The following is a 112763-nucleotide window of genomic DNA, read 5'->3' on the forward strand; positions in this document are numbered from 1 at the left end:
ACAAATATGCTCTTGTGTGGAGCAGAGGCTCCTGCATCCCATACCAGGGATCCCTCTGCTCCAGCTGGGCTGCACTATTGCATGAGGCAGCAGAGGGTAGCATGGATGAGAGGCCACAGCTGGAGCCAGGAAAGATCAGGGATATGATAAAGTGAGGTCTCCACGATAGGTAATTGGAGTGGTGTAATTGGAGTGGTAGGTGTCATAAGTGGGATGGGCTGGGGAAGCAGAAGTGATGGCTTCAACAGCTCGTGCTGTTCAGGAACGGGATAGGGAAACTTCATTTCCAAGAACTACTAGGTGTTCCAACTCTAAAGCTGTCCTGGGTCCAAGCGTGGTGGTGGAGCACCTATTAGCCAGCACTCACCAGCAGGGACATGGTGCAAATACCTTGTAGCTATTTTGTGTAGACAACTGGATACATGCTCAATAGATAATCTGATTAATGATGGTTCCTCCTAACATAGGCATGGACAAACAATGCTTATTTTCCTCTTATAATCAATGTTTTACCAAGCAGAGGCATATTTAGCCTGGTTTTCATGTCTATTTCCCATAAACTCAAGTTTGCATAGGCAGGTTTGTTAGTCACAAGCCAGACCTATTTGTTTTCCTGTGTAGCAACTCTATGAATTACCCCATCGCAGTGGAGGAAGGAGGGTGGAATTGTTTCCACCCATTTCCAGAGACAGGTGATTTATGATGAAGGGCCTTGACAGGTTGTTCAGTTAATCCCTGGATTGGCTTTTATCCCAAATGAAGATGTAGTTTACTGACATACCTTGCCGTGGAATACTTTAATGAGCTGTACATTAGCCATGCTGATCTTATCCATGTCCTTCAAGCCTTTTATTTAAAGTATTCCCAGGACTCGTCTACACCACAACATCAACTTGTGAGTTGGCTCTAGCTCTCTCCATCTAAACACAACTTTGCACTGAAGCAGGAAGGAGTGCACAACCTCAGATTTGTAGACCAGAAGGAGCATTAACTAAAGCCTGAGCTGCTCCAACTGCCAACCTGAGCTCCCTGCACTTAGTCCCTATTTCCCACAGAAGCCAAGCACTGGAACAGGGCTTGCCACATGTGGAAATTTTAAGTCTTGTCCATAAGCCTGTGCTTTGGCATCTTTTTGTGCTTACATGGGTGGCTCCTATGGATCTTCTCCCTTTGTTTAAGGCAGGCAGTTGATAATTTCCAACATCTGCTCGCCCATTGTTTTGGTCTGGCATCTTCAGGCTCAACTTGTTTGGCACTTGATGGCCTCAGGCAGATGAGATGTGGGGCCAACCTTTTGAAAGCAGAATTCTGTTTACACACATGGTTCAAGTGTTGTGACATAAGTGACATATGAAAATGCAATTAACAGAATTAATGTGCGTGTTCAGTCTACAGATATGTTTTGTAAGAAATAAGGTTTGTAGAAGCCTTTTTTGAATGCTAGGCACTAATTTAAAATCATAGTATCAAAATCACAACATACAAGCTCTTTGGCCTTGGGAAAGAGAGCTAATTCTTTCTGGTTTCCTTTTCTGAGTCCAAATAAACCCTTGCACTGTTGGAGCATGCTTTTTAGTTGACAGCTTTGGGGAAATGGGCACACTTAACTTGAGATATCCTTGAAAAGCAGATGTTCCTTGCTATGACATTTAGACTGCTCCTGGGGCTGAACTTGTGCTTGTGCATCAATTCTCGTTAGAAATAGTTGCAAGAAGGTGCGGGTATGTGAAGAATGTGAGAGCATGTTGTGCATTTAGCGGTCATTGCTGGCAAGGGACATTCAGTATACTGTGGGCTGGCAATACCTGGGGTTCTGCTGTTCATTTTTGTGTTAAACATGTGCCGGTAAACTGTGAATTCTACCAGATAAAACAACTTACTCCTTTTGGGAGCCAGAAAATGTTGTGATCAGGATATGTTCCAGCAGAAGAGATGGTATTTTATTTTTTGACACAGACAATTTGTTTCTTAGTTGCAGTTTAAATACAATAAATATTTATTTTCTGAGCTTTCTTGCTCTGATTATCTCCGTGTAATATTTTGCTTGATATTCAGTTAAGCAGACAGAACGTTATTGTTGGTTCATATATTTCAGTAATATAGCTTTATATATTGCAGCTTCTGTTCTCAAATAGGTTTTAGAAGTAAAGAACATCTTTTTTTGTGTGGTGTCTTTGACCCTCAAAAAGATATATATACAGAGGAATGGTGGTTGGAAAATACTTTACAAGTGAAAAAAGCGAACAAGTTTTCTTATTCATATTGTACTGACAGAAACAACCAGCAGAACATTCTTCTTATGTTAGTGGTTTAACTTAAATAACTCTCAAATTTGAAAAGCTTTATGTTGATAATTTTGATTAAGCAAGTAGTAAACTTGCTAGTAAACTTCCACAAATGTACAGCTTAGAGGAGGAAGGAGGTGGAAACACAGCCTGTGAACCAAAGTTCAGAAAAAGAAGGACTAGTGGCAAATGAGCTGACACAATTTAATCTGTTGCTGATTTAGGCTGACTTTTCCAGTCTTGTGTCATTACACAGGTACCCCATCATTTGAGGAAATAACATTTTTGTTAGCCTGACATAAGCAAGCTGAATCAGTTATGGCCGGGTTGTCTTGTTTTTACTGGACGGAACACTATTTCCATAGGACTCCTCAATCTCCTTCATATCTTCTGGGGTTCAAACTGACACCTGAATGCTTTGAGAAGGGCAGTTTCTGTGTGCTGAGTGTGAACTAAACAGAGACTTTGTCAGTTTGTGCAAAAGTTCATCGGAAGATCCTAAACCATAAGCTACACATTTATCTTATAGGAGGTACGGAGCAGGAGAAGGAAAACTATTTGATAAACAGAGAGAGTAATAGGAAGTGGAAGAAATAGTAAGCATAGCCAAAAAATTCTTCCTTTAAAAAAAAAACAAAACACAAAATCCTCAAAACACAACAAAGTCATTACATGCTTAAAAACATGGAATTGCTATTTAAGTTGGCTTTCTAGTTTTGTTTCCTTTTTTGTTTCCTTTTTGGTTTTTAAGTCTCTCTAGATATATTTGTGTATGTATGTGTGTAGATCTATCTCATGTCTCTTTTCTGGTGTGCAGTAGAAGTTTCACTTTTTTTTTTCTGTGCTTTTATACAGAGGATTTTGTAAACATTTTATTTTCCTCATTAGGTATCTCAATGTTCAGAAGACCTATGTTTCATGGAACTCAATACCTTACTTCTGTCTTTCTAAGCTGAAGAACTATTTAAGGTAACATATGGAGGGTGACTGAAGCATGGTTTAGGCTGGCTCTGCGCAGACCTTTATCCAGAGCCCTGCCAGTACAGCTCATTCATGACCCCAGTACGTTTGAGTTTGTGTTCATCCATGTGTAAGGAAGGCAGATGACTATAGTCTGCAGGAATCCCCCTACATATATTTTTTCTCTCTGATCTAGGACAGAGTTTCTTACTTCTGGGCATCTCTTACCTTTGGGTTATTTGCTGCAGTGCCCAATATGATGTGTTGTTTCTTAGAGGAAAATGCACTTGTATAATGACATAGACCTGGCATAGAGATAACCAGATTAAGTTGTCCTCAACAAACCAGTTTGTCTGTTTCAAGCCTACAATATCTTATTCTAGTATCTTCTTTACACAGTACCTTTTTGTCTCATTTAGGTTGGAAAAGACCTCTAAGATCAAGTCCAACCATTATATAACTGTCATATAACTTCAAGAAACTTAGGTCCCCATGTCTTTCAATGTCTTTCAATGTGTGGCAGGAATATGTGCACTTGCAGCCCAGAAAGCCAACTGCATCCTGGGCTGCATCAAAAGAAGTGTGGCCAGCAAGTCAAGGGAGGTGACATATGTCCTAGCCTTGTTTTCCCCAGTGCTGGCTCCTGCTGTTCCCCACTGGGTCTCCACATGGACCCCAGACCTGACTTATCACCTCAAATTACCTAAGGCTGTTGGTCCTGGAGAAGAGCTTTGCTTCTACTGGAGTTGTCCTCAGCTCCTTGCTGGTCCCTGACTATGGAGGGACTCCACTCTTCTTTCCTGCTCCCTGATGTTTCCTGTCAGCACAGACATTCTGTTTCTCAAGTGTATGAAAGTTACAAATGAAAATGAACATTATTCCATTTCCTACTAGGAAGAGGATTGACAAGACATAAGTAACTTCCTGCTCCACAGACTGGTGTAGTTGTTTATGTTTTTTAATTACTATATATGCTAGACATTTTGAAGTGCTTATTTACATAACATTTCTTTGTTTTTCTTCTCTTGCGATTGAACACAAGTGTTAGCAGATGCAGATACAGAATGGTAGGCTAGACAGTCTGTTTTGTATAAAAATGATATGCTTGGGATGGTTCTGAAATGATACACTTGGGACTGCCATATTCAGTAGAGTCATGTGCAAAGCCTGTAAATAAAAACAAAAAGAACACAGCTAAGAGATTTTTTTCTGTCAGATGCTTAATTTATTTTGTCAATGACCACCAATACATTTATGTAAGAACAGCACTTTGATATCAACATTACTGGGAAAAGCAAATAAGAGTGCTGAAAATTCTATAATGTCCATATATTGCTGAAATGGAAATCCTCTGTTTTGGGTAATCTATTTATGGGATAATTGCCCTGTTAATGTCATGGTCCTGGAGAGAAGAGGGGTCCAAGAAAGCTGATTGATTTTTTAAGGATCACCTTCTCCATGTAGTCCACCCCCACATGCAGCCAAGCAGACATGATCCTTCCCCTCCGCTCAGCACTGGGGAGGCCACACCTGGAGCACCGTGTCCCCTCTGGGCTCCTCCATATGAAAGAGACATGGACATACTGGAGAGAGCCCATGAATATGGTAAAGGGATTGGAGCTTTTGTCATAAGAGGTGAGGCCGAGCAAAATGGGATTATTCAGCCTCAAGAAGGAAAAACTTGGGGCTAGGGGGGATCTTCTTGGTGTGTGTAAATACCTGTTTTGGGGGCAAAGACGGAGGCAGATCCTTCTCAATGATACTCAGGGAAAGCACAAGAGGCTATGGGCACAGGCTGGAATACAGGGAATTTCCTTTAAACAAGAAAGCCAGAATCTCCTTTTGGATGTCTTTATTGACTCATTTGTTTTATCTGACATATTTTATGAGCAGATTTCCCTAATTAAATGGATTTAGAGTCTGTATACCATGTACACCAATAAAAAGAGGTGGTAACACCTCAAATATAGTTAAAAATGTTTATGTAGTTGCTAAAGGATCCTAGACCCTGCTGGTCCACAAGAACACCTGGTTCCTTAGTACCCCTGTGTAAGACAGTCCAATATTGCTACTGTAGACCTTGTTTATGTACAGCTCCTACTTCCACTTGGTCTATGTATGTTTCTCTACACAGTTTGGTTGAGACTGGGTCCCTATCTTTTTTGAGCAGCTGGAAAAAAGCCAGTTTCAGAGAGTAATGTAGTCCATGGATGTATAATGTGGTAAGTGTCAAGGAGCATCAGAGAGATGATACATGGCACTAGAGAGATAGCTATTTAAATATTGTGTAGCTGGGACTTTTGCAATTTCATGTTGCTGACAGAATTCATGAAAAGGTATGTATGAGAGAGAGAGAGATATTTTTTAGACACTCTCTTTCCAGTAAAAGACAAGAGAAAAGCAGTTCACTGAAGTTTCTTGGAGAAAGCACTGAAACGTGGTTTATGGCCTTTAGAAACCCAAATGTGGAGAAAGATATCCTAATGAAAGATTAATTAGCATAGTAGATAACATAATAATAAGTTTTGGCATTTGGTAGATGGAACCTAGATGCATTCAGGACAAAATATGAAATTACCAGTGCCTGAAATGGTGTATGCATTTCTTCATCACTTGTTTCCTTCACCCAAAACCCTGGAAAAAAATGCAAAAATCACTTGGCACAGTCCAGCCGTGTCAACATGAGCACGAAATGTGGTGCAACAGGAGCAAAGCAGCAGAGCCCGCCCGTGGCAGAGCAGCTGATGTCCATGCTGCCTGTGCTCTGGGGCCTTACTCAACTAGCTTTAGCATGGTGCTATGGACTCCATGCCCATGAGCAGCTGCAGTCAGTCAGATGCACTCCTGGATCATGTGCTTCCACCTCCTTTCCTGAGAAAGGAATTTATTTTGCATTTCTGAGCCACTCCACGGTGTGAACCCAAGTGAAGTTAAGTGGGGCCTATCAGCAGCTTCACAAGTGCCCTCCTCCTTTGTGCTAAAAATCTGTTCTGCAGGAAATCCTTTGCCTGGTATACTCCAATATAAACTGAAGCATCAGGAAACAGTAGTTGCTTTTATGTAAAATAAAAGTACCTCTGGTAATTTATAAAATATAATATATATATGAAAGTTAATCCTCCCCCACATTACACTCTTAAAATAACCCAAACAATACCCATGAGACACAGGAAGATTATGACAATGCAGAATGTGCAACACTGTGGGACTTTGACATATGGGTTGATGATTTACAGGTCTAATAGACTGATGCAGCACATGGCCAAACCAAAACCAGTTGCGGTAACAACTGCCATCCGGAGGCACCTAGACAGACTTGAGAGGTGGACCTGTGTGAACCTCATGAAGTTCAACAAGGCCAAGTGCAAGCTGGGTTGAGGCAATCCCAAGCATGAATACAGGCTGAGCAGGGCATGGATTGAGAGCAGCCTTGGCGAGAAGAGTTTGGGGGTGTTGGTGGATGAGAGGCTGGACATGAGCTGGCAACGTGTGCTTGCAGCCCAGAAAGCCAACTGTGTCCTTGGCTGCACCAAAACGAGAGTGGCCAGCAGGTCGAGGGAGGTGATTCTGATCCTCTTCCCCACTCTGGTGAGACCTCACCTGGAGCATTGCATCCAGCTCTGGGGTCCCCAGCATAAGGATATGGACCTCTTCAAGTAGGTCCAGAGGAGGGCCATGAAGATGATCAGGTGGCTGGAGCACCCTTCCTGTGAAGACAGGCTGAGAGAGCTGGGGTCGCTTAGCTTAGAGAAGGCTCTGGGAAGACCTTACAGCAGTTTTCCAATATTGGAAGGGGGTCTGCAGGATAGCTGGAGAGGAACTTTTCACAAGGGCATGTAGTGATAGGACAAGGGGTAATGGCTTTAAACTGAAAGACTGTAGGTTTGATCAGATATGAGGAAGAAATTCTTTATTGTGAGGGTGGTGAGACACTGGAACAGGTTGCCCAGTGAAGTGGATTCCCCATTCCTGCAAATGCTCAAGGCTAGGTTGGATGGCGCTTTGAGCAACCTGGTCTAGTGGAAGGTGCCCCTGCCCATGTCAGGGGGATTGGAACGAGATGATCTTTAAGGTCTCTTGCAACCCAAACCATTCAATGATTCTGTGACAACTATCAGGGGCTGCTGACATGGTCCCAGCTGCACCAAGATGCCCCTCAAACCCACAGCCCCTCACAAACAAAGTTTAGCAGAGATAAGCAGATGACTCCCCAAATTGCAACAAGACCCATGTCCTCTTCCAACACTTTCATACTGAAACATATGTCCTTTTAGGATATTTATACGGGATGCAGATGTCCTTTCGGAAGCCGTAAGAAAACCCTCCCTTTGCAAGCTGTCACCTCAGACCTGTAAGGTGTTAAGCGAAGCACCCTGCAGTCCAACGCTCCCCTCAGCTCCCTGTGCATCCGTGTCATTCGTGCCCGCACAGCACTCCACTTCCCCGGCCTCCCCGCCGTTTCGTGTGCCCTCCTGTGGGCAGCGGCAAGGCCAGGGGCAGGGCCGGGAACAAGGCAGGGGCGGGGGCAAGGGCGTGCGGGCGGCGCGGGGCAGGCAGGGCCCCAGCGCCCGCCGGGCGGCGCGGCGGGCGGAGGAGGCGGAGGGGGAGGAGGAGGAGGAGGAGGAGGCGGGCTCGGCAACGCACACGCCGCTCCCGCCGTGCTCGGCTTAAATAAGGCGGCGCCGGGGCAAGCCGCGTACAGCCGTGGTCGCCGCTGCCGCCGGAGGTGAGCGGGGTTCGGGGGCGCCGCTGCCGGCGGGGCCCGGGGCTGCGGACCCGACCCTACTGAGGGGCCGTGGGCTGTCGGGGACGCGCCGCCGAGAGAGGCGGGCTGGGCCTGCCGGGGCCGCCGCCGCGGGGCCGGGGTGGCCTGCGCGGCCGCTGTCACCCGCGGGGCCGGGCGGTCCCGTCCTGTCCCGCCGCCGATCCCCGCAGGCTGCCGCTTTCCTTCCCGTCCCGCAGTGGAATCAGCGTCCCGCGGAGCCAGCTCGGCTTCCCCTCGCACAAAAGCCTTCAGGAGACCGCAGCCAGCCGCCTCTGGCCTCCCCCCGGCGCTGCGGCAGCTCGGGCTGGCCGGGCATTGTTCGGGCCGGCGCTGCCCCGCGCCCGGCACGGCCCGGCCTGGCGAGGGAACGGCTCGGGCGGGCCGAGCAGCAGGTAGTGGGGCTGACCCGGGGCTCGGGTCTGGTCAGCTGCCGGACCTTGCCTTCAGTGAGGTTGTTTTTTTGGGCACGAATGCAGCATGTACTTGAAGCAGCTTCTTTCTTTTTTTCTTCTTTTTAAGCAGTTTAGGGCGCGTATGGAAACGCAGCGCGAGGCAAAGTGGCCTAAAATGGAAGGTTGAGTGGCTTTGACTTTGCAGACCTCCTCTGCTGTTAGGTAGGACTTGCAGTGCTACAGCGCAGGGATTTAGCCTGGTTACACGACGCTTTTGTTCTAGGATGCATACGTTTCTTTTTCCTGTTGAACAGGAATTGCAACACTTGAAGCCTTCTGAATTTCTAAAGGGCATGTCTGTGAGCTGTCTGGGGTATTATGGGCACACTCTTGGACTAAGTAATCCATCTAAACATATGCTTCACTTGGGTTAATGTCTGAGATATGATGGTCAGGTCCTGTGATAGGAAAGAGTGACTTCTAAAGCAACTGCTATCGATACCCCATGGTTCTCTGTCTGTACCCAGAACTGTTCCATGTTAGCAGATTTCCTTTTTCATCCACGTTGCTTTACAGGGAATCATGCCGTCTCCTAAGCCTGCTCAGGAGTGTTTATGTTTGCCTTTCTGCTTTGGAACGTGCTCTCAAACTCACAAGCTGAGATTTCTCAGCTCAAGGATTTGGATCAGACTTCTTGGATCAAGAAATCCTGAGTTTAAGAGGGCATCGAGGTTACTGAGAAATACCTTTCTTTTTCTTCTGCAACAATAGCAGTATTAATAATGCAAAAAGTGATACACAAAGTTCCTCATGGAACTGTTTGCTGTTACTCCTTGACTTTTTAAAGTTTAAGGATATGTGTCTTGCTTGTATTGGGATATGAAAATATTTGAAGGATGGCTGACGGGAAAAACCTAAAGCTTGTCATTACAAGTAATTGTTGTGTGTAGTGTACTCAATTCAAGGTCTTGAGCAAACGGCCTTAGCCTAGTCTGAGGACTGCATGACTATAATGAATTTACAAAGGCAGCTTCTAAATTTGATAGATGTTGTTTTACAACTACAAATTGGCCAACATGAGGTTTGAAGTAAGTCTTCCTTCTTGAGGAGGAAACCCCCAAATAGCCTTTTGATTCAAGGACAAGTACAAGGTTGGTATCTGAGCCCAACGGATCGCTTGAGCTATCAGTGGAAAAACAGCCAGCAATTTGAAATAGAAGGAAAGACAACTTTGAAATAGTTATCTGGCTAAGTGACTCTTATTTTTTCTCAAGCAAAGTCTGTGTGGCTGGTTATCCTATTTCATCACTCCACTAGAAGTGAATACTGCATGGGATTTTCTGGAGGAGACAGAGGTGAGTTATACCTTCCCTGTCCTGTGTGTGTTGCTCTCCAGTGGGGAAGAATAAACAGTTTCTTCTCTCTCTCTTTTTCCCCTCCAAGAAAACAACACTTTGGCTAATGTGAGCAACAGAAGGTAATAGTAGGTTTCTGTACTTTCTTTTGTTTTTCTAGACCTTAGTAATATGGCTGATTGAATTGGGTAGACTCAACTAGACTAATGGCATGAAGTTTTTTGAATGTGCAGCAGAGGCAGAGAGATATTTTGGCCCAAGGAATACATTGGGTTTCTGGTGGTCTGATGAATAGACTGCCTGCCATATCCTGCTTCCCTTCTGTGCTAAATTACAAGTTCAGATACGTTAAATATTTTACTCTGGTAAATACAACCAGTGGTAACTGCACAGAAATCCTTGCAATTAAGAGGGACAAATGTTTGTTCATTGGCAAATGGTTTTGCATGGGAGTTTAAGTGCTGTATGGCTCAGGGAAGCCTTGCTGTACAGCATTGACCTTTACAGGCTGTAGAGGGGACCCTGGCTGCAGATGGGGGGCTTGCATTTCTGCAGATCCTACCTGACTCCTCAAACAAGGACACTTGATAATAACATAAGGCTTCTGCTCTCTTTCTGCCTTTCATGTTGGGAGTTATTCATCTACATAGGGTAAAATATGGTTCTCTGCTCATGGCAGGGAGCTGGGAACTAAATAATCCAACCCAAACCATTCTGTGACAGTAAAAATCTTCTTTTTGGTTATGATTTGAATCTTAGAATTACTGGTGGTTTGTTGACTGAAAACAGCTTGCATGGTTTTATAGAGATGTAGAGGAAAAATGGTTTTTACTTTTGTAGTTGGACTATTTAAGGGGTATAGCAGAACACTGTAATGTCCTGTTTCCAGCAGAGAACTTTTGCCTTTTTTGTGTGAATTACTGTTTTTGAACCCAGAACTTTTAAGCTTTAGTTTGGTACTGCTTGTGGCATATTTTAAAAACTTGGCCTCTGCAGTTGGATTGCAATAATAGGCTGATAAGGTTGAATTGATTTCCTAGGAAAGCTAGAAGAAAATGCTTACTATCACTGACTCAGAGGAAATGCAGGCATACCTTAATACCCGAGGTCAAAAGGTTACTTGGTTTGTTATACTCCTTGTGCTGCTGGTGTTGGGAGGTCACTCAGTGAACCAATTGCTTTTCATAAATTATTGATCTGTCCAGTCTCATAGAGTTAAGGGATATGTTTTTTAAAACAACCTTCTGAATGTAAACACTATCTAGTGTGATGCAATGGGGCTTAGTGTGCCTGACCCAGGTTGTCTTCTGCAAGACTTCAGGTGTCATAAGTATGACTAAGAAACATTCTCATGGAGTCTTAGGTGAGTACTTGAAGCATGTGTTAACTTGATGTTGCATACTGGGTTTTCTGAGTAGTAGCTTTTTCCTGGGAGGAGTAGAATGAATAAGTTGGTATGATCTACTCAAGCTGTTACGGCACAAGAAAGCTGCTGGCTTGTAGCAATTTGCTTCTGTAGGGTGGTTTTCATCTCTACTGTATTTGGATTGATGTTACATTAACAGAGCAGTACCATGATGTAATTGCAAATCAGAGTTGTAGGGATGTAATTCTGATGGGTAGCAGTTTAGGTTGCAAAATAAGTGTTCGTAAGCATCTTCTCTGGTTTTTGAAGGTGAGAAACCAGTAAGACTGTATAGTGACATTGTGTGTGTATGGGCATGGATTAAAAGTAACTTAAATCAATCACTGCCTGAAAGGTTTTAGTGGCGAGTATTGGTTTTCCTTAATGCACAGGGTTACCAAGTGCTGCTGGAGAACAAAAGGCATTGAGCAGGTTCTTGTCATGTGATTCTGCTCCTGAACTTGAATAAACTCCAGTGACCTCACTAGTGTGCACTCAGATTACTTGTTGGACATCACTAAGATGCAAGATTCCAGGTGATGTTCCACTTGATTGCAAGAGGATTGCAGTCAAACGTCTGAAGACAGGGCTGTGACTTTCCTTTTAGATAGGAACAGAGCGTTGAGACATCACTATCAGATGCAGTGCTCTGTAAAGGTTGCAGCAGGAGTCTTAACTTCAGTGGCAGCTTATGAAGTAAATCATTGTGGCCCAACTGATGGGTCTGAATCCAGCTTCTAGGGTGTTTCACTGCAGATCCGCCTTGTCCCAAATGCAGAAACAGAAGCTGAACTTGCAGAGGCACCTGAACCCCACTGCATGAATGCCCTCTGGTTGCTTAGAGCCAGACTGAGGGGGGAGTGAGATGGGGGGGGGATGAATGTTAAGGACCTGATGGTTCTTCTCTGAGCATGGGATGTGTTCCTTACTGATAGCTTTTTAGTTCTTCCCTTTTTACTCCTGCAGGAAAGGAAGTTTGTCAGTTACTGCTTTAAAAGGAGGGTTTATAGCTCTGATGCTTGGCTCGGTGAACTTGGTAATTCTGGATGAGATATTTGGTGGGTTTTCTGTTGTTTTTTTTAGTTGGGGAGGGGGCAGGGAATGAGGTATATGTGGAGGAGGAGGGCAGAGTAGGGGATCAGGCAGTTCAATAGTTCTTGGTTTATTCAGGAAAGTCTTCTGTGGCTGAGGAGAGACTGTCACATCATGCATGATATGAGAGGCTGCACCAGAGGAGGCCTCTTGCTGTCCTATTCTTGTTATACAGGACTTAAACTGGGGTTTCTCCTTCACATCTCAAATACTGAAGCTCCTTTGCTGTATCTCGAGGGTGACTGTGATTTGCTTGCTGGCTGCAGTTTCTCAAAGTCACAGGTGTTTGCAAGACCTCAGTCAAGTTACTGCCTTGACTGCAGGGCAGAGGCAGAAAATCCTTGGAGGACTTGCATGCAGTGTTTGGAGTTGCATGGCTTAATGTGTATTATTGCAACAGTCCATCACTTTCCCTGGCTGTGCTGTCATGTTTCCATCTGGGAGGTAATGGTTGTCTTGTCATCGAGTTGATCTAGTTGAGACCTAGCATCACAACTAACCCAGGAAAATGGTGTTTGCCAGATCACCTCCCTAGTGACGCCATCAGATGACTGCCTGGCCAGCATGGAGGGGGTTATGGGAGCATTTATCTAGGACAGGTTGGACTGACTCAAATTTAAGCTGACTGTAAATGCACTCTGATATTAGGATTATGTATTCTATTCAGACAAAAGGATTTCTCTGGTTAATAGCAAAGCTATTTGTTGTACCCTTTTTGATATGTAATAAAGGAGCTAGAGCATGATTCTGCACTTGCTCTTTCAAAGGTTGAGTGGAGAAAGGCTTAAATAAAACAGATCTATGGGAGCTGTGCAGTGTAACCTGTAAGAGTAAGAAAACAACAAACTGCAATGACAGTATCTGCCAGGACAACACAAAGGTATATGGGTGGCTGGCTCCCTGTTCCAGCAGGTCATAGTAAAAACATCCTAGTGCCATACTGCTCACAATAAGAGGTAGGCAAATTGTCTTGTAGCTTTCTCCTGCCTGCAAGAGGCTGTAGAAATAACACAGCCTCTTCTACACGATGTGGTGGTGGACCTGCCTTTATGGCAGGCGATTGCAGTGCTCTGGGCTGTTCATCTAAATAGAAGAATAGAAAGGAAGAGAGGCCATTGGTCCTTGGGGTTGTTTTCTTTGCTATACAGAAGCTGACGGCTGCTCCTGTTCTCTTCCGTTGCACTCGAACGATGTCTGGCTATGGATAGACAATAGGCAGGCTGCTGCCCACTGTAAATAGACCATTGTATGCCGAGAGTAGGAGCAGCAAAGAACGGCACAGTCGTGCCAACTTGGGTGGTTGCCTTGAGATACTGGCTCTGCTGTAAAGAATGAGTCTTGGGTGCTGCAGGGTGTGCGTGTGTGAGCAGAGAGAGCTGGCATTGTCTGAGCCTTACATATCAATTCAGTCACAGAGTTCTGTGAGTTCAGAGGGATGCCTTCTTGGGCTGGATTTTGGGAACTGTTTCTGTGGAGGTGGTCAGGAGAGGTAGCTATCTCTGAAGTAGTTTTGCCTTGTTATCAAAACCACTTTCCCATATCTGTCTGATCGTGTTTCTGAGACCAAGGTCTCCTGGTTGCATTGAGGAAAAAAGTGCTTTTGAGCTCAATTCTGCGGGGTTTGGGTTTGTTTTTGTTTTGTTTTTTGGTGTTTTTTTTTTCTACATGTAGCAACCTGAGTATCACAGACTGGTACTTTTCATTTGGATCTTCTTCCTTTGGTCTTCAGCTGTGTCTCAAACTGGGGCAGAGCTTCTGAGTCCACCTTGTGGTCCAGATCCTGTCTGGTGAGAAGCAATTGCAGGACCTGAATTTGTGAAGAGAACATGGCTTTTTTGCTTGTCTTGAGTGAGCAAATTTAGTGGGTCCTTCCTTGAGGACAAGGACTGAAATCCAGATCCACACTCCACTGTGATCTTTGTATCTCAATCTTAAGGCTCTAAACCACTCTCCTTGGTCATGGTGAAAACCCAGGATGTCTGGTGTGGTTGGAGTATGAGCCAAGTAAATACTGAGATGGCTGAAAGAAGGCTGGGAGGCACTGAAGTATCCTTTCTTGATGCGCCATATTTAGATGCATATGTTAAGAATGTGAATTTATTCTCCCTGTTCCATCTAGCTTTGCCTTAAATACAGAAAACAAGAGCTGATGTGATTTAACAGCTAGTGTTAAAGCCAGGAATTGCTTAGTCTTGCAGAAAACTCTGCCCTCACCTTGTTTTTGTGCTGATGAGGCAGAAGGTATAATAAAATACATTTTACTGCTTATGTTTATATTGACTATATTATTATGTACCAGATAACCTGTGGTATAACTGCTCAAGAAGGATTTTTATCACAGCCCTACAGCTGCTTTACAAACAGCTGGTCAAGGAAATGAAAAGCAGTGGTGTGCATCCCTTCTCTTCACCTAGGCTGAAATCTTAGCAGCTCCTTGACTACAGTGGGACTCTTGCATGAATGAAATGATGATGTTTACTTCAGCTCTTGTTAGCTGTAATGGCACCACAGCCTTTTAAAGGAGTAATTAGAATTGCATTGCATTCCTAAATCATAATGTATGTGCAGGACATTTCATGACTAATGCAGATAGGAAAGCAGTTTTAAAAGTTCAACATGTTCATTGTGGAGCTTGAATAAGAAAAAGCTACACTTGCTTTTAGCCCTTACACACATCAGAGACCCCTTTTTTTCCAGTTTCATGACGTGGTGTCTATGATATATGCAAAACTTAACTTGTAAGTGGAAACTTCATTGTTGCTGTGATTTTTTTTTTTTTGGTCTTACTGTTCGTCTGTGTATATTAAAACTTAAGTAGTAGTTTCATGTGTGCAATACTAATGAACATTATTTGATGCATAAAAAGCAACAGCATGATATGCGAACTATTAAGCCAGTAACTGATTTTTTTTTTAATAAAAATTTAATACCAAGGGAAGATGAAGAACTTGTTAATATATTCAGGTTTTTTTCTACCTTCCATCACTACAACCTGATGTGTTGTGGATTTTGAGTACAGTCTGCTGTGTATCACAGTGCAAATAGCCAAAAGGCATTTCTGTAGTGGCCCTGCACTGCATATCTAGGTGATGCAGTCCCGTGCTGTACAGCTATGCCAGGAAAGAAAAGGGAGGGCAGGGGAGAGGGCAGTGTCTGCAGGCTGGGGAACACTCCATGGGTCCAGGACTGTTCCAGAGGTGGAACTTGACTCCATCCTGACACTGCCCCCATCCATGACCTTACTTCAGCCTGTCCTGTTAACATTGTGAAACCATGGGCCCTTTGAACTAATTTTATGCTTTTCTGCTGTCTCTAGCAAATCCTTGTCCAAATACTGGTTAGACTTTATGTGAACTAGACTGCTCTTCTCTTGCCTGGTTGAAAAACTGATTGCAGCAGTAAAGATTTCAAGGTTGGACTGTAAACTAGAGGTTTTCCTGTAGAATTATGAAATCTTAACCTGATATGGTTGGTTTTAAAACTAATAAACATATAATTTTACCTATTTGGATTTCGGAGCCTCCTATGCTGCCATCCTGAAGCAGTGCATTGATACACAGTATGTTGTAGCTGTTTAAACACATCTTCTGACATTCTTTAGGGCCCCTTTGTTTAATTTTATAGGAAATTGCTAGGACCTAAATTGCCTAAGTAAATACATCTCTGGTCTTCAAGCAAGCAGGGAAGCGCTGCTCGCTGACAGTGGTCATTGCCAGCCGTCCGTGGGAGCGAGGGCCCTGATCCCCGGTGCCAGCCGCGCTGCCACCCGCGCGAGTCCGTCCGGCGGTGGGGTGAGCGGCTGCGGCTGCCATTGGCCCCGGGCGGGCCTCCTGCTTACCTCTCACCTAGTGGGCACGGGCTGGTGGGTTTGGCATGTGACAAACGTCCCGGGAGACCTTGGCTATAGAGGAGAGCACCAGCTGAGCTGACTGCAGTCCCTTTTTTTTCCCTGCAGCTGGTTCTTGCTGTGGAATATCCGTGTCAGTGAGTGCTGGCAGGGAGCAGCCTCTTGCAGCTCTTCCTTCTGTGTGAACGTGACAAATTAAATGTGCTTCCTGTGCTTGATTATATTGCCGTGTGCTGCTGCCTTGGGCCTCATTTGATGCTGCTTTAGTCTGCCTCATGACCAGAGATAAATTGCTGGCATGGTGCTGGGAGAAATAGGAAACTTGCTAGTAGCATAGGGGAGCTACGGGAGGATATTGGCTTTGAAGGCAGCTTGCTGTGCTGACCTTTCTGTGTGTGACTGAAGGGAGAGTAGGAAAGAGTTTATTTTACTGGACTTAAATGAGGAAAAATCCTGCTCCTGCTATGCTACTGTAGGATTAGGATGCTCTCTGTTATATGCAGGCAAGATAACCTATGTCCATGCCCTTCCTCTCCCAGACTTCCCTGTTTGACACTTAACTGTTTAAATAATCTTACAGTACAGCTGCTCTACAAATAACTATTTTACGTTTGTGAAATGCTCTCCTTTACCAAAACTTTTGGGGTTGGTTTAATTTTAATGCAGTCTCTGTTAAAAACAATATTAAAACCCTGAAGAAATTCCCTCCTTTCATCCCCACCTGTTTTTCTAGCGTATGAACCAATAATTGCTTGCTTACTTAGTTGCAGCACAGAAGTCTAAAGATACTGCCTGTCTACTAGCAGATCGAGTTATTTTGGTAGTGGGAAGCCAGTAGGAAAAAGCATTTATTGTGCTCATACAGCAACAGGGAATCAGATGGGGATTTCAGATTTTTTTTCTTTTTGTGCGACTTTCTTTTATACCAACAGATTCCAGCATTGGAACAACTGCACTGAACTGCAATGCAAGCACATGAGTTGTTTAGATACCTACGAATGCCAGAACTTGGGGATGTCAGACAGTATGTGCGCACCCTTCCGACAAATACGCTGATGGGCTTCGGTGCTTTTGCTGCTCTCACGACCTACTGGTATGCAACAAGACCAAAAGCACTAAAACCACCATGTGATTTAGCAATGCAGTCTGTGGAAGTAGAGGTAAGTGTCACTTGATGGATGCTGTAGTTCACTGAAATTTGAAGCTTAGATGCAGCATTGAGAGAGACTAAACAGTTGATTTACATAAGTGTTTCTAAACTTATAGTGTGTGGGCAATACATTTCTGAAATATGGCTTGAACTCATTATTTTGACTTTCTGAATTTGAAAACCAGCTTGAGGGTTGAGGTCATAGTGGCAATAACTAGCATGGGAGAAAAAGACTGCTGAGACAACTAAGCTTCTGATCTGACCAGTAGCAGGTAACTTGTTCATGTTAGAATTAGCACAGTGTAGTTTTCAATTCCTTACCATGTGAGTAGGTGATGACCTATTAAATTAGGTCTGGGGGTCAGAGTATGTATGCTGGTATATACTGATTATGCTAATACTTTACTGTTATTTTTAGTGTATAATAGCTGACATGTGAGACTTTTATATTGGGTTACAAGCATGAAGAGGGTACTAATTATCCTCACATGATCTGTGGAGAGAAATATTAGTCTGCCAAGAGATCTCAGCCACAGAGTAAATTGAAACTAAACCAACCACCCGCTAAACTCTGCATGTACCAGCTTAGCTTTTGTCTTACGGTTTTCAGAGGTAGACAGTTGCTGTTAGGTGGTGGCTTTTTAAAAGTGAAGTTAAACACACAGTCTGACTGGGAGAAACTGTTGCTTTATAAGCAAATATAGACAACTTTTTACAAAGCTGAGGTTTCTTGAGCAGTGGTTATATTGATTCCCCTTGTTCACTACAGCATCAAGACTACTTTTTCTTTCAAGAGTACTTCTGTGTTTCTTCAGGGTAGACAAAGTGTCTTCTCCTTTTGAAGGAAGGAGACAGCTTTGAAAGGTTCTGATCTTCAAGGGAGATACAAAATATAGGATTGAAAAGCTGACAGCTTTTTGAAGTAGTCTTTATTGTCAGAAACTATAGATTTTTTTTTATATATATATACTTTCAACTGTAGTTTCTCTTTACAGCACATTCTTCTGCGTGAATAGGCAGCCTCTAGTTGTCCTACATCAAATGCAATTAACATGACTCTTGTGCTTAAGAGTAGATGTGGCTACAACCTGAGGTAAACAAATGTGGTGGAGCAGTTTGAAATTTACAGTAGGTCAACTTCATGAACTTCAGCAAAGCAAACTCCTGTCATAGCCTCAAATTGGGCACTGTTTTTGATGTTTCATGATACTGACATGGAGGAGTGACACATTACTTGGGCCTTCCATTCAGAAGTTTAGTAAGTACCATTTATTCCCTAATCTTCTCAGTAAGCATACAGTAAGCTTACTGACACAACAGTCATGCTACTATAGCAAGTAATGATCTGCCTCTAGAAATACACAAAGTACAAAAATATGCTCTGGCAATGTGATAACTGCCAAAATTCCTCTTTTCAAGCAACATATGTAGAGTAAGGATCTAGATATTAGATCTTACTTCTCTTGGTGACCTTTTCCAATCCTGACAGCAGCCACTTAGACAGTGGGCTGAATTGTCTTGTAAAGCAGCATGTCTTTATTGCTGGAATAAACTAGCAGTAAAAAGTTTCCACTGTGCAGGGCCTTACTAGTCAGTATAGACCTCAGCAGATTTTGGGAGGGCACTGCATTTTAAGATGATAAAACAGTGGCTCTTAACTGTCCATAAACCCGGTGACAAATATGTATTTGTTTGAGACTCTTTACAGCAGTCTTAGTTCACTGCCTTTATCTCTTCAAGCTAAATTACTTGTCACTGCTGGATTCTGAGATTGAAATCATTGTTTGGTGGTATGAAACTTCACTAAGCTACTTAGTGCATCATTGATCCATATTATACTAATTAACATTGGCTCTCTGATCAGAGCAAGATGGGTATAACAGCATTATTTTTCATTGCCTGTTTAGAAAATACATTTTACTAAGAAGACCGAATAGTAATAAAACTTAAATGGAAAACAGCTGGTGTGTTAGCAGGTGATAAGAGTTCAAACTTGGAGAACGTATTGAAATGAACAAGATCTATCCAGTTTTGTTCACTTTAAGAGCTGCGTCTGAAGTATTAATAATTTGTAAACTGTACCAAACTGATCAAATGAGAACCTATGTTTTGAAGCAAGTTTCAAGTGTCTGTTGGAATTGGTAACAAGACTGTAATACAGTGCTTGGGATTCAGTTTCTCACTACATTTTGCTTGGAGTTCAACTTCACATACTTAATTTTTTTCTTATGTATGTGTTAAGATGTCACTTCCACAGGAAAAAAAATAATCAAATACTGCTCTCAAATTGTCTTCACATCATTTTTTTTCTACCTAAGCAATATAGTGTTAGAAGGACTGTTAGTTAGCACACTAAACAATGTGCTCCAAAAAAGACATGACACAAGGCAATGCCTCTCCTCTACCATTTTAATATCTAATCTACCTGTTCACTGATAATAACAATTTTGAACTAGAAAAAAAACTTCTATGTAATTCTTACTTGTGATTTATTTCCTTGGCCTCTAACAAAGTTAAGTGAAGTCATTAACTGGAGAAGGGTTTCTACATGTTCTGATAACAAATCTTCCATATAGGAGGAAAAAGATCCTATTTACTGCTGTTCCAGGTCACTTCACATCTCTGGAAAGCTTTGATTTGGTAGGCCAGCACCCTGTGACCCATTTGATCCCTCACTGGATAAGCATAGAGGTTGCACACTTAGTTGAACGTGGTTACAAAGAGGTGGCAGGGACACCTTCCACTAGACTTGGTTGCTCAGAGCCCCATTCAGCCTGGCCTTTAACACTTCCAGAGATGGAGCATCCACATCTGGGTCTGTCTGCTTGTAGATTGCTTGCTCTTTCCACTGGTGACGGACAGCTGAACATCTTTGGCTATTGACTTAGAGTGCAAGTGTATGGCTGTCAAATGTATTAAACCTTGTATAAACTTCTATTTGTTATGCTAAAGCATGTAGTAGAATAGAATAGAAATAAATATTAGAATGTCAGTATTTTCTAGTAGAGTAAGAGTTTGGATTTGTGACTGGCTTTTTTGTTCCCTTAAGACATTCAAATATGGAGAGAGATATTCAACTCACGAAAGCTTTTAAGCCTTCTTACATTCTTCTGATACATTACCAGAATTCTAGCATGCCTTGTCTTTCAAGAATCACTTGATTAGATGTGTGCTCGTCTTCCTGTGAAGTGATCATTAGTGCATGCTCACCTAGGGATTAGCATGCCTGAAGTTATATGGTTGTTTTGAAAACCCTGGTTTATACTACTTGCTGCTCAGAATATGCATGTTGGTGATCTAAGCACCACTTGCTAGTATCACTTCCCTCTCAGGTAAAGGGAAATTCAGTCTCTTTCCTTTGAGCCATGGTGGAGCCCACAGTGTGTTTTGACATTACTGCAAATCCTAAACAGTGTGTCATCCTGTGTCAATGAGAAGCAAACCTGTGGCTTGAACAAAAGCAGCTATTTTATATGACCTGAGTAGGAGCTGATAGAGTAATATATACTTCTGTTCTAGACTAAATCTGTTTCCTTCAGCTGCTGCTATTCTGAACCAATGCCAAGGTTTTACTTCATGTCCAGCACTTGATGTCTAATGGGTTAATTTCCTGCAACAATATGAGCTGCTGCGATGGCTGCTCTACACAAGTTAACTAGAAACTCTCCTTGCATTAATCAGAATTTATTGCCTGGTTTCTTAAGAACACTTTGTTAAAACTGGCCACCCTTTTGGACCAATCTGTTAGATCCCATTCAGATAACTTGTGTGAAGTCAGCCATGTATTCCAGTCCTGATGTTCAGATGTTTGGTGGTTGTAACTACCAGTGATTCTTAGACAAGTTTGCTGCAAACAGAACTTGATATTGCACAAATATTCTAGATAAGGACCATTTGGACAAGCTCTTAAAATAGTAGTTCTTGCTACTCTCAAGCAAAATGTAGACCAATTCTGTTTTCTAGTAGATAAGTTAATTTAAACCTTGCCTTACATTCCTAGTTTGACCTTCAGCGTATCTGGGAGTATTTTGCTGCATCAATAACATTGAACTCCTTATGGTCTTCACACAAAGAAGTGCGTGTTTTTCAGCAAAATTCTAGGACTGTTGAAAATCCAGTTAATTCTACCTTACTATGAGAAAAAGAACAAAGTAAGCAAAACTTTAAAAGGTTATATTTCCCTTTACTGAAAACTCCTAAGAACTGATGGGATCTCTTCAATAGTAGTCTGTTATAGTTTCTCTTTTTTTCAGGACAGTGCTATCAGTCCTATGTCTAAGCAATGTGCTATCTGATAACTCTCATCCTCACAATTGGTTAGTGACCCAGGCCCTGCAAAAACTGCTTTTGTGGTGCTGCGTAATAGGGCTTGTAAACAAAACAGTACTAGCTCACATGAAGAGAAAGAAATACTTCTTGACTGTTGCTAAGGATTGGCTTACGATATTGTATTTCACCTGATGCAGAAATTACAGCACCTCAAACATGGTACGTGTGATACACTGCACTTCTTGATGTCACCTGTGGCTGTGGCAACAAACTACTTAGTGATCTTCCTCAGTTTAGCTCCAGAGGTGGCAAAACTGGGAAAATCTAGAAGCTGACCTCGGTTATCCAATATCTGAGAAATCAGTGCAAAAGTCTTCCTTTTCTTTCCAGGCAGAGGCATGTATTAGTGATCTGTTAATTTCCTCTAGAGCAGATGTTGGTCTGAGAGCAAGTGTACTCTTGAATTTCTAATGTTACAAATTTTTAGAGGTGAGCCGCTCATTAACTTGTTCTGGGTCATGTTCACATGTACGTTTCGGCTCGCTGTCAAAGGAGTGGCAAGCACTGCATTACGCATAGTGTTTTGCTAGAACAAGTTGGACTTGTTTTAGTGTAAAAATATTTTTTTCCTCTCTCTGTGCCTTTAATGTGCTAGCTCATTTCTGTGGACATGGGCAATATGATGTCTTCTGCAGATAAAACTGTGTTTATGTAGCTTCTACATACAGATGATGTCTGGCCATCCAGGATACTTCAAAAACAGGAAGAGAAACCAATGGCCATGAAGAACCTATGACTGCATATGAACAGGTTTTTGATGTTGTGGATGATAGACAATCTAGACACAGATTTAGTTAGCCCAGGACTAGACTTCATGAAAGAGCCAGATATTGACTACAACCACTGATGAGAGAGAAAAATCTTATGAAGTGTTTACTCAAGACCCTCTGTTTAACCAGCTGGGCTCTTTTGATAAGAACTTGCTTGTAGGTGTCTGTCATCATAACAGGGCTAATAACTGTGGCCCAACAGTAATTGCATAGCTGCAATTTGTGAAACTTGATTGCTATAGATTGCTATAAAATGAGATTATTTAATCAGTCACTCTAAAAAAGTGTTAAAACTGAACTGTTAAATTCTTGTATTGACTTCCAATTATAGCCTATGTGAATATTCACCTGCTGAAAAATTATGTTAATTCTCAAGGTAGTATATTGTCTTGACTGCATTTAAATAGATCAGGAGGAAACTCTTTTTGTAAGATGGAACTTGAATTGGATTAAAGGGCTCTATTTTTATCTGGAACAGAATATTTTACTTATGAGAACACTTGTTTAAGGTGTTGGTGACCACCGTTAAAATCGTTTAGGTTTTGAAACCACAGATTCAAATGTGATTATGTTCTGTAATCTTAATTAGAAAAGGAGATCAGGATTGCAGCATTAATGTTCTGTGTAGAGAACTCTGAGGCTGGAGTGATTTTTTTAGAAAGCTTGATGAAATTAATTATGCTATATACTGCACTAATAGAGTAAAACATTTCTTAAGAAAAACTGTCTGACAAAATGCCCTTTGACAATCTTTAGTATTCTCCTATGTTCTGTCCTATCATAGGTAGCTGAGGAATAAGATGTTGCCTGACAGGTGTTTGGTAATGCAGGGAGCAGTCTGACTCTTGAAACAGTGTCCTGGGAAACCTTGCATATCTCTCAAGTTCTCTCAAGAATATGCCAAGGCTCATAAAAATACTTCATCCATTAAGTTTTGTTATTCCTTGAAGAAATTCCTGTTCATTTATAACCAACAAGTGTGTCTAACCTTTCTAATTGATTTTGTTAGGGCGGTGAACGTGCTCGAAGATCCGCTCTTCTTAATAGTGATGAACTGCTGGTTTACTACTATGATGATGTGAGAACAGCTTATGATATTTTCCAGAGGGGTTTACAAGTATCAAGTAAGTTTAAAATTAAAGATAATATTTTCAGTATGTCAGGAACTAGGTATTTGAACTCTTTTGAAATGCAGTTGGGGATAGGGGATCTCTACCTAGCAATACGAAAAAATGTTTTGGATGTGAGGTTTTTTTTGAAGGCAAATTTAACTGACCTCTTGTGAAGAAGAGTTGTGAAGAAGAGTTGTGTGAATAAAGTCTGTGCTGTGTTCTTAGTCTAAATGAACATGTATGTCTCTGTCCTTTCCCAGCATCCCTCCCTACACCCCTGAAAAAAACCCACGTTTGTTATCTGAAGGTGTCTGCAGAGAATGTAGAGGCTTAACACAGAGAGCGGTGTCAGGACAGAGGAGTTGGGGTTAAATTTTGAGTAACTTTTTTGATTTTATTTATTTATTTAGTTGTTGGTTTTTTGTTTGTTTTTTTTTTTTTTTTAGATAATGGTCCATGTCTAGGTTTTAGAAAACCAAACCAGCCATATGAGTGGATCTCCTATAAAGAGGTGAGTGGTCTCTAACTTAGTGTTAGACCTGCTTTTGCTTGCTGAGACCTTTGATACAACATCCAGTAATGTGATATAACAAATATGAATTATTTATAAATGTTTTAAAGTAGTAGCAGAATATTGCAGAAAGGTTCTAGTTCCTATTACAGTGGCTTAGAGGAACAACTTCAGATATGTGCAAGGGAGAGAAAAGAGCATCTCCTGCACTTGGTTTAGTACAGTTTTATTTCAGAATTTTTTGGGTTATCTTGGCAGTCTTAAGCATCTCTATGCTGAATTGTTTAGAACTTGGACACTGCCTCTGAAGGCCTGCAGCTTTGAAGTAGTGTTCAGAAGCTCAGACTGCTACCACTTTAGGTGCTTGCTTTCAAGAGGCTCACTTTACATTAGAAGTCCTGTCTACAGGTGTTGATTGGGCTTCTTGACAACTTGTCTCCATAGTGCTGAATGATGGTTGTATAGAGTGTTAACAGACACACTTCTAACTAGCAGCATTCTGCTTCACAATCCCTGAAAATATCTGTATGTAAGTCCCCATTAACAGCTGTGTGTTTTTAGGTTGTTCCAGTTTAATCCGTTTGTCTTCAAATTTGTGTAAACCTTGCCTATTGCATACTGTTAAGGTCATTAAACACCTGTATGTAGCAGACCTCACTTTTTGCCAAGGTGACTTTGCTGGGAACTTAGGTACAACCTCTCTTCTATTAAAGCTTTTCTGTTTGAGTCATGTGACTTAGCATATGACTTGAATTCATGTTATGTGGAAAGTATTTAGAAAATTGCCTTCCCAAGCTTTGTTTATAGAACTAAATGGGTTTTGCCTCCTTGTTCTCCTGCTTTTTGAAGGGAGAAATGCTATCCCCATAGACAGTGAATGAAGCAGAAGGATGGCATATGTAGTGCTTGTGTTTGAGCAAAAATAAAATGTTGAATCATTCCAGGGTCACTTCTTGCGTTTAACACAGACACAACACCGTTTTCTGTGTATGTGGCTTAACTTTTTAACACTTTCAAGTCTTGACTGGATTAAGTGTCTCTTCTGCTGCATATTGAGTGCAAGTGTAGTAACTATAATCAGTGCAGTGTTTAGGTTGTCAGAGTCACAGAGGACATTCAAAATAGCCTAGAAAACTTCTGTCTCATTCATACCAATCTTTGGTCTTTTTTTGCAAGGCATAGTAAAATAATGTTGAGAGGATTTTGCAATTATAAGCTTGCTCTTATATTTTTTTGTCTTCTCTTTTTTTTTTTTTTACCCCTCCAGGTTTCAGACAGAGCTGAGTGTGTGGGCTCTGCGTTACTCCACCGAGGCTTCAAACCATCTCACATTCAGTATATAGGAATCTTTTCACAAAACAGACCTGAGGTAATTTAATTGACAGTGTTTACATTTGTGGTCTAGCTGTTATTGAAATGGCCCACTCCTGTATCTCTTGGCAGTGTACTGAACTTCCCTACTGAGAGCCCCTTTGGTGTTGGAAAAAGGCTAAAGGCTGTCATTGTAGACCTACAAGCCATAGGCATGGCATCTTCAGCTGATAACCAAAACTGGTAATTGGCACAGCTGTTAGTGTTTTATATTCTTGTGGGTTTTTTGCTCCCAGAGCTAAATGCAGAAGGCTGGAGAGCAGGAAGAGAAGCAGGGAATCCAGAAGAACTTAATTATCTTCTATTTCCTGGTTATAGGCTTGTTTAATAGGAAGCAAATGTAGTACTTAATGAATGTAAACACTACTTGCTTTCTCTTAAAAAGTGACATTAGAGTACGAGATAATTGAAAGTGGTTGGAAGTCACAAGGAGGTGTTTAAACCCTTCAAAACACAAAGAAACACTTAGTGATTAAATATTTGGACAAATAGAACATGGCTAAAGGTGATAATTCTGTCTCTGCCAGAGGCTCTGGGCATAAAGATTCTGGGAGGAACAAGTGCTGATGAAGGCAAAAATGAAAATTAATTTAATAAAAAGGGGTGGAAAGGCTGAAAGTGACATAATTAAAGAAGAAACCCTGAAACAACTACAGGGATAGTCAGATTGATTAGCTGGTGACTATCCATTTTAACCTAAAGTGGTTCTAGATTGCTGTTTCTAAAAAATATTATTAAATACTTAGTATGTATACTCTAGACCTGTTTATTAAATCTGTTTAATAGGACTGTTTTCTATAACCTATGTTTATGTGCTTAATAGCTTGAGTTAGTACTTGCTGCGTTAAGCTTTCAATCTAAACCTGTATTAAGACAGGAGACTGGTTCTTCTGTTTTGTCAAAAGGATGTTGTCCCTCTTCATTAAACACTGCCAGCTGGATGCCATTATCAAGGGCCATCTACAATGCTAACAGGGTTAGAAGCTCTGTCAGTGTCTTGGTCTCTTGCTGTCACTGAAAAGCAAGTGACTTTGGCTTCGTTCTTCCTCTCCCAGCCTACAGCACAAGAAAACCCCTAAGTCTAGTCTTTTACAGATGAAAAAAAAATAGTTTTCCCAGACTCCTAAGCCTTCAGTAGTTTGCCACTCAGATTTTCTTGCTGGAATTTTGATTCTAACAACTACCATTTTATTTCTGTGATCAAAAAGGCTGGAATATATACAACTAGGAAGCTGTTAAATTACATGGTGTTAGAGACTCTACAGTTCAGTCTCCTGTGCATATAACATAATTAACTGGAAGTGAAAAAGGGAGACAGATGTTTGTGTTGTGCCTGTTTGAACTGTTTCTCTATAGATCTTTGGGTGTAAAGTCTTTGACTGCTGGGTAACTGGATTTTCTGAAGGAGAGCACAGAAATGTGGTTTGCTCTTGGACCACAGAGACAAAATGTGCTTGAGTTGCATTGCTTTGAGTTGGGTCAGGAATGAGCTGAAAAGGCTTGTTTAAACCAGCAATTTTAAATCTGGGATTTTCCCTTCTGAAAAATACTGGATGGGTGTTGTGACATCCTGAACATAATCACTAATCCAGACAGGAGATTATGTGAAGGTTTTTTTTCTGTGAGATGATTCACATTTGTCAGTTCAGGGAACAACTCTTGGGGAAAACCCCTGATAGGGAAAATTCCAGCATCTTAATTGCTTAAATATTCACTGAAAAAGAAAATAAATATAAATAAAATAAAAATATTACTTTCTCTTTGAGTTATTAAGAAAGTCATCTCTTCTGGTAGTAAGTTTTGTTTTGGATTGAGAAAACACAATAATTCTTTCCCATAGCTCCTTATTATTTGGGGTTTTTTCTTTCTTCCTTTCACAGATAAAAACTGAGTAGGTCTTCAAAGTCAATAAATGATACAAATTGACACTTATTTTATAGAAAGACTTGTCCAAATAAGCTCTGTACTATTAGCTTCCTTGTTAGAATTTAAATAGGAATCATTCATGGGAGTCTGTTACAATAAGCAAAACAGTGACTTGCATCTCTTCTTTTTGTGTAGTGGGTCATCATTGAACAGGGATGCTATGCATTCTCCATGGTGGTGGTACCACTCTATGATACACTGGGAGCTGAAGCAATCACTTACATTGTGAACAAAGGTAGGACATTTTCAGTAGTTCAGCAAGTCAATATATGATGACAGAGCTGACTGAGGGCAGAATTATAGCCTTCTGCAGAAAAGTCTTCTATTATGAAGTACTGAAGTGTGTACGAATCTAGTCTAAACTTGTCACATTGATAATGTAGTTCTCTTCCATCAGCTGACTTGTCATTGGTTTTCTGTGACAAACCTGACAAGGCCAAACTTCTGCTAACCAGTGTGGAAAAGGGAGAAACTCCAATACTCAACACCATTGTTATCATGGAGTCTTTTGGTGCGGATCTTGTGGAACGTGGCAAAAAGTGTGGCGTGGAAATCTTCAGCATGAGAGAAATAGAGGTAAGGATGCTTAACCTCATTTACTGCTTTCATCCTATTGTAATGGATTAGTTTCAAAATACTTAGCTGTCTCTTGGATTGACATTTACACAAAAATATAAAAAATAATAGAAAGAAAACAACTTGGTAATAGTACTTCCCAGTGCTTAAAGTATAAAAGTGGATATGCCAAGATGACAGAATGAAAGCTTATTAACGTAGTCCAGACTCAACATTAGATCTGAGTGTTAAGGCTTGCCCATGTGAAGCACAACATGATAATTATATACCATGACTAATACTTCAGAAATAGTTACTTTAAAAAGAGCTTGTGTAGGTTTTAGTCTTGTGAAAAATGGCATTTTCCCCTGTACACTGAATCTACAAGATATTTCCAGGGGGAGAAGGAAAATGTCAGTAAACTTTTTACAGAATGAGGTTATGATGTAGGAGAATGAGATTTCCAGGTTTTGGAAGTAGAAACCATTTTGCTTAACCACCTAATGTCCAAGTCTTACTTTTGCTTGTAGTTATTTTGACTGCTTAGATCTTATGCAAATGTATTTCATAACTTCACTCATTATTTGGAGAATGCTCTCCCAGGATCAAATTGCATAAATTACTGTGGGATTATGAAACTGAATTTAGTCTGGTTTCAGCTGGAGTTCTGGTAAAGGCTTGGTTCATCAGGCCTTGAATATCTCCAGATAAGTGTGCTTGTCTTGTGCAGGTGTCAGTAACTTGTTGAAATGCCTCATTTCACTGAACTTGTTTTCATAGCAGTTAAGACAGCTATGTTAACAGGGCCACCTTCTGGTAAAGATACAAAAAACGTCTACTTGCTAAAAGTTGATTGACTATATTGTAGCTAAGTAGCCTCAGCAAGGCAGCCAGGCTGAAACGGGGTTAAAAACATCATGCAGAGTAAGTGACATAGACCTTACTGGCCAAAGGTTTGGGTTAGACTTGGAAAAGGATTGGCCCGACTGTAAGTTGTTACACTAAAATCAGCATCTTTCTGTGAGTTTAACTGCAGCTTTTGACAGAGGAAGATGCTTTCCACTGGATCTTTCAGCTACATAAAACCAAAACTGGAGGTGAATGTTATTTTCACATTAGAAGTTTATATGCTTAATTAGTGACTTTCAGGAGTACTTTGTAGCTCTTACTGCATTAATCCAAAACATCATGTTGTAAGTAACAGGTGCTCCAAGAGCCTTTTGTTTAAATATCTGAAGATAAGTTAGAGGCGAAAGTTAATATTTCTAACAGTGCTTCACTGAACAGGAATAAGTTTTTATCTATCACTTTTTTTTAAGGGATAGAGACTTGCTTTCTCCAGGAAGGTAACTATGAACTGTTTAGGAGCTTAGGTTGCAATAGAATTACTATTTCTAGCTTGAACTACTTGTTTTCTGGATTTCTGTCTTGAGCTTATTGCTCAGCTGTCTTTTGGTTATGTGACCACTTCCTCTGTGTATCCCCCAGATACCATCAGCTTGGTTTTTAATGCCCAGTATCTGTATGTATCCTGTGGCTACTTATTGCTTAGTAGCTAGGATGGTGGAGTTCTGTTCTAGGAGACCAAAAGAAGTGTCTGGAAATCTTAGCTGTATATTTAGTTAATTACCAGATCTTACTCAAAGCAGGTTGTAGGGAGGTACTGAGCTTACCCTGGTACTTGAAATGCAGATGATGCTTTGAGCAGACAACTGCTTGTCATAATGGCAAGTCTTTGCATAATGCACCCTTTCAAAAAGGCAAGCCCGCAGGTATGGGAATGTTAACTGTTTCCAGACATTCCTTGTCTTAAACTTCTTGGGGTGATCGGAGAGGTACATCATACTAAAGGATTTCTAGGGCTAGTAAAGGAATGCATGGTACTGTTGTTGAGTACTTGGAATGTAAAGGTAATGGTGAAGTTGATGTCTGTCCTCAAAGGGTGCTTTCAAAGCTATACTTAACAAAAGGTCAACTTTAACTTGCATAAGTCCTTAAGCTACTATTGTCTTAAATAGGCGTAACAGTAATGTCTTGATTTGAAACTTTAAAGCTCATAGATACTGAAGGTCAGCTTGCAAATATTTCTTCTTAATTATTGTATTCTTTGATAAAAGGATCGTTTTTGTGTCCTTTCTCTTCTGAGTAAAGACCTCTGACTTAATGCTCAGGCCTAAGTGAGTAAGGAGGGAGATGGAAGAGGTTCTGCATGAGAGATTCCTGTACCTCCACTCCTGTATAAAAGGATTACAAACCACCAATGACCCCTTCCATGGGGAAAGTGTCTTCCTTCTCACAAGCAGTGATAGTGTGAGGTGCTTACTGAGATGGATATTGCTTCATCTATTCAACAATTGTCAGTGGCACATCTTCTGCATGAAGTATAGGATTGATTGTTTGTCTTGTCATAACGCTGCTAAACCTTGAGCATCCCCTTGAGCACGACCTCTGGTATGCTAGCTGGAAAAAACCTTTGTGAGTTTTAGTTAAGTTATCCTTTTTGTATTTGTAGAACATAGTAGTTATTACATACGTTTTTAAAATGTCTTTTAAAGTCTTTGTTACTCTTATAGTAATCATAGGATGGTTTGGGTTGGAAGGAACCTTAAAGATCATATAGTTGCAACCCTTTGGCCATGGGTAGGGATGCCACCCATTAGGATCAGGTTGCTAAACAAGTTAAAATGCCATAACAGACAGTCTAAATAGCGAAGTATTATGGTGTTTGTAATGTTTGATATATTTAAAGCAAGAAAGTTACATGTATGTGTCTAAACTCTTTCCCTTTTCTCTTCTTTCTGTAGGAGCTGGGAAGAGCACACAGGCAAAAACCTATGGTAAGTATGAAATTAGTTCAAGTGACAATCTGAAGCTGGTGAGCATTCTTTAGATCAAACTAGCAAATCTCCCTATCTCCCGTAGCTCAAAAGTAACACTAGTATCTTTATTTTGTCCAGAAAAATATTTTTGCTTGTTATCTTAACCATACTAATACTTTCTTAACTCTCATAGCCTCCGAAACCAGAAGATCTAGCAGTCATCTGTTTCACCAGTGGAACGACAGGTACACCTCATTACATTATGCAGAATTTATTGTCCTGTATGTGCAAAATTAATTCAGAAGCCCTCCTACTTTTTTTTCCAAGACTTTCCCCTACTGCTACATCTTTTTGGCAAGTAGTAGCTGGGGAAGTGTTATGGTAAGGCTCCCGCTGATATCTTTCTTTCCTCCCTACCCCCCCCAAACAATATGGGATTGCAGTATTGGGGGTGGAGGTGTTACATTTTTGGTCTTGGAAATAAGTTAAGTATTGAACCTGTATTTGCATAGTAATAAGGGCTATGCATCAGACCTCAGACAATATATCAATTCTTCCATAGTCTTTTTTGTACTGTATTAGCAAAGTTGTTCCATACCTCTAAGCAGCCTTGCTGTAAGACCAAAACAAAGACTGTCAAGATGTCGCTTGCTTGACATTTGTGAGTTAATACCCAACACTGGCACAGAGCAAAAGGAAAGAGTACAATGACAAGCTATGCTTTTAAATTTCCATGAGAACAGAAATTAGTCTGGGTTTGATTGCAGCGTCTTCACAGAACAGTTGAATTTTGAATGAGAAGCTTATCCAAGAAACACAACAATTTCTTAAGGATTTACTCTCCTTAAAAAATTTTAGGCCTTCAGGACAAACTTACTACTTAACTGTTGCCAGCTGTTGTTGAAAGTGTTAGTAAGTTTTCAGCCTTCGTTTAGTTGATACATAAGAAATGTATTAATATCAAAGAATGCTATCAGATTAGTTTTACCACTGCTTAACTTAAAGGATCTAAATTTCACTGTTGAATCCTCACATCCTTCTTCCTTAGGAAACCCTAAAGGAGCTATGATCACTCATCAAAACATAGTCAGCAATGCTTCAGCTTTTGTGAAAACTACAGAGGTAAGCTACAAAGATTAACATTGTACACTTGCATGAAGGGAAATAATCTCATGAGTAAAACAAACATTAAAATCTCATTAACTTTGGTTTTAAGTTTTTAGTAAGAGACAAGCGAAAATGTAACTTGACAGCTCTCTGTCCCCACTAGTCAGAAGTCAATGTTTACTGGTTTCTTCTGTCACTGCCAAGAAACTGACAGGTTTACAATTTGTTCTGATCTAAGCAAAATGCTACAGAGATCCTAATGTTGGATGGACATTACATTGTGCCGTGGGCGTATAATGTTTTTCATTAGTGCAAGCTCTGTTAGAAGGTGTGTGTAGAACCTAACCTTTTTCCCCTGAGGATGGGAGAAGCTATCGTATTTTAAACCCTCGAAATATTTAAAGCCTTTGCATAAAGGACCAAGGAGCATGACGTTGTATTTTTACTTGATACAGTGTTAACTTACAGCTTACAATAGGCGACTAAAGTTCATCTGTAGGCTAGTTAAGAAGATGGTTCTAACACATGCAGATGCAATTAAAAGTACACTTGTACTTTTTTTGCCAAGTACTATGCAAATAGAATTGTCTTTAAGCAACTGGTCTCACAATTAGCTCAAGTAAGGCACTCCTGATAGCAACCTTAGTGTAAATTGTTCAAGGAAGCTTACTGATCTAAGATGAAAGTGTTTTTTTTTAACCCCAAAGGCATACTCTTTTAACCCTTTTTGTTTCCCCTCTCTCCCAATGTGTGTAATGGAACTTTCTGTGGCTTCTATCAGAATTTATTTCTATTCATAGTCCTATGAATAGTAAGTTATAATAATCTGGTCACTGTAATCAACTCTAAAAGACTATAATTTCTGCAGTGTGTCTTTACTCATGCTAGAAGTCATTGCTGCAGTCTTCCTGATGAAAGACAAAGCAGCTTCATTACAAACAAAACTAAAGCGAGGGCTGTGCTCTGGAGTTTAGATGCTAGATTTCACTGTTGTGTTTCTTAGGCAAAATAGAGAATCAATGAGAATTAAACTTTTATTAACACTTTCAGAAAACATTTATGCCTTCCTCTGATGATGTTCTGATATCATTCCTGCCCCTGGCTCATATGTTTGAGAGGATTGTTGAGGTAAGCATCTGTTGTACTGAATTACTGACAAGCTTGCTTGTCTTACAGAATGCACGTCTCTTGGATCCAGGTGATACATGGTCTTGCTTCTTGACTCTTGCACATGTATATGAAAGCTTGAAATAAGGTTCAGGAAAACAGAGTCCCATATCCAGTGAGCACTCAACCATTGGTTTTCATGCTAAAATATAAGCATTAACCTTACAGTTAGGGTTAATAAGAAACTGGTTTACTAGAACATGAGACAATCCCTTAGCACATGTACAGTGCGTAGAAGTTCCTTCCAGTATAATCAGTGCACTGTTGAAAATCTATGCCATTCCTTAGTCTGCAAACTTCAAAAATTTGTTTTATAGTGTGGCATCCTGTTTGCTTACACAAAACTAATTTTAGGTTGATTAAACTTACCATTGCTTCCAAAAAATTTCTGTAAGGAGGAAGGAGGTTTGCTTCTGTGGAATTCTCTTCCAGGAAACAGAAGTGGCTTTTAATGCCCCTTAAGTGACAAACTTTGAAGTTCTCTTGGATCACTTGTTTTATTGTACAGAAAAATCTGGGGCTTAATTTTTGGGAATGAGGGAACTTAGGTTGTCTTAATACTGGCAGTCTTGAGGACCTCTGAGCCCATAGTTGAGTGCTATATGTTACTGAAAGGATGCAATTCCCTCAAACTACTCATATACTGCAGAGGCACTGGTATTTAATTACTGCACTTATTGAAGTTGAATTAACATATCTTCCTCAGGTGAGATTGCAAATACATGTGTTCAGGGTTTATGTAGGGAAATAAACAACATCTGTGCAAATGTGAAAAGTCACATTTGCCAGAAATTGTCCTGTGATTTCTGTTAGGAATCTTAAACTTTCTGCCAAGGGTGGTGTGTATGTATACGTACAAAAATGTATATATGAGTGTGTCATATGTTATGAAGATTGGGAATTAGAGCATAACTGAGGTGTACAGGCACTCCTAGGCTTTCAGCACTCCTTCTCCTGGTAACATTGGTAGCAGTCATCTTCAATGTCTGTTTTACTCCCCTGTCTTGCACCAGAAGATACAAGCTCTGTAGGTAGCAGCTCTGCTCTTGATTATACAGTAGAAACAGGATGGGAACTTTCTTTTAATTTTATCCTTTAGAATAAAAGTGTTTGGATTGCAGAATTCCTGTGCTGTTTGAGGCCTGTACAAAGTAGGTGATTTCTTGTATGTTTATATGAGGACGTGAAGTAAGAACACTTTTGGTAGAAAGCAGGAAAGATTTGTTACTGTTTGGGGTAGATATGAACACAGGCTCTGTGAGAAGCAATCTTTAGAGTCCTGTTGTAAAGTTGATGTTTGCCGTTTTTTGACTTCATAAGGAAGTTAGAGGGTCAATGAACTTGACATGACAAATATGTTTGCACCTAGTAAAGCCAGTTGCTGCTTAGTCCATCTGGACTGATACATTTGCTGCTTTTAGCAGATGGTGGCAAAACACGGGTGAAGGGGAAAAGTGACACTTTAGCGTGTCTCATGCAGAAAATGAGAGAATGGATGGCAGGAAATGAGGGAGTAGGTGTTATGGAGGAAGTTGGAGAAATAAAAACAGGTAGGTATAAATCCGAGGAAAGAAGAGATGTTAAAAAGAATAAGTTAAAACCAAAAAAAAAATAGAAGAAAGAAAGGGGGAGCGGGGTGAGGGGTGAAGCTTCTAGACTCTTAACAGAGAGTATAGAACACAACAGGATTAAGTCTGCCTTCCTTTGTGTAGGTCTGAAGCGATGCAGAAATAAACAGTGGCTCTGCTAGAATCTAGAATCTTTTAAAGAGCATCTTGATCACCTAACAAATCCTGTGACATGAGAAGGAAAATTGGAGTTCAGAGAATGGGAATGAAGTAGCATAAGGCAGAAATCTCCACTGGACTAGTAAATAGCTTGTGCTGAGTTTAAATGCATAATTTCTTAGTATATATCAGGGAACATGTGGAAGTTTAGTATTTTTAAATAAGATTATTAAATATTTAAAATGGAGAAGTTCTGCTTTTCAGTCTTTTGCTACCTCTTGAGTCACTGACATTGTCTTATTTGACCAACTGCCTTTTTTGCATAGGGGCTTTTGTGCTCAGCTTGAAAGTCTTTGGCTTGTGTAGTCTGAGAATGCTGCAGAACTAGTCCAGAAGCTGAGAGGATTTAAGGTGGATTCTGCACAGTCCACACTGCATAGGATATGTCATACATATACAGCTAGAACACATTGTACTTCCTGTGTTTTCAGAGTGTTTGTTTACTTTTTTCTAACAGTGTGTGGTTCTGTGCCATGGAGCTCGGATAGGATTCTTTCAAGGGGATATCAGACTACTTATGGATGACCTAAAAACACTGCAGCCAACTGTATTTCCTGTAGTACCAAGACTGTTGAACAGAATGTTTGACAAGGTAAGTCTACAGGCATATGTCTAGACCTGTGCAGGGTTTTTAAGAGACTTCATGAAGTTTGTGCTGCCAGGGTAGGAGTAACTGGCTGTACTCTGGAATATTAAATGGAAATTTGTGTTTCTCTTCCTAAAAGAGAGCTGAAAGTGCAGGGAGTAGTACTGGTTGTATTACAACACTTTCAGGCAGCAAATACTAGTGTTCAAAAGTCTGACTAGGGAACTTGGTTTTCTCTGTCTTGATAAATGACTTACTGTTTTGCTCTGAGCAAGTTATTTAAGTCTCGTCTACAACATGAAAATGAGGCTTGGCATCTGCATGCCACACTTTTAGCATCTGACTCATGGAGTGGAATTTGCAAAGCAAGGTCAGGTATTTGCCTGTGTTGCATGGACACATACAAGTTTCCTACACAGCAGCCAGTGTGTTCTAGCTGGGAGAACTGTAAACCAGCCAGTTGGGAGTGCTGGAGAGAGGTGTGTCAGTAGCTCCACTCTCCTGTGTGTGCTGCTTGCCTGCTCAGGGTCATCTGAGATGGGAATTTGGAAGCAGATTCTTTCTTGAACTTCAGATTTTAAGTTGTCCTTTTGCATTTGGACAACTGACTCTTCATAGGATACAGGCAGAGGATTTAAAGGATGTTAAGTCCTCTGACTGCTAAAGAAATGGCAGAGCTGTCTATGCTGTCTTAGCCAGGACATTTCTCTGCTTATGAGACTAGAGGAACAGCAAGTAACACAAGGTTCTGTTTGACCTCATGACCAAAATTCATTGGAGGGGAGGAAATCCTGAGACCAGCCTTTAGTGCTTCAAATGCAATGCCTCATACTGCACACAAATTCTGTACTGGAATTTGAGAAGCAGAGACAAAGCTTAGGACTTTCTTCTCATGATGTCCTCTTGGTTGTGAAGTCTGGTGCCCTGAGGCTTTCAGACTGCTACAGCACTGTTTCACCCTCATCCAGCCTCGCAGTAACCTGGCATATGAAGTGAACAAGTTGGGGAACTCTGGTGGGGGGGCATAATGCTGAAGAGTGACTGGGTTTTCCTTTTTCCAAATGAATATACTAATGTGTGGTTTGCTGTTCAGTCTGCTCTGTGGCTTCCTGAGAACAACTAGAAGGAGCCTTTGACAAGTGATCTAAAGTGCAAGTTTGTGAATGCAAGACAGATCTCCATTTGTTGTTTCTGAGGTTACCTGCATCTCCTCAGAACACCACGCGTTACTTTACGTATTATGATAGGGCGCTTTTCAGAAAGCGCCTCAACATTGATTATACTCAATTTGAATTTTGATGATACTAGAATAGAAAAGTAAGCCATCCATTTTCATTCATACATTTTAATGAAGAAATTATACATTGAAACAGCATCACACAGTTTGGATATCAAGAATTAGTTAAGTGCTTATTTCAACTCTTGAACTGAGGTAGAGGTTAAAATAAAAATACTCAAGTATTTCTTCCTAGAATTAAGATGCCTACCAATAAAGGTTGTTTTAATTTCCTTGGTTTTCACTGTTAAGAGTCTCTATGCATGCATCTGTAAGAAAAAGGGAATAGCAGGTAGTCTGCCAGGCTTCTAACCATAGTTCATCTTTCTTAATAGATTTTTGGACAGGCAGATACTTCATTAAAGCGGTGGCTGCTGGATTTTGCTTCCAAGAGGAAAGAAGCAGAACTCAGAAGTGGTATAGTTAGAAATAACAGTTTCTGGGATAAAGTCATCTTCCGCAAAATACAGGTATGCTTGAAAGCTTCTGAGTTGAAGTTTGCAGTTACTGAATTTCATATGAGTGTTTATAATCTGGTATGGCTTTCATCACTGATTAAAGTCTACGTGGCTACTCAGAATAAAAATCAGAGCTGTCTTTATTTTCAACCTCATTTTTTCAATTCCCTTAGTTCTCATAGTATCAGCTAACTGTATTAAGGAAGTTACTCTAAAACAGTCTGGTGCTTCTTTCTTACCACTTTGAAAGCAAACGCATTCCTCCTGAAGGAGGAATGCTGAATATGACACAGTGCCACCTGTAGCCCCTACTGTCTCCTCCCTGTTGGTTACTAGTAAGGTTACTAGTAAGGATGCCTGCTGTTATATCTGACACTCACTTGCTATGGCCTTAACCTTGGTTGTACAACATGCTCCTGGCTGCTTTTTATAGCATTCAGGATGTATGAGAAGCTGATAGAAGGCAGTTAAAAATAAAGCCATCACTGTAAGGCCATGGCTTAAGCTCTTCAAACTTTTGGCAGAGTCTGCATTGCAGTGACACCACAGCATAGTCTGTATTGATACTGTTTGTTTGAGATATCATGTCTTCCAGCCATTAATGAGACTAAAAACACCGCAAGAAAGACAGCTTGCAATAGTAGACTAAACTTTATTCTTTAACACTTGTGGGTGGCACTGTAGGTGAACAGTGGCTGAGGGTGGAATAGAAGGCGACTCTGGAAATATCTCTAAAATGCTTTTGGTGTCCACAGTATCTTGTGTCTGTTGTAGGCAAGTTTGGGAGGAAAAGTAAGGCTGATGGTTACAGGAGCAGCACCTGTATCTGCAAGTGTACTGACCTTCCTGAGAACAGCTCTTGGTTGTCAGGTGAGTTGCTTGGCCTTAATCCTAAAACATAAAGATTTTAATGCCTGGTTCCAGCTTTGATGTTAGAGCATTTTCAGTAGTCTGATTATATGGATAACTCTCTGATATTCTTGGAGATTGCACAAGTTCATACTCTTTTTCTGAGTTTCTCTCAGTCCCCTGAAATTTCTGCATTCATCCCAAAGTCTTTTAAATGAACCTGTCTTAAAGGGAAGATTTTTTTTTTTCTGATGGGCTGCTGTAAACAATAAATTACACATCTGGATTAAATTTCTGTAGTTTGCATTGCTTACAGAAGTATTTGCAGCTTTAGACAATCTAATAATCCATGTGATGTTATTGTTAGTGTTGTTTCTTTGAAGATGAGGTTGGGGTGAATCAGTTTGCACACATTGCATTTATCTTCAAAGCCTCTTCAGAGTATGTTTTGGAGGTGAAACCTGAATAACAATGGCACAGAATGGAACAAATGTGTTGAAATAAATGTCAAGGATAGAAAACAAAAATACTGTAAAATGTCAGGCTTCTGTAACTTCAACTTTTCAGTGGTGTGCTGGTGTAGCAATGCATTTTGCATAGAAAAACCTGTCTTGTATATAATAATCACAGAGCTGTGATGGGGTGTAGGGATTCCATTCCTGGCTGTCTTGGACAAACCTGTCTTTAAATGATGTGAAGGAAGTCACTGCTAGTGCTATGGTTCTTTATTTCTTTTTCTTGCTTCCTCTGGTGCTTTCTGTTTTAATCAAAACAGGTGTCATAAGCTATGTGAAATTGAGGGAGACTTTGAGTAAATATTGGAACTGAAGGTGGAATATAAGCACTTAAAATTATGTATTGTGATGAAACTAATATTCTTTTTAGAAGATGCTGGGAATCTTGTTACACTCAAATTTAAACAACTAGAAAAAAGAAACAAAATATTAATTTCATTTTAATGAAGAAACTGTATGTTTAATGATTTAGATAATATTTTGTTTCCACATTCTAGTTCTATGAAGGTTATGGACAGACTGAATGCACAGCTGGATGCTCCCTGTCATTGCCTGGCGACTGGACAGCAGGTATGATGTTTAATAGTCTGCCTATCTGTTAAATTTCAGGGTGCTGAAATTTTTCAGAGGTCCCTGATATTATTTAATCTTCAGTAACACCTATCATGAAGGAGAAGATTGGTTTTCTTCAAATGAAATAAAAAGTTTTGAAGGCATCCCTTGAAGTTTCTACTCCTAAATAGCTATGAATGTTCTGGAAAATGAATGTGCTGGAAATCTAAATGGCAATTTTTGGTGTTGGAATGAAGAGTCTGCACTTCTGTCAGCTGTTACATCTCTACCTCCCTAACTGAAATAATATTGATAATTGAAACTATAATGAGACTTCTGCTGCTTAAATATGTATGTAGAGTGAGGATCCTGATTATAAGAAAAAGCAGGCCCAAGTAGATGGTTCAGCTTGTAACATTCTAGGGATATCTGGATATTTAATGTTTCAGTGCCAGCAATCTTAAGCTACCAGAAATGAGTTTTCTATCTTTCTTCAGTGTGAAACCAGCTTATTTTTTAAAGAATCTGGCTAAAAAGCAGTTCAGACTGTGGAGGTGTTACTCTATTTAATAGGTCATGTTGGAGCACCAATGCCATGCAATATCATCAAGCTTGTTGATGTACAAGAAATGAATTACTTGGCTTCCAAAGGAGAGGGTGAGGTAAGTAATTTCAGAAGGTCAATATGAGCCTCTTGTGAAATCTTGGAAAATGTTTTTTGTTACTGAAATAACAACTAAGTTTAGTAAAAGTGCTAAACATGGCCTGTTACCTAAAATCTAAGATGCCTGTGTGCAATACCAGTTAATGATTCACAGAAGTGAAACAGGAAATAGTATATTGGAGGGGAGAAGAAGCAGCTTACATAGTGTCATGGTTTGACACAGCCCAAAATCCAATTCTAATTCCTAGCCCCCCTCCCACATCTCAACCCCATGTGAGATGGGTTTTCCAGACAAAAACACGAGACTCAATATGGGGGAAAGGAATATATTACAGGACTATACAAATAAATAAATACTATAATACACTGCATACAATCTTAACTCTATATCTATCTCTACCATGACAATAATATTTACAATGGGCCAAATCTCTTCTCCCTCCAAATAAAAGTCCAGGAGAGAAGAAGAAGAAAAGACCCCTTCCAGTCTCTGAGCAGCAGGTCTCTCTAGGCAGCAGGCTCTCTTCTTCTCTTCCAGGCAGCAGTAGTAGTTGCTGGCTCTCTGCCAGCACACATGAGGGGTCTCCAAGCCCCTCGGCCCTCCGTCCTCAAAACGGGGGTCTTTCCGTGGACTGCTTGACCCCAGACACGGTTGCGCCACCACGGTCATATCACGAAGCACCGGGGTCTTCGTGACGGTCTGGTATCCTCAGGGGAAATCAAGCCCCTTCACAGAGCTTCCATGCTCTGACTCAAAGATGGCTGCCAGCTTCTCTGAAGCTGCAGCAAGGGGGGGGGGAAGCCCAAGGTCACCCCCTCCACACACACATTCCTTTGGCTGTCCTGGCTTTAGCTCTCAGGACGCCGGAGCTTCTTAGCTCCTCTCAGCAGTGCATACTGCACTTTAGGACTCCTCTTAGTCCACCACCCCCTCGTCTTTCTCGGAGGGGTCTCTAGTGAGTTTGGAGGTTTTGGTTTGTCCAGTTCTTACCCCGCAAAACTCTGTTCCTGCTGCTGGCTCGGTTCTACTCCTGCTGCTGCTTATTCCTTCTCCTCAGACATCTCTGTGTCTTCCATGCAGCATACCGGCATCTGCTGCTTCTCTAGTTCTTATCAGTTGGCTCTTTGCCACTGCTCTTCGGACGCTGCTGTGTCTACTGCTGCTCCGTCTGCTCCCAGCGTCTCCCAAGGCTGCCTACAGGGAGAAATTCTCCCAGCTCTTAGCCACAGGCACTCAGCCCAGTTCTGAGTCCCTGCAGCCCCCCAACCGGGGGCTGGGGGGGCAGAGCCCCCTAAGGGGCCGGAGCCCCAGCTCCTCGTGGCTCACCACAACATGGCCACCTCTTCTTCTAACAACAAGTACCACTGCTTCTTTTCTGGTCTCCAGAGATATGTTTATATTTTGCAGGAGCACTGATTGGGTCAAGCCCCAAGGGTCACCACCCCCTGGGGGTTACCACTTTCCTAATTTCAGGGGGAAAACCTGGCTCAAAGCACTACACATAGTAATGTGTTATCCCACATTATGTATGATTGTGTGACCACCATACTGTCTTCCAGCTGTGTAGGATAGCTGAGAAGGTAGAAGTAGCCATCTCATACTGCATTTATGCTTCAGCAGAATGCTAGCAGAGAACTTCCCTGCCATGCTACTGCCAAGTGCTGGAGAGCAGCTGATGCATGTAGCTGGTTACCTAGCATTTGATGTGTGAGATGAGGTAATGTAAAGTGGCTGCAACACTTCTAAGAGAAATGGAGATAAAATGCCATGAAGGCTGCTGATGATTTGTGATGAGTGCCTGCACATTTTTCTGCATTTTTTTTATGCAGCCTGCACAAATTGAACATGTTTTACAAATTGCACTTTCAGGACTCAGCTTTGTACGTAATGCTATAGACTGTTGTTTAAAATATTTTCTCCAAGTAAAATAAATACAGATCAAACTTTGTGTATATACTTTGAACAGATGTCTGTGTAGTAATTTACTTTCCCCAAGCTGTGAAAGCAAATTAACTGTGATGTCTTTCATATGCTTTTGAGAAGCTGTGAGGGCAGCTAGGGAGTGAGAAATTAGTAAGTTAAAATTGACTGCTTTGTGACTACAAACAATTTATAATCTTTGTTTTGGTTGTAGTTTGTCTGAGACTAGAGACAGAAATACTCAAGGATTTTGTTGAGCTTGGTAGTGAAAAACTGTTTGCAAGTGCAGAGCAATGTCAAAATTCTTTACTGTCTTTGCATATCACCTCATATTTAGTCTTCATCAGCAACTTTTACTTCACTTTAGGTATGCTTCTAAAGCCTGGTCTGCTAGAGGAATTGAGTATAAATTCTTATAATAAGAAACAGTTAAGTCGTATTTTTTTGGTTTTGTTTTTTTTTTTTTTTAATTCTTAAAAATATTTTACTTGCACTTGCTGTAAAAGTTTGCTGCATTAGGAGTTACTTTGGACCAGGATAAAAATGGTAGCCCCTTAATATATTAGGTACTGTCTTAGTCCTGAAAGACAAACTTCCTCAGTGTGAACTATCCTGAATATAAAAAAGTGTTGCAACTTGTTTCACAAAACTTGAAGCCCATGGCTATGGAATTAGCTCTCCTTATCCATTTGCCTAAAATAAGTCTTCCAGCTGAAAAGCAAACGATAGGGAGGATTAAATACTCCTAGTCTTCCTTTCTGAGAGTAAGCTTTCTATATTCTCTGCTCTGTCAGCCTTGCTTTCACTTTTGTCAGTTATCCATGTTTGAGAAGGATAAATTTGTGAATAGTTATATGATCATATGAAAATGAGGTCTTAGTGCCAGTTAGCAGGATACAGATAAATGGTTTGCTGTCTCTACTGGGAAAAGCTGTTGCCTACTGCCTTCCTGGGGTGGTAGGAGCCATGAAAAATTAAACATTGGATTGGTCAGTCTTTGGACTTGACTGGGATATTGGTTTGGTTCCAAGTTTGGTACTGTCTCTACAAGGTCATCAGAACCCTCATTAACACTCTGATCTCCCTCCTGTTGACATCTCATGTTGATTGTACTGCAGTTGACCAGCATGATGTGGTAAGCACTGAAATACTTAGGATGAGTTTTTCAAGAATTGGTTGCTGAACTACATTAGTAATTTCTTCTAGTTTGAGAATCTGTATTAGTGCCTGAAGACTTTTTAGCCAGTTCCTTGCCCATTTTACAATTGTACTAATGCCCTAGAATAATAGTTGGCCTAGCATAGGCCTTAATTGATATTTATTCTTCATTTGTGCTTAACTTAAAACTGCATTTTCTATCCCATATCTTCTAGATTTCATTCTACAGTTCTGATACTATTGCCCAGACCAGACCCTTCTTACTGTCTCCTATCATCATGTGTGCCAAGTCACTCCCATGCTAGGATGATGGTTTGAATCCTTTGTTGCTTCTGAGGAATATTTTGTAGAGCTTTTGAGGTTTTTGGACTCCTGATTCCTCAACAGTTGTGTGCAGTGGGCACTTTAAGTTTTGCTTCAATCTTGTTAATCTTGCCTATCTCTGTGTTCTCATTCTTAGGGAAGGTTTTCTATAGTCCTGCCATTCCTTAAATAGTGAGAGTTGTATACTGTGTCCCCCCTCTCCCCACCAAAGAAAACTTACAACCTTGGGTGTTATATATGCAAAGAAAATACTTAAATCTGGGAGTGTCTCTGGATGCTTCAGGCTCTATTCCATGTTCCTGAATAATTGTTTTATTTTTATGTTCTCTTAGTGAGACATATTCTTTTGTTTCAATTTAGTGTGTAAGGTCTGACCTAATTGTGGCAACCTCTTCACCTATAAACTTTTAATCATGTTGGTCCTTTTCTCATATCTTATAAGCACATTTTTTAATCCTAACAATTCCCATGCATCCAGTTATATTCAGAGAAGTTGTTCTTGGTTTTCTGCTTGGTACACACATACAAACTTCAATTTAATGAAATTGCTGGGTTTCTTTATAGAAAAGTCTTGAGTGCTCTAAGTCCTTAGCTGTTAAGTGGTTTACTTTTGGACAACAAATGTCATTTGCTTCATATACAGCTCGTTTTTCTTTTGTTTTCCCACTAGTTTTAGCAAAAAATGCACAAAAAAGCTGAAATGAACATGTTGCCAGGCTGAGGGGTAGTATTTCTGGATCCAGCAGAATTTCTTCACATAAATAAAAACATTTTTCTTCTGATGAATTGAGATTTTTCAAACAGCAGGTAGGAACACTGCTGCTAGACTGTAAGAGAACAGTTGCTTCCAATGACTTAGTATACTTCATAGTAATGGAAAATGTTAGGTCTCCAAAACCCATGAGTAGAGATCTGCACAAACACATGAACTTCATCTTGTCTTTTTAGTGGGGGTTTTTGAGAACCATTGGAGAAAGCATTTGTTGCAAATAGTGATTATTAACTTTGCTTCATACATTAACAAACTGCTATTTTCAGGTATGTGTAAAAGGGCCAATTGTGTTCCGTGGCTATTTGAAAGATCCAGAAAAAACAGCAGAAGCTCTGGACAAAGATGGTTGGCTTCATACGGGAGATATTGGGAAGTGGCTGCCAGTAAGTTAACTTACATAGCTGAAATGGTACTTCTGTAGCTATTACCAGTAATTTAACAAATAAAATGGAAAACATTTGGTATTGAACAGAGTGAATTAGGTGAAAGATAAGTAATTTGAGGAGGAGGATAGTTACTGTTGTAGCTAAATCTGTATGCCTGGGGCTAAAAAAGTATTGGCAGTATCAGTCCTGAGGCTTTCCCTAGTTTAGATTAGATGGATGTGTAACCTGTTCCCTTCTACCATTAGTTTGACAGTATTCTGGCTCTAGCGCAGTTTTACTGAGCATGCTTAAGCTGCATAGATTGCTTTTCCACTTGAAGTGCCTCTTCTGAGTGAAAGTTATTTCTGTCAACAGAATGGTACGTTGAAAATCATTGACCGAAAAAAACACATATTTAAACTAGCCCAGGGAGAGTACATAGCACCAGAGAAAATAGAGAATGTGTATCTGAGATGTGAAGCACTTGCACAGGTGTTTGTTCATGGAGAGAGCTTGCAGGTAAGCATTTTTCAGGTAATTTACTACAAAAGGAGATTGCAGAAAAGTTTTTCTTCCTCCCCCCCACCCCAAGCTTTGTGACTGAAATCTTAAATTTTTATCTTAAGTTTTTATCATTATACATTTTGGTTCTGAATGGATTTCAGCAGTTACATAGCATGTTTCTGTATTTAGTTTCAGACCAGGTAGGAGAGCTGAAGTAATTTAATTGGGTATTAATGACTGTGTATAAATTTGCTCAGAGTATGCAGGGGGGAAAAAAATACAAAAAAACCAGGTTCTTTCAAGTGTAAATAGAAGTGTGGGTCTTAAGAGTAATTCTCTTAAGTGCAAGCTTCTGAACTGCAGTCCTGTGTTCAGGTAGCAGAAAGCTGCTGACTGTACAGCAGGATCAGAAACTCGCCAAAACCTGACTAGTAAGAAATGTGTAGGAACTAAAGTGTTGGCATAAAGAAAAAAAGCTTGAAAAAAATTCCTTTTTAGGCCTTCTTAGTAGCTATTGTGGTACCTGATCCTGATTCTCTCCACAAATGGGCCAAGAAAAAGGGAATTGAAGGCTCCTATCAAGAGCTATGCAAAAACAAGGTGAGACATATCTAACTAAACAGCTGTTCTGCATAAACTTTTTCAAGTTGATGCTTATACAAGCATGAAGCTATACAACGTATTCCTGTATCCACAGGATGTCAAAAAATACATTCTGGAAGACATGGTGAGAGTTGGGAAAGAATCTGGTTTGAAGTCATTTGAACAGGTAAGACACTTGTGAGAACCAAACACCTAATTCTTTAAACTTCTCAACACCAATATAATCTGATTCTCCAGAAACTGCTTTTAATTTGCATCTGGAAAACTTTTAAAGTGATGGGCTTTATGATATCTGGGCAAATTTTTAAAAGCCTTTCCTATTTCAAGGAATGCAGTTTGGCTAGTAACTTCTTATTTTCCAGGTGAAAGACATTGTCCTGCACTCTGAAATGTTTTCTATTGAGAATGGCCTGTTGACACCAACACTGAAGGCGAAGAGACCAGAACTGCGAAAATACTTCCAGTCACAGATAGATGAACTCTATGCTAATGCCAAAATGTAACTGCAAATGGAATGAGGAAAGTGACACACATATGATGTCTACTGTTGGTCTTCATATCTGTATTTTGACTACAGCAAACATAGGGAAGGAAACTGTGCAATCATTAACTTGTACAAAAATGGGTACTTGCCATAGGAACATTGAAGAAATGGAACACTGCCTTACTGTCAAGTTGTGTTGCATACTGTTTTTATGGTGACCTACAATTTCCAAAAAGAGCCTTAACTATAAATGGTAACTATAATGTAAGTTATTTAATATTTCCTTGGCCAAAAACGGGACTCGCCTTCACCAAGGAGCTAAGGTTTTATTGCCAGCATGTTTGCTGTCTGCAGTGTGTTTTGCAGTTGTCAATTCCACAAAGGATTTGGCAGCTATGAAAATGCCTCTAAGTATCTTGCATCTTCAGAAAAATGACTTAGTCTGTTCAAAAAAAACCCATCACCCAACCACCAAAAAAACCCAAGCCCTTACAGTTGTATAGCTGGTATCATATCTTTCATTAGTCCTAATATGAACTGGGGCAAGGCATCTGAGTTGTATCTCCCTTCTATATCTTCATCCAGTTCTGAGATGTACTTTCATAAGGTAGAAGTCAGCACTCCACACAAAGGAGACTGATGAATAGAAGTTCATCAGAGTAAGTCTACAGATGTGGTTCTGCACCAGAAGTGTGGATGTGGTTAAATCAGCAAGTATAGCCTTTGCTACGTGGTGCCAGCCCTGCAAATGAGCTGATCCTAACTCTGGCAAGAACACTAGAGATTTAAAAACCAAACCATTCAGAGGCTGGGCTATGCTAACAGTCAGGGTAAACACTGCACCTGTACTAGCCACTTGTTTCCCGTAATGACCTTGTATTTAAAATGCATTTTTAAAAAATGTGCCAGGTCCTCTAAGTGGAAGAGCTTCTGACATAACCTCTGTTCTCCATGCTTTATGTATGAGCCACTGAGTATTCTTCACTGAATAGCAAAACAGTTCAGGTAGAATGTTTTTGCCTGATGCTTTGCAGCAATTGGAAGTATTTATATATGCCAACAGAACTGTGTGTTGGCCCAGGATAGGTATTTGTTCAGGGATAAAAACCTAATTCCCAGATAAATTGCAAAATAACTAGTTACCTTTTGTTTGAGAAATCAGCAGAAATAAGCCTTATTACAGCATAAGTCTTTTGCTATCCTTAATAGAATTGGTTTTGCATTAGCATTCATTGCTGTTTTTTTGAAAACATGGATATATGTAAAATACAAGCACAACAAGGTTTGCACTAAGATTTGTGTGTGATTGTAATGCACTACTCTGTAGCATAATTTCATACATGTGTGCAATTAAGGTACACAAATCCAAGTCAACTGTTAGAGCAGTAGTTTGTTACATTGGAATTCAAATGTTTGCTTAGTGTTGGCTATTTCTATGTTTTATAAAACCAAAACAATTTTCAAAACCAATGAAGGAAACCAAAATAAATATTTCTGCATTTCAACTCCTTGATGTGTTTGTTTATCAAAGAAATGCTGCTGACTAACAAGCCCAGGTGTACTTTGGTAACTGACACGCCGTAAAGCTCCACTGCTATAAACATACTAAATACAGTATAAAGGCTGGTTGTTTACATTTTTACTTTTGGAAAGTAACTTCTTATGTTAAAGTTTTTTGCCAGTATTTGTAAGAAAGGGATGCTGTTGTATGTAACTTGCTCTTTCAGTATATTCCTAAACAAACAAATCTTCTATTGTTTGTCTGTTCTCAGTATAGTTTCTGGCAGTTGTGTTCTTACCATCATCATAAATAACTTGAATGAAAGCTGGAGTTTTCTTAAACTCTTATGTAGCTTGTAGGTGGTAGTGGTTTTCCTTATTCCTGCCCTTACACTGTGCATCTGGCTTCAGTCAGGGGTATGGTATAAAAGATTTCATGGGCAGAGTTACCACACCAGGGTAGATGAAGCATCACCACCAGGACACTGCTTAGAGCTCTATGTGCATACAGATGTCATTGTGAGATACTAAGCACACTTCTGTTCCTAGCCATTGTTGACTTTCTCCTCGAAGTGATCCTGTATGTTCCTTTATACATTTCTTCTGTACTGAAAAAAATCTAAACCAAATTTTTGTTACTTATTCAATAACCAAGTATGTGTGTATGCTGCTTGGAAAGACAGAGTAAAGTGTCACTAATGGAGATAGCTGAGAGATGGATGACAGCTGGATCTGACGTTTAGGTTCATAACACATTCTATCAAAGAAAGCTTCCTGGAAGAGCCACATATCACTACTGAAACAAAGCTGTGCTGTATTAGCCTTGCCTCAGGGACTGCTAAGTGAGGCTGGATGTTATAGCCAGCAACTTAGAAGTCTAAAGAGACCTTGCCACCTGTTTAATTCTAAAGTCATTATTTCACTGTGTTTTAGCTTATTGGGTTAGGTAACAATGGGTAGCTGGGCAGATGATCTTTGGAAGAACACTCTGACCTGTGGATGAAGAGATGTGACATTGAAAGGGCCCCTCTCAACTAGTGAGACTTTTGATGAATTGCTAAATCTCTTATTAACAATTTAATTGGAATTAAGTGTTTAAAGTAAAGCGTACTTTTTTTTTTTTTGCACGGTATTATAGCAAGTACTGTTTTTCTGTGTTAAAAATAATTATCACAAGTTTTTGATCTTAGATTTCAGGTTATCTTTACAGAAGTAATCTCGTCCACTTGTTTTTCCACATGCAAAGCATCAGTTCAGGGAAGGGGGGCGGGGAGAAGAATCGTGGAGTTTTGTGGTTGTTTGGTCTTTTTTTTTTTTTAGTCAGACTAATTAATGAAAAAACACTCAGCAGAGTGATGGTTGTGTGAATTCTCTAAACACAGAATGAATGAACAGCACGAGCCCCCTTCCTTCCAGGGTCGGAGCTGGGCTGTGGCGGCGCTGTCCCTGTTCCTGTTCCGGCGCGGCGGCTCCTCCCCGCGCCTTCCCTTCCTTCCTTCCTTCCCGACGGCGGCGCGTCCAGTTCGAACGGCGGCGGGAAGCGGGAGTGTGCCCTGAGGGGTCGGGCTGGGGGGCGCTGGTGTTCGCGGGGAGACGGGGCAGGGAGGGCGGGACGAGGGTCTGCCCTGCCCGCCTTGGGGCGCTCGGCGGGGCGGGCTGGGACCTCCTGCGTGAGGGGAACGGCAGCGGCGGAGCGAAGGTACGGTCCTGAACAGCTTTGTCGCGATTTATCTCTTTTATGTGCCTGGCTCGTTACTAACTGATGCATGCTATATATAACTTATACGTCGGTCTAGGCTAATGAAGTGAGTTTTACTGCTTTTAGAGTGAGCTGAGATTAATAAATTGAAGTAACTAAGATTTCCCGTTCTCTCCCAGATACTGACACAGAGAAAGCTGATTTGTGTCGGGGACAATTTTTCACTGACTTTATCCTCAGCATATACTGAATAGCGAAATGTCCTCGAAGAAGAAAATAAAGAAGACTCATACAAGCTATAAATTAGAGGTAGGTTTTGCTAGGTTGGGCAGAATTCAAACAAGCCGGTGTTTCGTTTTTGTTCAGAGCATCCGAAGGAGGGTAAAGAAGATGGTAAAGAGTGTAGACGGGAAGCCATACGAGGAGCGGCTGAGGTTACTTGGCTTGTACAGGTGGAGAAGAGGAGACTGAGGGAAGACCACGTCGTGGTCTCAGTTTCCTCACAAGGGGAAGAGTAGGGGCAGACACTGATCTCTTCTCTGTGGTGATCAGTGACAAGACCCGAGGGAATGGCCTGAGGTTGCATCAGGGAGGTTTAGGTCAGATATTAGAAAAAGATTCTTCACCCAGAAGGCTGCTGGGCACTGAAACAGGCTCCCCAGGGAAGTGGTCACAGCACCAAGCCTGACAGAGCTCAAGAAGCATTTGGATGATTCTCTGAAACTCATGGTGTGACTCTTCGGGATGGTCCTATGCAGAGCCAGGGGTCGGATTTCAATGATCCTTGTAGGTCCCTTGCAACACGGGATATTCTGTGATTCTGTGTTGTGTTACCATGCAGTCTGGGCATTGTCTCTGGAGGTGGATACACAGGAATTAACGCAGGGCTTGCTTTGCACAGGCACTGGGAACTGCTGTGCAGTCCCTGCTGGGGCAGGCTTGGGGTGCGTGCGTGGGGTTTTCTTTTTTTCCTTCTGGGAGTAGTACAAAATGGACCAGTGACTTTCAAACAGCAAAAGTTTAAAAACAGTCTCATAAAAGAAAAGAGAACGATTTATAGAGGAAACAGTTGATGTGTCTATATTTTGTGCCATAACAGAACTTGTGGGGCACTACTAAGCACTGGTAAAATTAAAAAGATCAGGAAGTTGGTGTTTTCTGCTTATAATTCACCCTCCATGCACTCACACAAATCAGTGAGAAATTCACTCCCACATGGTAAGAATGACACACAACTGTTTCATAAACTAGTGTCATTCCCTTTACCCTTCTGTTTTACAGAAGTGTCTATGTAATCCTTGATTTAAAAATTCCACTTTTTAGAAGAAGTTATAGTATAACTTTTCAATTTTTTTAAAATGACAATAATTAAATCGAACAAGGATGGAAATTTATGTATTATAGAGATGAAAGAAGAAATACTTTAATGCCTGAAAAGAAAAAGGACACAGATCATAGAAATCAGATACTAGACTGTTATAAGACTTCTAAGCTTGCATACTTATTTTTATGAAATAAGACAAAGCTCACACTAGAGTACAGTATCAAATAGTGCAATGTACATGTTTTATACCACCACTTCTCTTAGGGGAAAAAACCCATAGCCTGAGGATAAAACATGCTTCAAATACTTTATGCCATGACCCAGTGGTTAGTGCGGTCCTGGTTAAATGTATTTCTAGTCAAATGTTCTTGAAATTCATCATCATATTTAATCTGTTGTACATTCAAAAAGCTGCATAAACTGGCTGTAATTTCATACCCATCCAGGAACACAAAACCAATTCCAATCTTCGCTGGAAATCACTTCTGCTTGAGGAACCAGATGTCTCAAGGATATTGAAGGTAGCGGAAACAAAACACCTGGAGGAGCTTGATGATTCCTTTGGTTAGTATTAACTTGAATGTCATTTAATGTATGATTTTCACAAACAAACCACGAGGGCAAAATACTTCAATGCTTACCTAGGAAAAGTTATTGTTTCTTTGCCAGAGAAAGTAATGGACAGGAGAGACAGAGAGTTTTTTATGTTATTTTCTATAATTTAGGAAGTAACAAGAATAATGCTGTAATATGTACAAGTAAAAGTTAACAGAAAAATACTGGCTATTCAAGTTTTATATCTGAACGGTAGAATTTCGCACATTATAATATTGCAGTTGTGTAAGAATTTACATTTAAAACCCAAAGTTCAATATCTTAAGTTATTCTCTATTAAGCTACACAAATTATGAAGTGAAATTTTTGCTATTGTAAGAGTATTTATGGCAGCAAATTTGGACATTCACAGGGATGTTGTTGTGCCAGTTTCAAATCTTATTTAAAAAAATAACATAAAACCATACAATTTTTGGTGAGGGATTAAAACCATTTCCATGCTTTGTATTGTACTTCTGTAATGAGGCCTCAGTATACAGGCAGAGAATCAATTTAGATGAAGTAGGTGCTCCTGAGTGAAGTCCTCTATTATTGTGTTATATATATAAATAATTGAAAAACTGTGTGATTTGAAGTTGTAGAGAAAATGCTAAGAGTTATTTCTCAACTGTAATTGTTATTACTCTAAGAAAATCATGGAAATATACATGTGACTACTAGAAAGAGCATTGAAAATGAGCTATAAATAATTTAGCAAGAGGATTGTTATAAGGACAAGACAGAAAGATGAAAAGCTCTTCTTTTCCTCACTTCTGTGCTATGTATTTAGACTATAAAAAGGATGCCCACTGGCACTAATGTAAACTAAGACAAAATTTATGTGGCAATGTGCTTGAAAAAAAAAATTATACTACCGAAAGCATGCTAAAACTCAAAGTTCCCAGAGTTCTAATTTATTTTAGTAGCTACCTTTAAGAATTCTACATTTACAAATATTCTGTAGCAGCTGTAACTGTCTTCTTATAGCATCCAATAAAGCAGCTTAAAGTCTATATTAACAAAAATTAGAAAGTAGTTGTTTAAATATGTAGAAGGTTTACGTATGCTATAGCAAAGAGAGACTTTAAAGACACTGTACAAAATATTTTGCCTGCTATATGCCATATGTACATGCCCAGCTTTCCTGCACCTTTGTTTTTAGTTTGTAAAGAAATAGCAGGTGGATGGGTACATAAAACTTTTCAATATATATTTTTTTCTAATCCTCAAATAATACTTTTAACAAGAACTTCCTTTTTAATAGCTAGCAAACCACAAATACCCTAACTAAATGCTTAATGGCAAGAAGTGCTCCTTGCCTTAAGAGATGGGACCAGTGTTCATGCAATTTGTTTTCTGTTCTTTATAGATCACCCTTTGCACAGTACTGCTGTGGATGCTTATGGAGAGGAACACTCACAAAATGAGTCACTTGGTCGTGTTTCAGCACTGCAAAGGCAAAATACAGAAAGAAGGTCTGGTGAAAAAAAAAATAGAATTGCCAGCGTTTAATCTTTAGATTTTTAGTTTAAGTGGGAAAAACGTTCTATTTGTCAAGTTTCCTAGCTGCTTATTAAACAGATGCTTTAACTTAAAATTCCCAAGATCAGAAACCAAAAGAGAGAGATTGAAGATTGTAGAAAACAAATGGTAGAGTAAATCTGAGTCTGCCATTTGTAAGCAGTACAGTGATTTAAGTACTTACTGCAGTTTTTATATTGAAAGGATTTTAAAATGTCTCTCTGAGGTATTAATTAGTTCTCTAAATGCTAGTGTCTGAAGTTAAAAGATGGAAAAATTGAAGAATGGGTAGAAGCCAGTTAAATCATGTGTAACAGAGAAAATTATTTTAAAAATATTTTAATTCAAATTTTTGTATGTTTCTCATTTGTTTAATCAAATTTTGGTTTAAATCTGAAATAATTCCAATTTGAATTAAATAGCAAGACAGTATTAGTGCTTGTGTGAGAGTATGTTGTGAGAGTATTGTTACTTTGATTTTTGTTTTATTGTGTAGATAGTGAAGATCATTCTTTCTCAGTGTATAGCAGTGTATGTTTTTCTTTTCCTAGTAAAAAAATGCATCTATCAAAGACATCTAATGGTGATGGGCATAAACTCAAAACAGACGATGCTGGAGATGGACCCCTTAAGGAGACTGTGGTACACAAAAAGTTGCATAAGTATTATCAGTCACTTTAATTTTAGCTTACTTCTTGCCATGCCTGCATTAGAGGGTGGGGTGAGAGGAAGACCTTTATTTCTTAGTACTGCCTTAGTATTTAATTGTATCCAAAATAATCAATCCTCAAAGTATTCCTGAGAGATAGCCAAGTGAAATGCTTAAAGCTACAGTCATCATGTCAGCATGGAATATAATATAATAGGCAGGTGTTCTGGATCCTGTAGCCTATTCTCTTTTTCATCTGGGAATATGTTCTTTCCTTCTTTCAAATATCTTCTTTGTATCTAGAATACATGTGCTTGAAGAATGGCATACCAGATGGAATATGAATCCTTTGTGCTTTTTCAGTATTGAAATGAAACAAATTTATGAGAGAAAAGAATACTGATAAAATTAATTTTGAATGTGTATTAGAATTAAAAGCCATCCAGTTTTGAATGAGTGTTTTTCCACACTTACTCCACAACTAGTGTCAAATGCTCTTGGCCCACTTCCAGACATACAGAGGAAGTTAATCATCTGCAGGCTCAAAAGTAGACCTGTGATAAAAGAAGGTGTGCAGTAGTTTGTATAAAAGGTTTTTTACGTATTGGAATTTATTGGAATTGCTGAAAATGATGCTGTGAAATTCAATACAGAATGTTAAACTGGATGTATGCAGCACTTTTGTAGAAGTGCTGTTGGTGTCACAAAGTAGTCAAAGTAGAGAAAGAATTGGGACAATGTGGGTGAAAAGGAAGGTGAGTAGGCAGTGTTGATCAGAGAAATGTTAATACTGGGCAATGACTGTGCTGAACTGAGGGTCCTTATGCTCCTTAACATGTTCCTAGTCCTGGTGCACGGCCAGTGGCCAACGTGTCAGTTGGTCAGTGCATTCAGGCAGCTGCTGTCCTGCAGCAGTGTGGTCACTGTGCTGGGATTCTGGTGAAATGGACCTGTGTAAATGTTACAGATGTTTCAGTCAGGAAATGCTTTCTGCTTAATTGCCATCTCTCAGAATTTTAAATTAATAATAAGGGTTTATTTTGGAAGTTAATCTGCTTTTTGTATCACAGAAGGGTCTGAATGCTACTCAGTTCCAGGCGAAAAAGAAGCAGCCTTCAGAGGAGAACACATCAGACCCTTCTGGTAAAGTAGACTTTTCAAAACTCTCATATAGCTTTTCCTCATTCAAGATGAATGTCTTTCCATGCTTTAATTTCTGGTATCTAGCAACAAGCTCTTGGAAATAAGGCAAAATAGGAAGGTGTATGCCCAGTGGAAGCAAGGTCAGGAGACAGGGGAAGAATTCAGAGATGCTGCTTGCCACTGTAGGGAGAAAATTCGTGCAGCCAAAGATCAGCTGGAGTTGAAGCTGCCAGAAATGTGAGGGACAATAGAAAGAGTTTTTTCAAATACATTAATGGCAATGGGCAGTATAGAAATATCATCAGCCCATTACAGGATGAGGATGGTCACCTCACAAACAGGGACAGAGACAAGGCAGAGGGGTTTAGTGCTTTCTTTGCCTCTGTCTTCAACTCAGATGATGGACCAAGGGGATCTCAATGCCCTGAGCTGGAGGACCATGACTGTGAGAATGACCAACTCCCTGAAATTGTGCAGGACCTGCTGCTCCAGCTGGACCCCTACAAATCTATGGGGCCTGATGGGATTCATCCCATAATCCTCAAAGAGCTGGCTGATGTCATTGCAAAACCTCTCTTGATGATTTTTGAGTGGTCTTGGGAATCCGGAAAGGTCCCAGCTGACTGGAAGCTGGTGAACATTGTCCCAGTTTTCAAGAAGGGCAAGAAGGAGGACCTCGGGAATTACAGACCCATCAGTCTCACTTCAGTGCCTGATAAAGTTATGGAGAAGATTATTCTGGGAGGTGTTGAAAAACACCTGAAAGACAACACAGTCATTGGTCACAGCCAGCACGACTTCATGAGAGGAAGTCCTGCTTATCAAACCTGGTTTCCTTTTATGACAAGGTAACCCATCCAGCTGATCAAGGGAAGCCAGTTGATGTAGTCTTTCTGGATTTCAGGAAAGCTTTCAATACTGTCTCTCACAGGATCCTTCTGAACAAAATGTCCAGCACACAGCTGGATAAACACATCATGCAGTGGGTGAGCAATTGGCTCATGAGTGGAACACAGAGAGTAATAATGAAATGGGGCAACATCAGACTGGTGACCTGTCACTAGTGGGGTTCCACAGAGCTCTATTTTAGGCCCTGTGATCTTCAACATCTTCATAAATGACTTGGATGCAGGACTGGAAGGGATACTAAGCAAGTTTGCAGATGACACAAAACTGGGAGGACCTGTTGACTCCCATGAAGGCAGGGAGACCCTACAGAGAGACCTTGACAAATTAGAGGACTGGGCAATCACCAACCATATGAAGTTCAACAAGGGAAGTGCCAGATTATGCACCAGGATGGGGCAACTCCAGATGTACGCACAGACTGGGGGACAAGAGGCTGGAAGGCAGTGCCACGGAAAGGGATGTGGAGATCCTGGTCAATGGCAAGTTGAATATGAGTCTGCAGTGCCCTGGCAGCCAGCAGGGCCAACTGTGTCCTGGGGGCATCTGGCAAAGCATTGCCAGTCCAGAGAGGGGATTGTCCCACTCTGCTCTGCGCTGGGGCCACCTCACCTTGAATATTGTGTGCAGTTTTGGGCACCACAATATAGGAAAGATATTCAGCTATTAGAGAGCATCCAAAGGAGGGCAGTGAAGATGGTGAAGGGCCTTGAGGGGAAGTCATGTGAGGAGCAGCTGAGGTCACTTGGTCTGTTCAGCCTGGAGGAGACTGAAGTAAGACCTCACTGCAGTTACAACTTCCTTGTGAGGGGAAGAGGAGGGGCAGGCAGTGATCTCTTCTCTGTGGTGACCAGTGGCGGGACCTGAGGGAATGGCCTGAAGTTGTGTCAGAGGAGGTTGACGTTGGATATTAGAAAAAGATTCTTTACCCTGAGGGTGATTGGGTGCTGGAATACACGCTCCCCAGGGAAGTGGTCACAGCACCAAGCCTGACAGAGTTCAAGAAGCGTTTGGATTGTACTCTCAAGCACATGGTGTGACTCTTGGGGATGGTCCTATGCAGGACTGAGAGTTGGGCTTAATGATCCTTGTGGGTCCCTTCCAACTCAGCATGTTCTCTGACTCTGCGATGTTGCTTCAAGAAATGGAAGGTTTTAGTTTCAGTTTTGGCATAGACCCACATTTGATCCCCATGGTTTGCCTATTCCTCTCCTGAAGGGGTAAAACGTGTGCATTATCCCTCTAAGGCAGACTGGTTCCCTTTGGAGGGAAGTCTGGGGCTGTAGATATGAAGCTGTAAGAGGTGTCAGTACATTCCTTGGTCTGGAAGCCTGGAGCAGCAGCTGGGGCAGAACTTGGAGTGCCCCTTGTGTCATCTTGCTTTCTTTGAACCCATCATATTGTAGTACTAGACTGACATTTGAGAGTGTGTGAAGAAACATGGTTTAACTTTTTGTGGAATTAGTTAATAATACTGTTGCAAAATCTAAGGAAATGTATTTGTATATAGGGGTTTTTTGAAGCATATATGGTATTAATACAAAATGTATACAAATATGAAATAAATGTAATAAAATAAATATAAAAGCTCATGATTCTTTGCCCAAACTCAGACTAATAGTTTTTACAAGACAAAAAATTATGTCTACGGTCAGTGTGTATTTTATCAGTTAGTTTACTAATGTATTTCTGGACTTGCTTGAAATGATAAAGAGTAAGTTGTATATGATTGATCATCCCAATTTTAAAGGGCTTCTGGATAAATCTATCATAGTTGCTCAGCTGAAGACAGATGAAATAATATATCACTCTTCTCAGATTTATTATTAAAATATTCATAACTTTTGGATGGTTATTTTGATGGTGGGAACAATAATTTTTCTATTGTTTTAGAACATGTACCTGAGTTCTGCAAGACTTATGTTTATTCTGTTGTTTCAGTGGATAGCCCACATTCTGTACAGGTTTGGTGTCCCAAAGAGCTGAAGAGATCTCCTAGAGATATTACAGAACTGGATGTTGTTCTGACTGAAGTTGAAAAGATAGCAGCAAATTACAGGTAAATATTCTGCTTTCCTATGATTGAATATTCAAAGTTTTAAAAAGGATTACCTGTGGTTTTGCTAGTGGGCTGTCCTTTGGGGAATGCAGTATTGCATGGTTACATTTTAATGTTATTTTAATGATTGTTCAGTTTCTGTGATACCAATGTTTTTTCATATGTGATCTTGATGTGGTCTGCAGGGATTTGATATTTTTTCAAACAATACCACATCTCAGCTGACATTTTTCAAGGTAGAAATTAAGCTATTGCTAGTATATGAAAGATCTGCAGTTGCCTAGCTGCTTAACACTAGGTTTTATTCGTTACTTAAAGGAATGTTTTTGGATGAGATTTCCCCTTTACTAAACTAAATGGGTTGTGTTTTGTCCCTCTAACTTCTCCAGACAAAGCATAGAATCAAACATTTGCAGAAAGGCTATCAATGACTTCTGTTCTGCTTTCAAGGGCCAAATCACCGATCTTGTAAGTACACCAGAAATAAAATCAAGTTTTGTGGTCAGAAATGCCTATGGTTTTATATTGTCCATTACATACTTATTTTACAGTACGTAAAGTTTTCCAATCTATTGTCAGTATAAATAATACAAAAACAGAGTCTGTTGTGTGCAGGTTATGATTTGCTGCCTCTGAGCAGGCTTTCATAAGAATTGCCTCCGGACACAACACTGCTGTCATGCAGGTACTTTGCAAAATTGTCAGCTTTTGAGAATAGGGAAGCATCTAATAATCCTGAAGTGTTTGTTGTATCTAAATCATTATGTAGGAAAACTGGAGGGCTGCATAATTTGAGTGAGCATAACAGCTGTGTCAAACACTGTTTTAAAACCTCATGGACTAGAGTTTTAAAAGGCCAATGATTTAATTTTTATACTGCGTCTCAGTGACTCTTGTTTAGAGGCCTGAGTAAGGCCTCTAACATAGTCCAGGGAAAATCATCCTTTTTTAATTAGCAGTTTGAACATAACTCTAAGATATTCAAGAACGGTCTGGACACAGTCCTGTGCCATGTGCTCTAGGATGACCCTGCTTGAGCAGGGAGGTTGGACCAGATGACCCACTGTGGTCCCTTCCAGCTTGACCGATTCTGGGATTCTGTAACAAGCTTATTGGTTTGGAAGACTAAGATTTCTTCTCACTAATTGCAAGGAGTAAAATGAACTCAGAATTTTGTAGGACTTGTGATAAGTACTAAAACTATAGTTCTAAGTGTTTCATGAGAAGGAATAAGTTTTAAAAAGACTAGATTTATACCTATATATATAAAGTTATAGAAAACTTAAGCTGTGTAGTATTACAGTAATTGGTACAACGAGTATTACTTGCACTAAATAATGTTGTGCAACAGTCTTTCTCTGGCATGAGGAGAGGGGAAAGACTCGATACACAAGTAATCTCACTTTGAAACAGTGTTGGTTTTTTAAATAGCTTTTTATGTTATTCCAAAGTAATTCTTGCAGCCATGTTTTTAGGAGGATAGTGATGAATCCAAGATCCATAGTCAATCTGTAATTCTTCTTTTCCTCTGTAGATAGCAGGAGTCCAGGAATTAAAGAATATGAAGAGAAAAAATGCTAAGGTAAATATATCTATATCACTAGATTGTATGGCATACAGTAGTGGGCATTGAAATTTCAAGAAGCTGACTGGAAGAAATAAAATAATTGACAAAAAGGTGTACTGTACTACAGAATCAACTACACAAATAGGGGATAGGGAACCACTAGAGTATTTTTGGAAAAGGGCTGAGTAAATATGATGGAATGCAAACTCCATATATATACTGCTATAGGGTGTAAAAAGAAGGAATGCACATTAGGATGTGTAGGTGTCCATGCATGTGAATTACTCTTTTGGTTTTTTGGAGTTAGGTGGGGTTTTTTTTAATGAGTACTTGTGAGGCCTCTGGAGAGCTAATTAAATATTGAGAGCTAACCTTCAAGAAACACAAATGAATATAAAAATCTAAGAGAGCAGCAAAGATGGTGACCTGCGAGGATAGAATTGGATTTCTTAGTTTAAAGAAGTCTATGGGAACTGCATTCCCTAAATATATGCAGAATTTTTGTTCAGAGGAAGGCAGTTCCTCTGTTCATTCAGAGTGAGTAGTAATTTACTGAAAATGCAGTTGGGGAATGTTGACAGGAGGAGGAACTAGTGTAAGAGCAGAAAAACATTGCAGTGGTTTTATCAGGGAGAGGTGAATGCCCTAGAGCAGAGAGATTTAAGAGAAGCTTAGGCACTGTCTGGCTTTCTGCCCGGATTAACATCTTCTGCAAACTTTTCAAGGACAAAATAGCTTTCAACAAATAAGGTCAACATGAGGCTTATTCTGGGATGTAGCAATTAATATGCTAAAGTCTTGTTGATTTGGGGTGATATGGCAAGCTACTCAGCATGTAAAATAATACACGTATAGAATTCACAGACACATTTATCCTTAGTTTGACTCATATACATTTGTTTAAAATCAGATTTTTAGTTGTTAAATTTAATTTTATGATCAGTTTTGGGTGTTGCTTTTATTTTTTTTTTAAATTGGATGTTATATTAAAGAAAGCTTAGTTATGGCAATCATACTAAACATAGCTTCATGTTAGTTTTCATTTTTAAAACAAAGACCTCCTAGAGTTGGTCATGTTTGTGTTCAAAATGTCACAAACTCCTTTTGTATGCTTGTAAATTGAGTGTTCCTTAGGAGAAATTTTGGATGGAGGTAAAAGTTTGACATTTTAAACAGCTTTGAAGTGTTTAAAATACAAATGCAAAATATGGCAGTTTATAAGGTCTGATATCTTGGAATGTTCCACAAGAATCAGAAGCATAAAATCCCAGAGAAAAAAAGCCAATCAAATATGAGTTGTTTGCCTTTGAAATTACAGAAACTGTTTCAGAGACTTTGCTCACTATTTGTTTCAGGCAGTAACAAACATCAAAAAGAAAAGGCAGCGACTGGTGCAACTCAGAGAAGAGCTAATTGGGTATGTTTCTAATGATGCACAATAATAGCCTGAAGAGCTTAAACAATCTCTATTTTGTAGCTCAGAAGGGAAAGTAACTTTTTTTTGGTTTTTGTTTTATTTGATGAAATTACTGCTGTCTTGCTTTCTGTTTTTACAAAAGCTCGTGATGACCTCTCCTTTACATATATCAGTTGCCTAGATACTCATTCTTGCAAGTTCTCTTAGCTAAATCGTTACTAGGATGATGTTTCACACCATGTGTTCATAAGAAAAATACTAATGTTACAATTTGATTTGCAAAGGTGCTGTATCATAAATTTACAAAGGTAATACATAGGACTTTTTGGGTTTTGAGGTGGGAGATTGTATTTCACCTCTGCAATTTGGCTGGGGTTCCTCTAAGTACATGATTTGCTTTCTTCTCTTGTGGCCATACAATTCCCCATCTCTAACTTGGCATTAATCCTAAGAGTCATTTATATAAACAACATAGAAATCACGTTATTTGGAAGAACCATTAGGCTTCCCCAAATCCCATTGGTTGCTAGTGACAAGTTTTATACTGAAGCTGTATATAACATGACTCCATAAGTTAACTCTGTAGGGAACCAGGGGCTTGGATCCACAAGAACAGTGTAAAAACCTTTTCTCTATGGCCATGGGAGGCTTGTGTAACTTTGCAGTTCTATGGACAAATTATGCTCAAAAAACTAATCCCTCAATATGGTTTGAACCCCCTCACAGACTGAAAGCTGTCTTCGCATTTTTTATGTGTTCTATTGTAATCCTTTGGTCATTTTAAGAAAGCTTTTTTTCTCTTGAATGAAAATGGCTGTTTGTGTTCAGTTTTTGGAGTGCTATTGTAATGGATTGAGCCCTCCAGTTTACTTAGGCAGAGGTGTAGGTAGTTTGTAGATCCTGAGTATGCTTCAGCATAAGCACTTGAACACCTCAGCCTGCAGGCAGGCGTGTGCAGAAGGAGAACACCTAAAGAAACTATATTTGGAAAACTTAAATGCTTAAGAGAGAGGAGCTATATTGTCAGACTCAAAAGACAATTTTAAGTCTGACAAAAGAACTGTTCTTTTTGAGAATTAAAAAAAGAGTTCTCAAAAAGTTTCTTTTTGAGAATTAAAAAAAGAGTTCTCAAAAAGAGTTTCTTTTTGAGAAAGAGAGGTTTGGGGTTTTTTGGTAGATTTGGACTCATGCTCCTATTTAAGTAATATGCTAGTTGTTCCAATTAAACAGTATGCTATACTAACCTATGTTTTGTGTTTCTGAGCAACCTTTCCTTCAAGTCTTCTTCAGAGGAAATATGTTCATGCAATAATTATGCAGATACAAACATCAAAGCCTTGATTCTTTTTCAGAGCTGAACCACAACTGACACGATTACAAAGAGAATATGCTGAGGTAAAGGAAAGGAAATCTTCCTTGAGGCAAACAATTGAATTACTTACTGATTTAAAGGAGCTACAGCAAGACTGTTTGGATTATAGAGAAGAAAACCCAAAAGGAAAAGTGGTAGTAAGTACGAATTTTGCATGTATTTCTGAACAGTTCTGGGTCACAACCCTCCTCCCCATTTTTTCTTTCCTGGACTGCTGGGCACTTGTATTAATGTTTAAGTTATATTAAATAGCAATATTTTGTTAATTGTCTTTGTGGAAGCAACTTGAGAATCACTGCTGTAACTGCACTGTAGTATCTCACTCTTCTTGGTCTCATGTTAAAAGCTAAAGTATTTCAGAGAGGATTCTGCTGCCTCGTTCTCTATGTCCAGGAGTTGAAAGGACATAAAAGCCTAACAGTTGTCCTCAGTTGTAACTTTTTAATAGAAATTAAAGAAAGATTAACACTGAGAAACAAGTAATTAATTTCTTTTGTTGTTATTGTTCAAAGAAAGGGAAAGCTCTGGTACTTCCATGTCTGTTCTGTAAGGTATTTAATGCTAAGAACAGTGCTTTTATTTCATGGCCAGAGTAACTTCTCATGTAGCCTTAGAACTCTTTCCCGTTTTACCCAGGACCTGGTGTGGTATTTTCTGTTGACAAGGGTACATGTCTGCCATGTGTAAGGGAAATCCTCGCATTTCATAAGACGCTCTTATTAATTTTGGCCATTCTTCACTTTTAAAAATCATGTTGTGCCATTCCAGATAGAGGAAAAATAACAGATATGTAAGTGATCTTTCCAAGAGTTAAAAATGTTGCCTTGTAATTTTATTTCCATATCAACAGTATGGAACTTCCAGCCTCCCTGCTCTTCTGATGGAGTCACGGAGAATTCTAGGAGCAGAAAGACACTTTCAGAATATTAATATGAAACTGGAAGAGGCTCTGGCTGTACAAAGAGAGAGATTATCAAAGGAAGACTAAGTGTTTTTTAAGACTTTCTGACATTTGTTAAAAACAATTATTAGAATGGTAGTGCTTAAAGCGTGATTTTGTTTCAATGTTTAAAGGTCAATGACTTGATTGAGATGTATCTTTCTATTGTCAAATAGTCTCAATGTCAGTGAAATGACTGAAAGAGCAATCCCACTTAAAGTAATAAAACTTTTCTGTGCTTGTGAACAATGTTGGGTTTTAATCTTGTGCTGTTAAAGTAATGTGATCTTGACAGCAACATATACTTTTAAAGAGAACACAGAGACTTTGGCTGAACTATTCATAGACATCTTTTTATTAAATTTGTATTTTAAATAAATAATTTCATTCCATTTCTGGAACTAAAGAAGTCTGTTTAACTTGGTTTATCAATAAAACTTGGACATAAAACTAGCAAAATAGGAACTGTACAGCAGAGAGCGTTAAAATGCTAAGCTTGGAGCAGCATTCCTGATGAGTGTTTCAGTCCAGCACTCTTCAGACCCAGCGTAATCTTCCATGATCTCCTCCTGCCTGTTCAAGATCATCCAGCTAATTTGTCCTACACCTCTGGAATAGTGCTTTTGAACTACGTCGCAGTATCTTTCCAGAGGCACACAGCACGCAGGTGTCATTGCTGGCAGTCTGTGTGCTGGCCAAGCCAGTGGTTAGCTGCCTTCTTTATTGCAAGAGTCTTCTTTCCTTAAAGCTTCCAAAAGAGCTTCATCTGGGATTTCTTCCATTGCATAATTCAGACTATCATTTGCAGCTTCGACGAGTTCCACATCTTCAGCAGCTTCCAGGAAACAGGTATCGTTGCTTGCATTTTCCCACTCACTGTCTGACAACAAGAAGTCTTGAGACAAGCTGTTTGCCAGAGATCCTGAGCTTTCTGGCAAGTCTGACGCATTAAAATGTGGTTTCACTTTTTCTTCTGTGTTCCCCCTTTCATCCATTCGTGTATACTCTTCTTCCTTTGAGAAACAAGAGTACTACTTACTCCATATGAAAATGGTCTTCATACCTTTAACTGCTCTGCAAGTTTGAAACTGGTACTGTCACACATAGTAGATACTACAGAAAGCTGGCCAGCAAGACAGATTTTCCAGCATGTTAATTTATAACCATGTTAACCTCTGGAAGTCTATTTCGATAGGAGTAGAAATTTGCTGTTTTTCTAGCAACCTACAAGCAGTCTGTTGTATACAGCTTCTTAAAGTAATACAAGGTTAAAACTAATTTTAAGGTCTGTTTAAAGATACTGTCAGGATCTGAAAGTGCACTTAAATTACACTTTCTATGAAATAATACTAATAGCTATTGATGCTCTGCTTAAATAGAGCTTAACGTGCCATGCTGCAGTATGACCTTTAAAGCTGTCAAGTTCAATTTAAAAGTTGCAAAAATGCCAACTCTTATTGCCTAAGCAGTGGAAAAACTAATATGTTCAGGCCTTAGAATCTAGGTGCAGTATTAGGTTGGCTTAAATATTCTACCTGTTTAGGGGAAAGGTAACTGCTTTGATTCACTAAAATGGAGATAAATAAACTTCAAATATGAGGGTCACTGACCTACATTTCACTCTGATTGACTCAAGTGTTCCAGGAGCAGCTCCATTTTGGCTTGCCCAGCACGAAATCAAACTTGGGCAGTTTTTCCATTCTACTTTACCCTGCAGTGTCCTTGTGGCTTATGCACTGGGAACTGCTGTTCAGATCAAAACAGGAGGAAGTCTTTATCCCAGGTGAAGTTAGGTGATTCCAGTAACTTAAAAATGAGTATACAGTGGTACCAGAACCTCTTCTATACCACTGTAATTAGTGCATGGAGCTCAACAGACTGTCAGTGGGCACGTTCAGTGATTTCCAGAGACAACACAGCTCACAAGAACCTTAGCATATCGATAGGACAAAAACATACCTCTTTGAAAAGAGACAGGAGACATATCCCAGGTGGTAATGGAAAACCTAAATCAAATATATGGCATTAAAATTAACATTCAAAAAAGTATTAAGTATAATTGCTTTGAGATCATGGACTACATACTTTGTGATTTGAAGTTTTGTTCTCTGCAGACAGGATCATGACACTTTTGATACCAGACTTCGTTCTTCAGATCTACCAGAATCCTAAGAATGAAATTATTTAGTAACAGTAAATAAATGAAATTAATTCATACAGTAGGAAACTCTGACACTAAATGAACAGGTGTTGTTTTTCCTCAACTATGGACATTGCTTTCATACTCTGACATACTTATTATGTTTTGTACAATTTCTGATAATCTTCTAGCTTCATAAGTTAAAAGAAATAAATTTTTAAGACTGACATGGGGAAGTGAAATTTAGTTAACTTCATTACATTAAACTTGGAAGACAGTCATTAAAATAAGGTTAGCATATGGGATTTAACTGTAAGATAAGATTTTGTTGCTGCTGCTGTTACAGATTACATTATAACACCCACATAAAATCACTATTTCCTGTCAACTGATTAGACCACCCAGCTTTTTCAGCTGTGCTTTACAAACACCAAACTTCAAGCAACGTGCTTGGGAAACACCATCTAGCATAGTAGCTGTAGCATTTTTTGAGCATCCTTGTTTATCAAAAACCTATTCTTTATGTTTCAGTGACTTTAAATGTTATACAGAGTTATTTTTAAGTTAAAATATTTCTACTAATGATACACTGGAATTCTGATGTAATCTAAAAAACCTGATTTTCCATCACTTATTTTGCTAAAACTATACAAAGTCCAACTCCTTTCAGAGTCACAGGCAAAACTCGACTAAAGCGGCAGCAGGAATTACCCTTCTAAAATGGTAATTCTCAATTATTAAAATGACAAAGTCATTTTAATAACATAACAACGTAATTTAAGGTGCACTGTAAATTAATTTAAAAGTGGTCTGCTTTCTTTTTGTGATTTTTCAGCTTCCTAGCTGTAAAGTATAAATGCGTAGTACTGCTTAATAGCTTTAACATACTTTGACTTTTATGTTAGCATCTTTAGGCACATATTTTAAATACTGTGAATACCTACTTCGTAGAACTGTTAGAAATACAAGCCCAGTTATCACAAAGTAGACCTGGGGGAAAAAGTTTGGTTTTGTCTGGTTTTTTGGGGGGTTTGGTGGGTTTTTTTTTTAATTGAAGCGTTGTATCCTCACAGAGAAAGACAACAGAAATTGTAATAGGTGCTAATTCTATCCATAAGAGATTTTTCAGCATTTTTAGAGAATAACAGTTGAGCAGGAGAATAAAAAAAAGCTGTTTAAAACTGAATAAAAAACACACATTATGTTGTTACTTTTGTGAGCTCTTCCAATATTTTCACACCAGCGGTAACCAGAAATATCATATACAAGTATTTCTTTGAGAGAGAAGTAATTCCACTGCCGTATCCCTGAGGAAAAAAAATTAATTCTTTTAATTATTTAAAACTAGTGATGCAGAACACTCATTTGTGAATAATCAAGTGGTCTCTTTACCTCCTTGTAGCCCATCTTTATTAACCAAAGAATGAACAAAATTATCAATTTCTGGATATGGTGAACCCTGATAGCCTTCCATGGAATCTGTTAAAACAAAGGCCACATATACATCCTGTTAGTGGCTTTGCCATTGTAACATGTAATTATCACACATTACACATTATATAGACTACAGACAGAAAATGCACATGAATCACATCACACTCTCAAATGTGAAACCAGGGATAAAGCCACTGTTACTTTCTTGTACATCTTTAAACTGCTACTCCCACTCCCAAGAGGAGAAGGTAAATGGCATTCAGGGACTGCAGAGCATCCTTCCGTACAGATGTACTCTGCCTCCTGCAGAAGGGTAGCTGAAGAAGAGCCCTCCTAGAGGTTATCAGGTGTACAAGTCACAGTACATCTAATTAAAGAGAACTTTTTTTTCTATACAGGAGATAAGGTTTGAGGTACCTTGGCTGCTTCTGGTTGTTTTACTGTTTAAAAAAGCAGACGATTTTCTCTCCTCCTCTGAAAAGCCAGATGACAGAACTTTTGTGTCATCACTCACTCTGAAGAAAGAAGAGAATACAAAGGAAAATGTGTGATTCTTACAGCATAACACAGTACCATACAAGTTACCACAGTATGGCATAACATAACATGACAAAGCCCTGGGCCACTGGCTCCAGGGAGCCCAGCTGGAACAAGGGGGTGGCCAGGAGACATCCAGAGGTCCCTGCCAACCTCAACCAGCCCAGGATTCAGTGTGCACCATTGCCTATCCCTGGAGCACTCTCTCTTCTCACTTTGGCAGTTTCCCTGACTGGCACCAAGGGCAGGGGTTCCTCCTCCTCAGCAGCAACATTTGGTTCCTGGTGGAAGTCCCAGGACCCAGCCATTTAACAACTGCCAGTCCACACTCCTACAGCATATTTATGTAAATATACTCTTTGAAAGGTTTCAATTTTTTTTTGTCTCTCTAAAATGAACTACTTTTTTTTGCCATGTTGCTAGCTGAAGCCAGATGATCAAAGAAGTCTAAATTCAACACAGCAGAATTTCTCAGCCATATTTATGACAGACTCAGCTGATGCCTATGATCTGAATACACTATCTGATTTATGCTACAGGGTTGCTGGCATCAGTTCAGGATAATGAATATTTCAGGATATAAAACCTGAAGTCAGAACAAATCCATGTTTTGAATAAAAATATTATACCATTTTAACCCTCTTTCTGCTGCAGCAATGATTAGGATCTTCTTAGTACAGCAGATGATATATCGGAAGTTTAGATTAGCTACAAAAAACTTGGTTATTGTACGTATGAGTACCCAACGTAAGGAGGTATTTGTACCAAATGGGGAATCTGGTATGCAAGTAAACATGTACAAGAATCCTTTTTATTTATCTTATCCTACTTTGGAAAATATTCAGACTCTTCATATTTAACTGACTGGAAATCTGTAATTTTTGTTTTCAGAACTATACACAATCTGACCAAACTTAATAATGGTTAAGTTTTGGCATTTTGAGTGTGTACAGAGAAATGAGGCACAACTCAGGAGCTGTACCACATGTTCTGTGTCCTTTAAACACTTGAAGGTAGGTTCAAAAAAAAACAAACCAAAAACCAAGACTCTCAAGAGTTTTGTTCTTGTTTTTTCTTCAAAAACAAGTTCTACTAGGAACTGTAACAATGTTAATGGAATAACTGCTCATTCGAAGTAGCTTTTTGTAACTGCTGTGGGAGAATTATCATTAAAATACATATTTAAAAATATAGTAAATTCCACTGGAATTAAATAATTACCTGATGTTGCAGATTAAAGAGGAAAGAAAATATGCTTCTTCCAAGGAAACATCCTTTTCACAGCTAGGGATAAACTTATTATCCTCTGCTATCTTCAGAATCACATTTTTTCCTGCTTTTGATGATTTATACATCCGGAAGTTTCTATTCTTTGTATAAACTCCTACAGGAAAACAAATATTTTGTAACATAACAATGCTGGCTAGGATTTAGGGTAGTTAGCACTTGTAAATTAAACAATTTTCCTTAGACCCAGCTAAGAGTAATGAATGGACAAATACTATTACTGACTTCAGTTCACACCCCATAGCTGAAATGCAACAAAGCAAGATCATGACGCATGTACATTTTTATGTCATAGAAGAACTAAGAAAAACACCCCTACACAGGCATCTTAATGATTCTGGCATTATAATTACTAAAAGTTTCACTTCACTATAAGAAACTGTGATTTCACATTAATTTTGTGAAATACAACTGAGGACAAAAAGCTGCACATTTATCATCAAATTCTTAGAAGGTGACACAGTCAAAAATATGGTTTTATTTAATTTCCATGTATGAATATGCTTGAAGCAATTTTGAACAGTATGTGAAAGTAATCCTTCTGAATTAGTAATGGAGAAGCCTACTGTAGGGCCCGCTCTGGGATTACGTTTCAATAGATCAGACATATTGAGGAGGCCTGCAATGAAAGTGATCCTGAATTCCATGAGAAGAATCTGAAGGAATGGGGGTTCTTCACAGGAATCTGAGAAGAAAAGGACAGTAAAGTCTTGAAGTACATAACACATTGTTGTGCAAAAGCGTGCTGAGCTATTTTCATTTCACTGAGACAAGGCAAAAAGCAGAAGAAACAGATATGGGAACGAAGAAGGGTGGAACTTTCAAACTTTAGTTTGACTATGGATGTTGTGGTCCTGGAGATTAGTAACATTTTAATACCTTGAACAGGCTAAGCCCAGCTGGGCCATGAAGTGCCCAACCCAAAATTTCTATTATTCCATCACAAACCTAACAGCTGCCATTCCAAACAGGGAAAGAAGGCTCAATTCATACATGTAGAACAATTCAGAAGGCCACACCTCTAAGACTTATTCCATAATTAAGCAGCTTCTAATTCAACTGAAATAACAAAAAAATGCAATATATGCTATTCTCTTTTAATTCAAATGGGAGCACTAAGTATTAGATAAAAAAAATTATCAGAGACTTGTGTGGCAAGAATTTCTTCAAATTTCAGAAAAAAATAATTAAATGTAGTAATATAAGAGGTTCCATGGACCAAGAATCTAAGGTTCCTTTAAAGGATAGCACTTATGATCATAGTTGCAGCATGTATTGTATTTCATTTAAACTCTGACCATAGGGACAACAGTAAGAACACCACTGTTCTTACTGTCTGTAATAGAAGATTAAGAAACATCTAATTTCTTAACTTTGTTGCATCCCAAAGAAGTTTAAAAGCACATATTTACCTAGATCCACAAAAAGTTGCTTGTCGCCTTCTTTATCATTTACTATTAGAAAGGAAAAATCCGAATTTTCTCCCTGTTGTGACATTTCCATATCCTTTGTTTTGTGAGCAATGGCTGGCCAGCCTTTGGAAGCATCTTCGACAGCTGTGAGGTTTGTAAGAGAACCATCTAATCCAACTGCTTCTGCAGAAGACTGGAAAACACGTCCTGCTGCTTCTTCTGGAATCACAGCAGCAGCAGCCTTACTCTCCATCAATCTTATGGCAGGCTGCAAAATGGTTCTCACAAAGTTACCTTAAAAACAAACAAAAAAGGCCAAAAGCAGATAACGCTGTTTATGAGTCAAGAAAGAAAGAGTTCCTGTGCAAACATTTTTTAAAATAGCCAAGATGGAAGTGGTTGGAGTTTGGAGTCTTTTTAGCCCTTCTGCATTTTTAAAAAAACCTTTTGGTCAGCCCACTGTACAAAATGGTTCTGGCCAATAATGAGAAACCGATGCTTGGTAAGAATTTGTACTAAGTTTCTTTAAAAAAAACCCAAAGACACGAACAAGCTCAGATTTAGGATTCTGAAAAGCTTGTGATTGTCCCTCTCACTACTGCTTTCCCTAATATAATTTCCAAAATGACTGAAAATGTTTACTTGCAGTTTCATAGTGTGCTCACTGCTCTAAAAGTTTGATCAAAGATACTCAAACAACAAATTATTTTTACAAAAGTATTTTGTAATGACTTTTCAAACTCCCACTATTGTAATTCAAATCCATTGTACCTCCAGGCTCTGCTAGATGGTAACCAAAGACAAACAAATAAAAACTATGGCCATATTACTTCCAGGAAGAAAGCGGAGAACAGAATAAATACAGATGTGGGAAAAAAACTATGAAGTCAAAGGAATATTGGCAAGGAGAATTCTGCAGTGGCTGGATGAACCTTCAGTGGGGAACATGAAAGAATATGAAATATAAGTCCTCCTATGCTATATATCAACAGAGTGACTCAGCATATCAAGCATCAATATCATCATTATCCTCATAATTCATTACAGGACTAGTGAGGCACACAAATGAGTCACCGTCACAGACAGCGTTTTAACCCTGTGTGTCCAAATACACACAGAGAAATTCTTAGTTTTATAACAGTAGTCACTTGGATCTTCAGTTCAGAGAGAAAATGGACCTATTTCAGAACTCAAGTTTATTTCAATTATGATAAAAGTTAGAGTACCTGTAGAAGTCCTGGTTGACCACTTCACTTTTTTGTGTCTGTAACTGAGTAACAATCACTCTGGTGTCAGAATAGCAAGGGTTCTGTTACTGAAAGATTATTTTGGGACTTATTTCTTTATCATTCACACATGCCTTTGTTTTCTCTCTTCCAATGTCTTCTAACTGGTCAGATGTGGGAAACAAAGCCTACATTTCATACTTTTGATCCTTGAATGTATTTTTTGTATGTGGGATCCGTCATCTGAGTTGATCAATGCAAATTCATTGATCGCCACAGCTTTCCTGTGGACATTACATGATCTCTCTCTTACATGAGCTATGAACTCAGCCCCTGTATTTTAATTCTAGCTAGTAACTAATTCCCAATATTATATACTAGAAGTTTTAAATCATATTTAATTTTAAGCCCATGCACTTTATGTATGACTCCTGACATAAAATGCTTATGATACAATATCATCCAAGATGTGATACTTCGTATTCTAGTTTATCCCACATAAATACCACTAACTCATCTTAAAGAATGTTTTGTACGAGGCAGAACAACACAGTGCTGAATATAAAAAAAGCCATCACTTGCATATGTCTGAAAAATATATTAACCCCTTCAAGTTTAATATTAGACAAAATCTTTCCATCACATCACAAATATTTTTTTTTATAGAGGTTTTGGGAAATTACTTTACATAGTTATCTGCATTTTTACTTATTTACTACAGCAGAGTAATTTGCACAAAGTACAAAGCTAATACACCTCAGCACAAGTTTGTTGAGCAGGTTACCAACATGCACTAATAAAAAGTCTTGAGTATAATATTATTGGTAACATGCATGAATTTAACATTGGCATTTACAGTTATAAAAATTTGATTTTTACTGTGACTTCAATATCTTTTTGTAAAGGCAAAGCTGGAATATGAATACACAAGCTAGAAATGTATTTTTAAGTCTGGCAGTTTGTAAACAGGTCAAATTCACGTCACAGTGGAGACACAGAACATTTAAACCAATGGGCCAGAATAAACAATTCAAGCTTCTACTGAAATAATTGACTAATGTAATTTAGCTATCAAGATCAGAGGCTAAAATTGCTGTCATACCATATTATTTATCATCCATGTATTACTTAGGTGTTTATACTGGCAGAGAAGTTAAAAGGGCATACTTCTGAACTAAAAATTGCAGTACTCTCATTTAAGTCTTCAGGGTTTGTAACTGCTACCACGGTGTCAAGTAAGAAATAACTGCTCTGTGTCACACTTAGATTTGGCAGCCAATAGTACAGGCAGCATTTGCTTATAACCAAGACAATCTGCTCGGCTTTCCTCGAGCTACTCCTCAAAAGATTTAGGGACACAGATTCCACTACTCCTAAGAATGAGAAATTGGGGTTTTTTTAATGTAAAAAAAAACTGGGAAAAAAATCCTGTTCTGGAAATACTCTGTCCTCTTTGTGTTAGAGTTAGGACCTGAATTTTGGCCTGAAGTGGTGCTTAGGCCATGGACCACATGCTTATACTAAAAATACTTGGGAAAAAAACTTGCATGTAAATGCAGGCTTACAATATCCATCCTGTCCTTACAGTTTGCTCTATTCCTCCAGATGTTCATGCTGACAAGACCTTCCACAAATGATTCCTCAGAGCAACACAAAACATGTCAACCTTATAACACTTAAATCCAGGAGCACATGTGTTGTCCCCATGAAATAACTAGACAAATTCAAAAGGGAAATAAGATTTTCTCTAATGCTGTACTGGGCTAGACAGAAGTCCAGCACTTTGTCATTAATAACAGCATTACTGTGTAGTCATTAAGTACTAAAAGCAAAGAGATCATCTTTCCTGTGCTCTCTACAAGACTCTGCTAGGTGATACACAGTGCCTAGTAAGAATCTACTTAAAAAACACAGGAGGTATTAAAAAGTAAGAAATACAGTATAAACTTTACTCAAGACTGGAATGAAGGAGGGTGCAGAGCTAGAAAAAGAGGTAAGGGTGAGAAAGGGAGGACTGGGTATGAAGACGGTCAGACAGATTGTAACAAGTAGACAGCAGAATAAAAGTGGGAAACTGAGTGGGATCAAAATTTTGAACCAAACACCCTGAACTCTTCCTATTCTACTGCCGGGGGAAACCCAGTAACAATGCGCATAATTTCTTGTTATCCTACTGCTGTTGTCACAGTTCTTCCTGAACACAAACAGTAGAGTTAAATGTCACAAATCTAAATTTCATCCCTTCTAATAACCCCTGAGATACTAATCTCTGCATCTCTGCATAACAGCATTTCTGCTTCTTTTCCCTCATCTTTTTTGTTTATTTGAAAAAAACACAATAAGGAACAAAGGTACAATAATAAACACTCAAATATTAAGATATTACAAAACCAAGGTTGCAGGTGCAATGTTAATTAACCCAGAGTTCTGCATTTGTAGGTTGATACAGACTTTAATTCCACCACTGGGCAAGCTGTTTTCCATGAGTTCCTGCTCCACTCAGACAAAATTTAGCTGATATTCTATTGTGCCCTCATTGGTTAAAGTATGTCTATAAGACTGCTTTACTGCACACCACAGAGAATATGCATACAAGAAAAAGAAATTATGAATTTCAACATTAACTTTTCTTACTGTTCACCACTAGCACTTCAGTGCTTCACAGGCAGTATTTTAAAAGTATATTCAAAATACTTCTGTTAAGTGAGGAGGTATTATTCTACTTATTTTAAAAATGGAGTCAAGACAACCCTGAACTGGCAATTCTTTGTGTTGGGAGCTGCCATATCCCAAGAAATCCCAAATTACATCAACAATTAAAATTGCTTTCAGCTTCCTTTTAATCATGCTTATGCACAGCTGGCTTGAAATCATCTTTGTCCTGCCTTCCTGACCCTATGCTGAGCACAAATGAACTGTATTCAGAGCAAATAACAGTAGCTTTAATTGTTAAGACTGACATTAACCTGCAAATTAAGGAATCATAGACTTGCCAGTTTCGTAGAAGTCAGTCTTGTCCACACTTTTATAAATAAAAGATACATGCTAATTTTGGGAAAAGGAAGTAGAAGATGAGAAAAAATGAGGCTTGATGAAACTGATAGTAATTTCTGCTGGGATTACATATTTGTTTCCACATGTAATTCCATTAAAATAAATATTCAAATGTGAGATGGCACTGTACGAAGACAAAACCTCATATTTTATTTCTAGGTGTAAGAGAAAAGAACACACTTACCAACATGAATATTATCCTTAAATACAGTCTTTTGGGGTAGAAATATTAAGTGCCGACTAAATTTTTCATCAGTACTGGAATCTAAATTCAAGACATCTTTAGTTGAACAATTTACATCATAAAGTTCTTTTAATTTTTGGCTGACAAGCTGAAATCATAAACATTAATTATGTTATTTTCACTAGCATTTTTAGTAGTGGTATCTATAAAACCTAACAAAAATGCAGATTCTACATTTTTTCAAGGTTTCTTTTTGGGCTTTTTTCCTCATTTTAAGCATACAATTAAGTTAATTCAAACTATCTCATATCAAGTTTTAACCAAATTTGACATAGACCATGTTTACTTAAATGTGCAAGTCACTGACTACACTACCACTGATAACCTGAGCAGACTTTCGGTTTTTCAGGTCAAAGTCTAATTTAGCGGCTTTATCACCTAGGGTTTTTTCCACCACAAAGCAGTTCACACCCACAATGACAATATTTGTAACATAGGTACAAAAGTAGGTGACAGAAGACTCACAAATATATGTCCACTTACTAAGAGATTTTATTAGAAGATATTCTAAAAACCTGCTGTATTTTCCACTTCTGTCATATTGAACTTGCAGAGGAGTTAATTTTCCAACCAAATTTGCAATAAAGTGAAATACAATTGATAATTAGCAAAGATATTCAAATTTAGGCACCAAATTGATAAGTGCAGTCACATGATGTTCTCTACATCATCATTTAACTCAACTATAATGAACTGTTGTCTAAAGAACCTTAAAATCAGGAGGCATTTATTCAAACCTTGATATACAACCATTTTGCAATGGGAATGAACTTGGGAATATCTGAATGGAACTTTTATTGATGCTACTTTAAAGAATCCCTAAACATTCCTTCAGTTTTACAGCTTTGAAGTGGCAGAGGACATAAAACAATCTCCAAAAGTAAACTTATCAGTAAACCTACAGTGAATACAAACATTCCAACAGCCATCATTCTTTATTTTTTCCTTTCACTTAAAGAAGAGAACCTTTGCTCTAATTAAAACAGTATTTTTACTTAATTAAAAATAACCACTAGGTCTACAATTCTTTTTCATTTTACTATAGCATAATCAAGATAAAGTGGTAAATCCTTTTGTTTCATATTAAATCAACAAGAAATTCATATTAATCTACAACACAACTTTGATCCAGTTTACCTCAATTAGCTTTGCAACCATACTCTTGCCATCTGCACTAGGATTTGCTGGTTTGTAGAACTCCAAATCAAAATAAAGTTTGCAAGCATCTTTTTCAGGAATTACTTCATAGCAATGCATAAGACTTGTTTTGTAACCTTTGCTAAGGAAAAACAAAAACAAATCACAACCTCTCACAATAAACATTATATATGCTTTTCAGCTGCAAACAAGAATCCCACAAGTCCTAAATATTTTTTTTATTTTTTAATCAACCACCCATATTAAAAAATGTAGCAGCCCTATAGTGTTTTGAAAAAATTTGTAACTAACTTCAGCATCAAATATCAACAAAGATTATTTGTCTGGCCTAGAATTTAATTTTGTAAAATATTCCTCTCCCCATGCCCCACAAGTCTTACAGTGCATACAAAAAGGCTGTTGAGCATTTAAGGAACTATGAAAACTACAGCAAAAAAATGAAGTTATCACACATATGTCTTAAACAAGAACAATGAGATTATACAGAGTTTTTTCTAACTAAATTAAAAAATAATCTCATTTTCAATTTGAGAAAAAAAAATCAGGCTTTTCACATAAAAGTTGACTTAGATTTTTTTTACTTCATAACTAGATGTCTTATCATAAAACAGCCAAATGGGGAAAAAAGTTCAGCACATGATCAAATTGTCAATACTTGGAACTACATCATTTTTCCCACGGCCAAGATGAAACCTCAGGCAACTCATTACAGCTCTGTGCTAGTCAGAGCAGCAGGCAGCTCCTGGGGATGGCTATCCAGTCATACCTCTTAGCAGGTAACAGGATATCCAGCGACATACAGGGGTACCTTTTCCCATACTCACGTGTAATAAAACCAAAGCTCTTTATATGTTGTCACAAGGTAAAACCTCTGTCCACTCTGTGTGTTCTTTTCCAAAGCAAATACATGAACATCCTTTTTAAATAAAAACATTGAAGGTTTTTTGTTTTAGTTTTATGCATAGAACCATTTAAAATCTTCCTATTTGACATTAATCAAAGGCTAGTAAAGACTAGAGAACTATAAGCAGATCACTCCTTTTGCAAGCTAAGTAGCACCTGATTTTAATGCAGAACATCATTCTGATATAAGTTACAAAGGTGAAACTTTGAAGCTTTTCTTTGCTGTGCATGAACATAACCTCTGCTTTCTCCATAAAGTCTTCTTTTTTCTGGTCAGTTGCAAGTGCATCTAATGGGAGGAAGAACAATGTTCTCAAAGGATCGGCCTCATGGACATGATGGTAGCATATGGCTTTATGGCAGATATTTTTCAGACATTATGTTATTTAAATTAAAAAATAGAAATCTGAGAAGAAAACCAAAAAAAAGTACTGCCAAGCCAGCGGGAGTGCATTTTGAAAAACAGACTGCCAAGATTACTTAAACACCTAAAACAGCATGGAGAAAAACATAGTACTTTCTTTAAAAAGAGCAATCAATTTGAAAAGTATTAAACTGAAAGCAGATGATACTTTTGCATAATATTTATTTGGTTCATCACTTCTTATCATCTGAACTTGCTACTCTGATGCCACTGGAGAGTTGTATTGTTTTTATTTTGTCTCTGTTTCCTGTTTCTCTCTTTTTCTTCCTTCTCTTTCTTCCTGCTCAGTTCTCACTACCCTCCCTTTCTCCTGCCAACCCTTGCTTATCTTTAGAGGGAAGAAACCTAGCACTACATTGTTACCAAAAAGCACTTTACTGTGATATGTGTATGTTAGAATTAGAGCTAGTACTTCTTAGAGATACCTCCAGTGCAACATGATCTCCTACAAAGACAAAAAAAATAAACTTGCTCTTTCAGGATTGGGAAGAAAAAAAAGATCTTGCAATCTGATAAAGACTTCACTGTCAACCAAGATTTTAAGTGATGTTCAACCTTGAAAGTACATAAAGAGTAGTTCACCTAACACATAATATACCTCTTTGCAGGTTTTTACATAATTAAAAGCTTCAGCCTGTCGAGAAAATATTTTCCAAACAGAAGATGGCTGAAAGGGTTTGGACAGTCTTGGTCTATAAACTGTAGGAAGAGGGTTTCTTTCATAGTAGGATGCTCGTTCTTCTACTTTCTTCAGTCTTTCTTCCCATTTTCTCTTCATTTCTCCTAAAGCAATTACAAATAGTCAAATTAGTTTCAATTTCTGTTTGCATGACAATTTTAATTTTAATCCTTACTGCTTTTGATTCTTGTTTTGTTGAATGTAATTTATCAATTAACTGGGAGTAGCTGATTTTCAAATCAACACCCAACCTTGCTATGATACTCATTTTAATTAAATCTATCTACACTGTTTTGGAAGTATAAGAGCTTCATATTAATGCTATCAAAGATAAACACAACAGAAAAATCACAGTAAGGAAAAGCCTAGGAAGTTTCCTTTCTGTCTACAGAATGGTATTACATTCCTCCTCAAAAAATATACAACCTCTACCAACTAGCCACACAACATCAGTAATGAGTGAAAAAATAGTATTATTTCTGCTTTATGGTTGGGGAGACAAATGAGATCATTAATTTGTATGGGTAGTACAGCACTTGAGTTCCTCAGAAGAATTAAGATTTCAGTGACTCTAGCTCTGAGCTCCACATCTCAAAGTAAAAGAACTGAAATCTAAAATGAGGGTTCCATTCTCCACTGCTGACCTTTGCTACTAATCAGTGATACATTCACCTGCTTTAAAATCTCATGTACTTTCTCCCAATCTCAAGATACCAACCTTATCTCTTTTCAAGAAATAGAACCCTACAGTAACACTTGCTTATCTTGTAACCTTTAAACTCCTAGTTCCATAAAGTAATTCAAATGCTACAGAGTAGTGTAGTAAAGCACAAACACACATAGGTACAAATATCTGTAAGTTGAACACTTGCAAATCAGAAAAAAGTATTGCTAAGAAATGGTGAAACAGAGGAAGAGGGGCAAGATGGAACAAACACGAAGGGGAATCTTTTTGTTTTGCCCAGCATAACCACTTGGTTCTCATAACAGCCTACCAGATGCAATGAAAGATACAAATGAAACTGACTGTACTCAAAAGTATTCAAGCCTTTAACAAGCTGGACCCACAAGGTGAGTTTAAGTATTTAAATATTCTTGTGAGGCCCCAAAGCCCAGATTTTAGATCCTCTGAATTCCCCCTCTAAGTTTTCCACAGCAAAAGCTACTGGACACTTACATTTCTGCCCACTGTACATCTAAGCCTGCCTGTGTTTTGATAGTTTAGTGCCCATGTCAAGTCTAAATAACAGAATGTTTTTTCTCTAACAGGGGTCAAAAATATTATCTCTATAGACCTTGTCAGTCTTCTGACCTATGCACTTCCTCCACTCCCTTTTTGTGCAATTAATTTCTTCCTGGGGAATGAAAAGTTAAATTACAGACAGCAATCAGCACATCTCAGAAGTGCTAGCAAAACCCTCACTTTCATTTTCATGTTGTTGGCTCTGTTGTAAATTAACTGGGTGCAGAGGACATTCCCTACATCAGCACTTTCCCACAAGGTGACCATTAAAAAAGGAAAGTGAAAGAGAATTTCTGTAGTTCTCTACTCATTTTAAACTTTCTAGTTATATCAGGCTATATTTTTGGAGAAACACAGTTGGGAGGATATCTGAACCTGGGAAAAGGTTGATGACCCTTACTTTAAAACTTAAACCTATCACTGTTCTTTGCAGTCCAAACACTCTCAGATTCTCAGCAGTCCAATATGTCAGTCTTTTCAAGGTAACTTCAGCTCCTGCATGAACTATAATACAGCACATCCATTTAGAGCATGTACAATTTACACTTACAGACTAACCTTCTGAATTCACTGGGGAATTTACGCTTCATCTTCCTCTCTTCTGTCCCACCAGAAGTAAGGGGAGTACTTATTTTTATTTTACTTGACAGAAAGGAATTTTGTCCCCAAAATATTTGGACTTCAGTGTTATTGACTGAGCAGGATGACTGCATGGAGAGCCCGGGAAAATGTCTCCTGAGAGATGACTTGAAGAACTTGCTATTTCAGTTTCTCTGTTTGGTGGAGGACTACTCGTCTGGTTACTGCTGAGCACAGTTGACATCCTGTATTTTTATACCAGATTATATGGCTGGTTTGAGATTATTTTTGTTTGGTGGTTGTATTTTTTTTTTTTACTAAAACATAGGGACACATATGATGAAATCACGCATCTATGTTTGTCTTTCCCCTGTAGCATGAGGGATTTCTGAAATGGTTTTAAAAATGTTTAAAAAAAACACTCAAAAATCTGTAATGATTATGATAAAACACACTATCCACACCTGCTGAGAACTGAAGCTGAGACATGCAAATCAATTGCTACTCAAAATAATGTAATTACAGTTGTTTCCTGGCCAGTATGTATCATGCAACATAGCTCTATGGCAGAATTCATGGTCCTTGACACAAACAAATCTGTGAGATTTTCTCCCAGCTACTGATTCCAGCCTTAGAAGAACATAATAAATAAGAAAGCTTCTGTTGTCAAATTTCTTAATGTTAGTGACAATTAGCTGAGTTATCCTTATGTTGAGCTGACCTGTGCCATACCAACAAACACTACTCATCTTCCCTCAACAACAACAAGGAGCACCAAATTTTCATCTTGCCCTTCTAAGAGAGGAAGTGGCCTGTACAATCACAGAATCAGATAATGGGTCAGGTTGGAAGGGACTACAGTGGGTCATCTGGTCCAATCCCTCCACTTAAGCACAGGATTGCATCCAGACGGTTCTTGAATATCTTCAGTGAGGGAGACTCCACAATCTCTCTGGGCAATCTGTTCCAGTGCACAATCCGTTCCTCAAATTAAGATTTGAGGAATTCTGTGCAAAACTCAGTGTTTTAGACCAGGTATATAAGACCTCAAAAAGTAGGTTAGTATCTGTTGTGAGAAGCTGGAATATGTAGTTTCCAATGTCATCTTACTCTGACGTCTGCTATGGAAGGTCACTGTACAAATATGAAACTAACTGACCTGAAAGTTGATGATGAAGCCAAAACCAGCCCTCAGCTTCAGAGCTGTTGTGCAAGGCAGATCGGCAGGCAGGCAGGGACATTCAGAGTGTTCCTATCTTTTGGTGTTATAAGCCCAAGGCTCTGACTGTGCATGGTGGGCAATAACCTCACCCAAGGGGCAGGTTCTGCTGCAGTACAGGCCAGCAGAGCCATGGGGATCTCGCACGCCAAGGTCTGGAAGGTGGCCGCTTGTTTGGTAATGGTCCCCATAGATTACTGACTTTACAAACCACCATTCTGTCAGAATCACAGAATATTGTGTTTGAAGAGGCCCCTAAGAATCATCACATCCAACCCTTAACCCTGCACAGGACCAGACACAAGAATGACACCACGTGCCTGAGAGTATCATCTAAATACTTCTTGAACTTTGTCAGGCTTGGTGCTGTGACCAGGCAGGCAGCATTTGCTTATAACCAAAGCCCTCAGCCGCTCCTCATATGGCTTCCCCTCAAGGCCCTTCACAATCTTCGTTGCCCTCCTTTGGACGCTAACAGCTTAATATCTTTCTTATATTGTGGTGCCCAAAACTGCACGCAGTATTAAAGATGAGGCCACACCAGCATGGTGAAAATGTACCAGAATGCTACATTTCTCTCAGCAGGCAGAGGAACTAAAACAACAGCCCAAACCTAACGGGGTTTGGGTTACACCACTCAAACCGAAGAGCAGCGAGAGCAGCAATTCCCGGCTCAGCGCTCAGATACCGCAGGGCGCGGTGGCTTCACCGTCCTCCTGTGTCCCGGAGCGCAGCCGTGAGGCCCGGCCCGGCGGCCCCTTGGCTCATCCTGGCCTCGCACCGCCTCCCCTCGGCTCCGGGAGCCGCCCTGCAAGTCGGAACCGCCTTCCCCGACCCCCCGAGGCCGCTCGCCGCCGGCACCGACTCACCTCCTCCGCCGCTCGCTGCCGCCATTGGGGCGGCCTGCCCGCCCTGCGCGGGGAGGAGCCAGCGCCGCGCCAGGCGGGCCCACGGCCGCGGGGCTCCGTGCGCGCCGAGCCGTGCCCAGCGCAGCCCAGCCGAGCCCTGCCCAGCGCAGCCCAGCCGAGCCCAGGGGAAGGCAGGTCGGAGCGCAGCGCCGAGAGCGGGCGGGCGGCAGAGGCGGTGGGTGCTGGCGGCGGCAGGGATGCGGGCGCGGCGGTGCCGGGGCCAAACAAAGCGGCGCGGGGTGGGGTAGACCAGGCTGTAGCTCTCCAGCTCCGCGTGGCCGCCCGCATCTCCCCCAGAGGAGGTCGGCTGCGGGGGGCAGGAGGTCAGTCGCGTATCGCCGGGGGCGGGCCGGGCTCAGAGCGCCGCCTCGCCGCTGCCCCGGGGCCCCGCAGGGCTCCCGGCACGGCGGGTCCGGCAGTGCTGCGGGCAGGGGTCCGTCCCGCCCTGCCCGCGGGCGAGGCGGCAGAGCGGCCACGCTGCTGTCCCGGCGCCCGCCGCTTCCCCCTGCCCGAGGCAAGGCGCGGGACCTCGGCTATGAGTTTTCCAGAAGCTTAAGGTAGACAGTTTGCTCCGTTTCAGCCTGCTTTTGTGGAGAAGCTGCCGAAACAAACGAACAAGCAAACAAACAAACAAAAAATAGGAGAAAAGAGAAAGAAAAAAAAAGCACTTTAATTCTAAGCTGCTCTCTGGTGTCCCCCCCGGTAGACCATTAACTAACCGGAAGCGCAGGGTCAGAATCTGCATCTGGACCTACCAAAACAAAGCGGGTTAAACCTCGTGTGTACCGGCCGTGCCAGTGCTGGAGGAAGTTAGTTTGAGACTCTCACAGACACTGTGACTAACCTTTTCTAATCTAGTCTTTTACCCTCTGATTCATAGTTCTCTCCTTCAATTATCTGCCTGTCAGATGGTAGGTTTCAAACTAACACATCATGCCGTTGATGTTAAGGAGCCCGATAAAGCTTATTGCATTGGTGATGTGGTTAATTGGTATTGATGAATTAATAAGCAGGGGTCCCATCTGCACTCGGAATAATTTCAGCTCTTGGTAATTTTGCATCTTAATGCTGACTAACTAAAAGTCTGTTTGCTTTTGGAAGATCATAGTGCTGGCCTGGTGTCTGGGCTTTCCAACTACCACATCCAGACCAGAAGTAATGGGAAAGGCTGTCATAGAATTAGCATGTTTCCATCAGTGGTAGCAATATTTAGTAGGGGGATATTGTCACATGAAAAATATAATGGTATATTTCAAATGTTTTTCAGTTTTTCATATAGTTCAGCTTCTATTTTTTCCTTATGTTATTAATCAGATAATTATTGTTTAGCATTGTACATTATAGAATGGAAACATTTTAATTTGCATGTCTGCATGCAAATTATCGCAATATGCCATATATATGTTTCTGTACATAAAATATCTTCTTTGAATGCTTGACATTTTCTCTTGCAGTCATATAAGGTGGAAAACTGCCCTTTTGTAATCTTTAAGGACATGTTTTACAATACTGATGTCTGTTTTGGACATGTATTTTAATACTGCTACAATCATTGCTTTGTAGCAGCAGATATGTACTGAACGTGTGTTGCCTTGTCTCTCCTGGTTTGCAATTCAGTTATTTGCTTCCTTCCCTATCTGAGAAGCTTTGGTATTATTTTTATCACTGTGTCATTCATTTGTCTTTTTGGTTCTCATTTCGAATAAATATCACTTTAAAAAGAAACCTGATGGTTTGTATGGCAGTGGTGATACATGATGATGTGAATTTATTTTCATTAGGTCCAGGAAGAATAAGTAAATCCAGGCTGGAAGGGAGTAAAAAATTGTTTTATATATAATTTTCCAATCAAAAGAAAAGCATTGTAACAACTGCATTTATAGAAGGAAAAATATTTTTTCTCTTATTGCTATACAGAGAGACATTGGTCATTTTTTGTTAGCTTGCTAAGCATAGCTTTGGACCTTTTTGAACCACTTTGTTTTTTACTACTTAATACCTGTAAAGATCATTGCAGCATCATCTTTATATTCATTGTCTCTGTGTCATAGCATTTTTAACAAACTGTATTTTTTTTTTAGATAAAGTATTGGAAAATAAACTTTTTAAAACCTACAGAATATATTCTGCTGGATTACAAAAATGCTGTTGCTCTTTTCAGCTACTTGTTTTTGTGTTTCCTTACAGTTGAAAGTTCATCTTACATAAGAGAAAATAGTATCAAGGAGAAGAATAACATTTTTTCATCAAATTCTTAATGCACTGTCATGATTCCTACTCCCCTCACCCCTTCCCCCACCCCCTCCATCCCTAACAGGATGAGATCATCCTCCACAGGGAAATGTGTATTCTGCTTGAAAGAGCATGGCATCACTGCATTACCTAAACCAAGATGAGGCAATTCTTAGTCTGTTAGAATCAGCATCATCCTCCAGAGAGCACTGCTGTTACCCTGACCAGTGCTTTAGAGCAGAAAACATGCTGCTGGTTAAAACGTGCATTTGAGTGCCTAGCAACAAGAGATACCTCCTTGTGGATGTCTTTTGTTCTTTAAACAAGTGCAGATGACTTGGTGCCTTAAGGTGCTCAGAAATTGATGGATATTAAAGGTGAGTTACAGATTCTATTCTGAAGATAAAGCATGAGAATTTCAATACCTAACAAGTTATAACCAGCCTTTCTAGACAATCACTCTAGCTTCTGTAAAGTCTCTTAGACAAGCTCCAATTGTGATGAAGTAGAATGCAGTGAGCTCTAACGCTTCATTAAACAATTGAAACTGTAGGCTGCAAGCTAGGCTTGCAGAGGCTTTAGTGAGAAATGTTTTTATGGTATGGTATTACAAAATGTGTTTTACATTTTTCAGAAACAAAGTACTATAGTTTGTTATAATTGTAAGTTTTGCGAGCTGCTTGTCATTGTTTCTTTGGCATTGGATCAATTACAGCAGTTTTAGTCATAATTTAAGGTCACTTAAATGTTGAAGATCTCTCTTAGTGTTTGCAGCATGCTTTAACATTTGTGTTGTAGAAGCACTCAGTGCTCGCAGCCAGTTAGGTCTCCAGTTTGCTTACTTAAGTCTGCTGCTGTTCACCAGTGCTGTTCTCACCATTACTAAACCAGCTTACTAAAACCAGTCCCTAAAGGGATGTAGCATTTTGGTTGGAGCACATCCGATGTGAACTCAAGACAGCCTAGTGATCCACTTACCCTACCTAATGATTGCAAGATCTGATCTGTTGGCCAGAGCTGTTAGCTTTGCCATATACTTTGGGTGAGTCTTTCTCCAAGTAGCTTTTGGTAGCCCAGGCTGGCTCATATGATGGAGAGGAGCTGGCCACAGCTCATGTAGGCACACATTTACTAGTTTACACCCTGTGCTTCAAGTACTTGCAGTGCTGGCACTGCAGATCTTCACAGTGTCAAACAGCTGGGATAAACACCTGGGGTTTTAGCAGAAGTTGATTTCTGTGCTGACATGGCTACAGTGCTGTCAGTGCACCTGCTGGCAAGTTTCGATGATAGAGATGGTACATGATGCTGTGCTTTTTTATATGGTGTAGTTGTTTATTACTGTTGGTAGACAAAGAACGAGTGAGGAAGGAAGTAAACCTTTTCCTTGTCTCTTCTATTAATCCCATTCACAGTGAAGGTTTTGGGTTGTGCTTTTGCACATAGTACTTCTCCAGAAGAAGGAACAGCATTGAATTGCATCAGAATTGTGGGTCAATCTGGTTGGATGTTTTCCTACAAATAAAATTTTGCTCAAAAGTGTCAGGCTGAGACCTCAGGAAAGCTGGAAACCAAAGCCAAGGATGATTGTGGTAGGGAGAGGGTTGAAAGAAGCCGAGAAACTCCTGGAAGCTGGGCTGTGCAGGAACAGGGGAACTCTAGCGCTCTTGTCAATGGAAGCCATTCTTTCTGCTTCCCAGGGATCAGAAGCTTTACTCTTCAGTTAGAGCTGGGTGGACACACCAGTTGTCACTGTAAACTAGACTTTATTGGCAGTGCACAATTATAAGGTGTAGGGTTGGATCACTGTCAGGCCACAGGTCATAGGTAACCTTTGGAATTGCTTGTCTTTTTTCCTCATAGGGAGCTTTTAATGAATTAGACTTTGACGTTAGGATGAATGAATCCAGATCATGGTGCTATGCAGTCATGTTTATCATTGTTGCTTTAGTTCCTGCCCCATGATACTGTCTTTAAAGTAAATTTCTAAATTTCTAGAATGTATTTTAGACATTTTATTTCTAAAATACCAAGCTCATTTAATACTTGTGCAATTTGGTTTTCAGGAAATTTCCTGTTTGCTGCATTACATAATACAGTTCTCAAGTCTGGAATAATTTGGTGAAGAAGATTTCTTAATTACATCAGTGCTCCAATATACAAAGAAATAGTATTCAGAGTAACCCTGAAGGTCTTTTGAAGTCACTAAAAATGTAAGTAAATGTCTTCTAAGAAACAAGGAAAGACAGAAGGTTATACATAACCAGATTAGTGCTTCTGATGCATCAGTAATGGTTGCCACAGAAAATGGATGTTTCTGATGTTCTGTAGATACGAAGTTGAGACTTAATATAATAATACTATGATGATGTAAGATGGCAAATATAGTTTGCCACCAAAGAACTTAAGCCTTAAATAAGAATCTTCATCATATCTGACCAGCAAACCTTACTACTTGATCTGGTTATTTATGCATTTCTCTTTACCATAAATATATCTGCTAAGTAGGTTCTTGTTAAATTCTTGCCTTTTAGTGCCTTGTTTGTTTCTTGAGGTCTAAGCACTTCTAAGCATTTATCACTTTGTCCTATCTGGTGATTTAAATTTATGATGGTTAATTGTTTTACAAAACTTTAGCTTAAGGTAACTTTTGGTAATGTGTTCCATGAATACACACAGAGTAATTGTGGGGGAGGTTTAATGCTTTTAAATTAATTTCTGGCTTGGTATCCATCATAATTTATTGTCCTGTGTTCTGATAAAAGTAAATAGCAGCCCACAGCATAGGGTTCATTTCGTCAACTATTTGAAGTTATATTGTTGTGGTTTTATATAATTTATATTGCAATTGCCTTCAGTGACACCAACTAGGATGGGATGCAGTGATGTTTCATTTCAAACAGAATGCAGAGAAATTACTCATTTCTCAAAATACTATGACCCAAAATCTAATCTTCTGTGTTAGTTTTTGCACATATCCAATAATTTGTACTGCTTGATTTTTGGTTCTCAATTTCTAGTGCATGTAGGAACATTGCAATATTTTAAAGATTGTTTTTAATTTGTTTGTCTCTTAGCCTGCTTCTTGTAGGCCTTTTCAATGATTTGGTCTGACTTTTTCCCAGAGTTCTTTTAGAATGCAATAATTTAGAAAAATATTTCATGTTCTTCTTTCAAAGATAAAATATGTAGGAATTACTCAGAAATGCTATTTTTTTGTCTGCTAGTACTTCTAGGCAAAAGTTGTTCAGTGAATTGTCATAACATTTCTATTTTCTTACAATTTCAAGCTGATAATTGAAAGCCATAATGGCAGACATTGGAGATGGACCACATGTGGGGGAAGATCTGACAGATGCAAAATCTATTCCAGGTTTCAAAGGGTAAGTGAGATATTTTTGGTTTAAGTCTTCAATTTAAGTCTTGAAGAATCTTGTGCTGTAACTGAAGGCGAGAGCCATAGAAGAAATAATGCTAAGAAGAAAAGTTTCAATTATGGTAGATTGTTATAATAATAAACAACTATTAGAGTTGTACTGACTTCGAAAATGTACAGTGTCTGACAGAACAGGCCACATGCATGTACAAGGAACTAAAAAGCAAAATACTTAAGGTGCAGTTAGACTGGGCTTAACAGGATTATGAAGTGGTTAGCTCTTCTTGAAAAGAGACATCGGTGTCTCACCCTAGACTAAATGTTCACCCCTTTCCTTGAACTGCTTTTAGAGCTGACCTGAACCTGTGGCAGACAGCCCAGCTGGTTGAGCTGACCTGCTGTAGGGGCTGTGTGTGTGGAAGCAGAAGTGCAAGAAGAACTTATGGGGTGGAAGGGAGGAAACGCAGGCCTGTTCTTCCTGGTGCCAGCTGGTTGTTACACTGGTCTAGCACTGTCATCAGATTATGCTCTCTTTGGGAAATTACTTTGGTTCTGAAGTCATTCTTTTTAATATTTCAATGAAAATCAGGTTTAAGAGTATTACGGACTTTTTATTTGTAAAATACAGTATGATAGGCCCCCCAGTCTTGTAACCACTTACCCATGTGCTCAAATGAGAAAATCCGTACCAATTTCAGCATCTGTGGACTTAGTAAAATTGACAACTGTTGCAGAGTTATGAGTGGGTGGGATGGTTGGTGATTCTTATCATTAAGGCAGAATTACAGCTGCATATAGAATCTTGGTCTTTTGTCATGGATGGAGTGATGCACTTCACTTGTAAGAGAGAAGTAGCAGTATGTTTATTGATACAAAACAGCGATTTAACAAAGTTTGATAATAGATGCGACAATGGTCTAACAAGATTCTCTGGCAAGGTACACTTGATTGTTCACTGCAAAGAGGATAGGGTCAGACAAAATGGTCAGAGAGACTCTCCTGTTGAGTCATGAGGTTCAGAAAGAAACTCCTTGCATTCTAAACTTGTCAGAGGGGAGTCTGTGTGCAACTGGATCCAGACTTAGTCCCAGACTTGGTCAACAGTTTATGTCTGAAGGATTATATGTGCACAAACAATCCTTTAAATCATTTAGCTAGTCTTTTAAAGTTTAGCATGCTGTCAATTACTTACCAAGAATTATTGCAGCAAGGAATCTCTCAGCCTCAAGGAGTAATCTTGAGAGGCATCCCTGTTCAAGGGGAGATCCTGGTGTGCAGCCCACTGCCATGCAGGAGAGCTCAGGGGGCCCTGGGCTTTATGCTATATATGGAGTAAGATAATTGACTTACAGTTGTATTTGCATACTGGCCATGTTTTGGGATGGTGCATGCTCAGCTAGCCCTTAGATGTTGAGGAAGATGCGTGGCCCTTAGCTATTGTGTTATCTGTCTCCCCAAAGTCCAACTTCATCCAGATGCAACCATCATGACTACTACAGGTGGCTATTGCTTAAGCAGAAAAGGAGCACATATCTGCCATATCTTTCTAGGTTTTGAATGTTTACTTTTGAAAATTCAATGGTAATATGAGTTTTGGTTAGAATTCAGAACAGATTTGCATTCTCAGAGCTAACCTTGGCTCCAGGTACATGGCTTTCAAAAGATGATAGTAAAAAAACCCAACTGCTTCCTTGTTAATATAATAACTGGCATCCTTAAACTAAGTTTTCATATTCTCCTGTGCAGAGGCATTATAATTTTAAACACATTTCTTCCTTGATTGTAAATTTTGAGCTTGTTACAACTTGCACAGAAGGTTACTACAAATACAGATGACACTTCACTTTTTTATTAAAATTCATTGTGTATGTGCACATTTTAACCAAAGCAAAAGTTTTATTTGGGAGCATAACTGTACAAAGCAGTTTCATTCATTTTAACCTCTGGGCAAGTATAGTCTTCACTTAAATTTACCAACTGATTTCACAGATGTAACTTAGAATCATAGGCTGATTTGAGTTGGAAGTGACCTTAAAAAGTCCTCTAGTTCCAACCTTTCTGGCATGGGCAAGGACACCTTTCATTAGACCAGGTTGCTTAAAGCTCCATCCAACTTGGCTTTGAACAGAGGTAGAGCATGTGCAACTTCTCTGGGCCACCTGTTGCAGTGCCTCACCACCCTCACAGTAAAGAATTTTTTCCTAATATCTAGTCTAAACTTACTCTCTTTCACTTTAAAACCATTGCCCTTTGTTTTATGACTACCCGTCCTTGTCAGAAGCCCCTCCTGTCTTTCCTGTAGTCCCCTTTAGGTACTGAAAAGCCACTAAAAGGTCTCCCCAGAGCCTTCTCTCTCCAGGCTGAACAACCTTACCTCTCTCAGCCTGTCCTAGGAGAGGTACTCCAGCCCCCCAATCATCATCATGGATTCCTGTGGATTCAGTCCAACAGGTCCATGTCCTTCTTATGCTGGGGACCCCAGAGCTGGATGCAGTGCTCCAGGTGGAGTCTCACCAGAGCACAGCAGAGGGGCAGAATCACCTCCCTTGACCTGCTGTCCACTCTCCTTTTGATGCAGCCAATGGTGCAATTTGTTTTCTGGGTTGCAAGTGCACATTGATAGCTCATTCAGTTTTTCTTTGACTAGTACCTCCCAGTTCTCCTCAGGGCTGCTCTCAATCCACTCATTATTTAGCCTGTATCCATGTTTGGGATTGCCCCAACCCAGGTGCAGGATCTTGCACTGGGCTTTGTTGAACTTCATGAGGTTGGCACAGGCCCACCTCTCAAGCCTAGTTGACATCCCTTCCCTCTAGGGTATCAACCATACCCACTCATCTTGGTGTCATCAGCAAACTTGCTGAGGGAACTTCTAAAGAAAAAGTAGCAAACATTACCAGTTTCATTGGGTTTGCTAAAATAACCTATTGTTGTTGTTATTTTGAAAATAGAGAGATCAGGAATTAACGCCTACATTTTTTCTGGTTTCTATGCAGAAGGAACCTACCTGCTAGCAAGTCTGTGGACTCTGGAATTCTGCCAGACTACAGTTACAGAATGGATTATCCAGAAATGGGGGAATGTATAATAATAAACAATAAGAACTTCCACAGACATACTGGTACTACTTTCAAGTTTTTAATTTTTTTCCTTAATTTAGATAAATTAGTGCCATGTGTTATTCTTCAAACCTGAATATGCAGACCAATTTTGATTGCACTAAAAAATTAGGTCGTTTGAATGGGTATGATTCGTTTCAGTGCATTCTTCCAAATGTGCCGAGGGAACACATTAGGGTATAGCAGTAACAAGGAGAAAAATTGATAGGCCGTACAAGTCTGCTTTACCTTTAAGTTATGAATTCTGTTTTGCAAATAAAATTCTTTCTATGTCCTTACATAGATAGGTAGATATAAAAATAAGATGTAGATAAATCTACAATACAGGTACAGAGAGTGGGAGATGGTGTGCATGTGTAACAGGACAATGTTTTTTCTGTTTGAGTGGATCTGGAATAATAGAATATTTCAGACTGATACCGTATAAGTGAGAAAAGAATTTGGCTCAATCAGACCATGCCATCTGTATCATATAAAAAAATAACACATTTCTTTTATGTATAGGGATGCTACCCCGTTCAGGTACAGATGCGGATGCTGCAAGTGTCAGAGAGGTTTTTATGAAGTTGGGATATAAAATAAAGATCAACAATGATCTTTCATGTGAGGACATCTTTAAACTATTGAAAAAAGGTAAGTAATAATATGTTGAGTGTGTGTATTAAATCATTCACTGTTTCCAAATACATCTCTAGCCCTCACATCTCTTCTTCCATTGTTCCTTTAGATGACATTTCACACCTTCCAGTGATTTGTTGCTAGGATGACATGTACATCATAGTTTCTATGTTTATTCATCTTTGCTGTCTCTCCATCTTTTGTACCATGACTGTTGTCTCCGTATCCTATCTCATCTTCTAAAGAAGGCTGGAAAAAAGGCTGAACCTTAAGTGCAGACTGATTTATATTCTGACCCTGGGATCACTGAAACTCTGTGAGTTGGAAAGAAACCTGCTTGATTGGGTAGAGGGGGTCTGTGCTACATGTTTAGTGGTGTGGCCCAAGAGAGGTTCTGATCGAGGGACCAGAACTGCGGGTGTATGGAGTGAATTACTCTTCTAGAGAAATAACTCAAGTTTTGTTTAACTTGTGAAACAAAACACCCTTCTCCCAAGTGAGAGTTTTATACTACTGTGTTAATCCTGCTTTGTTTGGACTTGGCTGCATATAGATCCTTAAATTAAATGGTGCCTGGAGGTATTGGTAGCCCTGGAACACAACCTATTCTGTTAACTGTTGGAAGGTTCTCTGCTGTGCCTGTGACTCATGCCTACTAGTGCTTTCCCAGACTATTTCAGGTCACAGTTCAACAGTAAAAGTGATCCAGTGATTATTCCCAACAGCCAGTTAGCTTGCAGCAATCCTGGTCTTGGTTTTTCGTTTTTTTTAATGGGAATGTTTATTAACATAGATGTAGGATCTTTGGTGCTGGTTAATGTTTATGCCAGAGAATGTTCCCAGGCATGGTTAAGTTGTTAGTATAGTTGCAACCAGTCTATTGACAGTAGCTGAAAGTGTGACTCTCTAAATGCAGTGCTTGTCCATAGATTGTAAAAATGCCTGAGTGTGCATCACTTGAGAAAAATAGAAATAGTTCACTTTTTCCAGAATAGAGATTCAGTGTTTTGGTAAGCAATAAACAGTAAGACTTCGGCTTTACAGACTGTTACATTTTTCATGTACAAACTCTTGCATCTTCTTGAGTTACCACTCAGAGTTCCTTTTGGATCCTTTCTTTTAAACCACATTTGTATCTTTTCATAAATTCAAAAGAATCATCTTAGCCCTCAAGTACAATTCCCACAATGTCAGGCAACAAAAGACTTTGGAGAATATCTATTTTATGCTCTTTGTCTACCACAAGATGGAGGGGAAAAAAGGTATAAATCTACAGACACTTTATATCAAGCTTGAATGTCTTAAATTTTACTTAAAGAGCTTGAAAAATCGTTCTTGACCTCGCTACAGGTCAAAAGTGAGAGGAGAGGGGTACTGCTAGTACCTAGGTCACTGCAGCAGCAGCAACTTTCATGCAGCATTCAGTTCCCATGTAATCCAAGTAGTTGAAGCATCTCCAATCGGAAGGAGAGAGATGTAGGACTTCTCCATCCTTTCCCAAAACTCAGAACTTTCCATCAATGCAATCGCAGATCACAAGACCAACCATTACTGAATGGTTTGTCTTTGAAACACTCTCTTTGTTTCCTCGTGGTATTCCTGGCCTAGTTCTGTGACCACATCTTAGAATGGGTAGGGTTGGCCTTTAATTTGGGGTTTTCTGTGTCCAACCTCCATAAGTAAAGTAGGCAGACTTATTTTGTTCAGAAGCGAAAACTGGTTGGATGTTTCTAAATGTGGGAATTAGTTCTTAAAGACTTCTGTCACATAGGAAGGATCAAATGTTCAAAATTTTTAGGGAATGCAGGAAGTTAAGGTAATTCTCTTTTTTCTTTCAAGTTTCTGAAGAAGATCACAGCAAGCGAAGCAGTTTTGTTTGTGTGTTGCTAAGTCATGGCGATGAAGGACTAATCTATGGTACAGATGGCCCTCTTGAACTGAAAGCACTAACAAGCCTTTTCAGAGGTGACAGGTGCCGAAGTTTAGCAGGAAAACCCAAGCTCTTTTTCATTCAGGTGATGTACAGCTGAACAATTATCATCAAATCAGTCAGATACTTAAAAAAATACTGTTTCCCATTAATTATTAGTGCAAAAAAGTTAATTCTTTCTAAAATTGATTTAAATGGAATTACTTTTGGAATAAGATTCTTTTCAGGTCTAAAAGTGGCACAATCTGCCCTATTAGGTAGGCAGTATTTGTAATAGATGAGATTGCATTATCTTGATTCTATGGATTAAGTAAAAACTTAGCCAGTATTTTAAAGAGTTTCTGAATATAATTTTGAATTAATATCTGTCTTATCCAAACTGTGTAGTTGATTTAAATAAATGCTAGCTACTTTTCTTCTGAGTCAGTCTAATGGAAATGTGACGTGTAAATTCTTTTTATTTTTGCAGTTTTTTAGTCAGAATATTGTCATCTGAAAACATGAAAAAAATCAATATTCTGATTTTGATCCCCGCCTTTATTTTCTTTATTTTTAATTTTTTTTTCCATTCTTCTTCCACCAAATAGGCTTGTAGAGGGACCGAATTAGATTGCGGTATTGAGACAGACAGTGGATCAGAAGAAACAATGTGTCAAAAAATACCTGTAGAAGCAGACTTTCTGTATGCATATTCTACAGCTCCAGGTGAGAGACTGTGTCTATGTGTGAGCTCTATTGATGCAAAAAATTAAAATTTGTAGTTGTATCCAGTCAGTGGGTGACTTCACTAGTATGGAATATCCCTTTGCTCAGTTTGGGTCAACTGTACTAGTTGTGTCCTTGCTCAAGATTTTGTCCACCCCAAGCTTAATGATGGGGCGGGGGGAATGTTGGGGAGACAGTGCTGATGCTGTGCCAGTGCTGTTCAGCAGTAACCAAAACTGTGTTGTGTTATCAACACTTTCTAGCTACCAATGCAAAGCACAGCACTGTGAGGGCTGCTGTGGGGAAATGAACTCCATCTCAGACAGACCTAATACACTCTTTCATGGAAATATGAATTTTCTTCTCTCAATCACTTTTTCTACGCTGATTTGATTTCTTTTTGAGATAGTTGCTACTCTCAGTTCCTACAAAACCCCCACCAAACCCTGAATATACATCTTTCTCCCTAGCAAATCCTCAAATATTCATATGCTGGAAATTGAGTTAATCAGGGTTGTACAAATAATTTAGAGCAGGAGGAAAAGGTATTATTCTGAGAAAACAAAGCACTCAGATATCCAGAAGTGGATGATAAACACCAGCATATTATTTGCATATCATCTCTATTTACATTGCATCCTTAAGCAAAATTACTAGGGGCAGAGCCCTTGGTATACCCTTTACATTACCAGTTAGCAGAAGTAGGTTTCAGTCTTTAATTCATGCACATAGTCCTGAAGACAGTGACACTGAAATCCATTTTGAATCTTGGCTCCATCTGTACTGCCACCTCTCCTTTGTGTTCATGTACTCTGTGAAGTAGTAAGTGATCAATGGCTGAGATTGTTGCGGGAGAAGATAGTTTTCCTGCCTTTTGATTTTCTACCTTCTTAAAGTTTTCTTAGATTATAAAACATGAGAGGATTAGAAAAATCTTTTGAGTTGAAATTTGAAGAACCTAAATTTTGTTTGGTGGTGGTTTTGAGTTTTTATTTCACAACATTGATTGCTATTGGAAACAATGTGTTGTTCCCCTAAGCTAACCTGTCCTGTATCAAAGGCTGCTACATCTGATCACTTTTGACATTGCTCTCTTCCACAGGCTATTATTCCTGGAGGAATTCAGCTGAAGGCTCCTGGTTTATTCAGTCACTGTGTAAAATGCTGAAGGAACATGCAAGGAAACTTGAACTCATGCAGATTCTAACTCGTGTAAATCGCAGAGTGGCAGAGTATGAATCCTGCTCAACTCGACAAGATTTTAATGCAAAGAAACAGATTCCATGTATTGTCTCTATGCTCACCAAAGAATTTTATTTCCCTTCCTAAAAGAATTTTTCAGTTCACGTTTTTATCTGCAATTTTTATGCAGTGTTGGTACAAAATACCACTTTTAAATCTGAATAACTGTTTACTACTGTGTGTGGCACAATGAACTATCTCAAAGTTAGATATGTCCGTTATTAGAAGTAAAGAGTAGTATGGCTATGTTAGAAACACAAACTTCAGTAGCTGAAGCACAGGCAGATTTCAAAGTAGTGCTCTGAATATTGCAAAAAATTAGGAAGGGGAGACTGAAGAAAGATCACATCGTTTATCAGAACTATTTGGTGCTACATTTCTCTTTGCTGAAGGGGCAGAGAAAAACAGTTCTTGTAAATAGTTTGGTTTCATATCTTACGAGAAGATTCAGAATGTGCTATGGGTATTAATTATGATTATATGATAGTGTTGTCACACATTTCTTCTTAACTCAAGTTCTTGAAGTTTAGGTTATAAATTAACCTAAACTATTTTTATAATTTTGGGCATAAACTGTGGAAAACAGCCATTTCACTTTTTTACATACAAGTAGGAAGCATGTTTAGAATACAGTCACTTTTTCCTGATAATTTTTTAACTTTGTGTATGGAATATTAGATTAAGCAATTATATCAACATGGTAGCTGTTTCAAAATAAATTTTGTATTCTGACCTTGAAGCTGAGTGCCTAAGGGACCAGTCTTCCAAAATTTCTTTTTCTGCAGCTCCCTAAAGGGTGGAGCTGTTGGGGCATATTTGAGGCTGTATCAATGCAAAAGGAAATCTGCATTCTGAACAGTCTACTTTCCTCTTTCTGGCCTTAAATAAGAGTGGGTTTGCTCTGTGCTACGTGTTTACCATATGTAATCTGTGTGAAAACCTAGATTTGTGGTACTGGAGAAATTTAACTTCTTTAATATCAATTTGAGTTAATTACAAAACTTTAGCTAAAATATGTTAACAAATAGTAAATTTCTTGACTCTGAATTTTGTGAAACAGACTTCTACAAAATTGTAAAACATTTCTGCTTATGTTTCATCTTGTAGCAGCCTCTTTAAGATCAGAGGAAGACAGAATACTAAATGACTATAGGGTGCTTGCAAAACAAGACTTGAAACTCTTCGTATTGTTTAGCATAAACAATGTTAGCAAATTGATGTTCACTTCCAGAGGCATTTGTTACTCTTTTTTAAATTAAATACTGTTTCCTAAATTGTATCAGGCTTTTCTATGTATGTTATTTGTTTAGGATCTGATAGCTTTTGCAAATTAATTTTAACTTTATGTCCCTTTTCCTCCTTTTTCTTGTCCCTTTTCTCTCCTTACCACCTGAAGTTGAAAAGAAGCCCCTTTAAAGCATTCTATGCCATATAGCCAGGTAATAAGAGTATAGTAGTGATTGAGACCTGGCTAATGCCAGTTCAAAAGGGATGCAGAGGAGGCAAATTTAAACAGGTGAGTTCTCTGATGACTGCATGCTGGATAGGAGGAATCTTTTCACTCTCTTGCAGAAATGTTTTGTGAGAGAGGATTGGTCTATTTTAGCTCATTGAAATTGCAGTTCCAGGTAGATTTATTGCTCATGCTTCTGTTGAAAAATTAAAAAGGCCTCTTCTTCCTGTAGATTGTGAATTACAGCATCTGCACAGTTATATTTTGTAAATGACTGACTAGACTTCCGTTAATCTGCTTCAAAGTAATGGAGGATAGGGATGTTCCTTGAGTTCTTGGTTATTTTGCTGTAAAAAAGTCCTTCGCAGAGTTTGCTCTTCCCTTAGATTTAATAGGTTCTGGTCTTGATTCTTCTTGGTCCTTTAAAGGAATATTACTGTACAACTTTTCCAATAGTCTTTAACGTAGAACAAAACAAAATCAAAGCTAAGCTACGATGAGTTGCCAGTTGTAGGAATGAGGCCTACAGCCATGAGATATGTGGTATACTGACATACAAGATTGTCAGTAGATATGTGGTGGAGGGATTACAATGGGCATGATGGCCTGGTGATGGGTAACCAGGTAGAAGCCAGATTAACCTTTATCTCTGCAATTGGTCAAGTGGAAGTTCCTCCCTTGAGCAAGACCCACAGCCTTTGTAATCTCTCTTTTTAACTCTCGATGTTCCTCTTTTACATACAAAGTGGCTGTTCCACCCCACCATTTATGGTGGCAATAACACTTCTCCCAAAAGTATAAATTGGCATTTGAAATCCTCTATGGCAGAGGATGAGAATACAACCACCATGCAGACCAGTCAGTGGGCTTGCTCCTCTCTCCTCCCTAAAGCAGGGATGTCTCTTCAGTAAGATTTGCACCTCCACCTGTGCTGTAGCATACCCAGGAACACTTGTACCTAGCAATATACACTTAGATTTTGTATGCCTAGTGAATTGATCACTTGCTCCAATAAACTGCACAATTTGTGACTCTGTGGTTGCAAATGAGACCAGACTTACAGTGTAGCGTGCATTTGGGGTCTTACTGAACACAACCAGACTGACAGTGCCAAATTGGTTATAGTCAGAAATTAAACCTAGCCACACCCAGCCCCTCTGAATCTCTGAGGAGGAGTTGGAAAGCAAGGGAGTTTATTTTTTGCCAAATTCTACACTCTTAACACCTGTTGTTTAGGAAGACATAGAGTTAGGGCTTAGGGAAAGAGGTAATATTCCCATCAAGTCCTTTCAGGACAAGAGCTGCATTTTACTCCAAGTCAGTAAATTCCTTCATGGTGTCAAGAAGGCATCTATGTATTTCTAGCTCAGGGCTAGTGTTCCAGTCGGTGGGACTTGCAGGTAGAGATGGAGCCTGTTAGAGAAGGCAGAGGGTGAGGTGATAATGTCCTTTTTCCTCATGTCTTGTCTCATTGCCCTGTTCTTCTCATGTCTTTCTTAAACACTTACTCTATTACAATATTCCATCCCACTGCCTCTTACCCAAATTCAACCTTTCAACTAGATCACATTTTCCCAATTACCATGAGCTTAGCTCACCAGCTCTAGTCAGACCTCCTTTACAAACAAAGTCACCAGTGGTGACTTTGAAAACACTGGTTGAAAACACTTTATGGAAGTGTTACACAGTTTTGAATATACTACACTGATGGGAACACACCATCACTTCCCTGGGGGAGGCCTTCAGGCCAAGTGTGGCTGCAGTTTCCAAACTGAGCTGGAAAGCACAGAGCTCCATTTTCACCTGCAGATACATATATTTGCATGGCTAACTGGATCATCAGTTAAATCATGTCCAGAAGACTTTTAAAAAGCTTGACCTTAGTATTTGGCTGATTTGAAAAGCCAACAGAACAATGAACTGTTCAAAAATCAATTATGAAATTAACAAAGATGACATCTGAGATACCTAACAATCTTTACTGTTTCTAGTAAAACTGAAAAAAACCCCAAAATCAATTTTTTTTTTTTGTTACTAAATGCATTTGATGCTAAACAATGGAAGGATGAAGAAAATAGACCTGGGCTGAAATTGGGGAGGCAGTTCATGCTGCCTAGTTTACACCAGGTCAAGTACTCCCTTCTGGCTAAGTAAATCCTTATGTTGAATGCAGTCTGTCTGTCTTATTCCCAAAGCAACCTCTGAGAGTACATATTTCAAATAGGGTTTTGTTAAAACAAAAAAAAAGAAAAAGGCATGTCAGACGCTAATGCTGGTAAGTCCTGTGGAGACAATCCGTCCTTGAGAAAAGAATCCACACTTTGAGTACTCTGCTCCATAACAGAAGAAAGCCCATGTGATTTACTCAAAATACGAATTTGGGATTGCTCAGGTTGGAGAAGAGAAGGCCTTATAACAGCCTTTCAGTACCTAAAGGGGGCCTATAAGAAAGATGGGGACAGGCTTTTTAGCAGGACCTGTTGCGACAGGACAAGGAGTAATGGCTTTAAATAAAAGAGGGTCAATTCAAACTAGATTTGAGGAAGAGGTTTTTTTATGATAAGGGTGGTGAAACATGAACAGGTTGCCCAGAGAGGTGGTGGATGCCCCATCGCTGGAAACACTCCAAGTCAGATCAGATGGGGCTCTAAGCAGCCTGATCTAGTGGAAGTTGTAACTGCTTGTTGCAGGGAGGTTGGAGTAGATGACCTGTCCCTTCCTACCCAAACCATTCTTTGCTTCTATGATGATACAGTTGTTAACAAGTACTAGATCTCTTTATACATGATGCATTCCTCTTGGAAGTCTCTATAGTTTCTCCTTAAATTTTAAACTGGTTTACTATACATTCATATGCAATCTGTATTTTTAACTATAATTTCAGTTATTTATTTTGTGCTGAAGCCAGGCAGTATGCATATGAAATCACAATATGAATAATAATGGCTAAATTATAACAGTAACCAAAAGACTTGTCACCTCATATCCTATAAGGAATCATATTACTAGGAAAAACTACCTTTCAGCTATATATTTCCTCCTGCTCTTGACTGCAGGCAGCAGGATAGTCACAGCAGAACTCTGGCTTTCTCAGATAACAGGGGTCAGAGATAAACCACTGCTTCATCACCACAGGGTGTCACTGCAGACAGCACAATAATCTCCAAAAGTCACATTAATGAGTCATTCAAGATCAAAACCTCATGAATGAAGCAACCCTTTCTCAGCTCTCAGTGGTTGCTTGCTGTCTGTCAGCTTGCGTGTTTATTACATCCTGGGACTTGCATCCCAAGGTATGCAAGAACATCACATTGCTGTTTCCCAAAAAAAACTTTCCTGTCTTATTCCATATCAGAATACACCAGAATCAGCTGATTTTGAGGCAAAAAGGCTTGTTTCTGCTGTCCTAAACCTACCCAGAGAACACTTCCAACTATGCAGCATCTCCCCATGCAGATCCCTGTCATATCACTGATATTTCTGTAATGTTTAATAGAAAAAAATCCACAGCATCTCCCTAAACAGGCTTCTGTCATACCTATGGTGATGGTCTTTAAACAGAAGAGTGGTGCAATAGCTTGCTTTGCCTGCATCATGACAGTCAATTAGTGGAAACAGAGAAAAGAACTTGCCTGGTAAGCTCCTAAATTTTATTTTTATGTCTTAAAATCAGATTTTGAAGTTTGGACTTTCCTAGATAATCACAAAACAAAAAATTAAGAACTGACTTTTCCAAACAAATGAAACAATGTTCTTTTCTTCCTAGAGACCAAGATGTTCTATCGTGAAGACAATCACATAATTGAAGTGCCTCAAAAGAAAACAAGATGCACGGCAGTAATTTTCCAAAAGTGTTTTTGTTTGGTGTTGGCAGGCAAGATTTGGCATTAGATTCAATAGCTCACCACTGCTGCCCCCAGTGTCAGAGGACCAGTGATGCTGCTCTGCCTCTGCCTGCTGTGCACAAGACGAGAGTATTTCTGGGACTTACCCACTGAAATTCCATAGAATGGGGTATATAGAAGACCATGATTTATAGGTCCTCCTGGCTTCAAATTGTATAAAGAAAGGGGCCATGCAAAACCATCTCACTACCTTTGAAAAATGACTAGGTAACAGGTTCTCCTGCATATGCTTAAAGCTATAGTATCTGAGTGATTTGAGAGCATCTGATGTACAAAGATTTGCCTGTGGATGAAGAGTACTACCGCAGTACTCCATGACCATTAAGAAAATAATGGTTCTATTTATTTAACCACAAGACCTTTTAAAAAAGCAGTTGGGACAAACCATCACTGTGCAATTTACACTCATCTGCACAAAAACATGATTAATAGTAAACACTAAAAGTGATTTATATTTGTAAGATCCTTCTTAACAGACACAAGCATTTCCTCTTTCTCCTTCTGTCTACTTCTGGTACTGAACCCAGAACATTTTGTGTTTCCCTTTTATCCCATTCAGCTAAAACCCACTTCCTCAAATGCACGGCCCATACCTCTCCTGCATGATGCAATGCAGAAAGATTGGCTAAAGGCAGAAGTAACCTTCTTGGCATAGAGTGATTCTCCTGCAGAGCCCCTTCACCCTTCTTTGCCTCCTCGTCCTCAGCTGGTTCCCCATGCTCAGCTCTCCCACCTTACCTCAGCTGAGGCTATGAGCTTTCTGGGTGAAGGTGGACCTTCAGGTGTTGGGGATGACACTGCTGCTGCAGGAAGGCCTGAGCCTGGACACGCAGCCTGAGGGCTGTGGCTTCCCCACCTGACATCTGGTCCTGTTGCCCAGATTGCTGGTAAGACTGGTGACCTCATGGGTGTAGCTTTCTCCATTCAGCCTGCCTATTATTAAGACCTCAGGAAGCCAATAAATAACCTCAAGTGGGCTATTGTCTCTCTGCCCTTCAGGTTTGGCATTTAAAGGAGATGCAGGTTCACATAATAGTCCATAATTCTTGGTTAACCTTTTCTTATCCAGGATGGGGCATTTTATATATATATATATATATATAAAAATAAAAGAATGCATGCACTATTATGATTAAATTGTCTCCTGAGATCTATGGAAGATGGGAGAAGCATCAGAAGGATCCAGCTTTACCTAGTCTCTAGCAGCATACCAAGAGCTGGTACCACCTCTGCCTTATGCTTAGTAGTTTCTGTTTGTGGAAATGCTACTGAGTGAAAACACAGAATCATAGAATGTTTTGTGTTGGAAGGGACCTTAAAGACCATCTAGTTCCAACCTCCCTGCCATGAACAGGGACACCTTCCACTAGACCAGGTTGCTCAAATCCCCAACTTGGCCTTGAACACATCCAGGGATGGTACATCTACAACATCTCTGGGCAGTAGAGAATTTCTTCCTAATATTTAATCTAAACCTACTCTCTTTCAGTCTGAAAGACTTTGTCCTATCACTACATACCCTTGTAAAAAGTTCCTCTCCACCATTTTTGTAGGCCCCTTTCAGGTACTAAAAGGCCACAGTAAGGTCATCCCAGAGCCTTCCTTTCTCCAGGGCAACCAACCCACATCCAGAAGCAAAAGGAAAACCAGATTCTTCCACCTTTTTAACTAGTCCCCATATTTTATGCCTGCTGTCTTCCAGGGGCTGCATGTGATGTATAAACCTCCCTGGCTGGCACCCTGCTCTGGTGGGGCTTCCTTGTAAACCAGCTCTAAGGGCCAGCACTGTACAGGGCTCGGTGGCCTGCAGGGCTCAGTGGCCCACAGGACTCCAGGTTTCTGTAGGCAAGTCCAAAGGATGGCACTGGCTTACTTTTCTAAGTAAGTCACAGAAAAAGAGTGGGGATATGGGTCATGCTGAAATCAGTTCAAAACTGGCAGGTGGCTTAGCTGCCCAAAGTGATCTGGCCCTGTGATGGTGGCAGAACAACAGCCACCTCCTGCTGAAACGTTGAGCAGTGGGGGGGACAGCAGCATGGTGAGCATTGTCATCTGTGTCTCTGGTCACCAGCTGGGTGCTGCAAGATCCATATCCCCTTAGGGCCAGACACAGGTTGGGTGAACTGGGGAGACCCTGCTGGGGAATAAGTCATGCAGGCTCGACCAGCTGGGGCATGCTGACATAGGCACTTTTTGATCAGTTTTCCCCAAAGATACCACTGTGGGAGGCAGTGGGGAGCACAGGGGAAGCAAGAGGGGCAGCAAGAGGGGCAGCAGTGAGGTGGGAGACCTGAGCAGGAGGTCAGAAGGTGGCACCTCTGTCTGCAGCCTTTAAATACCAGCTACCAGCTCTGGAAACCTCTGGTAGAGAGGAGGTTTTGAAGCAGTGTGTCAGCTATACCGAGTCTTTTAACTTGGTTGTTGACCTTAGGAATGTAATCAGAGAGCTGATTATAAATAGTTTGTGCAGTTGTTGATGAAATTAAAATGTGCTGCGGCAGGCAGTTGGAAGCAGAGGGTTACTCCAGTGTGTGCTCAGGATGCTGTACCCCCGTCACCTACTGCTGTACAGCAAGTCTGAAAAGGGGAAGTGCTAAAAAAATACTCAAAAAATGGTCCCAGGGAAGGGGGGAAAGAGGAAGTAGCCCGGCTTACAAAACTGGGGGTGAGAAACAAGAGGGAACAGACCAGGGAACAGAGAAAATTAAGGAGGAGGGAGGACAGTCACTGCGAAGGATCACAGTCCGGGCATGGGGCAAACTTACGTTAGGGCTAAAATACAACAATGACCTGCAATAAAAAAGACTAAATCAGCAAACCCCTAAAGCAAGGGAATGCCCTAAAGAGCAGAAGTAAAAACCTCCAGGTAAACCACTGGTGCTAATTTGTGTTCAGATGGCAGCATCTGATGGAACTTGGCAGAAAGAGAATGAAAAGGAGGTGGGGAAGGAGAAGTGCAAGATGTGGGTGACCCAGCAGGTCAGGGCACCTGCTTTAGGTGAGAGCTGCAACAGCACCACGAGACGGGCACAAAATGTTCCTAGGAACAGCTGATTGTATCAGCCATGAGTTTGAGCAGGAGTTGCTGCCAGACCTGTGCTGCCTCAGAGAGTAGAGGACAGGGTGGCAGTTGGGAAGAAAGCAGAGGAGCACTTGCTCAGCAGTAGGACAAGGATGGCTTTGGTGGGCAAGGGGGACCAGGAAAAGCCTTGAAAGCAGACAAGCAGGCTATGTCAGAAAACTATTTGGAAGAGAACAGTGAAGCGATGCAAGACCAACAGAGCGATGACCAGTGGTGGACTGGGAAAATCACCAGTACAGCCACCTCCAGGAAATTGTCCGTGGGAAAACCACCTGCGGGAGGCCCCGGCAAAGCATTGGCGGTGGCCAAGATGTGGAGCTCTTGAGCAAGAGCTGTAGCTGTGTGGATACACTGGAAAGGCGGGGTCACGGGATCCTCTGCCGGCTAGTGTATAGGTAAGGTGAGCTCTGCCGGTGTCAGTCGCAGGCTCCTTCCCCTTTTGGAAAGGCGCTGAGGTCTCCCCATGCTGCTTCCTTACCAGGTCACAGTGCAGGCAGACAGACAGAGAGAGAGATTATTCTGACTGACCTGGAAGTTTCAGGTTTCTCTCTGTCCTGCCTTTGAGTACAACCGGGTTTTCAGTTTGACAGGAGACTTGTGCTGGAGCAGAGAGTGGGTCAGCAGCACGAGGGATGGAATGGGGTGTGTGTCTGTGGATGAAGAAATTCCTGAGGAGAGGTGAGTCAGGACAAGAGGAGGAGTTAAGTATGGAGTGCTCCTCATTCACTGCTGAAAGTTGGAGTATTTGGGAGAAAAACTGCTCATCTGTGTAAATGATAGATGGGAGAATTTTGCTGAGAGAAGCAGCAAAAGAAGTGTTGTGAAGGGTTAAAAGGACTGCTCCAAGGGATGCTACAAAGCACATTACTTTCTCCCCCCTACTTCAAAACAAAATAGGAGTTACCAGCCTTGTTGTAGTGACTGAAACATATAGAACAACTGAAGGATATCTTGTTATTGGCATGTGAGTGCATGCACAGTGTGACAGTAGCAACATCCACATATGGCAAATGCTACAAATCCATTTAAATAAATACAATATTCCCATGGATACTGTCTTCCCAAATTCTGGCTGGAGTTGTGTGCCTACAGCTGGATTTCAGCATCCCCTGGTGTGAATTTTTAGAGCTTGGTGTTACCAGGTTGTAACACTGTGGGAAGCAGAATAGAACGTAAAGCAATCCATAACTCGAAGGGATAATACCTTCAGTATTTTTCCTACCCAAGGTCTGAGCAGAGTGAGAAAGTGAATGCTTTTTACTGACATAAGACATAGCAATAGAGCTAGTGAAAAAAAAATACAATGCTTCTATGAACAGAGGAACTTCAGTTATTGAATTTCCTGTGGCTTTATGCTTCCTGTTTATGTTCCTTTCATGCCACATGTACGAAGGGGTGAGTTCTCCTTGGGGTTTTTTGTGTACCTGTGGCTGTGGCAAATGACTCCTGTGCACATTTCTTCACCGAGGAGAAGGCGACAGTGGCAGCTGCTGTGGGTGATTTGTTCTTGCACTGATCATCACAGGAGTCTCTAGCATCCCAGAGATTAACACAGTGTTGAAACCTGTGTGCAGCTGAACAGAGTGAAAGCAGTGAAAAGAAATCACAGCCTTCTAGGATTCCTTGGTTTTAGTGCTGGAGGTAATTTAAAAAGAAAACCAAATCTGCATTTCACAGGACTGATAGTAACCCCACTGAATCTGCTGCTATCTAGCATTTAGGTCACAAGTACGAAGCACTGGGGAGATTCGTTGGGAGCCAGTTCACTCATTGGTCTTACTCTGGGTTTAAGCTGTAAACTGTGTCCCTTGTAGTCACACCTGCAGCTGAATAGCAGGGTAATAAAACCACGGTGGTATCACGCTTTAGGTGGGAAACAAGATTCCAACATGGGCATACATGCAGGTGTGGCACTGAGTAACAAGACATTTCTGTGCAAGAGCCCTGCAAAAGATTGGAGCAAAATGCCACAAACCTCTGGAACCCAAAGATAAGAGCTGAAAAAGTGTAAAAATACAGAGCAAGCTTCCTCTGCCTCAGGGTTCTTGTTTCACCTGTGTCCTGATCTCTCCATAACTGCAAGAGATAAGATATCTGCATTGGAGTTCACTATTTGCTTCCTTTCTAAAACAGAGGATAGTTTGTTTTTGCCATCTTGTAAAATGTTGCAAAACACTCCAAACGCTGATTGCAGGCCTAAGTCAATAGCATTGCAGGTGCCACCCATTTCTAGGCTGCTTTAGCTACACGTCTCAGAGGCGTATATGGGAGACAGCACAGCCACGGCCAAACTCTGCAACTCAACTTGCTGAGGTCCCATGGGGATTTGGTTGAGAAATGACAAAACTGAAACTCAGATCTAATGAGATAAAGTGAGATCCTGAGGCAGGGGCAGGGGGGGAAACATCAAAGAGAATTAAGAGAGTTTAGTCCAGGATTTTCAATGTTGTCTTAAGGCACAGACCCTGCCAGCCTCATGGCATGGTGTTGAGCAGTGAAGAGAGGTCTTACTGCCGCCTCTTACTGCCATGCAGTGTATCAGGGCTTACCATATTGCAGAAGTTTAACTTCCAGCACTCATTAGCTGGTTGTGACCTGTAAAAATCAAGACAGCCATGTTGGGTCATGTGGGCTGCTGGCTGTGCATCCACAGGAAGGACATCAACCGGTTGGAGCAAGTCTAGAGGAGGACCACCAGGATTATTAGAGGAATGGAAAGGCTGAGAGAGTTGGGATTGAGGTAACCTGACTGAGGCCTTTCAGTACTTGAAGAGAGTCTACGAGAAAGATGGAGAGAAACTTTTTACAAGGACATGTAGTGACAAGACAAGAAGGGATGTCTTCAAACTGAAAGAGAGTAGATTTAGATTAGATGTAAGGAAGAAATTCTTTACTGTGAGGGTAGTGAAGCACCAGGTTGCCCAGAGAAGTTGCGGATACCCCATCCCTGAAAGTGTTAAGGCCAGGTTGTATGGGGCCCTGAGCAACCTGGTCTAGTGAAAAGTGTTCCTGTCCACAGCAGCAGGGGGAGTTGGAACTGTATCATTTTTAAAGTCCCTTCCAATCCAAGCCATTCATTGATTCTATGAACCCAGAGCCTGCGACTTAAGGAGAAAATATGTTTTTGGTTGATATTATAATTTAGCTGTGCTGTCAGGTCAAGGGACAGAAGAAAAACGGTGAAGTTAAAGTACTTGAAATGAGTAATCAGATGGGATGACAAGCCATGTAATGAAGCTCTTCTCAGAGCTATCTGCCATGTCTGTTCCCTTTTGCACATAAAACCATTTAATGCAGTGGCATTTGGCTCTGGCCAAGAAGAAGAAGCCGTTTGATTGGATAGGCTGTGACTTCTTGATTGGCAAAGTGAAATGTTGGTGCTGAGAGGGGCAGGTGCTACAAATCACACTGCTTTGACCAACTGGTCATGGACCAGCACTAGCAGAGAAGCAAGTACTTGCAGATGAGTTGAAATGTTCCTCTTAAGGAATAAGATTTATATCTCCCCCCAAGTTGGGAAGAGAGGGGAGATACTGTGATGAAAACCTTAAATACACAGTACAGTCAGAAAAAAAGCGGGGAAGCCTATGCAACCACCACCAGCAGATCTGGTAACAGCTTTTGTGTAAATGTTCTCTGCAACTATTCCACAAACTTTTACAACGGGTTTATGTGCATTAAATGTTGGCTTGCCAAGCAGTGAAACATTATCCTTTCTTTGAAGCTGACTGGGAACTATTAACACCTGCTTATCAGACTTTTACATGTAGCCCAAGGTATAATTTTACAAAGCTTTCCCACACAGAGAACTCCACTCTTCAGCCAGATCCACTTCACAAGTGAAATGGCAGTGCGGGAGGAAAAGAAATGTAGTGAAATGATACATAATTGCTTTTTCTTCACCTCTATTTGTACAGGGAGCAGGTGAGTCAGCATTCCCATAGAGCTACTTTACTGTGAAAGGAGGAGCTCTGCCTCAGCCTGGCAGCTGTTTGTCCTTGCCTCTGCTTTTGGTATCTGCTTACTAAAACTTTCCTGCAGGGTTGGTTACTGCTTATAAGCACCATAACATGAATACCTGTGGAGTATGCCTTTCATCAGAAGGAGAATTTGCCACCCCACATGAAATTATTGAAAGCAAGGTGCAAATAGGCAAATAGTAACGACAAGCATCTCAGTCGTTTTTCAAAACAGTCCCACTATTGTAACGTACTACTGAAGTCCAGTTGAGTTCATGGGTCCAGGTGTCATGCCATGACTTACAGAACTAAGGAAGCAAGTCTTCTCCTAGCTTTAAATTGCCTAAATAGTTGCTTGTCGTTGCTGTTGATTTATTTAAGATATTGAAAACACGAGTACAAATAAATTGTGCTACTGGAGAACCACTGTACAGAGCAATATTATTTCTTGTAGTGCTGTACAAGAGCAGGGTTCCTGAGAAAGCAAGACACACTTGTACCAGGAGCTGTAACACTGAGTAAGAAGAGATAGCTGTTATCTCTGGGAACTTAGCATTGACATGGACATAAAAGACAAAGTCTGAGAGAAATAAGAGTAATGAGGAAACCTCACAGCAGGTAGGTAAGACTAGGAAGGAAACTTAAATTTCCTGAGTCTGAGTTGGCACTGACTCCACTAGTATATCTTCAGAGACAGTCCCTCTGAAGACCAAGATTGATTGATCTCCTGGTTATTTTTTAGCTTGGGCATTTTAGCTCCACCTATTTAAAACTCTCCTGCACAGCAATGGTCTTTTATCTGTCTGCCTCTGTCTGATCTGTGCTTGGGAAGTCAGTAGGTAGAGTGCATCACAGGCCTTGCTTCTGCACTACATGTCACTAGTTAAAGAAGCCATTCAAAATAAAGCTTCTACTCATGTTCGCTATTAATAGCCAACAGTTTTCCTCCTCCCTCCCCTCCCAAGACCTCTTTCTTTTAAAGTGATAAAGCAACCCTGTCCAGGGTTTTGAGAGTTTTGAGATGCCTTGCACTCACATACCAACTCAGCATCTTTCCAGCTGCATTACAGCAGTTCCTTGGGGAACTCAAGGCAGTTTCCTCAAAAAATTGCCACATAACACCCCAGTAATCCTAACAAGATTGCAGTACAACAGCAGATTCTGGGAATAGATGACTTAAAATTGATGTCAGCTTTTACTATGCCATGGAAGGTTTTCCTGTTCAGCCCCTGACAGTGATTATCCACTTGGCTCTGAAAGAGCCTCTCCCCAGTTACATGGGCTTAGCAAACCTGAGACCAGGGCAACGACCAGAGTGGCAGAAATGACTTGTCAAAAGAGAAATGCAGCAAGATGGACTGCAGGAGAGATGAGTCATGGGGGAGCTGCACTCCAGAAACAGCTCAGCAGGGCCAGCTGCTGCCTTTCAGAAAATGAACTTGCTGGACTCGACAGGCTAGTACTGGAGCCTCCTCCTGTAGCAGAGGAGCTCAGCTTCAGCTAGTCCAGTGCATTCAGAAGATGTTGTATCTGCTCTTGCCTTGAGTGGATGGTTAGCTGGATGTGCAGAGGCTATGACGAAGCTCTCTGGAGATCAGTGTTGCCAGGCCACATACAATGAAGGCAGTCAGCAGACAGGACTCATTCAAAAATTACAGTTCTATTAATAATTAAACACTTATTAGGAAAGATGAAAGAGCCAAAGCTTTAAAGAGGGTGCTGACTTGGAAATGGATTTGTAACTTGTAGTCACTATCTTAACATTGGGGAGAAGAGCCTTAAATTGAATGCTTATAATCACCTCCCTCTTTTTTTTTTTTTCTTTTTGGGGTCACATTGGGCTGTGTTGCTGTATGAGCTGGGAAATGCACCAAAGAGGAAAGGCTCAAGCTATATTTAAACAGCCCTCCAAACATGTAGCATTAGAGGTTGCTGCAGGGTCAGACAAGCTGGTGGGCACACAGAGCAATGCCTTTTTTGTCAGCAGGAGACCTCCTGAGGAGGACCTCCCCTTATTGGCATCCCTCTGCCTCCACCACCCTTGAGGGATTGGTAAAGTGTCCATGTCCCATCACCTCCCTGACAATTCCTATTGCCTAGCACAGGAGTACACTGGCTTGGACCACAAAATGTGGGGATGGGAGGTAGGATGCTGGTTCATGCATGTGGGCACATCTGTCAAGGGATGCCCAGGGTAGTCTGGGGAAAGTCGCATGGGTGGGTTGGCTTCTCTGTCCTCCTTAGTTTTGGAGGGGAGGAAAACACCCCTAGCATGGAGTGGGACCTTCCCAAGCCATGGGCCTTGGCAGGATTTAAGGAAGGCTGTCATCTGCTTTATACAGTGATTGATGGGGGAATATGCCTGCATTTCTGCCATGAGTGTCCCTGGAAAGTTTTCTTTACATGTGAAAATGCACTACAAACAGGAAGGTGAAAAGGAAAAGTCTCTTTCCCCTCAACAAAGAGAACTGACTTGACTTTAACAATAAACAAATTTTGAATTAATAAATCATGTGTTTAGACACGATAAGAAGCAAAGCTCTTAATATCTCATTATTATCCTGAAGAAGAAGTATTTGTTCTGCTTTGTCAAGCCAATAGGTGAAATATCACTTATCTTTATATTCTACCTCAGTTTCATTGGGAAAATTGCCATAAAAGCTTCCACTTCAGCAGAGCACTCTATTAAAGCAGGGCTAAGCGGGATCACTTTCAGGTATGATCTGCTGAAGCAGCCTGGCTCCCATCCAGGTTTTCTCTGCCAAACTTCACTCCAGTCCTGAAATGTCAAGATGCTGTACACGATTTTAAAGGACTTCTTTCCTCCCTAAATTTTGCTGTGAGGGCCAAGAGACATGAGTAGCCAAAACTGTCTCACAATGCTGGTGTTAAGCAAATTCCTTGTACCCTTTCTTCTCTCCTACTAAAGAAAACAAATGGTGTACAGCAGCTGAGCTGGTAGAGGTATGGGCTGAAGTACTGCAGCCAAGTAAAAGCAATGACAAGTAATGTGAATAGGTGCTATAGCTCTCAGTGGTCTTCTCTGTTATATATGTTTTTGGCTCAGGAGACAAGCTTTTCCCACCTATCCATCCTCTTAGAGGATCTGGCTGTTGCCAGACCAATACAACTGGGAAGGGTTGTCACGGGTTATTATTTTATCTCTTGTCTCTTTCTGACCAAGTTCACTAAGGTCTGGGTAAAGCAGTACCTTAATGAGGACATGGCTTTCATGAAAGTGTATAAGGCTTTGAGTTACGATGGAAAAGTTTTATTTTGCGGTCTAGAGAAGCTACTGTTCAGAGATCTGGTCTGAGCAAATAGATTTTTCCATCCTGGAACAGTTTTATGTAATTACTACTTTAATTACTATCAGTGAAAACAAAGCAACCCTCCTACCACCTCATTTCTTAGCAATCAGAAGAACAGCACAGCTGGAATATGAGAGCTGAGTAGTATTCACTAATTTAGACACTCTTAATTCTCTCGAGGGTATATGTCCCTGCTGGCGTAGCCCAACCAAAGACAAAGGAATTATCCCACAGGTGGATTTGCTCTGAAAGGCGTTTAGGAAATTCCCTCTTTGTGCTGCCTGAATAGCTTTGGGGTGGTGCTGCCGGCACACAGCACTGCCACTGTTGATGAGGCCCTGCTGCAGCTGGCCAGGAGGCCCACAGCCCATGCTTCTGACCCCTGAAATGACATGGCTGAGCCCCACCAGGAAGAGTCAGGGGTCCACATCCCATAGGAGCAGCCTGAGCAAGTTACACACTACCCCGCAGCCATTAGAGTGGGAGAAAAACAGGGAGGAAGACCGTAAAAAGTCTTAGTTAAGAAACCTGGGCAAAATGAAGGCAAAGGGGGAGAGGCAGGAGGCTCTCCCTATACACACTCCTGCATGCATATGGAACTTCAGATGCATGAAAGCTCTCTCTGAACTCAAGACGAATTGCTCATGTCCTTGTATTTAAGGGCCTATTTGCTCAATTTGGACCTAAGTGAGTTAATTTTTTCCCCCCAGAGATTGGGTGAGGAAGAAGACACCCAGCTGTATCTCCAGGGCTCCACCTGCAACAGTTTGCAGATGCTTCCTGATGTCCGCTGCTCTGCCCATTCCCCTTCCCTTGGCAAGGCTGGGGCACAAAAGCAGCAAAAAAGCAACAAGCTTTAGTTTCTATGAATTTTAACATGAGCATAAATACTTCTAGAACACTGCAGAAGCACCAAAGTCCAGACAATCCTTTTCTTTACAACCGTATAAACACAGAGTAAATGAAAAAAAGAAACAACAAACTCTCCAACAAATAAAACTTACTTCAGAGAAGAAACTATTACAAGTTTTTAATGGGTTAGCCAACACTCTTCCATGATATGTAGTATAATGGAATAATAGTAATGATTATTTGTATTACAGTAATATACAACTACTTCAAATTCTTAACTATATTCAGAAATCTCATGGGGCTTTTTGGTTTTTTTTTTTAATAAGAAAGGTGTCATTACTATCTAGTGTCTAAAATGTCAGTGCAGTAGATTACATCAGCATCAGAATGTTTTTGACAGGACAAATTAAAACTGGAAATAAATATAACTGTGCATTATGATTAAAAATAGGTATAGGCACTCAGGATGATGTGGGTAATACCACTAAAGTAAGAATTATAGGGCTCTTGCAACTGATTTATTTTCTTGGTACTGGCTTGTAAAGCAAATTAGCTTTCCTACTTTAACGTACTAGAAAAATAAACAGGTCAGCTGTATGTGAGTGGGTAAGCTTGGGGCCCAGCTCCATTAGAAAATTCAGCTGCTCCAATTGTACGTGTGAATAGTCCCAATGCCTGTGACAGTGGTTTTAAGAACCAAAATGATGGTAGAGTAAGCTCCACATAAAGACAGGGCAAAACCACAACAACAGCAAAAAGAGAAAATGTCCTAAATGTTATTAACCTTTTCAAAAATATTATTAAACTTTAAGATGGATGGCTTATTAATTTACCTTCTGGAATTGAAGGAGTTTCCAGTTTCAAGGGGTTTTTTTCTCACAGAAATGAAAGCCAGGCCAGAATAGTGACTCTTCTGTGAAGGGAAAGCAGGATGCTAATGCAAACAACTGATTCCAGTAGCTGAATCGCTAAGGGCAGTGGTTAAAAGAGTGAGTTGCAAATTTGGCAGTTCTGCAGAGAAAAAGCTGTGGATATATGATGCTTCTGGGTTAATTTTTCTGATTTTAAAGCTGCCAGGTCTTACTAAAACAGTCAAGTCACAAGAGGTAAAAGTCTCTTTTTGGAGGGAATGAGTCACTGCTTGCTGAAAGTTAAGTTTAGAAAACAAAAGCTGCCCATTTCCCCATTACCATTCAATGTTGAAAAAGGAATCACAATAGGAGATTAAACTTCTGGTATATCCTCTGAACTTATGACACTAGAAGATGTGGAAGGAGATGCCTTTGTTAACGCACAGAATGCAGCCCATCAAGACCCTTGAACATGCTCCACTGAGATCAGGTGAAGGTTAGGAAGAAATGTCAAGAATAAGTGGCAAATTCTGTTTAGTGATTTGGCTAGTGTTTCTCAGGGAAGCAAACTGTGTTTTCTTTGACCCAAACCAATTAATGTCATTCACAAAAGTGCCGCTTTATGAATAAGCAGTCCTCTGAGTGTCATATTAATTTATTTAATTGATGGTAAGCATTTTTTCCACACAATATCTACTGATACATAAACTACAGTCTTTTTCACAGCTGGCTCATTCTGTGAACAAATTAGAAGGACATACTAGAAACAACAGTCACTGAGCATTGCAAGAGCCAGCCCCAGATGCTCTTCTCTTTGCTCAGAGGGAGGTGTTGGATCAGCACCGGACACCTGCCCTGCCGTGAGCCATTTGCAGGCATTTCCAGTCAGGCCTTTTTCAAGGCTACCAAAGAGCTCCCAGTAGAAATTTGTGGCTTTAGGAGCTACTTTAGGCAGAGTCAGTGTCTTTACATTTAATAGATCCCATGGGGGTTTTTCCTTCTGTGAATGTGTACATGTGCTTTTTTTGGATCCCTCGTGAACTACTGGCACCTCAAAGCAGGATGTCCCACTGTTTAATTACCTGCTGCATGAAGACCTACCTTCCTCAGTTTGCTTTAAATATGCCACCTGCTAATTTCCTTTGATGCTCTCTAGTCCTTATATTTGAAAAGAAAGTAAATAATCCACCCCTACTCCTCTCTACTCATGATTGCGTATTCTCTCTGGTCTGACTGTTTTCTGTTTATCACTTC

General features: G+C 40.0%; 4 protein-coding genes across 14 annotated transcripts; 3 read left to right on the forward strand and 1 right to left on the reverse strand.

The window, feature by feature from the left end:
• Positions 1-7846: 7846 nt before the first annotated feature.
• Positions 7847-47378, forward strand: ACSL1 (acyl-CoA synthetase long chain family member 1). 2 transcript variants are annotated; one of them, XM_027676616.1, is made up of 21 exons: positions 7847-7971; positions 17034-17261; positions 23360-23474; positions 23909-23973; positions 25241-25342; positions 27406-27505; positions 27668-27846; positions 30630-30662; positions 30838-30889; positions 31693-31766; positions 32802-32879; positions 35163-35297; positions 36903-37037; positions 37800-37895; positions 38887-38959; positions 39515-39603; positions 44047-44163; positions 44521-44664; positions 45148-45249; positions 45347-45418; positions 45615-47378. In XM_027676616.1, the coding sequence occupies exons 2-21, from the start codon at positions 17067-17069 to the stop codon at positions 45753-45755; spliced, it is 2097 nt and encodes a 698-aa protein (XP_027532417.1). In that variant the 5' UTR covers positions 7847-7971; positions 17034-17066; the 3' UTR covers positions 45756-47378. The 2 variants fall into 2 exon arrangements, with proteins under 2 accessions (XP_027532417.1, XP_027532418.1); XM_027676617.1 differs by lacking the exon at positions 7847-7971 and adding an exon at positions 8546-8624.
• A 1440-nt stretch (positions 47379-48818) lies between these two features.
• On the forward strand, positions 48819-67718 carry CENPU (centromere protein U). 2 transcript variants are annotated; one of them, XM_027676628.1, is made up of 12 exons: positions 48819-48935; positions 49115-49244; positions 50706-50823; positions 52223-52328; positions 52926-53016; positions 54094-54166; positions 57014-57131; positions 57521-57599; positions 58666-58713; positions 60054-60115; positions 61468-61624; positions 67434-67718. In XM_027676628.1, the coding sequence occupies exons 2-12, from the start codon at positions 49194-49196 to the stop codon at positions 67464-67466; spliced, it is 936 nt and encodes a 311-aa protein (XP_027532429.1). In that variant the 5' UTR covers positions 48819-48935; positions 49115-49193; the 3' UTR covers positions 67467-67718. The 2 variants fall into 2 exon arrangements, with proteins under 2 accessions (XP_027532429.1, XP_027532428.1); XM_027676627.1 differs by lacking the exon at positions 67434-67718 and adding an exon at positions 62338-62673.
• On the reverse strand, positions 62938-80926 carry PRIMPOL (primase and DNA directed polymerase). Of its 8 annotated transcripts, XM_027676620.1 has the most exons (14): positions 80836-80850; positions 78210-78280; positions 76845-77032; positions 75744-75835; positions 74899-75040; positions 73702-73849; positions 69238-69531; positions 67760-67922; positions 66419-66516; positions 65960-66046; positions 65766-65874; positions 64513-64595; positions 64387-64433; positions 62938-63440 (listed from the first exon to the last, which is right to left on the reverse strand). In XM_027676620.1, exons 3-14 carry the CDS (start codon positions 77022-77024, stop codon positions 63135-63137), a joined length of 1749 nt encoding a protein of 582 aa, XP_027532421.1. In that variant the 5' UTR covers positions 77025-77032; positions 78210-78280; positions 80836-80850; the 3' UTR covers positions 62938-63134. The 8 variants fall into 8 exon arrangements, with proteins under 8 accessions (XP_027532421.1, XP_027532419.1, XP_027532422.1 ...); XM_027676618.1 differs by lacking the exon at positions 78210-78280 and having other exon boundaries at positions 76845-77029; positions 80836-80926; XM_027676621.1 differs by lacking the exons at positions 78210-78280; positions 80836-80850 and adding an exon at positions 80527-80674 and having other exon boundaries at positions 76845-77029.
• Positions 80924-95375, forward strand: CASP3 (caspase 3). 2 transcript variants are annotated; one of them, XM_027676630.1, is made up of 8 exons: positions 80924-81009; positions 85173-85319; positions 86397-86489; positions 89479-89603; positions 90106-90234; positions 92059-92234; positions 92737-92854; positions 93957-95375. In XM_027676630.1, the coding sequence occupies exons 3-8, from the start codon at positions 86416-86418 to the stop codon at positions 94181-94183; spliced, it is 849 nt and encodes a 282-aa protein (XP_027532431.1). In that variant the 5' UTR covers positions 80924-81009; positions 85173-85319; positions 86397-86415; the 3' UTR covers positions 94184-95375. The 2 variants fall into 2 exon arrangements, with proteins under 2 accessions (XP_027532431.1, XP_027532430.1); XM_027676629.1 differs by having other exon boundaries at positions 80964-81049.
• Positions 95376-112763: the final 17388 nt, after the last annotated feature.

The sequence above is a fragment of the Neopelma chrysocephalum genome, unplaced genomic scaffold (assembly GCF_003984885.1).
Source record: "Neopelma chrysocephalum unplaced genomic scaffold, ASM398488v2 Primary Assembly neopelma1_42, whole genome shotgun sequence".
Lineage (NCBI taxonomy): Eukaryota > Metazoa > Chordata > Aves > Passeriformes > Pipridae > Neopelma > Neopelma chrysocephalum.

Bases quoted from the DNA above. Each gene is read 5' to 3' on its own strand.
- CENPU (XM_027676627.1), top strand. From the start codon at position 49,194: ATGTCCTCGAAGAAGAAAATAAAGAAGACTCATACAAGCTATAAATTA. The intron at 57,600-58,665 runs GTAAGTACACCA...TTTCCTCTGTAG, and splicing joins AGGGCCAAATCACCGATCTT to ATAGCAGGAGTCCAGGAATT. The intron at 61,625-62,337 runs GTAAGTACGAAT...CCATATCAACAG, and splicing joins ACCCAAAAGGAAAAGTGGTA to TATGGAACTTCCAGCCTCCC.
- PRIMPOL (XM_027676618.1), bottom strand. From the start codon at position 80,860: ATGGCGGCAGCGAGCGGCGGAGGAG. The intron at 75,041-75,743 runs GTGAGTATGGGA...GTTTTTCCTTAG, and splicing joins GAGCTTTGGTTTTATTACAC to CAAAGGTTACAAAACAAGTC. The intron at 64,434-64,512 runs GTATGTAGTCCA...TATTTGATTTAG, and splicing joins ACAAAACTTCAAATCACAAA to GTTTTCCATTACCACCTGGG.
- ACSL1 (XM_027676616.1), top strand. From the start codon at position 17,067: ATGCAAGCACATGAGTTGTTTAGATACCTACGAATGCCAGAACTTGGG. The intron at 32,880-35,162 runs GTAAGCATCTGT...TTTTTCTAACAG, and splicing joins TGTTTGAGAGGATTGTTGAG to TGTGTGGTTCTGTGCCATGG. The intron at 45,250-45,346 runs GTGAGACATATC...CTGTATCCACAG, and splicing joins AAGAGCTATGCAAAAACAAG to GATGTCAAAAAATACATTCT.
- CASP3 (XM_027676630.1), top strand. From the start codon at position 86,416: ATGGCAGACATTGGAGATGGACCACATGTGGGGGAAGATCTGACAGAT. The intron at 89,604-90,105 runs GTACTACTTTCA...TTTTATGTATAG, and splicing joins GAACTTCCACAGACATACTG to GGATGCTACCCCGTTCAGGT. The intron at 92,855-93,956 runs GTGAGAGACTGT...TCTCTTCCACAG, and splicing joins TGCATATTCTACAGCTCCAG to GCTATTATTCCTGGAGGAAT.